At 40.2% G+C, this 112,176-nt stretch overlaps 1 protein-coding gene across 10 annotated transcripts; it reads left to right on the top strand.

Annotated features, from left to right (window-relative positions):
* Positions 1-3,494: 3,494 nt before the first annotated feature.
* FBXO34 (F-box protein 34) lies at positions 3,495-92,481 on the top strand. Of its 10 annotated transcripts, XM_047767407.1 has the most exons (4): positions 3,552-3,648; positions 4,113-4,433; positions 5,053-5,115; positions 89,271-92,481. In XM_047767407.1, exon 4 carries the CDS (start codon positions 89,281-89,283, stop codon positions 91,408-91,410), a length of 2,130 nt encoding a protein of 709 aa, XP_047623363.1. In that variant the 5' UTR covers positions 3,552-3,648; positions 4,113-4,433; positions 5,053-5,115; positions 89,271-89,280; the 3' UTR covers positions 91,411-92,481. The 10 variants fall into 10 exon arrangements, with proteins under 10 accessions (XP_047623357.1, XP_047623362.1, XP_047623363.1 ...); XM_047767406.1 differs by lacking the exons at positions 4,113-4,433; positions 5,053-5,115 and adding an exon at positions 23,709-23,773 and having other exon boundaries at positions 3,528-3,648; XM_047767404.1 differs by lacking the exon at positions 3,552-3,648 and having other exon boundaries at positions 3,677-4,433.
* Positions 92,482-112,176: the final 19,695 nt, after the last annotated feature.

Genomic DNA, 112,176 nt, shown 5'->3' on the forward strand with positions numbered 1-112,176 from the left:
TTCCTACCTGAACCAAGTGCCACCTCCATGGGGTTGTTATCTAACAGAAGTCTGTGTGCCCAATGCACAGTGAGGCCAAACAAACGCTGGAGTTTGGAGCAGAAAAAAGTTTATTGTAGGTTCATGCAAGGAGGCACTCATGTTCAAAACCCCCAAACCTTGTGATGGTTTGGGGAGAGAATTTTATAGGCACAATCTGGGGAGGTCCGCAGGGCTCGTGACTTTTCTTCTTTTTGGCCACAGCCAGGGCATAAGGAAGTTCCTGGGCCAGAGACTGAATCCAACCCACAGATGTGACTTATGCTGAAGCTATAACAAACTGAGCAAGGCCAGGGATCAAACCCGAATCCTCAAGAATACTAGTTGGGTTCTTAACCTGTTGAGCCACAAAGGAACTCCTAGAGGTGTTTTTTTTTCTCTTTTTTTTTTGCTTTTTAGGGCCGCACTTGCAGCATATGGAAGTTCCCAGGCTAGAAGTCGAATGGGAGTGACAGCACTGGCTTATGCCACAACCTCAACAACACGGGATCTGAGCCTTGTCTGCAGTCTACACCACAGCTCATGGCAAACACCGGATCACTGACCCACTGAGCGAAGCCAAGGATCAAACCGGCATCCTCATTGATACTAGTCATTTCTGCTTCACCAGGATGGGAACTCCCCCAGAGGTGTTTTTCTGATCAAATGAAACAAGGTATACAAAACAGCAGAGTCCAGATCATACATTGTAAATGCAGTAAATATTGGATACTAACCAACTGCAGAAAACACTATTATTAAATAAGAGATCATATCATCTACAGTTGTGAGTGTATATTATTAACATGATTATAATTATTCATTAAACATTCAACAATATTAAGTGCAAGATCCTTTGGTGGATGCTAGGGTATAATCCTTGTCCTCCGGCAGTTTGAATCTAGCAGGGGGCATTAAATACACATACAGAAGATATGTGTGAAGTAAAATAAAGGCCATAAAAGAATTGGAATCAACTTTTAATTTATTTAAATAATCAAGATGTTTTGAGGACAGTGTTTGGGATAAACCTGAAAGGATAAACTTTGAGTTAAATATGACAAAGAAGATTCAAATGATTTTACATATCAAATAAGACATGCAGTTCGATTCCAATATGTAAAGTATGACCCCTTCTCTCCTTTTATTTAAAACATCTACATAGATAATGGGGGTGTTAAGTGCTTATTTCTTGATGGTAAGATCATAGGAAATATATTTTTTCTAAATATTTTCATATTTAAGATTTTATAATATATATTTACAAGAATAGTTTTATAATTGGACAAAACTACCCTTTATCTTTACTTTTTCTTTTTTGGCAGCACCTGAGACATCTGGAAGTTCCATAGCCAGGGACTGAATCAGAACCAGAGCTTCGATCTGTGCCACAGTTGCAGCAGCGCTGGATTCTTAACCCACTCACTGCGCCAGGCAGGGGATCCAGGGGATGGAACATTTGCCTCCACAGAGACAAACTGGATCATTAACCCACTACACCATAGCAGGAATTCCCCCAAAACTGTTTTTTTTAAAGGGCTGGCTAAAATCAAAGCTGTGGATTTAAAAGAAACTTGGTACAACTTTTTTATAAAAGCATTTTGGCAGTTTGTATGAGTAGATATACAACTGCTATACCCTTTCATCTAGAAATTCCATTGCTGGGTATTTATCTTTTTTATTTAAAATTTTTTTTGGTTCTTCTTAGTATTCTTTTACTTCTGGGTATCTTTAAAAAATCTACATTCATGAAAATGTCTTATGGTTTCTTTAAAATGGCATAAAGAGAAGGAAATAAGTTATGTCCAAGGGTAAAGAATTCAGGGAGTTCCTACTGTGGTGCAGTGGGTTAAGAATCCAACTGCAGTAGCTTGGGTTGCTGAGGAGGTGCAGGTTCCATCTCAGCTTGTGCAATGGGTTAAAGTATTCGCCTTGTTGCATCTATGGCAGAGGTCAGCAGCTGTGGCTTAGATTCAATCCCTGGCCCAGGAACTTACATATGCCAGCAGTGGAGCCATTAAAAAAAAGAAGGAGTTCCCGTTGTGGTGCAGTGGTTAATGAGTCCAACTAGGAACCATGAGGTTGCCGGTTCGGTCCCTGCCCTTGCTTAGTGGGTTAAGGATCTGGCGTTGCCATGAGCTGTGGTGTAGGTCTCAGACTCGGCTCGGATCCAGTTGCTGTGGCTCTGGCACAGGATGATGACTACAGCTCTGATTTGAACTCTAGCCTGGGAGCCTCCATATACCGCCAGGAGCGGCCCAAGAAATGGCAAAAAGACAAAAAGACAAAAAAAAAAAAAAGAAAAAGATTTCACTGAATTTTGTATGTCTACTTAATACAATTTTATGCAGCTGTTAAAGTGTTTATGAAGTTTATGTAGAAATATGGAAATAGTTATTATTTTTTGTTTTTGTTTTAGGGCCACACCTATAGCACATGGAAGTTCCCAAGCTAGGGGTCAAATTGGAGCTGCAGCTGTGGGCCTACACCACAGCTCACAGCAAGGACAGATCCTTAACCCATTGAGCAAGGCCAGGGATCCAACCTGAGTCCTCATGGATATTAGTCGGGCTTGCTATTGCTGAGCCACAACAGGAGCTCGGAAAAATAGTTATAAAAGCAACCCCCCCCCCAAAACCCACCTTTTCCAGGGCCTCAAATTGTGTGTATGTTATGATTGCGACATTGTAAAATAAATATGCCTGAGACAGCGGCTCGAAAAGAAAATATGCTGAATGCTGAGTGGCTGTATTAGGGTGAAGGATTTTTTTTTTCATTGTCCTCTTGTTTCATGATATGGTTAACATTATTTGTACAATGAAAACAATTATCGTTTTAAAGGCTGAATATAAAAGGGTTTTCACTGGCACTCTGATTTCAAAGTATTAAATAAATTAATCAAGTATTAAAAACCTCTTTTATATTCACCATTTACAATCCCTTAAGTTTCTAAAGATCATATTTTCAGACTGTCAACCTCAAAGTTTGTCAGCTTGCTGGTATTCCTGCCATGATTTGCATAGAAAAAAATGAAGTGACTCACGCAACCCTGATATTTTACAAATGAGAACTCTGAAGCCCAGCCTCCCAAGTAGCACACCCAAAATTTGAACCCAAGTCTAGTAGGTTATATCTAACAGTAATCCAATACCATTTATAGCTCCACATCCCCTCGTGAATATTAATAGACTCATTCTGTGTATTGATTGTTGAACGCAGGCGTTACTACCATTCTGGCTAGCCTGAAAGGTTGATCCTTTCTCTACAGGTCGTGCTCCAGCTTTCACTCTTCACCACTTGGGGGCCGGAGGATGCCTCTGCTAGTTCTCCTTTTTTAAGTCCCCAACTCTTCCCGTCCCCAGCCTCCGAAGTGCCACCTCATCCCGGCAGGGGGCGCTGCGAGCCCCCGGCTCCGCAGCCCCTCCCCTGGCCAACCGTCGATTGGGCCGGCGCGTGACGTCACGCCGTTTTAGCCAAACAAATGGGTTTCGGGGCGAGCGTTGGGCTCTGCCGCTCAGCGCTGGGAGCTCGGTCCGACTCAGAGGTGGGGAGCGAGCCAGGCCTCCAGCCGCTGCTGCCGTATCGGGGTGTGCAGCCTCGGGGCAGGCTCCGGCTGGGGCAGGAGCGCAGGTGGGTCCGGGCCCGGGTGGGGCATGGCGCGAGAGCAGCGCGGTCGGGGTCCGGTGGCGGCCACCGTGGCCGCTCCCCGCCCCCTCCCGCCGCCCGCCTGCGCTCTCGGGTCGCGGGGCGGGTGGGGGCGGGGGCGCCGCCCGCTGGTCCCGGGCTCGGACTGGGGTAGGGACCCGGCGGCCCGCACCTTCTCCAGGGGCGGCCTCCGCCTGCAGGGTGGCCGGACGCTGAGCGCCCCCGCGGGGGCAAGGAGGGTCGGGCGGCCCGGGGGGCTCGAGCAGGGTCCTGGGTCAGGGCTGAAGCCGAGGAGATTCGGGATAGGCCGTGAGGAGGCTCAGGACCGGCTCTCCCATCCCCGAGACCGGCGGCTGGTGAGGAAGTCGGGCTCTGGGTGGGTGAGAGTCGCCTCGCGGAGTCGCGCCCTCCCGAGCTCGGCCACCTTCTCCTTCCCTGTCCCAGCGCAGGTGAGCTGGCGCCTGTCCTTAACCTTCCTTGCGGACCTGCAGGATGGAGGCTCGGAAGCTTCTCTAGCCTCTGGGCTGGCGCAAGTCGACTGCGGTACCACCCCCCAGTCCGTGATGAGGTCATAGTGCTGTGGGTCTCTGACGTCAGCGGTTTCCAAGAGCTGGGCTGTGATGTCACTGAGGCCCAGCGGGGACCTTGGCGCGCGGAAGGGCCGGGAGGACCTGAGGGGAGAGAAAGGAAGTTGAAGCTTCTATCAACTCCTGGAATCGCAGAGTATTTAATTCGGAAGTTGTTTGATATCTGCCTTTTACAATTTTAAGGTAATAGTTGTGAAGTTATTTAACTTCATTTCAAACAAGCATTGTTAGTACAGTGCAACGTAAGACTCATTTGATTTAGGAAAATATTATCAGGAGGGTTTTAGGGGGAGGTGGATGGGTGAGTGGGTGTTTAAATGCTTTTCAGGAAGATAAACCCATGATAGTTTGTGATCAGAATTGCTGGAAAAATAGAGCCAATTTGAATGTTAATAACTGGCTGCTGTTTTTTGCCAGTTTGGGATCATTTATCTGCCTGTTTGCATTTTTGTTAAGAGAGTGACCTGGAAGGGGGAGAGGGGATCTTAAGTCAGCTTTTTCTGTTGTCAAGGCGTGTGGGGGAGTCTGAATTAATCCAATATTCTTCTTAGATAATTACCTGAGGATTTGATTTATCTAGGATGTCCCTGTCTTTGGAAAATTGAGGGTTTCCTACAGGTTATAGCTCAACAGCAAGCCTTTTTCTTGCTTTTTTGCTAGGACTGGATTATAACAGTGTAATAACATATCCCAGGACTGCTTGCCTGAACAAGTAACTAAAATTTTGTCTGAAGTGCTTTCAAATATGAAACTACAGAGTTTTAAAAAAATGCCTTGTCTGTGAATATTGGTTTTCTTCCAGAGCTTTCAAAAGAGATCAGGCCAGAAGAGAAGCTAGTCACTTGCCATTATTGACTCTCTTCAGGTATTACAGCATGCCAATACTTTCACTCATCATTTCTTCCTCTGTATGATATCATTTAAATAGAATCTAGTTTGAAAGGTAGATGGCTTCAAATTGAATTACAATGTAGTGTCTTCACATCAGAAAGCTTGGATAGCAGTCCTCGGTTGTCCCCACTGACCTTGACTTGTAATGTTGTAATGTTAGGGTTTCTTTTTTGTTTTGTTTTTTTAGGGCCGCACGTTCGGCATATGGAAGTTCCTAGGCTAGGGGTCAATTTGGAGCTACAGCTGCCGGCCTACACCAAAGCCACAGCGATGCCAGATTCTAGCTGCATAAGCGACCTGCACCACAGCTTGTGGCAGTGCCGGATCCTTAACCCACTGATTGGGGCCAGGGATTGGACCCGAATCCTCATGGATACTAGTTGGGTTTGTTTCTACTGAGCCACAGTGGGAATCCCCCACCCCCCCTCCCCGCACGCCTTTTAAGGGTTTTTTGTTAATACTTTCTTCTCCCATTTGCTCTTGAAAGCTGATTGATAAGGTATTGTCTCTCTAGATTTTGCATCAACATGCTGGTAGTTATGCTATGCCCATTAACATAGGAAATGAAAGCAAAAATTATTCTTCTTAATTACTATTAGATCTGACGGGACATTCGCAAAACAAGGCATTCTTGTAAATCTCATTTTGATCCTCACCATACTTTGGAAATTCTACAGCATTGTGTGTACTGCTTGAAAGTTATTGTGTGTGTGTGTTTATTTTAAGAAATTGGGAATTGTATGGTTCACAATATTGAGTTTAAGGCTTTAAGGACAAAATCTGGGTTTTTAGATCCTGTTAAGTGTCAAATACTAAGTTAACATGAAATTGCTGATTTTGGGGGTGTTAACCTTACTCTTTAAAATGAAAGATTATGTAACCGAATTGAAGGAGGTATGGAAAAGACACTTGCATGTGTCTTTTCCAAGGAGCCTTTCCTGGGTAGGCTACATGGATTTGTATAAATTAAATGTACTAGTGTACATGGGAAGGGGTGAAAGTCAGGTTACGTGTGAATTGAAAAACATGTAAATAGTGATAATAAAATAGCTCCTTTGCTCCTCTTTGGCAGTGCTTCCCCCCCCCAATTGTGTTTAGCAGTTATGACTTTTTTTTATGGAAAATAAGTTACTAGGTGGAGAATAAATGTCCTCATGTATTCTGATATGACTGAGGAACATTGTTAAGTATAAAAAAGCCAGCTTCTGTGTGTAGTTGTATAACTATTTAACAACATTTTTACAGTTTGTTTCTACTTTTGGCAGGATTTATTTTATTTTTTTGCCCAGGCCTTGCAGTTTTGGACCTCTGAAGCAGCTTTTACTTCTTATAAATGGAAATTTACTTGACATCAGGTTTTTTTGTGTGTGTGTTTCTTCCCTCACTTCCTTTCGACATCAGTATTAGTTTGAAGTATTTTTTCATCTTACCCAGTTACAGCATTTGAAGGAACAAATCAGCCAGTCATTAGTGATGTAGAATCTTTCTGACAGATAAAAGCAAATATGAACAAAGTGCAGCATTTTAGAAATTCTTTATAATATTTTTATTGGATCAATTCTATTAAGGTAACATGTAGAATGTAAATTCTCATACACATTCTATTTTCTAATAAATTTATGCTCAGCTAGTTTAATTTGCATAGTTTTGATAAACGTTAATCTTGCTTTCATGTTTATTGTGTAGAGAACTTACTAATGGTTAGAGGCATCATTCAGTGTTATCTTCCAAAATTTGCAGCTGTTTAGAACCAGATACTTGAGAGAAGCTACTATGGTACAATGAATGCCTTCCTTGTTAGGTCATGTGTGACAAAGGCAAAATTCAGCAAATGCATAATCTGTAGTCCTTTGGACACAACAATAACAAAAAAGTAGATTAACACTAAATGCATCTAGGTCATTGAAAGTTGAATTCCTGTCCGATGTTTTTATTTTTATTTTTTTAGAGCCGCACCTGTGGCATATGGAAGTTCCAAGGCTAGGTAGGGGTCGAATCAGAGCTGCAAGTGCCAGCCATAGCCACAGAAATGTGGGATCGCAGCCGCCTCCTGCAACCTACACCACAGCTCTTGCTGGATCCTTAACCCACTGAGCCAGGCTAGGGATCGAACTCGCATCCTCATGGATACTAGTCAGATCTGTTACCACTGAGCCACAATGGGAACCCCCCTTGTAGCTTATTTTATACCTAATGGTTTTTACCTCTTACTTACCTACCCCCATATTCCTCTTCCGTTGCCTTCCTGTTAGTAGCCACTAATTTGTTTTCTCTATCTGTGAGTCTGCATAAAGCTTTTTTTTTTTTTTTTTTGTGGGCTGCCACATACAGTGGCTTGATGTGGGATCTCGGTTCTCAGACCAGAGATCAAACCTGGGCCACAGTGGTGAAAGTTAGGTATTTATTTATTTTTGTCTTTTTAGGGCTACACCTGTGGCATATAGATATTCCCAGGCTAGGGGTCTGATTGGAGCTGTAGTAGCTAGCCTATGCCATAGCCACAGCTACGCCAGATCCTAGCTGTGTCTGCGACCTACACCACAGCTCACGGCAATGCCGGATTCTTAACCTGCTGAGTGAGGCCAGGGATTGAACCTTTGTCCTTATGGATACTATTCAGGTTCATTAACCATTGAGCCATGACAGGAACTCTTTGTTAGGTTTCTTAACTGCTAATAGGATGCTCTTTTTGTGTATCTATATTTTCTTTGCACTTAATTATTCAAGAATCTGTAGCAAGAGCATTTGCTTTAAATAGTTGCAGCAACTGGGATTTATTAAGAAAGAAAGGAAGTTCCTGTCTTGGCTCAACATGTTAAGAATCTGACAGTGTCTGAGAGGATGTGGGTTCAATCCCTGGCCTCACTCAGTGTGTTAAGAATCCAGTATTACCATGAGCTGTGGTGTAGGTTGTAGACACGGCTTGGATCCTGCGTGGCTGTGGCATAGGCTGGCAGCTGTAACTCTGATTTAAATCCTAGCCTGGGAACTACCATATGCTATGGGTGAGGCCCTAAAAAGCAAAAAAAAAAAAAAAGAAATACATAAATATTGAATAAATATTGAATAGCTGAATGAATAGATAAGACTGAGCTTCTGGGAACAAGCCTGTGGGCAAGGACACTGGAAAGTACCTGCTAAAGGAGCTACTGCCATTATGGGCCATGTTGTTGAATCAGAAAACTGCTGCCACCAGATGTGGCAGAATTTTTAACCTGATTGTGCAGAAACATCATTATATGATAAACATGGATACTGCCCTCCATATCTTCTGCTTGGCCACACTTAGGTCTTAGGTGAAACCTTATCTTCAAGGGCATCTGGAAAATGTAATTTTTATTTATTTATTTTTTTGTCTTTTTGCTATTTCTTGGGCCGCTCCCACGGCATATGGAGGTTCCCAGGCTAGGGGTCGAATCGGAGCTGTAGCTGCCAGCCTACGCCAGAGCCACAGCAACGCAGGATCCGAGCCGCGTCTGCAACCTACACCACAGCTCATGGCAACGCCGGATCGTTAACCCACTGAGCAAGGGCAGGGACCGAACCTGCAACCTCATGGTTCCTAGTCGGATTCGTTAACCATTGCGCCACCACGGGAACTCCTGGAAAATGTAATTTTTAGTTGTCCAGCATCTGTAAAACAGGAAGTCCCTGTGAGAATAGGTTCGAGTGAGTCTTTAGCACACTTGGTGAAAAACTAAACTCATTTTCCCCAGGTTCTCTCTTGGTGGCAAAATTAAGCCTTTTGTAAATGTACTGTTGCTATGCAAATAGGGGTATTGTTCTGGTTTCCTGATAGAAACTGTTGAAATCAACTGTACTATTTAGATATTTAATGTTGTGAGTTTAATGGAAAACTGGCTCATAATACTGTAAAGACCAAAGATGAAGCTTGATCCACTTGTATTTAGGTGATCAGAATCTTGTCTTTTTATAATTTCCTTTAGTTAATGAGCTCTACTTCCATGGTGTTGGTTCCTTTGTGGTTACAGTGTTATTTGTCAGCACCTCCAGTGCTATATCTTCATGCCCTGGGGTCCAGAGTTGGGGAGGAGAGTGCTTCTGTAGAAGCTGTAGGGCAGGCTCTGACCATTTTTTGCTCCATAGACCCCTTCAGCAGTCTGAAGCCTGTACAACCCCTCTTCTGAGTTATATTTAAAAATTACATAGGACTACAGAGCAAACCAATTATATTAAAATATAGTTAACAAAATGTATTTTTCAATTGTGAGGCAGTAATGTGTGCTTTTGTATTAAATAATAAGATTTAGTATGGGTCTAATAATTTGCAAGTAGTGATGAACGTTCTGTTTGGAGGTGTCTGCAACCTATGACTGTGTGATGGGAAAATATCTATGATTTCTACTACTGACAATGGCAGATACTGTTAATATTATTGTGGCCTGTTGACTGAATCACAATAGAAGGGAATGCTAAATTTCAGTTGGAGATTAGTGAAAATGTAATTTTCCCCCTCATCTGAGTTTATAGACATCCCAGCCTCTATTCTTAAACCCCTTGCAGGGAGGGTCTATGAGCCTTAGCTTAAGAACCATTGCTAGAAGAGTTTTCTTTTCCCTGAAGCCCCGGCAAATGTCTTTTATTTCATTGACTTTGGGTTGTATTGAGATTTCTGAACTAACTGCTAAGGTCAGATAAGGATATGCGAATTGGTTTAGCCAGCCCAGGTCTACCTCTGTAGCTGGCAGTGAGGTAATTGACACTTAAACAGCATGATGGGAGAGGAGTAGATTTCCAAGGGATAATGCAGGGCCTACTGGATGCTGAGTAGCAAATAGATCTTCATTATGTATCCTTAGTGTATCCCCTCTCCTTTGCTCCTATAGTCAACCAGTCATCAAATTTTAGTGAATTTTTCACTTGGACATCTTTTCCTGATCTGTCTTTCTGCTAATTTCCATGGCACATGAAATTCCCAGGGCCTGGGATTGAACTCGAGCCACAGCAGTGACAAAGCTGGATTCTTACCCCAGCACACGACCAGGGAACTCCTGAAATCAGTAAGTTGTCTAACACAGTATATCCCAAACATCATAATTTCAGCATGTAGTCAATATAAAAAATTGTTGAGAAAGCTTACGTTCATTTTTGATATAAAGTCTTTGAATTTTTTTTTTTTTTTTTTTGGTCTTTCTGCCTTTTCTAGGGCTGCTCCTGAAGCATATGGAGGTTCCCAGGCTAGGAGTTTAATCAGAGCTGCAGCTGCCAGTCTATGCCACAGCCACAGCAGTGCAGGATCTGAGCTGGATCTGTGGCCTACACCACAACTCATGGCAAAGCCAGGTCGGGGAAGGAACCCACATCCTCATGGATACTAGTCAGATTGGTTTCCGCTGAGCCACGACAGGAACTCACAGGCTAATGACATTTCAAGTGCTCTAAAGCCACATGTGGCTGGTGGCTTCTGTACTGGATAGCACAGAGCTAGACCAGTGATCATTCTGAGTTTAGATTTCTATAATTGTCTTTGTAGTAGGTTTCATAAACCCATTATTTGCTCTCTTCAGTCTTTTTGTACAGTTGCCAGGTTAATTGGATAAAAATTCTACTTGGATGTTACTCTCCAGCACTAGGTTTCTGTGACTTCATGTTTAAAAGTAGCTTTTAAGACTTTCCATAAGATGGTCCCATCCTTCCTCATCTGTCTTTGGGTCTGCCTGCAACAAACCTGGTACTTTGCCTTAGCCTTTCCATTTCTCCAAGTATAATCATCCATTATAAGAAGCCTATTCCCATAAAACTTGTGTGGGCTCTCCATTCTCTTTGCAGTCTTTCCATTTCCCAAACTTCTATGGTGTGTATTGAGTATTTAGTCACTTAACACTTTAAAAGTCATTGTATGTGGTTGTTTATATCTTCGCTTCATGTGTATTAGTCTTATCTCCCCAACTAAATTCTAGGCTTTGTATCTTATATCCCCAAATTGTAGACACAAAGTTGAAGTCTCAGTTTTTTTCCCCTTATCTTTAAGAACATCCCTGGGCTATTTAAATTTGTACCTTTAAATTAAAAAAAAAATCTGTTTATTCTGCTGGTTAACTTAGATACCTTCTGGCAGATTCAGTTGTAGGAGTTTCTGTATTGATGTGTTCATTTGGTTCTTGAAAATTAAAGAAATTTTAAAATAATGTGTTTTATTTATTTATAAATAACATATTTAAAAATAATGATATAAAAATAATCCATCTGACGCTTTAAAATCACTCTTGGAACTTTTATAGGGAATTATTGATTAGCTGGAGTTTCTGAAGATGAGAAATGAGTTTGATAAGGAAGTCTTAAAAGACGCATTTACTCTATTGTCAACGAACCAGGAGAGGCAAACTTGTTTCCAAAGTAGGGCAAGAGATTTTATTTCAAGTTCAGTCATCAGGATTATTCTCTGGAGGTTCTCACTACTGTCTACACATCTCTTAAATCCTTGGGGATGGGTTTCCCTGGTTCAGGCTGTCTTCTAGATGGAGAGCTGTGCTGTCATTGCAATAGTCTAGCTTATTTGAGATACTGCAAGGAAGACTATGACAATGGATCCTGCAAATAAGTTCATAGGAGGTCATATAGCTTTATGCTTTAGGAATCCTGTTTTTCATTTAACATTTTCTTTGCTTATGTTTTATTTAACATGTTATTGGTGGTTAGCTTGGTAAAATAGTTGTATACCACCATTTTTAACTTGTTGAATTTCAAGGCTGTGTATTTATTCATTTATTTAAAAAAAGTATAGTATGTTTTATATGCCAGGCATTAGGCTCAATGCATTACTTCTATCACTTTTTCTCTTAGCATTGTTTACAGATCTAGATATTCTTTGGCAAGTAGCAGTCTTCATTTAAGAATTTTTTCTTTTATCTTTTTATTATTTATCTTAACATCTTGTGGTTTAACCCTCATCCCTCCCTCACCCTGTATGGCAAATATCATTAATAAAATTGATTATTAAAGTCCAAATACTAACTTTTTTGAAAATTTACATTTTTGTTTGTATTAGGAGGCAGTTGTATATTAGAACATGATTTTACATTCTAGTTGCATATATTTTAAGACTAATAGTATAACATAGTTTTACACTTAAAAATTACAGTGTAGCACATTTTAGAACTACTTATTTTAAAAATTTCCTGGTCTTGAAATTTAAATCAAAACTTTGGCCATGTTGTTGATTTGTTTCTGAATCTAACAAATGAATTTATTTTCTCTCTTCTTTATTTGATCAAGGGACTTAGCCTCTGTATTACAGAAGTTCTTAGTCACCTAAATTATTTTTGTGTATATTACCAAAAAGTTACTTGATTCTTATTGTAGTTATTACCTTGTTTTATTTTGTGAATCAATCTTGTCTATCCCACTTGAATTTTAATTGTTCTGTTTTAGTAGAGAGGGATTGTAAAGCTTTTAAGAATATTCCATTTTAAAAATGTCATAGATTTTCCTTCCTTTTTTTTTCTTTTTTTTGGTATTTTTAGGACTGCACCCATGGCATATGGAAGTTCCCAGGCTAGGGGTTGAATCTGAGCTATAGCTGCCGACCTACACCACAGCCACAGCAATGTGGGATCTGAGCTGTGTCTGCAACCTACACCACAGCTCATAGCAACGTCAGATCCTTAACACACAGAGGAAGGCCAAGGATCAAACCCACGTCCTCATGGATACTAGTTGGGTTTGTTACTGCTGAGCCACTATGGGAACTCCTTCCTTCTTTTTAAGGGACATGAAAAGATGGGGAATATGCCTTTGTAAAGATAATAATTAATTTTGGAGATTAAAATTTGCTTGCTATCTTGTTTGTTGGACTATTTAAATATTATAGATTCATTTTATTAAAGGTCTTTTTGTGTGTTCCCAAGTGTTTCCAAGCATTTCTTTTACCAGACACTTGTTGAAGCTTTCTTATTTAATGGCTCTGATTTAAATACATGTTTCTTCTTGACCACAGTTTTATAATCCAATGGAATTCCTGGTAAAAGTCTTAAGATTTTGACTTTTTGAGTGAGTACCTTAAGGACTGGTCTGACAGTTACTAATTTTTGTTTTCTGTAGAATCAAGGAAAACTTTGTTGGAATTGAATTTGAGTAACCCCTGTTCTTGTGTTTATGCTGTTTGTTTAGAACTCTTTGAGAACACTATATGAAATTATTTTGATCGGCCCATTTTTCTCCCCTCCAAATTGATAATTTAGGAAAAGTTAGGAGGAAGTTAAGCCTTTTCTGTGTGCATTGTCTTTGTTTCTAAACTGTTAATATTCAGTTATTTCACCAAAAGTTAATTCTGTGCCTACTTTGAGCCTTCTACATTCAAAAGTTCATTTAGTCTATGTTGCTGAAATCTTTATAGGATAACACAAAGTATTGTATTGGAAAATGTAGTTTTTGCCTTCAGAAGTATTTACTTTGAAGGACTTAATGATTATTGTCTATTCTTAACTGTGTTCCAGAGGCCCAATGAAATATCCACGGTAGTTACTAGGAATTTCTAAAGGGTTCGTGATTTAATGTTGTGACCCTCCTGCAACCCTGTTAGAAACAATTTGATGTTTGTACTGTTATCACCAAGAGGATGTAAATGAAGTTTCCTTTCTGGGTTTATTTGTAAGTATTTGTCACTTTAGAGTTTGTTGGTAACTGGGATCATCAGTAAATGGTTGGTGGCCTCTACCCTAGGATTGGGATAGTCATCTTCTGTTATTGTGGTGAGAAATAGGGCTTTCTTACTAAGTTATTTTTAAAAATAAAAATAAAAATTTTATGGATATTTATAAAGTGAACTTTTTTTAGTTTGTGCAATTTAATTATCATTACATAGAAACAAGTATGTGAAAATGGTATATAAAGTATATACACTAATCATACACCAATGTATGTGAATATATAGGCCCAGACTTAGGCAACTGGCAAAATTAAAAGGTCTATTTAAGAGTAGTAGGAGAGTTCCCGTTGTGGCGCAGTGGTTAACGAATCCGACTAGGAACCATGAGGTTGTGGGTTCCATCCCTGCCCTTGCTCAGTGGGTTAATGATCCGGCGTTGCCATGAGCTGTGGTGTAGGTTGCAGACGCGGCTCAGATCCTGCGTTGCTGTGGCTCTGGCATAGGCCGGTGGCTACAGCTCCGATTCGACCCCTAGCCTGGGAACCTCCATATGCCGCGGGTGTGGCCCAAGAAATAGCAACAACAACAACAACAAAAAAAAAGACAAAAAAAAAGAGTAGTAGGTTTTTGGAGTTCCCTTCCTGCACAGTAGATTAAGGATCTGGGTCATTTTTGTATCTAGTAGTCTTGGTAATTAGGTTCAGTGTGGGATCATCTTGAAACTAAAGTCTGTATAAGTCTTCATATCATTAAAATCCGCTTATACCAAAATTTCAAAAAAAATTAGATATTTAATGGGATGAAAGAACACTTATTTTTAAAATAGGTAATGTGTTTGCATGGTTGAAAATGTGAAAGCTACAAAAGGTGAGTTCTTTTCTCTTTTGGGTGTTGGGCATACTTTTCACTCACTAGGGCAACCATTGTTACTAGTTTCTTATATATTCTTCTGCTGTATATTCTGTTTTTTCCTGCCTTTAAAAACAGAAATGGTAGCATATTCTACTTACTGTTGTCTTTCCTTTTTCACTTGATTTTTGTCATTCTTTACATACAGGCATAGAAAACATAGACAAACAGTAAGTTAAACAGTGAATTTTTTTTTTTTTTTTTAAATAACAGCTCAAATAGGTGGTTTGAGCTGCCATAGAACTCATGGCCTTGCTCTTTTTCTTTTTGAGGCATAATAAATAGAGTAAAATGCACTAACATGTGGATAGTTTGTTAAGTTTTGACAGTTGGACATACCAATGTAGCAAATATTATAGTCAAGATAGAGAGCTGTTTAGTCTATCCTCATTCCCTTTGCAGGCCACCCCCACTGCCCCGCCCCCTTTATGATTGTCTGGGTTCTTCCTATACTCTTCCAGCTTTGCTGTGTGTAACCCTTGTCCTCACTGACCTAGCTGGCTCTCCAGCTGTTGCAACCCATTCCAAGTAGCAGGCTATAATAAGGGACAAAGGTTTATGTGCCAGTCTTTTTACAGGAAGGTTTCTGGAAGCTGTCACTTTAGGACACTTGCAGTAATGTTTTGTTAGTCAGATCTTAGTTCATGGCCACTTCTGAATGCAAGGGAGGTTGAGAAATGGAGTCTCTACTATCTTTTCTTGTTAGAAACAGTGTTGCAGCAAATAACTTTCTTCATATCATAGGTCATCATCTTTTGGGGTAAATTTCTAGAAGTGGAACTGCTGGAATTGGAGAGTACTCCTGTTTTTTTTTCTTTCACATTCTTGCTGTCAGTTTTTGTTTGCTAATCTCATTGGTAAAACTTGATGACAGAGCATAGCTCTGATATGCTTGATAGGACATTTAAGTAGAGAGACAAAATACTAATACTCTAGTGTATGATGCCTTGAAAACCTGGACTATACAGCCAGCTAGTGTAATGCTAAGTTGTGTGAAACATGTAACAGCTTGTTACCATTTTATTTATGCCAGTCCTAAGAGGAGACTGATAGTTAAGTTTAGAAGAGAGACTCTTCTACCCACAAATACTTCAGGATTTGTTTTCTTAATTAAAAGGTAAGCTAGGGGAGTTCCCTTGTGGTCCAGTGGGTTAAGGACCTGACATTGTCACTACAGCACCTTGGACTGCTGCTGTGGCGAGGGTTTAATCCCTGGCCCAGGAACTTCCACATGCCATGAGAGAGGCCAAGGGGAAAAAAAAAAAAAGTAAATTAGGGCATATGGTCAAAGTGTGTTACATTTTTTGGAGAAGAGGGGTCCTCTCTTTTCCTTTACGTACATGCCTTAATATGTAGAAATGTGTTTTCAACTAATCTTAAGGTACCCTTTAATGTAATTGGGGAAAATGAAGTAATTAATAAATATATTGCATTTGGTTCCTTCTATATGATATTTCTTCTGTGGCTCTGTTATCTTTCTAGCCTTTTACACTCCAGTTGCTAAGTGGGCTCTGATAAATAATATTAACTATATCCTGCTAAAACTGTAATTTTTTATAGAATAAGTGTAAAATATGTTTTCAATTCTTTATATAACTTTTTGGTTGGGACTTGAATAAAATTCATAGTATCTTTCTTTGCAACTAAGTGGTATTATGTAAGAGCTGTAGTTACTTTTGAAGTAGGAGATAGCATAAAAAGGATGTATAATGCCTATGTTTTTCCGTACCACATGAGGTCTTGGAGAGCAGAGATCTCTTACTTAGTTACCACACTGCATGGCATAGCACCTTGTATTATACTTGGTAGGTCACATTTTTTCTCTAATTGCAGTGGATCTTGGGAAAGTGCTAGGAAAATTATTAGACTTCCAATAACAATGCTTCGGCCTGTTACGGGCAGGCGGAGAAGATATTAATATAATGTCATTGTTAGTACTTTTGAAATTATCAATTCTTTAGATGAAGAAACTTGAGGGGCCAACATCCATGCTTTAAGGAAAGAGACTTTTTGAGATACTTTCAGTGTCTCACTTTATCTGGAGGACAGGTTTCTGTAAATCTCTATTATTTTTTTAAAGCAATGAAGCCCCAATAATCCAAATTATAGGAGGAAAAAAATATTTCTTACTCATAAGAAATGAACTTTGTAGTCAACCTTCCTGAGGTCTTCATAGTTTAGAATAGTAAGTTATATCTGTCATGTTCATTTCTCTGTCCTTAGCTTGGAAAGTGGTGCCTAGTACATGGTTGGTATTCAGTAAACATTTGTTGAATGAATATACTTTTTTTTTTCCTTTCTAACACAGTTTTTTTTTTTTTTTTCTCAAGAAGGTGATATTAAGAGACATTTTTGCTTATGTGTTTGGTGGTGGTGGAGGCAAGTGCTTACTAGGCTCTTCCCTGTGCCTAGATAATTCTTCACGTCTAAACTTCCTTACCTCTTCTGAATCTGTTAAATTGAACCTTCTCCAGGAAGCCTATGCTAACTACCTTGTTTAAAATGGCAGCTGCCACTCTCCTTCGTCACTTCCAAGTTCTCGTACCCTAGTCTGTTTTTCCCACATAGTAGTTACCTCTTTGAAACATGTACTGTATAATTTACTTACTATGATTATTTATTATTTTTCTCGCCACCAGAATGTTAGTTTTCCTTGAGGGCTTTGACTGTTACTGTATTCCATGAGCATCATAGATGTTCAACAAACATTTTTTGAATGAATGGAGGTCAGAAAGAATGTAATGTGAAAAAGTTAGCTATAAAATAATTTACATTAAAAATTTTTATTTTGGAGTTCCCGTCGTGGCGCAGTGGTTAACGAATCCGACTAAGAACCATGCGGTTGCGGGTTCGATCCCAGCCCTTGCTCAGTGGGTTAACGATCCGGCGTTGCGGTGAGCTATGGTGTAGATTGCAGACGCGGCTCGGATCCCGTGTTGCTGTGGCTCTGGCATAGGCCGGTGGCTGCAGCTCCGATTCAACCCCTAGCCTGGGAACCTCCATATGCCGCTGCAGCGGCCCAAGAAATGGCAAAAAAAAAAAAAAAAATTTTATTTTGGGAGTTCCTGTTGTGGTGCAGTGGAAACAAATCTGACTAGTATCCATGAGGATGCAGGTTCGATCCCTGGCCTTGCTCAGTGGGTTAAGGATCTGGCATTGCCTTTAGCTATGGTGTAGGTCGCAGACAGGGCTTGGATCCCGTGTGGCTGTGCCTGTGGTGGTGGCTGGCAGCTATAGCTCTGATTTGACCCCTAGCCTGGGAACTTCCATATGCCAGATGTGGCCCTAAAAAAAAAAAAAGGAAAAAAATTATATTTAAATCACTTCTGTTATTCTTAAAGTTTTGCTTTTGATGACCACTGTGTTCCATAATGATACCAAGGCAAAGAAACGTGTGCAGAGTTTAAGGACTCTGTTTTCTTGGTGGAAAAGAGACTGAGTTTGGCTTGTTGAAATGAATCATCTGCTTCAGGAGTCTAGCAGCATCTTTTTGATGAAGTAGCTTTTTATAGCCCTCAGTGGTTGGTTTAGTTAATAAGAAAGAGTCTTTGAGTATGTTCCACTGTGCACGGATGGAACACACCCCTTCCTATGGAGGTGGCTTTCCATGAAATAAGGCATGGCGATATTAATAAGGTGTCTTCTTTTCTTCTTTTCTTTTGACTAGGACTTATGGTAAACATTTTATATGTGTTTTAAAAAAACTTTAACAACTCTATGAGGAAAGTATTCTTGTCCCTTTTTTCTTGCAGAAAACTGCGTCTTAGGGGTTAATCCAGCTTGCTTGGAGCTGGACTTCATACCAAAGCTGCACAAAAACCTTCACTACACAAAAAACCTTTCTCATGAGAAGCACCTAGAAGTGAAAAAGACATTAACAGCAACCTAGTGAAACTCTAACTTCACAGAGACCTTTATCTTTTATTTGCTCCAGTTTATCAAGAGTTAAGTAGATTGAACAAGACTACTTTGATTAAAGCAGTAATGTTTAGGTTAAAGTTAACCAATGCTATTTTTTTTTTGTCTTTTGTCTTTGTTGTTGTTGTTGTTGTTGTTGTTGCTATTTCTTGGGCCGCTCCCGCGGCATATGGAGGTTCCCAGGCTAGGGGTTGAATCGGAGCTGTAGCCACCGGCCTACGCCAGAGCCACAGCAACGCGGGATCCGAGCCGCGTCTGCAACCTACACCACAGCTCACGGCAACGCCGGATCGTACCAATGCTAATTTAAATAAAGTGTATTTTAGTTATTTTATTTTATTTGCTGCATCTGTGGGATGTGGAAGTTCCCAGGCCAGGGATCAAACCTGTGCCATAGCAGTGACCCTAGCTGCTGCAGTGGCAACGTTGGATCCTTAATTCGTTGCAGCACAGGGAACCTCCAATAAAGTGTATTTTAAGTAACCAGATCCTCTGTTACTTAGACTTATAGTTTAGCTCAGGAACAATTTAGCCTATCTTTGGGGCAGAATTTGTATGCTCTTTCTTCATCTTCCTTAAAGATTAGATTTAGCAGAAGGGCAAAAGTTATGATTTGACTGTATAGGAAGTATAATTTAGTTGAGTAGAGGAGTAGACAGTAGGCACATTCTGCTATTCTGAATTTTTAAGAAAAAAAGTCCTTTTAATTTGTGTAAAATTATGCTAAATGGAAATAGTCATCCCCTGCTTACCATTCAAAATAATTTTTATTTTCAAATTTTGATTAGGAAATTCTGATTCTTAATGTGAATTACTTTTTGAACTTTAATTAGCTCTTTGTCTAAGATGGCATATTTTATTCACAGTCATAAAAATATTTCTTCTTTGGGATTTCCCATCATGGCTCAGTGTTAATGAACCTGACTAGTATCCCTGCCACTTCCATCCCTGGCCTTGCTCAGTGGGCAAGAAGCCTTAACTTGCAGCAAATAAGGTGTGGTATGGGGCTTGGATCCCATGTGGCTGTGACTGTGGCGTAGGCTGGCAGCTGTAGCTCTGATTTGACTCCTAGCTTGGGAACTTCACATGTGCTGTGGGTGTGGCCCTAAAAAAAAAAAAAATTTCTTCATTGTCCTAAGACTCAGACTATACCTGGTTGTCTCTAGTATCATAAATTAATTTTATTTGTTTGTTTATTTTTTGGCCATACTTGCAACATGTGGAAGTTCCTGAGCCAGGGATTGAAGAACCTGTGCCACAGCAGTGACCTGAGCCACTGTTAGTGACAGTGCTGGATCCTTAACCCACTGAACCATATGGGAACTCCTCATAAATTAATTTTAATTTCAGTTTTAGAACAGTGGTGATTTAGGGAGTAACCGGGTAACCTAGAATCTATAATTATAAGAAATTATCCTGCTGAATAGCATTGAGAACTTTGTCTAGATACTCATGTTGCAACAGAAAAAAGGCTGGGGGAAAAATGTAATTGTAATGTATACATGTAAGGATAACCTGACCCCCTTGCTTTACAGTGGGAAAATTAAAAAAAAATAAAAATAATAAAAAAAAAGAAATTATGCTTAAGGGTACGTATTTATATGCTGAAGCCAATAACGTGCTTTTTTTTTTTTTGCTTTTTGCCATTTCTTGGGCCGCTCTTGTGGCATATGGAGGTTCCCAGGCTAGGGGTCAAATCGGAGCAGTAGCCACTGGCCTATGCCAGAGCCACAGCAACATGGGATCCGAGCCGCGTCTGCAACCTACACCACAGCTCACGGCAACGCCGGATCGTTAACCCACTGAGCAAGGGCAGGGACCGAACCTGCAACCTCATGGTTCCTAGTTGGATTCGTTAACCACTGCGCCACGACGGGAACTCCCAATAACGTGCTTTTCATAGAAGTTGTGGGACACTGTTGTGTACATAGCTAGTAGAATCTTTTCATTGAAAGAAATTTTTCAAAGCAAGAAGTGACATATTTGTTTTGGAGATAGATTGGACTGTTTATTGGCTTGAAATGATCATTGGTAAGAGAGTTTCCTTTTTGGGTTTCTAGAATTGTGATGAGAACATGATACTTAATTAGGTATTTGTCTTGATTCTCCCATCCAATTTCAGTGGAAGGAAAGTAGTGAAAAAAGGTTTTTTTTGTATATTTCTTTCCCCTTTAAAGGAGCCAACTGGAGTTCCTGTTGTGGCTCAGCGATTAACAAATCCGACTAGGAACCATGAGGTTATGGGTTCGATCCCTAGCCTTGCTCAGTGGGTTAACAATCTGGCGTTGCTGTGAGCTGTGGTGTAGGTCGCAGATTCAGCTCAGATCCATAGTTGCTGTGGCTCTGGCATAGGCTGGAGTCTGCAGCTCCGATTAGATCCCTAGCCTGGGAACCTCCATATGCTGTGGGAGTGGCCTTAGAAAAGATAAAAAGCCAAAAAAATAAAAGGGAGCCAACAAAGGCTTCTTTCTCAAATACGTGTTTGTGGTGAGGGGGAAAATGTAATGATTCAGCAGTGTTTTTGGTGAAAGCAGTAATCCCCTTGTCCTAGGTCTCCCCATCCAGTTCTCTCCCCGAGGGAACCACTTCAGTTTCTCTGTTTGATTCTTCTAGTGACAATCTCTCTTATTAATGTGCTTATATTTTTATTTCTTGATTTGTCAAATTTAAGCATTATCTGTTGAATTTCTGGAAGGATAGTCAAGATTTAGTTCTCATTTACCACCTGTCAGGAATTACAAAGAATGTGAGTTTATTCTACCTGAAACTAACAAATTAGCTTGCCACAGTGTCATGAGTGGTGGTGGAAGATACAGACTCCATTTCTGGTAGAAAGCAGAGTCAAGAGATGAAGTACAGTTTATTACTCATAGCAGTAGCAGTAGCCAGGGTATCAGCATTCATTTCTGCCAGTGTGCTGAGCCTCAGTTCCCAAGAGCACTGAGAGGGCCAGGTAATACCTGTTCACGTAATGGTTTTGTTCCTGGATAAAACTCTGAGTTTAGGGATTCCAGATATTTATTTATTTAGCCTTTTTTTTGGAGCCATACCTGCAACATGTGAAAGTTCCCAGGCTAGGGGTCAAATCAGAGTTACAGCTGCCAGCCACAGCCACAGCCACAGCAACTTGGGATCCAAGCCGCATCTGCGACTTACACCACAGCTCATGGCAACGCCAGATACTTAACCCACTGAAGAGGCCAAGGATTGAACCCACATCCTCATGGATCCTAGTCAGGTTCTTTAACCATTGAGCCATGAGGGAACTCCAATTCCAAATATTTTATAATGGTTAGTAAGCACGCCTGCTCCTTGCTCCAGAGGTAGATAGTAGTAGTAGTATGCCTATGAACATCCTTAAAAATGTAGGCCAGAACAAAGAATAGACAGTGCCTTGCTTGCAAGACATAGAGACCCATGAGTTATTTCCCAACACTAATACCTCATCCTCCACCTTCTTAAATATAATCATTTAGTCATATAAATGATACATATCATTATTTTTAGCTCTCTGGTCACCTTAGTAAATACTATATTTTTATGTTTATTTCACTAACAATAGGTGGTGTCTTTTGACTTCTTCCTTCGAAGGGAGTATTTTACTTAGGAATCCTTATAAGTGTTAGAAAACCAGTTTATTCAGAACTTTAAGTGAGAAAGGAAATAGGGTTTCAGAACTGAAAGTCCAGGAAGACAGAGTAGAATTGGATCCAGGTGCTCAAATGTTGCTTTGAAAAACTGGTTTCTGACTGTATCCGTCTGCTTTCTTCCTCCTTTGGCTTTATTTTCAGTATCTTCCTCCTTCACCGCTTTCCTCCACCAGTACTGATTTTCGACTGTGTGTTTATTTCTGATCCAGTTGCTATGGCAAGGTGGAGAGAATAGATTAGTTAGAGCCTGGTTGTATGCCCAGATGGAGATGGGTGTGGGATCAGCCCCTTTTGAAGCACATGTGTTAGGCTGGGGAGTTCTACAAAGATACTAATAAACAGGGTGCCATAACCTCTCCATAGCAGTTATTGGGTGTAATTTTTTGGAGGTGTATTGTTAGTTTTTATAATTGACCTTAATTTTTTTCAATTTATTAAATAAAAGAGTTTAAAATTTCCAGAATTTCTCTTTTTCATAGTTTCCTCTCTCCTTTATGGCCTGTATCCTTCTGTTCCAGTCTGCGCTTGATTTAATGTTTGCTCAGCAAACATCCTGTAACTTTCCTTCATTATTCTTGTTTCGCACATGTTCCTCCTCCTTGATTCATTGCCTTGTTTTGCTTGGGTACATACTAAGGTAAGATGTGATGGGGGGGTAAATTTGGAGTAATTCCATGTCAAATTTTTTTTCTTTGGTCCTTCTGTGTTTTTCGGGCTGCACCCCCAGCATATGGAGGTTCCCAGGCCAGGGGTCCAGTCAGAGCTGCAGATCTGCTGGCCTACGCCACAGCCACAGCAATGCCAGATCCGAGCAGTGTCTGCAGCCTACACCACAGCTCACAGCAACGCTGGATCCTTAACCCACTGAGCAAGGCCAGGGATTGAGCCCGAAACCTCATGGTTCCTAGTCGGATTCGTTTCTGCTGAGCCACGACAGGAACTCCCAATTGGAAGACTTTTTAAATCTCCTAGTTTATTAAATCTTTTAGTTGTGGAAGATTCGTATTTCTCTGAGAACTTCCTCACTTTTTTTTTTTCCTTTTCATTCTAGAATTTTTGTTAGTTAAATGCTCACCTATACTAATGCTCCGTGTCTGGTGTTAATTTCTTGTCTCTGTTTTCTGTTTTTGTCTACTTTCTAGGTTTTGTCTCTGCAATATGAAACCTTATACTGCTGTCTTTTTAAAATTTATTTTATTTTATTTATTTATTTATTATCAAGAATCTTTTCTCAGGGAGTTCCTATTGTGGCTCAGCAGTAACCCAACTAGTATCCATGAGCGATATGGATTCCATCCTTGGCCTCCCTCAGTGGGTTAAGGATCTGGCATTGCTGTGGCTGTGGCATAGACTGGCAGCTGTAGCTCTGATTCAACCCCTAGCATGGGAGCTTCCATATGCTATGGGTGCGGTCCTAAAAAAAAAAGAAAAAGAAAGAAAGAAAAAAATAATCTTTTCTCATACTTTTTTGCTTTTTCACAGCTTCCTGTCTTGCTTTATGGATGCCACGTCTTGACTTTCTAAGCATTTCAGAGAGCTTTTAACAGGTCGTATTCTATTTTATGAATTATTTCTTCCTTTTCACATTTTTTATAATTTATTAATTTAGCTAAATGTTTTATCATTTCTAAAAGTTTTATTGAGGTGTAGTTGATTTACAAGGTTGTGATAATTGTCACATTTCTTTAACTTTTTGTTTCCTCTTCTCTTAAATGTTACAGATGTTTGATTCTTATTTAACCAGTCATAATGAAACAGTGTAAAACTGTTTGGGATCTTTCTACCTAGACAGGGTCTGTTGGCTGGTGAGCTTTGCATTAGGATGAGCAGTTAGAGGGCCCTGTAAGCCTCAGTCTGTGGTGCTAATGCCTCTAATGGGTGTTGTTAATTCTCTCTAGACCATTTGATTTGTTCAAGAAGGACCTGCTAAGTTTTTTGGTTTTGTTATTTTCCTTTGTCTATTTTTTTTTTTTTAAATAATGTAAAATCTCAATGGTAGCCAATAATGTGAAGAAGGAGTTCCTACTGTGGCACAGTGGATTTCGTGTTGTCTTGAGTGCTGGGACTCCTGGATTTGATTTCTGGCCCAGCACAGTGTGTTAAGGATCTGGCTTTGTTGCAGCTGCAGCTTAGGTCGAGACTGCAGCTGGGATCTGATCCCTGGCCCGGGAACTCCATGTGCTGCAGGGCAGCCAAAAAAGAAAAAAATAATAATAAAATAAAATTTAAAAAGAATGTGAAGAGGGTCAATGATCTAGGGTCTAGAAATGTTCAACTAATCATCTTTCCTGTGTTTCAGAGTGAAAATTTTAGGGTACAGATTAATATATAATATAGCAGAGAGAGGCCAATATTGGAGCTGGATGGTTGGGTTCAAGTCTGGTTCTGCTTAGGTTGCTTAAAAAGTTAACTTTCACTGCCCCATCTTTCTTATCTGCAATTTTTGGACAATAATAGTACCTACCCATTAGGATTGTTAAGATTTAGTTAAAAATGCATATTAAATAGTTGGCATTTAGTAAAATCTCAGAAAGTATTAATTTTCCCTTTCTCCCTACCAGTAGTAACAATTAAGTGATTTAGGTGTGGTGGTGATTGCCCACAGCAGAAATTATGGCAGGATTCAGTAATTTTATTTATTTCTTTATTTTTGGCTGCTCCTCAGCACATGGAGTTCCTGGGCCAGGGATCAGATTTGAGCTGCAGTTGTGACCTATGCTGCAGCTGCAGCAATGTTGGATATCCTTTAACGCCCTGTGCTAGGCTGGGGATCAAACCCAGTTGCCCTAGACATGGTTGCCCTAGATCTGGTTGCACCACAGTGGGAACTCCAAGATTTGGTAATTTTAGTTTGAGATTTTCTCTTTAGAACGTCAAAGAATACCTGGTATTGAAGTGCTAAAATGTGTATGTGCAAATGTTTTCATAGAAGTCTTTCAAAGGTCCCCCGCTCCCAAGGATCTCACTAAAGATAACTTGATAAAAGTAGTTTTGGAGCACAGCCAGTAAACTAGGAATGAAGAAATAATATTTTCACACCGAGGAACTCTTATGTACAATGAGATTCATAGGTGCTGGGGAAGCTTTGTTTCTATACAAAACACTCACTGACAATTCTACTTCTTGAACTTGAGAAATGGTGAAAGTTTCTTTATAAATGGATATCCAGGCCAGGCCTGGCAGGACAAAATAATTCTTTTTTTTCTTTTTAGGGCTGCACCCGCAGCATATGGATATTCCCAGGTTAGGGGCCGAATTGGAACTGTAGATGCCGGCCTACACCACAGCTCACAGCAACGCTGGATCCTTAACCTGCTGAGCAAGGCCAGTGATTGAACCTTTGTCCTCATGGATCCTAGTCTGGTTCATTACCGCTGAGCCACAGTGGGAGCTCTCAGGAGAAAATAATTCTTGAAATTTTCTTTTTGCTTTGAGTGTTGCCTTTGTGGTGGAATACTGAGACTTTCCTTACCGTACTCTGTTGTTTGTAAAATCAAGCGAGTTAAATGAGTAAAACTCCTGTGTAGTGGTTGCCCTCCTGCCTCCAGACTTGACCCTTATCTGAAACAAACTAAGGGCTTTTAGTTTGGATTATTTATCTTGTTTTTTTCCTTCTCCCACATCATAGAGGAAGTTCCTTGATGGCAACTCCTTAAATTCCTTGAGACCATCAAATATCCAGTGTTCAAATTTCCAGTGGTCTTAAATGTCATAGTGTGAATCAGTATACATATAAAATCTCTGATTTGCAGTTGATTGGTAGTGACCCTTAAGTTCCTTTTAATCTAGAGGTTCCTTTCACTACCTCTCTTTTTCTCTCTCTTTTGCAATCTGTTTATTAAAGGAATCGGGTTTTATGTCCTTTAGAGTTTTCTAAGAGTCTAGATTTTAATGAATATATCCCTGTGGCTTAGTTTAACATATTCTTATGTCCTGTATATCTCCTATAAATCGGTGAGGCATACTTTTAGAATATATAATACATGCATGTGGTGAAGGTTTAAATGGTACAAAAATATGTATATTGAAAATTCAGTCATTTTCTCGCACTGTACCTTAGCCGTCTTTCCCAGAGGCAATGACTGTGTCTAGAGTGCATGATCTGTTTTTATTAACCTGTTATATCACCATTAAGCATACTAAATATTTTAGTAATTCCAGAAGAATCCAGGATTCTTAATTTGTACATTTTAGAATTTTATTTAAAATTTTTTTTATTGAAATATAGTTGATTTAAGTGTTGTGTTAGTTTCTGGTGTACAGCAAAATGGTTCGGTTATGCATGAATATATATGTCTTTTTTCATATTCTTTTCAATTATAGGTTATTACGAGGTATTGACTATAGTTCCCTGCGCTTTACAGTAGGACCTTGTTTATTTGTTTTATATATAGTAGTTTGTATTTGCTAATCCCAAACTCCTAACTTTTCCCTCTTCACCTCTTCCCCCTTTGGTAACCATACTGTTTGTTTTCTATGTTTGTGAGTCTTTCTATTTTGTAATAAATAAATTCACTTGTACTGTATTTTAGATTAAACATAAGTGATATATGGTATTTGTCTTTGACTTACTTCACTTAGTATAATGTCTAGGTCCATATGTTGGTACAGATGACATTATTATTTCATTCTTTTTTATGGCTGAGTAGTATTTCATTATATATATATGTAAAATATATAATTTATAATATAAAACATAAAACATACATAATGTATATTATATAATAATATGTATATAATATAGAAGTTTCCTTTGTGGTTCAGTGGTTAATGAACCCGGCTAGGATCCATGAGGATGTGGATTTGATCCTTGGCCTTGCTCAGTGGATTAAGGATCCCACATTGCTGTGGCTATGGTGTAGGCTGGCAGCTGTAGCTCTGACTCCACCCCTAGCCTGGGAATTTCCATATGCCATGGGTGTGGCCCTAAAAAGCAAAAAAAAACCCACATATATATATAAATATAAAATATATACAACCCCCCCCCTTCTTTATCCATTCATCTGTCGATGGACACTTAGTTTGCTTTCATGTCTTGGCTGTTGTAAATAGTGCCTCTGTGAACACTGGGGTGCATTCATCTTTTTGAAGGAGAATTTTCTCTGGATATATGCCCAGGAGTGGGATGTTGGATCATTTAGTAATTCTTTTCTTAGTTTTTTAAGGAACCAGCATACTGTTCTCCATAGTGGTTGTACCAATTTATGTGCACACCAAGGAGTGTTCCCTTTTCTCTATACCTTCTTCAGCATTTATTTTTTGTGGACTTATTTAAATGATATTCTAACTGGTGTGAGGTGGTTATCTCATTATAGTTTTGATTTGCATTTCTCTGATAATTAGTGATGTTGAGCATTTGTTTATGTGCCTGTTGGACATCTGTATGTCTTCTTTGGAGAAATATCTATTTAGGTCTTCTGGGCATTTGTTTTATGGGGTTGTTTGGTTTTTTGATATTGAGTTGTATGGGCTATTTGTATATTTTGGAAATTAAGCCCTTGTAGGTCACATTGTTTGCAAATATTCTCTTCCAGTCCATAGGTTGACTTTCCTTTTCTTTTTTTTTCTTTTCTTTTCTTTGTGTGTGTGTGTGTGTGTGTGTGTGTGTGTGTGTGTGTGTGTATGTCTTTTCTAGGGCTGCACCTGTGGCATATGGAGGTTCCCAGGCTAGAGGTCTAATCAGAGCTGTAGCCACTGGCCTATGCCAGAGTCACAGCAAAGCTGGATCCAAGCCTCGTCTGCAACCTACACCACAGCTCACGGCAACACTGGATCCTTAACCCACTGATGGAGGCCAGGGATTGAGCCCGAAACCTCATGGTTCCTAGTCGGATTCGTTAACTACTGAGCCGCGATGGGAACTACGAGCCACGATGGGAAAGCCTGAGTTTTCATTTTTATTTATGGTTTCCTTTTTTTGTGTTAATGGTCATTTAGCACTTTGGTGTTTTCATGAAAGAAGTTGAGCCTGAGTCCTTCCTTGCCATCTTGTCTCTGAATCTGTTTATGGTTTCCTTTGATGTGTAAAAACTTGTAAGTTTATTAGGTCCTATTTGTTTATTTTTGCTTTTTTTTAGATTGCCTTGGGAGACCTAAGAAAACACTGGTATGATTTATGTCAGAGATTTTTTTTTTTGTCTTTTCATTTTACAGCCACACCTAAAGCATATGCAAGTTCCTGGGCTAGGGGTCACACTGGAGCGGCATCTACTGGCCTATGCCACAGCCATGCTGGATCTGAACTACATCTGTGACCTATGCTGTAGCTTGCAACAACACTGGATCCTTAACCCACTGAGCAAGGCCAGGGATCGAACTCACATCCTCATGGATACTAGTCGGATTTGTTTCTGCTGCACCATGATGGGGACTCCCTATGTTGGTTCTTACCCCACTGATCCACAACAGGACCTCCATATGCCCACATTGTCTTTTCGGAGTTGTATGTTGTACTATCTTATATTTAAGTCTTTAAGCCATTTTGAGTTTATTTTTGTGCATGTTATGAAGCAGTGTTCTCACTTCATTGATTTACTTGTGGTTATCCAATTTCCCCAACACTACCTCCTGCAGAGACTGTCTTTTCCCCATTGTGTATTCTTGCCTCCTTTGTCAAAGATTAACTGTCAGTGGGTTGTGTGGATTTTATTTCTGGGCTCTCTGTTTTGTTCATTGATCCATGTGTCTTTTTTTTTTTTGGTGGCAGTACCATGCTGTTTTTTGATAACTGTAGCTGTGTAGTGTCGTGTGAGTTGGAAGTGTTATGCATCTAGCTTTTGTTCTTTTTCCTTAGGATTGCTTTGGCAATTCTGGAAACTTTCCTTATGAAGTTTAGGATTATTTATTCTTGTTCTGTAAAAATTGTCATGGGTAATTTGATAGGGATCACATTAAATCTGTAGATTGCTTTGGGTAGTATGGCCATTAGAATTTGATTTGAATACTGTAAACCTATAAGATGGGGCATTGTTTTTTGGCAAAGCAGAATTTGTAAGGCGAGATGATAGTTATACGTTATAAGCCAGATTCCTTGGCACTGCAGTGGACTACTCTTCACACAGTGAACAACATGAAAAATAGACTGGTTAAGAGAAACATTAGAAAGAATCTTTTTTTTTTTTTTTTTGGTCTTTTTAGGGCTGCACCTTCGGCATATGGAGGTTTCAGGTTAAGGGTCCAGTTAGAGCTGTAGCTGCCAGCCTACTCCAGAGCTGTAGCAACTTGGAATCTGAACTGTGTCTGCTACCTACACCACATCTCATAGCAACGCTGGATCCTTAACCCACTGAGTAGGCCAGGGATGGAACCCACATCCTCATGGGTGCTAGTCAGGTTTGTTAACCACTGAGCCCAACGGGAACTCCCAAGAATCTTTTTTAATGTTATTTGATACCTGTTACAGTTAGCTTTATTTTCTTAAATATGAAGGTAGAGGCGTTCTATGGGTTCTTCATCTTTAAAATGTGGGCATTATTTATATCAATGGCCTTTGGTGGGTCTTGAGTAAGAAAGCACCTAGTACAGTACCAGGTGTGAAGGTACTTGAATGTTAGTTTCCTTTTCTATAAGTGTAGCCATAATTAACTGTGGGACTCTGTCTTTAGTAGAAAGTTTTAGGTACAAGACAGGTGGCCAGGGAAACCATACCCAGTTTAATGGGTTAGGTTAGGTCACGAATAGGTCAGAGTGAGCCAGGGTATACAGCCTGAACCACTTGGTTTGGACAGGTTGTGGAACATTGCTAGTTATAAAATGTGAGTAATACCTCTTGTACCCACTAATATTTCTTGTGGTCTCCACCCCCCCACCCTCACCCCCCTTTGCTGTCTGGCAGACAGTATAGTTCAGAAGATAGGTATTAGATCAGTTCTATGGGTACAAAGAACAGTGATTGGATTACTAGGAAGACAGAACAGCAGGGGGACCATGGGGAACCAGGGATAAAGCAAGCAGAAAGGCCAAAAGATGTAGATGTAGTTCCAGCAGTAGGAGGGCAAGCTGGTTGCAAAGTTTTATGCAGAAAGTCTAATGAGAAGAAAAGTAGGAGAGCAATTTCTGACTTTTTAAATGATAGTTTCTTTTATGAGACCTCAAAACCATTCGCTGGTAAGAATATTCCAACTAATCCTTGGGTTTGAATAGTAGGACATCAAATGGAGATGATGTTTGGATTTTATTACTGCTTATCAGCTAGAATCAGACATTTGGACCTGGGAAAATCACCATCTGTTAGTTTGCTTCTGCTTGATCTTGTAAGAAGTTTGTATGATGTTAGGCTTGTTAATAGGATAGAAATGTAAATGCCTTTGCTCACATCAGGTGATCTGTAGTATTTTGTTTGGGGGAAAGCATAACAATAGAGTGTTCTCAAGGAAATTCCCTCTGGTAGTTCTTTTTCTTATAGCTAGCAGTGGATCTGCATACTCTGTGGCTAGAATAGGCTTTATAATTAGAAAATAGTGATAAGTGGTTACTTATTAGCTATGGGAAATAAATTGTGTGGTGTTTCCTCCATGTAGAGAAGAATTGATTAAAGGATAAGAGATTGTTTTTCTTTGTTTGGCAAGTTTCTTTCTAAATCCAATCTAATAATCTTTGGGCAAATATGTCCAAGTATAAGGGACTTACCTGTGATTTGAACTACATCTGTTTCCTTTTTCTGGTGAATAATAAAGTAGTAAAGAGGCTAAGAGTTGTTAGCTTGTGAAAAGATTCTGAGGCAAGTAAATCTTGCTGCCAGTGTTTGCTCTTTAGGTTCCTTAATTTAAGCAGGTACTTTCATGTTCCTGTTCTGGAACAAACTCAGAAGACAAATATTTTTGCGTATATTGGAGCAGAATAGAGTATAAAAAATTGTCAAGGACATTGTGCATTCATCGACTAAAGTAGAATGTACCCACATGGCCTACATTATTTTTATACAATAGAACAACCTAGTTAAAATAGCCTGCGGCGTATGGAGGTTCCTAAGCTAGGGGTTGAGTTGGAGCTGTAGCTGCTGGCCTGCACCACAGCCACAGCAGCATAGGAGCCCAGCCACGTCTGCGACCTACAACACGGCTCACAGCAACACCAGATCCTTAACCCACTGAGTGAGGCCAGGGATTGAACCTGCGTTCTCATGGATGCTAGTCAAGTTTGTTAACCACTGAGCCACGACAGAAACTCCAATAAAATATTTTAATTCATATTAATTTCTAGAGTTAAGACACCTCCCACCTTTTAAAGCATAGGCTCTTCATTTTTTTCAGTAAAATTTATGTTATTACCATTAACAGGAATTGCCCCAACTGTTGAAAAATGGTTATACTAGAGTGAGCACTAATTTTGATTTGCTCTACGTAATTATGGCATTAACTGGGTATTGTGCTAAGTGATCTAATCCTCACCACAACTCTGAAATGTCAGAAGTGGCGACTAGCCAAGGCCATAGCACTAAGAAATAGCTCTTCCTTGGGAGTTCCCGTCGTGGTGTGGTGGTTAACAAATCCGACTAGGAACCATGAGGTTGCGGGTTCGGTCCCTGCCCTTGCTCAGTGGGTTAACAATCTGGCATTGCTGAGTGCTGTGGTGTAGGTTGCAGACACGGCTCGGATCCCGTGTTGCTGTGGCTCTGGCATAGGCTATAGCTCCAATTTGACCCCTAACCTGGGAACCTCCATATACCGCGGGAGCAGCCCAAAGAAATAGCAAAAAGACCAAAAAAAAAAAAAAGACAAAAAAAAAGAAAAGAAATAGCTATTCCTAGAGTAGAATCCAGGCTTTACATAGAAGTTAGGTGATCTTCTGCTTAAAAAATTGAAGGGGTGTTTTTTAATTAAATTGCTGTATCTAAACCAAGGCCATGATATCATAGTTTACTTTTACCAAATTTCACAAATTAGAATTTGATAGCTAGGACAACCTCCCCCCTCAGCAGGGAGCTAAATTGGAATTGGAGTGTCTGAGTGTTGGCCTGTGAGGAGCTGTGGGAGAGGGAAGAACTTGGATCCCCATATCTGTTTCTGTAGTTGTAAAGTTTCTGGGACTTTTTGTTTGTTTGTTTTGTCTTTTGTCTTTGAGGGCCGCACCCACGGCATATGGAGGTTCCCAGGCTAGGGGTTGAATTGGAGCTGTAGCTGCTGGCCTACAACACAGCCCACGGCAACACCGGATCCTTAACCCACTGAGAGAGGCTGGTATCCAACCTGCAACCTCATGGTTCTTAGTTGGATTCGTTTCTGCTGTGCCACAACGGGAACTCCATGTTTCTGGACTTTTGAAGCCATGGAACATGTTACATTTTGTTTTTCCCTTAGCCCCTTAATTTCCTTCTCTCTCTTCTTTCCACTCCCAGGGCTAAGGGTGTTATGAATCCAATAGGTTCAGACAAGTGTTAAGTGTGAAGGGCAGGAAGTCATGTTTGCTAGGACCGAGTTACTGCCTGAGGAGAAATGTGTCCTTAGAGAAGAGAGAGCCCAGGTACAGGGAGAGTAAAGAGAGACACACTTTCATTTCCCATTGAAGACTGTCATTCGTGTGGATCTTGTAGGGCTAATGTAGAGGAGTGGTCTTACTGGGCTGCTAGAAGGCCCTCGTTCTGTGTCTAAGTAGGTAAAAGGTAGTTTCTTTTTGAACTATAGTGAGGGGTCTGTTGAGCATATAGGAGCAGAGTGTGGGGTCCAAGAAATAATGAAGGATATTGTGCATTTATTGTCTAGAGTCAGAGGTTCTCTCAGTTGCCCGGGTTGTTCTGATACAATAGAATAGACAGAGGGGGGAGTTCCCGTCGTGGCTCAGTGGTTAACGAATCTGACTAGGAACCATGGGGTTTCGGGTTTGATCCCTGGCCTTGCTCAGTGGGTTAAGGATCTGGTGTTGCTGTGAGCTGTGTGTAGGTTGCAGATACGGCTTGGATCTATCATTGCTGTGGCTGTGGCGTAGGCCAGCAGCTACTGCTCCGATGAGATCCCTAGCCTGGGAACCTCCATATGCTGCAGGTGCGGCCCCAGAAAAGACAAAAAGACAAAAAAAAAAAAGAAAGAAAGGATAGATAGAAGAGAACAACAAAATGAAGAATTCTCAGTTCTTAAAGTTTTAGCAATTTGGAGATCCATTTGTAAGAGTAAATAAATTTATAAGTGAGTTGAATTAGCAAGTTTTTGCAGGGGTGCTGTTCTTATTCTCATAGTTCCTTTCCCTACTGGGAATCCAGATGAACTCTTGAGAAAAGGTACTTGGTTATGTTATCTGGTATATGTGTTCAACCTGGCATTGGTGATATGCTGAAAAATACTTGATGTATTTCATATGAACTTGGGACCTTAAATGTATCAGGGTCTAATAATACTATGATGGTGTTAAATAACCTTCATTTTGCATTTAGTTTTTAAAGTTTGAAAAGCATGCTGTTTGTCCTTTGGCAAAGCTCTCTGACATTGAACATGGAAACATTGAACATGGCAAAGTTTGTCCATGTTTTTTGTGGAATGACTTCTCTACCATTGGAGAGGTTCAGACTGTGTGATCTCTTAGAGGATGGGTTATAAAAATATATTGGTACACCTGAAACATAATATTGCATATCAAGTATACCTCAATTAAAAAAAAACACTGAAACTAAATTAAAGGCTGTGTCAGATAATCATATTGATTTTAAAGCTGACTTTGCAAAAAATAAATTAAAAAATAATAAAAAGGACTAATTTTTCCCCAATGATTGAACTCAACAGTTTTTGTTTTTTTGTTTGTTTATTGTTTTTTTGGCTATGCCTGAGGCATGTGAAAGTGCTCAGGCTAGGGATTGAACCCATGACACGGTAGCAACCCAAGCCACTGTAGTGACAATGCTGGACCTTTAACCTACTGTGTCACAAGGGAACTCCCCAATAGTTCATAAGAATGAGGCTGCCATTAAAATTTCAGAGGGGAAGGGAGTTCCCATTGTGGCTTAGTAGGTTACAGATCCGACTGGTATGCATGAGACTGCAGGTTCCACCCCTGGCCTTGCTCAGTGGGTTAGGATCTGGTGCTGCTGTGAGCTGTGGTGTAGGCTGCAGACGAGGCTTGGATCCTGAGTTGATGTGACTGTGGTGTAGGCCAGCAGCTGTAGCTCCAATTCAACCCCTAGCCTGGGAACTTCCATATGCCACAGGTTCAGCCCTAAAAAGCAAAAAAAAAAAAAAAAAAAAAAAACCGCGAAAACTCAGAGGGGGGGAAGAAATGTACACATCATATTGGAAATAGGTAAGTTTCACAACATTGTAAATCAGTTATAATTTAAACAAAGGAAAAAAAGAAATAGTTAACCTTTAGATTATATACACATTTTGTTCATTTGTAAAATTTAAAAATTAAAGATTTTCCCCAAACTAGAAAAATAAAACTGGAATAAAGCCTTTAAGTTTTTTCTTTCCTCATTTCTCACCCACGTTAGGTTTTCGTAATTGCAATCAATTTCTGTGTTTCCTTCCTATTTGGAAATATAGTTACTTCATACAGACAGGCTGAGTTTTTAATAAAGGGGGGGATTCAAACCTCTTCTTTTTCCCACCATCCATATAACCTTATAATTGTACCATAAATGTAAATAAAAACTTATTTCCACTGATTCCAGTCCACCTAACAACTTTAAGTCCCTCACCATTTATTAGGCAGTTAATTTTTTGGAAAAGGATGGTTTTTTACTATTTATGTGCTCTATCTGCATACACATTTTATTTTAAAAATATATAGTTCAATTCTCATTCATTTGTAATACAAATGTACTACAAATTTGTTCAGCTAATGCAAACAACAATCAGATAAAAACAACCCTTAGCGTTTATTCCAGTCAAGATTTTTGGTAGTTTTTATTCTTTAGTTTTCTGTCATATTCCAGGCCATTTGTGAGTTATCCTGTTACTACTGCTAAAGTTGTGAGAAACTGACCATCTTGGGTGAAAGTAGCAGAATTCCAAAGCCTTAAATGAACTTAACTGACTCACCATTTGCCCATCCCTGCACACCTTTTCAAGGAAAAGTAGACGGACAGATCTGTTAACATCATTGGGCAAGGGGCACAAACAAAGCATTCACTATCTTTTGGAAGATAGCAGCCGTGTTAAAACTTCGTCATTCTCTTTTGAAAATACGCAAAAACAAAATAGCACTACCAGAGGAGAGGTGCCAGGGTGCTTTGATATCACTACAGAGTTGAATGTCTCATTTGCAAACACTTTAAAGTAACATTGTATTGTATATAATGGGCTTCTCCTATTAGTTTGTTTGACTATATTGGTGTCCCTTTTTTTCTGTTAATGGCTCACCAGCATGTTTGTATGGCTTTGTGAACAGTAGACTTCACTCACTGGTTTGTGTTGTCTCATATCCATCAGTTCCTTTTATATGTTTCTTTAATACCTTGTACTACTTCATGGTGCTTTGTTAACTTAAAAAAAAAAGTAATAGCTTTATTGAAACATAATTCATATACCACACATAACCCAGTTGTGTAATCATCACCAAAATCAATTTTTTTTTGTCTTTTTGCCTTTTCTAGGGCCACTCCCACGGCATATGGAGGTTCCCAGGCTAGGGGTCTAATCAGAGCTGTAGCCACTGGCCTATGCCAGAGCCACAGCAACACCAGATCTGAACCGTGTTTTCGACCTATACCACAGCTCATGGCAACGCTGGATCATTAACCCACTGAACAAGGCCAGGGATTGAACTGGAAACCTCATGGTTCCTAGTCAGATTTGTTAACCACTGCGCCACAACGGGAACTCCACCAAAATAAATTTTTAAGTATTTGATTCAAGCCGTAAGAGTACTACCTGCTATTAAGATACCAAGAAGAATCCCTATACTTAAAAGCAGTCCCTCTAGCTACTGGCAACCACCAAATCTACTTACTGTCTCTCTAGATTTGCTTATTCTGGACATTTTGTATGAATGGAATCATGCATTATGTGGCTTTTGTGTCTGGCTTCTTTCCCTTAACATGTTTTCAAATTTCATCCATGTAGCACCTATCAGTGCTTCATTCCTTTTTATGGCTGAATAGTATTTCAGTATTTGGACATATGGTATTTATTCATCAAATTTGTGGACATTTAGGTTGTTTCTACTTTTTGGCTTTTATGAATAATGCTGTTATGAACAACCATGTGCAAGTTTTTGTGTGGACCTAGGTTTTCATTTCTCTGGAGTATATACCTAGGAGTGGAATTGCTTGATCACGTAGTAACACTATGTTTAATCTTTTGAAGAACTAGCAAACTGTTCTCCATAGCTGCTGCATATTTTACATTTCCAACACCAGTGTATGACATTTCCAACTTAACAATATCCTTGCCAACATTTATTATCCTTTTTGATTCTAACCATCCTAAGTAGGTGTGAAGTGGTATGTCATTGTGGTTTCAATTTGCATTTCCCTGATAGCTAATGATGCTGGGCATCTTTTTATATAGTGTATCTTCTTTGGAAAATTGTTTATACATATCCCTTTCCCATTTTTAATTGTTATTTCTTTATAATTACTGAGTTATAGTAATTCATTATGTATTCTAGATACAGATCCTTTATTAGATATATTCTTTGCAGGTATGTTTCCATTCTAAGAGGTTGTGTTTTTCATTTTCTTGACAATTAAAAGTTTTAAATTTTGATGGAAACTCTGTTTTCTTCTGTTGCTTGTACTTTTGGTGTCATATTTAAGAAGCTATTGGCCTAATCCAAGGTCATGAAGATTTATACCTATGTTTCTTCTAAAAGTTTTATAGTTTTAGCTCTTATGTTATATAACTTTTTCTGTCTTCCCTGTTAAAACGTCAGCACCATTAAGAGGGCTCAGATGGTGTTTATCTAATTTATTTGTTCTTTGGGCCTTGTTTAAGGCTTGGAAAATACTAGCTACTCAATAATGATTAGTACTAATTTTGGAAAGACAGACTTTAAGGACCTATTATCAAAATATATTAAAACACCTAACTTGAAACACTTTGCTAGTTTTTTAAAAGAAGCTAGGACTGAAATACTATATTTTGTTGTTGCCAGGAATTGTATTAATACTGCAGATTTGGTTTAGAAGACTTTAAATGAGTGTGTTTATTATATTTGCATCTCTTAGTTCTCACGGCTTGTCTCTCTTTAGCTTGCACAGAATTGTGCTTTGTAACTGCACAAAATTGGGCAAATTGTATTTGCTTTTCGACTTGGGAAGTTTGGTTTATTACTCTAGTCTCTGTCAGTGATTCTTATAGAATAAACCAATGAGCAAGTCCCATGTTTCTAAACTTCTTTGTTTCCTTGTGATAAACAAAAATGTTATGCCACTCTCCTGGAGTCTGATAACCACTCCTGGTAGGTATTAAAAGACAGGCTGTCTTTACTGATTATTTTACCAGTAAAGAGGACTTTGTGGGGTTTTGCTACCATAGATTGTTAACTCCCTCCTGTAATATTAGATATGGAGTTAGGGTGACATCTGAAATGACGGCTTTAATATTAATTATATTAAATTCACTTGTTGTGACGTTTGTCAAGACTGCTGTATACTTGGGGTTCTTGTCGTAGTGCCGTGGAAATGAATCTGACTAGGAACCGTGAGGGGGGTTAAGGATCCGGCGTTGCCATGAGCTGTGGTGTAGATAGCAGACTCGGCTCAGATCTTGCGTGGCTGTGGTGTAGGCCGGCAGCTACAGCTCCGATTAGACCTCTAGCCTGGGAACCTCCATATGCCACAGGTGTGGCCCTAAAAAGACAAAAAAAGACCAAAAAAAAATGATGTATACTTTGTCATTATAAAACTGTATACTAAATCTTTTAAGGAAGGAGAGTTGACACGTGATAATGAGTGATTTTTTTTTACCTTAAACTAGGAGTCAGATTTTAGACTTTGTTTTTTAGTAGCTTGATGTTTTAAAGTTATTTTAGTAGGAAAAGTATCATGAACTAGTGCATTAACCAGTTGTGGGTATGTTGCCAGACTTTGGACAGAATCCTGGAGGAATGTTTTTAGGATTAAGTTAAGTCATGGATGAAAAAAAAATCATCTCATCTAATTTTTTTTTAAATGTAGGTTTAAGAGGCCCTCAGTAGTGAGTGTTTATAAAAAATGTGTATGTGTTTATATGTTATACACTAAACAGATTTAGGATTTTACATCAGAAAATAAATAAGGGAGTTACCATTGTGTCTCAGCAGGTTAAGAACCCAACTAGTATCCACGAGAATGCAGATTTGATCCCTGGCCTCCCTCAGTGGGTTAAGGGTCTGGCATGCCACAATCTGTGGTGTAGGTTGCAGATGCGGCTTGGATCTGTATTGCTTCAGTTGTGGCATAAGCTGGCAGCTGCAGCTCCAGTTCAACCCGTAGCCTGGGAACTTCCATATGCGATAGGTGTGGCCCCCCCAAAAAACTCCAGCAAACAATTCAATACCTTCCAAGGATAGACATGGTATTTGGATTTATTGCTTAGTTATAGTGACATGTCTGATGCTAAAGTGACGAACTTGTTTAATATGAGTTAGTATATATCTCAATTCTAGTGAAATTGACTCTAGGTTTATGTTTATGCTTGTGATTTTATCTTTTACTATAAAAATTTAGAAAAGCCTTCCAGTATTGAGTGCTGTACTTTTTATTTTGGGAATAGCAGATCATCTCTAATTCTTAAAACACCAGCCCTGAGTTTCCTTAATACTGCCACTGTCATTCTCATTCATGAAATTATCGTTTAGAAGATAGAATTTCGGGTACTAAATAGACATAATTTTAAGTCATTTTTGGGGGGAGTAGAATCTTTCAATGAATTCTTCAGTATTTTAATCTCCCCATACCCATCCACCACTATATTTTATTGTGAACTTGAAAAAATTCGTTTTTGTATGTGTTTTCTTTGATCCATAGCAGTCAGCTAATTATGAAACAGAAGCACAAAACAAAATACCCCAAACTGGAGTTCCCGTTGTGGCACAGTGGTTAACGAATCCGACTAGGAACCATTGCGGGTTTGATCCCTGGCCTTGCTCAGTGGGTTAATGATCCGGTGTTGCCGTAAGCTGTGGTGTAGGTCACAGACTGGCTCGGACCCCACGTTGCGGTGGCTCTGGTATAGGCCGGCAGCCACAGCTCCGATTAGACCCCTAGCCTGGGAACTCCATATGCCGCAGGAGTGGCCCTAGAAAAGGTAAAAAGACAAAAAAACCCAAAAAAACAAAAAAACCAAAAAACCCCAAACTGAAGCTTCCACAGCATCAAACGATTAGCAGAGTTCCTATACTTGAAAGTAGTGGGGGCGAGGTGGGGGGTTGAGTGAAATGAATGCTTTATTAGTATTCTATGTTCTCTTCAGTTAAGCTGTTTTTTTTTTTTTTTTTTTTTTGACATTTAAGTAGGTTCCAATTACGTAAAACAGATTGAATTTTCTCGTTTTTATCTTATTTTGTTTTAGAAATAATTTATTATATATAATTAATTTAGAAAAGATTTGCAGCATTGTACTTGTTCGGGCAGTGTTTTTGGAATGCCATTTGGAGACTTGACATGTACCTCTGTTGTGCTTTTTGCAGTGCCTTGGGTAAGTGCTAAACTTGCGTTGTTCTCACTGAATTTGTCGGATAAGTTTAAAAGTATGGCCACAGTCTTTTTTTTTTTTTTTTTTGTCTTTTTGCTATTTCTTGGGCCGTTCCTGCAGCATATGGAGGTTCTCAGGCTTGGGGTCGAATCGGAGCTGTAGCCACCGGCCTACGCCAGAGCCACAGCAAAGCTGGATCCGAGCCACGTCTGCAACCTACACCACAGCTCACGGCAACGCTGGATCGTTAACCCACTGAGCAAGGTCAGGGACCGAACCCGCAACCTCATGGTTCCTAGTTGGATTCGTTAACCACTGCGCCACGACGGGAACTCCCTGGCCACAGTCTTAATGATAAATGATTTTGCTTAAAGTTGCTGTAAATAGCAAATAATTTAGGTGGCCAGCCTATTTTTTTTTAATAATCATTTTTCTAGTTTTGGGGATCATGCAGGGCTGGTTTTCAAAAAATATATTTTTAAAAGATTTATTAAAAATATGGGTCTTATCTACTTTGTTTTTGTGATTCTTGGCAGAAATTATCATAAATGGCTTATATTCTTAGAGCAAACTAAGGCGGTAGATACTGAACCTGCTGAGGTACTGCCCAAGAAGAGCTTTTAAAAACAGCCTGAGAAGACACTCCCTTTTCAGTTTAGTTTGAGCAACAGATATATCTTGTACTAACCTAAAATAGAAGTTCTAATTAATGCTTTAAAATTGTATCTGAAAATAATGTTTCAAAAATATGTCTTAAAAGCAAGCTATTAATTCTTGTATACAAGTTTTCACTGAATAAGTTCAGTAGTGAGCTTTCTCCCAAGACCTGAATTTTATCCATTTACCCCATTTAACTACTAATAGTTCTATGTCTGTGTCTAAGGCTGTGATAATGTGGTTATAGTTATGTCATTGTTTGAGCTCCTTTTTATCCTTTTTCTGATTTTTGCCTTAAAGCCACTTTATAGAGCATTAACTAATGTAATTAATTTAGACTGAAAACACTGATTGAAATACTAATGCCAGTATTGCCACAATGACAGATAAAATGCCGCATTTTAAATCTGTTCCATCTAGTAGTAGAGAGTAGCTCATTGTTTTATCAAATAAAGTTTACATTCCAGTTGAAAGCCCTTTTAAAATGTGTTCATGTATAAAATATATAGTCCTTTTCCCTAATCAATCATTTAAAAAACAATTAGTTTATACTCTGAAGGTGAGCCATGAAATTGAGTTATATGATTACCACACTTGCAAAAACAACTGCTTAATGTTTTGGACTTCATTATGAATAGGAAAACAGAATGAGGAAAACCATATGGGAGAATAATTTGCTTCCTGAGGAATAGAGCAGTAGAGAAACCACAATAAACCAAGCATTAGATTTTGTATTATTTACTTGTTGCCTTCATTCCTTTCCACTTTCCTTAAATGTTTGTGAAACACCTGGTTTTCTCTAGAGTTGCAGTGTCTATATCTGAAGGTTTCTGCTAGATTTGTTTCTATATGGCATCCTTTTGAACATTATATGATGTCACATCTAGTATCCAGGGCCTGTATTTTAAGTTCACAGATTATACAAGTAAATAATAAGCACCTTTGTGTTTAAAAACATGCTGTATTTAGCTTTTAGTAAGTAGAACTTTCTTCAGCTAGTGCTTTTCAAATAGTAAAAATTTTTATTGTGTAAAGGAGGAAGAGAACTTAGCATCTGCATCAGGATCATTTTTTCCCATATCCTATTAGCTAATTCCAAGATTGTTTTATATGGTATCCACCCATTTCATTTGGCTGCAACCTTTGCTCTTATGAAAGTAAGACTGATTGTTCTGAATTGCTCTGTATATGTGCTTTGGCACAGCATGAAGGTACCCTTAATAACATCTCCATTGTCTTTAAACCAGCTTGCATTTATGACTACAAATAAATGGGTGTGACAGGAGGGCAGGACAGATAATGGTTCTTTTTTTCCACCCCTAGTGTTTAACAAAACTGCTTTGGACTATGAGCCTTTTGTGTTCCCTGGACTACCTACTATATTTTCTGTATATTGTTCCTAGTCATCTAACATGTTTGCATATTACTTTGACAAGCCTACAGTCTACCACTTTGAATTCTTTTTGTGGAGGCAAGTGAAACAAAGTTTGTGGGAAGAAGTGAGTGGCCTTACCTCTGTTGGCATTTGTTATTTTTCCACTTGCATGCTTAAATATATGCTTAAATTATTTTGTGTGACTGACTGTTGTCCTCCAAGTGTTTGTTTACTTTTGTCTGGTTTAGAAATTTGGGAATGGCCTTTTTTTTTTTTTTTAAGGGCCACACCCACAGCATATGGAAGTTCCCAGGCTAGCAGTCAGATCGGAGCTTTAGCTGCTGGCCTATGCCACAGCCACAGCAACTCGGGATCCGAGCCATATCTGTGACCTGCACCACAACTCTCGGCAACAGTGGATCTCAACGCACTGAGTGAGGCCAGGGATTGAACTCATATCCTCATGGATACTAGTCAGATTCCCTTCTGTTGATCCATGACAGGAACTCCACTCTTCCTTTTTCAATGCACAGTAATACTGTCTTTACTGTGTAATTTCTTTTGAAACAAGGGGTTTCTATAGAAAAAAATTGTTGGTTATTTTAGCGGCTTTGTTTTATTGTATTTACTTTTTTGGCTGTGCCTGTGACATGAAGAAATTCCTGGGCCAGGGATCAAAGCTACACCACAGCAGTGACAATACCGAATCCTTTAAATCCTTAACCCCTAGGTCACCAGGGAACTCCAAATGGTGAGAGATTCGATTCTGTATTGACCGTGAAATAAAGATATTATTTGTGCCATACTTTATTCTGTCTTAAATAGTTTTATCAGTAGTTTTATGGAGGAAGTAAATATCCATAATGCAAAAATCAGGAAAGATTCCTTATTGTTTTATGATACCTTAAAAGTCATTATCTTTGGATCACATATTCCTCATTGATCCTTTTTTTTTTTTGTCTTTTTAGGGCCACACCTGAGGCACATGGAGGTTCCCAGGCTAGGGATCTAATCGGAGCTGTTGCTGCCAGCCTACGCCAGAGCCACAGCAATGCCAGATCCAAGCTGCGTCTGCGACCTGCACCACAGCTCATGGCAACGCCAGATCCTTAACCCACTGAGCAAGGCCAGGGATTGAACTCGCAACCTCATGGTTCCTAGTCGGATTCATTTCCTCTGTGCCACAATGGGAACTCCCTCATTGATCCTTTTAAGAGAAAGGAATGACATTTAATTATGATAATCTTAAATGATTGTTAGCATTTATTCCTATTTTACTGATTCAGAAATGGAGGACCAGAGAAGATAAGCATTTTACATAGAATTACAGCCATATAGCTTGTAATAGTCTGACTCCAAAGCCAGTACTTTTTGTTCTAAACATTTCATTTTCTGTTCGAAGTGGCTTATTTCTAGGGGTTGTCCTTTGGGAGATCCACTTGATGCATAAAATATTTAATGTAGTAAATATATCAATACACCTGTGGTGTAGGTGGCAACTGCAGCTCTGATTTGACTCCTAGCCTGGAAACTTCTATATGCTGCAAGTGTGGCCCTAAAAAGAAAAAAAAAGGTATACCCAAGGAACAAGAATAACTTGCCTTTGCTATCTCATGAAATTAATTGATAATTAGCCTTACCTTTAAAAGTACTGCTGTGGTTTTTTTTTTTTTTTTTTTTTGCTGTAGTATTTTAACATGGGTTTTTAAACTCAATTTTCATATTAAGGTTCTTCTGTAGTTGGATTATTATCTTCATTTTATTGATGATGAAACTGAGGTGCAAGTTTGAAGTTAAGTGCTAGGTATGCCTAGATGTGAGGTTCTGGTTTTCAGAAGAAAACAGTTGTTTATTTATTTATTTATTTTTTGGTCTACTTTTTTTTTAGGGCTGCACCCACAGCATATGGAGGTTCCCAGGCTAGGGGTCTAATTGGAGCTGTTGCTGCCAGCCTATGCCAGAGCCACAGCAATGTCGAGTCCTTAACCTGCTGAGTGGGGCCAGGGATCGAACCTGCAACCTCATGGTTCCTGATCAGATTTGTTTCTGCTGAGCCGCAAAGGGGTGCTACCCTAAAAAGAAAAAAAAATCCTGCATCTATAGTCTTTGCATACCCCCAAAGGAGTTTATGGCACAAAAACAGTTACATAGCCCTGTACTACACGGTCTCCGCAGTGGCTACAAAATGGCTCATATTGATTCTGGTTGATGTGGAAAAACTTTTTTGGACACTGCTTTTGGAGGAGGCTGTGTGTAGATGGGGGAATCATCTCTGCATTGCTCTCTTAGGTTTTCAGAATGGGTAGACTATGATTATGTGACTTTCTACTACTACCAAGCAAGCTAGAGAAGCAAAATGATAATGATAGAAATAGGTTTATGATCACCTCTATTTTGGATATTCTTTTTGCAAGAATTAAGTTTCTAAGTAGATGTTCCATTTGAGGGATATTTTAGGTTATCTGATTTTCCAAGCCAGGAGTACTAGCTTGCCAAGAACAAAAGTTAACCTACACAATACATGTACTGCTCAAAATGAAACATCAGTTGGAAAGCTGTATTAGCTTAAAATCATTAGGGCATTTGCTGCTGAGTTTTTGTGTTGATGTGTGTGCAGTGATTTTTTTTTCCTCTTCTTGCCTACCCCCACAGCAAATGTAAGTCCCCTGGCCAGGCATTGAATCAGCGACCTACACCACAGCTGCAGCAATGCCAGATCCTCAATCCACTGCACCACAGGGGGAAATCTGATTTTTCTTTTTCGGCTGCTTGGCTCTTAATAATTTACATATTTAATTGGTTATGAGAGAGGAAATAGTAAATTTTTCATATTAGTAAGAATTAGGATTACACTCAAAACTCAATAGCTTAATTGGAACACCGACTGCTAGAGTTCTGTCCTGTGGTGAGTCTGTTATTCCATTTGTAATGCATTTATCTTTAGATTGGGTAGGGTGGGATTTGCATTCCCGAGGTTACAATGAGTTTCCAGATTCTTATCAGTTAGCATTAGGAGTGACTGTTTTTAATAGTGATAATGAGGCAGCTATTCCCAGGAGGAGACTTAGTCACTGGCAGAATTGTCAGAACCCTGAAATAGTTTGGGAAAACTCAGGATGGAAAAAGCAAGCTGTTTCAAAAACAAAACATGACAAAAGAGCTGCTTTGAGGGGAAGGTTAGATGGGGATGGATGGAGATGGCAAGAAACCAGATGAACTTTCCTAAGGCTGTGAGCTATCTAGAAGCCGGAAGAGGTTAGTATTATTTACCTAAAGCACTCTAGTGTGAACATGAAGTTTTGAGTGTCCTAAGATTAAGTCAGTTAACAGCCATTAATCTGGAGGTATGTTTTTTTTTTTTTGTCTTTTGTTGTTGTTATTGTTGTTGTTGTTGTTATTGCTATTTCTTGGGCCGCTCCCGCAGCATATGGAGGTTCCCAGGCTAGGGGTTGAATCAGAGCTGTAGCCACCAGCCTACGCCAGAGCCACAGCAACGCGGGATCCGAGCCGCGTCTGCAACCTACACCACAGCTCACGGCAACGCCGGATCGTTAACCCACTGAGCAAGGGCAGGGACTGAACCCGCAACCTCATGGTTCCTAGTCGGATTAACCACTGCGCCACGAAGGGAACTCCTGGAGGTATGTTTTTTGTGTATACTGGCAAAGTTTAATTTGACTTTGACCAAAAAAAAAAAAAAATTATTCTGGTAGCAGCTTGTTTTTTATTGCCTGTTTGAGAAAATTTTAATTTTTTAATTTAGTGCCAAAGACATATTTTACTGGCATTAGGGAAATGTGTGTGAGGCGTGTTCATATCCTATAGGCCACATTACTATGATGGGTTTACTAATTAAAATGAAGACAAAGTAATCTTTGCCATGGTTAGGCAGAGTGAAGATGAGAAATGTAGACCATGCCTTCAGGTATATCTGTCCCACCTTAATTTTAAGTGCAAAAGGAATCTTTTTAAGATTAGGATTTCTTCGTGGTTGCCTGACTGCCAGCATAACAAGCTCTAAAACCATGTTTAGTTTTTCTTAAGTCCAGAAATGATTCTATACCAAATCCAAACAAATCACTCTTAAAGGAATAAGTGAAAACATGTGTAACTGCTTTGGCTGGACTGCATCTGTTGTTTTGGCTCAGTTTTCTGTGCTAAGCAAATTCCTCCTAAATAGCCTATGCTGACCATGACCACCATCATCATTCAATCTGGAGGTGCAACAGAGGATGTGACAGCATTTACTTATCTGAACTGTGTTTTGTAAACTGACTGAAATAACTTTACTAGCTAAATAAGAGTCAACCTGACAGATTTATAAAGAATAAAAACAATGCCATTTCAATTGTGTTAAAATAATGTGTATTGTAATTTATGCATTCTGAGTTTGTTTTTTGAGAGCCGTACCTGCGGCAAATCGAAGTTCCTGGGCTAGGAATTGGAGCTGCAGCTTGAAGGCTTGTGTCACAGCCACAGAACACTGGATTTGAGCCCTGTGACCTACGCTGCACTTGTGGCAGTGCTAGATCCATAACCCACTGAGTGAGGTTAGGAATCGAACCCTCATCCTCATTGATACTATGTTGGTTCTTTACCCGCTGAGCCACAATGGGAACTCCTGATCCCTGTCATTCTTTTTCTTTTTCTTTTTAGGGCTGTACCTGTGGCACATGAAGGTTCCCAGGCTAGGGGTCCAGTCGGAGCAGTAGCCACCAGCCTCACCCAAGCCACAGCAATGCAGGATCTGAGCCATGTCTGTGACCTATAATACAGCTCATGGCAATGCCGGATCCTTAACCCATTAAGCAAGACCAGGGATTGAACCTGCATCCTCATGGATGCTAGTTGGGTTCATTAACCACTGAGCCATGACAGGAACTCCTCCCCTGTCATTCTTAATAACATTCTTATGTTCCGATTTCTTGATTTCCCAGCTTCAGGTATCTTGATTTCCCATTGTGGCAGATGATGATTTAGTTATTTTTCCACATCCCCAAGTACCTTCTGTGTTTTCCTGCCCTGGTGTCCATGTTCATAACTATTTAGGTTGGTTATCAGTGTTTACACAGTTAAGGCTGAATGTGGTCTTCCTGTTGTGGCTCAGTGGTAATGAACCTGACTGGTATCCATGAGGTTGCAGGTTTGATCCCTGGCCTTGCTCAGTGGGTTAAGGATCTGGCATTGCTGTGAGCTGTGGTATAGGTCGCAGGTGCAGCTCAGATCTCTTGTTGTTTTGGCTGTGGTGTAGGCCATCAGCTGCAGCTCTGACTGAATGTGCTATTCACAGTTAAGTAGTAAATCTGTGAACACTTAAACTTTTTGTTTTCCCTGAAATTTATATTTTTCTTTCTTTCTTTTTTTGGCTACGCCTATGACATACAGGAGTTCCCAGGCCAGAGATTGAATCTGAGGCACAGCAGTGACCCAAGCAAGCAATAGCAGCGACAACATTGAATCTTTACCTACTAGGCCACCAGGGAATTCTTTGTTGTTGTTTACTTTTACATTAACTTCAGGAGTTCCCGTCATGGCGCAGTGGTTAACGAATCCGACTAGGAACCATGAGGTTGTGGGTTCGGTCCCTGCCCTTGTTCAGTGGGTTAACGATCCGGCGTTGCTGTGAGCTGTGGTGTAGGTTGCAGATGTGGCTTGGATCCCGCGTTGCTGTGGCTCTGGCCTAGGCTGGCGGCTATAGCTCCGATTGGATGCCTAGCCTGGGAACCTCCATATGCCACGGGAGTGGCCCAAAGAAATAGCAAAAAGACAAAAAAAAATAAAAATGTTAAAAATAAATAAATAAATAAATAAAATGTATACATTAACTTCTTTTTCAGATTGCAACTCATCCAAATTTTTTTTCCAGAAAATTCCAACACTTAAAAAAAGAAAAGAATTCCAACACTTAAGGTATTCTGTTAGCTTCTCATATTCCTGAAGGTGTGTTCTCATCCGTACTAGTTGCCCACTGTTTTTATGCACTCCTCCTCAGACTTCCCTTCACAGCATCTTGGGGTTACTCTTTTCCTCTTTGTGTTTAATTTCTTTTTTTTTAGATTACTTATATTCACGTTCCTTATTCTGTCAGAGTGTATTCTCTAGTAGCTGCCTGAGAAAGGTTTATAGGAGTCAAACTTTGAGACCGTGAATGAGTGTAAGTGTCTTATTCTGTCCTTACTCTTTTTTGTTTGGCTGAGTATAGAATTCTAGCTTGCTAATTTTCAAGGTATGACTTCATTGTTTTTTAGTTTCCTCTTTGCTTACTGCATTGCTCTTTTTTTTTGGTCTTTGCCTTTTCTAGGGCCGCTCCCGGGGCATATACAGGTTCCCAGGCTAGGGGTCTAATCAGAGCTATAGCCACCGGCCTACACCAGAGCCACAGCAACATGGGATCCGAGCTGTGTCTGTGACCTGTATCACAGCTCACGGCAACGCCGGATCCTTAACCCACTGAGTAAGGCTAGGGATCGAACCTGCAAACTCATGGTTCCTAGTCGGATTCGTTAACCACTGCGCCACGATGGGAACTCCACTGCATTGCTTTTGAAACCCAAAACCATTAGGTTCCTAATTATAAATGTGATTAATTCTTTTGTTTCTCATGTTTGAAATTGCACAGTAATATGCCTTAGTGTGGGCTTTGCTCCATCCATTGTGCTGAGCACTTAATGAACCCTTTCAGTCTGGGAATTACTTTGTTGATGACTCTCTGTCCTCTTTTTTCATTTTTAGTCCCTCTTGAACTCTTATTTTTCAGATATTGGACATCCTGGACTGATCTTCCAGTGTTCTTATGCTGTAGTATTGAGTTTTTCATTTTAGCCTTTAAATTTTTAATTACTATGAAAGCATGTTTGTAATCACTCACTTTCTCTTTTTTTGCCTTTCCTTTTAGCATGCTATTCTTGTTTCATGTTTGTAATATTTTGTCTTACTTTTCTGAAAATGCTAATGATGTCTTTCTCCCCAGAGTGTTCTGCCTGCATATTCTCTATCAGGAATAGCTACATAATTTGCAGGACTCAGTACAGAGTGAAAATGTGGGACTCTTTGTTCAGCATTATTAAAGAATTCCTAGACACTAATAGGAGAGCATCAAACCTACTGCGAGCTCTTCTAAGTACAGGATGCTCACTGTGTGACTGCCCACATCACACACCTCTGAAGGTGACCCTAGTCTCTCTTTCTTTCAGCTGGCTTTTTCTGTTTCCATTTCTGTTTTTTTTTTTTGTATCAGAGATGCCTAATGACTCTTGGCTCTTTGCTAGTGTATATGAGTGCTATCCTAAGTAGCTGATAAGAATCTCTATAAACATGCAAGGAGGACTTAGCAGTCAGGAGAAGGGATGATCTGGCTGGTCAAATTTAGCTTGGAAACTGTAGTTTTTCTTATAGACTAATCGTTGGCTAAATTCCCCAGAGAAGTCTATTCTAATCTCTACTGCGTGGAGGTGAAGACCTGGCTGTCAGCTGTTTGGGAAAGGTATTGATAGAGGGGGCTGGGGTCAGTGGCTGGTACTGGTACATCGGAACAATTGTTAAATTTTGAAGAACTTTGCTGTGAGCAAGTTCCTAAGTACAACAGTGGTTTTTTGTTTTTTTTAATTTTAAAAAATTTTTTATTTTATTTTATTTTTTTTTGTCTTTTTGCTATTTCTTTGGGCTGCTCTCGCGGCATATGGAGGTTCCCAGGCTAGGGGTCGAATCGGAGCTGTAGCCACTGGCCTACGCCAGAGCCACAGCAACTCGGGATCCGAGCCACGTGTGCAACCTACACCACAGCTCGCTGCAACGCCGGATCGTTAACCCACTGAGCAAGGGCAGGGACTGAATCTGCAACCCCATGGTTCCTAGTCGGATTCGTTAACCACTGCACCACGATGGGAACTCCTTTTTTTTTTTTAAATGGCCATGCTAGTGGCATGTGGAAGTTCTTGGTCCAGGGATTGGATCTGAGCCACAGCTGTAACCTGCGCCACAGCTGTGGCAAACCAGATCCTTTAACCCACTGTGCCACAGGGAGAACTTCTAAATACAACAGTTTTTAAAGATTATGCAGACTTATAATGAAATGTTATACATAAATGAATAAATATTAAAAACTCAGTTCTTTCTATTTATTTTATTACATTTTGTTATTATGGAATTCTTGCATATGTACATCTATTTTATCTATATGGTGGTAATAATATGTAGTAATAGGCTACTGTGCATCTCTTCTGAACTCTGCATTCAGTGATATCATTTGGTAGCCTGAAGCAGGTATGGTGATAAGCAAATATTACAAATAACTACTCTTGTCCCCACCCCACCCCCAAAAACCCCAAACCAGCCAGCCAGTTAAACATTTATTTACCAACACATTATGGACTGGGGTCTCGTACATATGTTAATTTAAACTGCTTTCACCTTACCTGGTGAACCCTAGTCCATATAAACATGTATTTATAAGCCTCCTTAGATTACCTTCAACCTTTTGTAAAGATGAGGGAAGGGCATTTTTCTGCCTTCCTGAGAGAATAAGAGGGAATCTAAGAATTGCATTTCAGGTTTTCTGTTAATTCTTACCATTTTATCCCTGCTGAGCCTTTTGATGCTTACCTTAGGATTCACTTTTCTTGGTTCTTTGGGTCCTTTACCTCTTATCTATTTTTCTGCATTCAAACATTTGTGGCTGTAATCTTCAGTTCTCTTCATCTCTGTGGGTTTATATCGTTAAAAAAAAAATTTCCTTGGTATTTGGGGAAGGATTGGAAAAGAACTATTTTTTTTTTTTTTTAGTTCATCATCTTTACCCGGAAGTCTGGGATCTAGTTGTTGAAAAAAATAGGTAAGTAAACTCAACAATTTAAGGGAGTTCTCAGTAGGCTTAGCCAGTCTCCTGTTGGTTTTCAAGTCATATATAAACTCAGGAAAAAATTCTACTGATTTCTAGAATATATTTCATTTCCAAAAAAGTAAACATCCATAAATAGATGTTGAGTCAGATGACCTTTTAGTTTTTCATGTGGATGTGAGGATATGAATAAAAGAGAACAGTTTCAAATCATATAGTTTGGTCTTGTAGAAAATTGAAACTTTAGTACCTAGTTGTCTCAGATTCTATAGCCATTCCACTTGCCCATCAGTGCTTGGATCTGGTGACCATCACCTCCTCCACTCTGCAGCAGGCATTTATTGTTCCCTCATCTAGAGAAACTCATCTAGAGAAACAATGCTGTAATTTTGTCTCCAACCCTTAAATTCTGCACAGATTAAGCCCCCACCCCCTTTCCCACATAACATTTGATGTGTTTGGGTTGGTTAGACTCATTACCCTTAATTTCACACAAGGCCACCTCATAGTCCATTTAGTTCCCCTTTGTCTCTCTCTCTTTTTAAATTTATTTTTATTACTCAATGAAGTTATTACATTTATAGTTGTGCAGTGGTCATCATAATCCAATTTTATAGGATTTCCATTCCACAACCTCAGCGCATCCCCCCACCCTTGAACTGTCTTCTTTGGAAACCATAAGTTTTTCAAAGTCTGTGAGTCAGTATCTGTTCTGCAAAGAAGTTCAATTGTGTCCTTTTTTCAGATTCCACATGTCAGTGAAAGCCCTTGATGTTGGTGTCTCATTGTCTGACTGACTTCACTCAGCATGATATTTCCTAGGTCCATCCATGTTGCTAAAAATGCTGGTATTTCATTGCTTTTAATGGCTGAGTAATATTCCATTGTGTATGTGTACCACATCTTCTTGATCCACTCCTCTGTCGATGGACATTTAGGTTGTTTCCATGTCTTGGCTATTGCAAATAGTGCTGCAATGAACATTGGAGTACATGTGTCTCTGTGAGTCATGGTTTTCTCTGGGTAGATGCCCAGGAGTGGGATTGCTGGATCAAATGGGAGTTCTATTTTCAGTTTTCTGAGGCATCTCCATACTGCTTTCCGCAGTGGTTGCACCAACTTACAATTCCACTAACAGTGTACTAGTGTTCCTTTTTCTCCACACCCTCTCCAGCCCTTGTTGTTTGTAGACTTTTTGATGCTGGCCATTCTGGCTGGTGTAAGGTGGTACCTCATAGTGGTTTTGATTTGCATCTCTCTAATAATGAGTGATGTTGAACATCCTTTCATGTGTTTTTTGGCCATCTGTTTATCTTCTTTGTAGAACTGTCTGTTTAGATCTTCTGCCCATTTTTTGATGGGGTTGTTTGTTTTTTTGGTATGGGGCTGCAGAAAGTGTTTATGAATTTTGGAAATGAATCCCTTCTCAGTCGCTTCATTTGCAAAGATTTTCTCCCATTCTGTGGGTTGTCTTTTCATGTTGTTTAGGGTTTCCTTTGCTGTGCAGAAACTTTTCAGTTTGATTAGGTCCCATTTGTTTATTTTTGTTTTTACTGTCCTTACTCTAAGAAGTGGATCTGAGATGTTGCTGTCGTTTATGTCAGAGTGTTTGGCCTGTGTTTTCCTCTAAGAGTTTTATAGTGTCCGGTCCTACATCTAGGTCTTTAATCCATTTGGAGTTTATTTTTGTGTATGGTGTTAGGGAGTGTTCTAATTTCATTCTTTTCCATGTGGCTCTCCCATTTTCCCAGCACCACTTATTGAACAGGCTGTCTTTTCTCCATTGTATATCCTTGCCTCGTTTGTCATAGATTAGTTGGCTGTAGGTGCGTGGGTTTAATTCTGGGCTTTCTATCCTGTTCCACTGATCTATATTTCTGTCTTTGTGCCAGTACCATACAGTTCTTATGATTGTTGCTTTGTAGTATAGTCTGAAGTCCAGGAGCCTGATTCCTCTAGCTCTGTTTTTCTTTTTCAGGATGTCTTTGGCTATTCTGGGTCTTTTGTGCTTCCAAACAAACTTTAAAGTATTTTGTTTGTGTTCTGTGAAAAATGTCCTTGGTAATTTGATAGGGATTGCATTGAATCTGTAGATTGCCTTTGGTGGTATCATCATTTTGATAGTATTGAATCTTCCAATCCAAGAGCATGGTATGTCTTTTCATCTCTTTGTGTCATCTTTGAATTCTTTCATCAGTGTCTTATAGTTTTCAGAGTACAGGTCTTTTGTCTCTTTAGGTAGGTTTACTCCTAGGCATTTTATTCTTTTGGATGTGATGGTAAACGGGATTGCTTCCCTAATTTCTCTTTCTGATCTTTCATTGTTAGTATATAGAAATGCTGTCAATTTCTGTTTGTTAATTTTGTGTCCTGCGACTTTGCCAAATTCATTGATAAGCTCTGACAGTTTTCTGGTACAGTCTTTAGGATTCTCTAGGTATAGTATCATGTCATCTGCAGATAGCAATAGTTTTACTTCTTCCTTTCCAATTTGGATTCCTTTTATTTCTTTTACTTCTCTGATTGCTGTGGCTAGGACTTCCAAAACTATGTTGAGTAGTAGGGGCAAGAGTGGACATCCTTGTCTTGTTCCTGATCTCAGTGGGAATTCTTTCAGCTTTTCACCATTGAGAATGATGTTCACTGTTGGTTTGTCATATATGGCCTTTGTTATGTTGAGGTTGGTAATTTGATAGGGATTGCATTGAATCTGTAGATTGCCTTTGGTGGTATCATCATTTTGATAGTATTGAATCTTCCAATCCAAGAGCATGGTATGTTGTATCTTCATTGTCATTTGCTGCCAGGTGTTTTTTAATTTCCTCTTTGATTTCTTCAGTGATCCATTGGTTGTTTAGTAGCATGTTGTTGAGTCTCCACGTGTTTGTGTTTTTTGCAGTTTTTTTCTTGTTGTCCAGTCATATAGTGTTGTGGTCTGAAAAGATGCTTGATAAGATTTTAATTTTCTTAAAGTTATCAAGGCTTGATTTGTAGCCCAGGATGTGATCAATCTTAGAGAATGTTCCATATGCACTTGAGAATAATGTGTATTTTATGGCTTTTGGATGAAATATTGTATAAATATGTATTAAATCCTTCTGGTCTAATGCTTCATTCAGGGCCTTTGTTTCCTTATTGATTTTCTGTCTGGATGATCTGTCCATTGCTGTAAGTGGGGTGTTATTTAAAGTCCCCCACTATTATTGTGTTATTGCTGGTTGGAGGTTTATTCCTTTTAAGGTTATTAGCAGTTGCCGTATATATTGTGGTGAACCTATGTTGGGTGTGTAGATATTTAAGGTTTATTCCTTTTAAGGTTGTTAGCAGTTGCCTTATTACCTTGGTTGGAGGTTTTTTCCTTTTAAGGTTGTTAGCAGTTGCCTTATTACCTCGGTTGGAGGTTTTTTCCTTTTAAGGTTGTTAGCAGTTGCCTTATATATTGTGGTGAACCTGTGTTGGGTGTGTAGATATTTAAAATTGTTATTTCTTCTTGGATTGATCCTTTGATCATTATTAGGTAGTGACCTTCCTTGTCCCTTAAAGTATTCTTCATTTTAAAGTCTATTTTGTCTGAGATGAGTATTGCTACTCCAGCTGTCTTTTGATTTCCATTTGCATGGACTATTTTCTTCCATCCTCTCACTTTCAATTTGTATGTGTCCCTAGAAGTGAAGTGGGTCTCTTGAAGACAGCATATATACGGCTCTTGTTTTTGTATCCATTCAGCCAGTCTGTGTCTTTTGGTTGGGGTGTTTAGTCCATTAACATTTAAGGTAATTATTGATATGTATGTTCTTTTTGCCATTTTATTAATTGCTTTGGGTTTGTTTTTGTTGCTCTTTTTTCTTCCCTTCTTCTCTTGTTCTCTCCTCTTCTGGTTTGATGACTATCTTTAGTGTTGTATTCGTGTGGATTTTTCTTATTTGTTTGTGTGTGAATTGTAGATATTTGGTTTGCAGTTATTCTGAAATTATAAGAGTCTATATATATGAGATTGTTTTAAGTTGTTGGTGTCTTAATTGCAAGTGCATCTCTGGTGTCCTGCATTTGTATCCATCTCTTTTCATGATTTCTGATTTTGGTGGCATACTTGTGTGTGGATGATTTTGTATCTTTACTGTATATATACCATTACTGGTGAGCCTTGTCATTTGTGGTATTTTTGTTTCTGGTTGAGGCCTTTTCTTTTCTGTCTAGTGTAGTTCCTTTAGTATTTGTTGTAAAGCTGGTTTAGCATTGCTGAATTCTCTCAGCTGTTGCTTATCTGTGAAGCTTTTGATTTCTTCTTCACATCTGAATGAGAGCCTTGCTGGGTAAAGTAATCTTGGTTGGAGGTTTTTTCCTTTCATCTCATTAAGTATATCATGCCACTCCCTTCTGGCCTGCAGAGATTCTGCTGAAAAATCTGCTGATAACCTTATTGGGGTTCCCTTGTATGTTATTTGTTTCTTCTTCCTAGCTGTTTTCAGTATTTTCTGTTTGTCTTTAATTTCGGTCAGTTTGATTAATATGTGTCTCAGGGTGTTCCTCCTTGGATTTATTTTATATGGTACTCATTGTGCTTCCTGGATTTGAGTGAGTGGTTCCTTTCCCCTGTTAGGGAAGTTTTCACCTATTATCTTTTCGGATGTTTTTTCTGTCCCCTGCTCTCTCTCTTCCCCTATAATACAGATGTTGGTGTGTTTAACGTTGTGCCAGAGTTCTCTGAGACTCTCTTCATTTGTTTTCAATCTTTTTTCTCTTTTCTGTTCCAAATCAGTGATTTCCACTAATCTGTCCTCCACCTCGCTTTTTTGTTCTTCTGCCTCCTGTATTCTGCTGTTAGCCACTTCTAGTGAATTTTTTTATTTCAGTTATTGTATTTTGCATCTCTTCTTGTTTAAGTTTTATATCTTGTATCTCTTTGCTCATTGTTTTCTGTAAGTTATTCATCTTTGCCTCCACTTTATTTCCAATGTCTTGCATCATCTTCAGCATCGACAGTCTAAAGTCTTTTTCCTGGAGACTGAGAATCTCCTGATCACTTAGCTGATTTTCTGGGGGCTTTTCTTTCTCCCTCATCTGAGCTATAGTTCTCTGTCTTTTCCTTTTTATAGGTTTTTGATGTGGTGACCTTTTCATATAATAAGAGTTGTAGCCTCTCTTACTTCTGGTGATTGATTGCCCCCTTGTGGCTGAAGTTGGCATGTGGGCCTTGCTGCAGGCTTCCTGATGGGAGGGACTGGTGTCTCCCCACTGATAGGTGGAGCTGATTCCTATCCCTCTGGTGGGTGGGGATTTGTCTCTGGGTGAGGTTAGAGGTGACTGTGTGCCTGGGGGGTCTTTAGGCAGCCTTTTTACTGATAGGTGGGGCTGTGATCTCACTTGGATTGTTGTTTGGCTTTGGGCTTCTCAGTGCTGATGGGTAGGGCCAGATTTTCCCAAAATGGCCACCTCCAGAGAAAGGCATGCTGCTGAATATTCCCGAGAGCTTTGCTTCCAATGTCTTTCCCCACAACAAGCCACATTCACGAGGTCCTGTAAGAACTGCAGTCAGGTCTGACCCAGATTCCTGTGGAGACTTAGCTTTGCCCTGGGACCCAGTGCACATGAAAGTCTGTGTGTGCTTTTTAAGAATGGGGGTTTCCCTTTCCCCCAGTCCCATGGAACTCTTGCACACAAGCCCCACTGGCCTTCAATGCCAGATGCTCTGGGGGCTCTTTCTCCTAGTGCCAGATCGCCATGTGTGGGGATTTGATGTGGGGCCCAGACCTCTCACTCCTGTAGGTGAGTCTCTGGGAACCAGTTACTTTCCAGCCTGTGGGGCTTCCCACCCGGGAGGTATGGGATTGCTTATATCAAGTAATCACCCCTCCTACCTTCTGATGTGGCCTCCTCTTTGTCTTCTGGAGTAGGATATCTTTTTGAAAGTTTCCAGTCTATTTGGTTGAGGATTGCTCAGCATTTAGTTGTAAATTTTGTTGTTTTTAGGAGAGAAGTTTAGCTCCAGTCCTTCTATTCTGTCATCTTAATCCCCCCCCCCTTTTTCTCTTAATTGGTTAAGGCCAGAATAGAAAAGGGATAGGATACCCATGGGGCAACTGAAGTGAAAGAAACTGCCCATGATCTGCCAGGAAGGGGATATGGGCTTAGATACTTCTCCTGAATTCTTCTCTTGAGGAATGTATATATTTATACACACACACATTTTAAAAAAAGATCTTTGTGATTCCCTTTTGGCTAAAAGGAATAACTATCTGACAGGATATAAAAGGAATAAATATTTGACACTGTGCATGTGAAATTAGATTAAATGTCCAGATGTACCTTCTTGTTAAAAGCCGTGGCCATTGTAAAAAAAAAAAAAATTAAAAAGCTGTGAAGATGCTAATGATTTCTAAAGATCCAGTGTATAGCAATATCCATTTGCTAAATACATAATTTATTAAGTATTTCTACTAAAAGGGTAATAACTCTTGCTTATTGCCCCCTTTTTCAGTCTTCAGTCTTTTCATGTTTCCTGGCCATCTTTTGTGTTTTAATTAGAAGGTTTTTTCTTCCCTCTGTTTATGAGATCCAGGTGAGACACTTTGTATGTGCTAATGGATGTTTTTTGTTTTCTTTTTTTATTGTATTTATTTATTTATCTTTTTGGCCACCTGTGGCATATGGAGGTTCTGGGGCAAGGGATCAGATCTGAGCCACAGTTGCCACCTAAGCCACAGATGCGGTGATGCCAGATCCTTAACCCACAGTGCTGTCTGGGGGTTGAACCTGTGTCCCAGTGCTCCCAAGACACCGCTTCTGATCCTGTTGTGCCACAGCAGGAACTCCTTGTTTTTGTGTGTGTGTTTTTTTTTAATCCATTGTAATTTCTGGTGTTCTCCTAAGGAAAAACTGGTTCTCCCGATAAATCAGGGGGATTAGGCCAGGGTTTTTTTTCATGTGATTGTTTGCTCTATAGAGAGTCTGAAAAGATTTTTTTTCCCTAAGTTTTGAACTTTATTCGCATTAAAAGATCTTTCATTGGAGTTCTCGTTGCCGCGCAGCGGAAAGGAATCTGACTAGGAACCATGAGGTTGAGGGTTCGATCCCTGGCCTTGCTCAGTGGGTTAAGGATCTGGCGTTCCCGTGAGCTGTGGTGTAGGTCGCAGATGCAGCTCGGATCTGGCGTTGCTGTGGCTCTGGTGTAGGCCAGCAGCTGTAGCTCCGATTAGACCTCTAGCCTGGGAACCTCCATATGCCACAGCTGTGGTCCTAAAAAGACAAAAGACAGAAAAAAAAAGAACTTTCATGAATATGACTATTAAATCATCTTGAATAACATATTTAACAAGTCTCTTTATGTTAAAACAGTAGAATACTATGAAATTGAAAATGTCTTGGGGTATATAGCGCCTTTGACTGTCATGAATGCCGTAATCTCTTCCTCAGACATTCCTGCATTTTCCTTGGCATTGCCCACAGTGTGCATTTGAAAAAGGAAATCTAAAAATGGGAGATCTTGTGGGTATGGTTTAGGGAGAATTGGGGTAGCACTTACGGTAGTTTTAAGAAAAGCTCATTCAGGCTGTAATTTTGCCTGTTTGGCTAGCCACCTCACAGGAGCACCTGTCTTCAGCCCCAGATGATAAAGCAGTTCACTCCAAGATAGTGTATAACCTGCAGTTCCTGTCACACCCTCACATTTTTGAAATGTTCTAGGCTAAATGGTAGAGTGAATTGTTTGCCAAATGTTATCAGCAGGTTTTTTTTTTTTTTTTCTTCTCCCTCCCTTCACTTAGTGGACACTTAAAAAAAAATGTGTTGTAAGGTGAGAAAGTTTAAAAAATTTTTATGTATAGCCATGGTCTTTAACTTTTGTTGAAACTGTTCTGCTGTTGAAATAGCAGATGGCTGTGATAAAATGGGAACGTGTCAACTGTAAAAAGAAACCACTGCAGATTAAGTCACAAAAAATATCTCTAATATGATTCACTAAATGTTTTTCCTTTGCATTAACTATAAATATTGTGTCCTCTTTTTAGTCATGTTTTGGAATGAAAAAAAGTATAAAAAAAGGGCACAAAGAAAATGACCAAGAGTGGCTTTGAAATTCCTTCATTGAAAGATTTTTAGGACAAGGACTTTTCAAAGTCAGATAATCTTGAAAATGAGACAGTTACTTGTAAGAGCAAGGCTTATATAGGCTTTTTGCTTTTTCTATTCAAGTAAGCTTTCAAAAAATGGCTTATATGTACCAGGACTATCTGATGTTCTTATAAAGAATATCAGAAGGATATTATACACAGATGCCTTAAAAATGAGGAGGGCTTTACAGGCATCCACACATCCTCTCACTTAAAACAAAAACAAAAACAGGTGTCTCCCCTTCCCTACCTACTATACATAACCTTTTGCTGAGACAGTCTGCAACATTTCTGGCATTTCAGTGCTTAGTTCAATGCTGAGCCCCAGTAAGTGTTCAGCTTTTGTTGAATGGAGAAATGAATCAATACCTGTTTCCAAATTGGTGATTTTCATATCCATTCTTTGTAAAGCTGCTTCTGGGATTTGTCAGAAAAAATGATCCAACATTGGTTCTTCCTTTTTAAAAATCCTTCCATGGTTCTTACCTACACTAAATTTTGCCTCTCAGACTTTTGACCTGGTGTTGCCGTCATGGCTCCGTGGAAACGAATCTGATTAGCAACCATGAGGATGCAGGTACCATCCCTGGCCTCCCTCAGTGGGTTGGATCTGGCGTTGCCATGAGTTGTGATGTAGGTTGAAGACGCAGTTCAAATCTAGTGTTGCTGTGGCTGTGGCATGGGCCAGTGGCTACAGCTCCGATTTGACCCCTAGCCTGGGAACCTCCATATGCTGAGGGTATGGCCTTTAAAAAAAAAGACTTTTTTTGTTTTAATTTTTTTTTTTGGTCATTTTAGGTCCGCACCTGCAGCATATGGAGGTTCCCAGGCTAGGTGTTGGATCAGAGCTGTATCTGCTGGCCTACATCACAGCCACAGCCACAGCCACGCCAGATCCAAGCCGAGTCTTTGACCTACACCACAGCTCACAGCAATGCCGGATCATTAACCCACTGAGCAAGGCCAGGGCTGGAACCTGTTTACTCATAGATACTAGTCAGATTCATTTCTGCTGAGCCACGATAGGAACTTCCTAAAATTGTTTTTGATGTTTAACATACTGTAGTCAGAAATTCAAACAACATTGAAAATAGATATGAAAAAATATATGTCCCTTATTAACCCCCCAAAAATATGCAGTTTTCTGGGCATTATGTATATTCCTATTTATTTGTCAATGATAAATAGTCTTTTCAGTTTTTTTTCACACTAATGGTATTATGTTCAAATATTGACACCTCTCCTTCCCCACTGGCTGGGATGAACTACCTAAAGTTATGGAAATTAATCTTTTGTGCATATTACAAATATTATTCTCCCAGTCTTTTGCTTGTCTTTTGACTTTATGGTGTCTTTTTCCAAGATAGATTTTTAAAATTTGTATTTAGTCAGATATGTCAGTATTTTGTGTCTTTTGCTTAGGAAATGAATTACTTCCCACTAAGATTTTAAAATCATCTTCTCATATTGACAGTATTGGGTTTTACATTTTATTCATTCTGGCACTTTTTAAGTTTTTTTTTTTTTTAATTTATTTTTGGCCACACTCCTGGCACGTAGACATTCCTGGGCCAGAGGTCAAACCCATGCCACAACAGTGACAATGCTGGATCCTTAACTACTAGGCCACCAGGGAATGCCAAGTTTTTACGTTGTAGTAAGCTTCTAGCCTTTGACTCAGATAATCTGATTTTCTCAATTTATTCAGACATTCTGCTTTTCCCACTTAATGTGTGTTTTTAATCATTTAGGATGTTCTTTTCTTGAATTCCTTACTTGTCTCTGCTCGAATGCCATAGTGTTGGTTATTGTAGTTTTAACGTGTTTTGGGAGTTCCCGTCGTGGCGCGGAGGAAATGAATCCGACTAGGAACCATGAGGTTGCAGGTTTGATTCCTGGCTTTGCTCAGTGAGTTGAGGATCTGGTGTTGCCATGAGCTGTGGTGTAGCTCGCAGACGCAGTTCGGATCTGGTGTAGGCCAGCATCTGTAGCTCGGATTAGACCCCTAGCCTGGGAACCTCCATATGCAGTGGGTGTGGCCCTAAAAAGACAAAAAAAAAAAAAAATTTTGGAGTTACATTTTTCCTACCTCAAATCTTGTTGACTGTTCTCTTCCATTTACTTTTAAAATTTAGATGTAAATCACGTACCATGAGATTCACCTTTTTTTTTTTTTTCCAGCTGTGCCTGTGCCATGGCATGTAGAATTTCCCATGCCAGGGATTGAACCCGAGCCATGGCAGTGAACCAAGCTGCTGCAGTGACAACCACCAGATTCTTAACCTGCTGCACCACAAGAGAACTCCAGTAGTCACCTTTTTAAAGTATACAGTTCACTGATATACCAATTAGCAGTCATTTCTTATTTCCCCTGTGCTCTCACCCCTTCATAGCCCCCCAACTCCCAACCAGTCCCAGGCAACCACTAATCTACTTTCTGTCCCTAGATTTGCCTATTCTGGATTTTTCTTACAGATGAAATCATAATATATGACCTCTTGTTTCTGGATTCTTTAACTTAGTATATGTAATATTTTTAGGGTTCATCCATGTTGTAGTATCAGCATTTCATTCTTTTTTATTTCTAAATAATCATTGTGTATATATACCACAGTTTATCCGTTCAGCCACTGGTGGAAATCTGGGGTGTTTTTCCTTTTTGTCTACTTTAAGTAGTGCTACTATAAACCTTTGTGTACAAGTATTTGTTTAAGTACTTGTTTTCAGTTCTTTTAGGTGTATACTTTGCAGTAGAATTTGCTAGGTCACGTGGCAATTCTTTTAAAAATTTATTTATTTATTTTTAGGGCCACACCTGAGGCATATGGAAATTCTCAGGCTAGGGGTTGAATTGGAGCTGAAGCTGTTGACCTACACCACAGCCACAGTAGCTCGGGATATGAAACCTACTGAGAGAGGCTAGAGATTGAACCCACATTCTCATGGACACTAGTTGGGTTCATTACTGCTGAGCCACAATGGAAACTCCTTTTTGTTTTATTTTTAATTTTGATCTTTTATCTGGTAAGTTTTTACACTGTTAAGCCAAATAATTTTATTTAGTTGTTTATTTATTGCTTTTTTGGGAGTTGGGGGTACACCTGCAACATGTGGAGGTTCCCAGGCTAGTCGTCCAATTTTAACTGCAATTGCCGGCTTAAGCCACAGCAATGTAGGATCTGACCCGAGTGTGTGACCTACACCACAGCTCACAGCAACACCAGATCCTTAAACCCAGTGAGCAAGGCCAGGGATGGAACCTGAGTCCTCATGGATACTAGTCAGATTCATTACTGCTAATCCAATGGGAGCTCCCTAAACCAAGTTTTAAATTTGATTTTTTCACTTGAAATCCTCATTACATTTAGTTTGCAAATAATGACAGATTTTTATCTCTTCCCTCAATATTTTAATCTTTTTTTATAATATGATGGCTGGCATCTTTGTTTTATTCTTGGTTCTAGGAGGGAATGTTTTTAATATTTTGCTATTGTATATGCTATTTTCTATAAATTTCTGGTAGGTTGCTTTTATTAAGGTACAGTTTTACTGTATCTCTAGTTTGCTAAGAACTGTTTAAACTCAGAAATAGGTAGTGAATTTTTTTTTTTAAACAGTTTATTGAGATATGGCATCTCTCCTTTAAACGGTTAATGTTTGGGGATCACTGGGCTTGGTACTGCTGTTGGCCTTGGTTGGTTCTTGGTTATTTCAGCAGATTTTTTTCTTTCCTTCCAGACGTGGTCACACATACACAAACCTAATATGTTTTGTGTATGTGTGACCAATCTGAAAACCGATCTCAGGACTTCTGGAAAATCTGTAGTGCTAAGTTGGATGCTGTAGAGCTCTTCATATTAGAATACACTCCAATATGTTTATTTTCTTCAGTCATCTTATTCGCTTCATTTTTTCCCTATAAACAATTTAAAATCTTATTTTTAGAGTTAAGAAACACACTCCTTTACATGTTTATAGATATACTCCATAATTGGTTCTGCTATTCCTCCTACCTCATTCTTGATTTAAAAAAAAAAAAAAAAGCTACAGAATACTTTGAATTTTCAGTGGCAAATTATCTCTGTTCCTATTGCCCTCATCACCATCGTAACAAGGAACCAACTCATTCTTGAAGGTGAGGGAGGATGCCTATCCATTACTTTTCAGAAGGACCAAAGACAATCCACATACCTTTCTATAATTTGGACAACACCTCTGCTCATGGTGTGTCTAAACATCCTTAGCATACACAAAATACAGCTGACACAGTTTGTAGAGGAAGTAAAATCCCCTGAGGTCAGGTTCTGTCACATTAGGAAGACTTCAAGCAAATCCAGATGGACTTTAATTTCTGCCTAAGGGGTAACTGGAGAAAGCAAAATGAGGCAAAGGTAAAATGTGATTTTTAGATTTGGGCCAAATGGTATAGGTAGGGGCCACAGGTAAACATGGCTTAAACATGTTGTGGTTAGATTTTGAAGTGCCTTGTCTTAGATCTCGCTATGGGACATTGTTTGGGTCTTAGAGATTTTCATTAACAGTTAATGTTTAAAACTAAAATCTGAGGAGACAATTAGGAGAGAAAAAAAAAGATCATAATTTAATATCTGCCACCTGAAACATCTACCCTGATTTTATCTAGTTTTTTAGTTTATGAATAGAATTAAAGAGCTTAGAAAAATCAAAGTATAATTCATTTTGGAGTAGCCAAATAATTTTCTGTATGAATAATGATAACCAATAAAGCATAAGTTTAATTTTTATCAAGAAAACAGAGTTTGAGATTCAGGATAGAAAAACTCCCTTTAATACAAACTCTTTAGGTATTTTAATGTTTTCATTAACATCTTAAAACAATTGTTATAATTTTTATTCAACAGTTTAGAGTGTCTGTAACATACTGTTTGAGGCCAGCAGTGAGCAAAACTAAGTCTTCTCCTAGAGCTTATGTTCTAGCAGAGAAAGATGTACCAACATGGACGCATGTCAGGAGGGGAGGAGAAAGTGCGGCAGAGAATGTAAAGAAGGGATAAAGGAGTGAAATGAGGGGGAATAATATACTTTTATGTGGATGGTCATGGAGTCCTTCTCTGAGAAGATGATATTTGAGCAGAAACGTGGAAGATGTCAGAGTGACCCAAGTGTAAAGGCCAAGGTGGAGGTTGTGCTTTGTGTGTTTGATGAAGAGCAGAAAGGCCAGGCTCATTGAAGCAAAGTAAATCGGGGAGAGGCAAGTAGTCAGTGAGAAATAGTGGAGGGTGATCACTGTAGGGGAAACCATTGAAGGATGTGGCATACAAAATGATAAGGTTAAATTTCCCTTTGCCTTATAGGATCATTCTGGCTGCTGAGGTTGAGAGTAGACCATATGGGAAAGAGTAGAATTGAGAGAGACCAGTAGGAGACAAATTGGGATGAGAAATGCTGATGACTTAGGACACAAGGTAGTAGCACTGGAGGTGGTGAATGGTAGTGAGATTTTGAATATGTTTTGAAAGTAGAATCAGTGGGATTTGCTGGTGGTTTTGAAGTGAAAAAGGACATCAAGGATAATTTCAAGGTTTTTGTCTTTACCGGTTAGAAAAAGGATTGCCACTTCCTAAAATGGGGAAGATGATTGTGGACTCTACACAAGGAATCAGGATTTTGTTTTGGACATGTTGAGTTTGAGATGCTTATTAGATATCCAAGTGGAGATTTTTGAACAGTCAGTTTACAAACCTGGAGTCCTGGAGTGAGGTTCCAGTCTGGCCACTTAGTGCAGCATGTAGGTCATATTTAGAACTATTAGACTGGGGATGGGGTACTTAGGGTGTCAGTTCCCACAATGTTTAAAGAGCCCTGGGGCATTATAGCCAACTTGGGTTGCTGCAGGGTATTTTCAGATTTCCAGGCAAACAGTACAGATGGTTCCTATGTTGGTCATGTGGTTTTTAAAATTTTTGAAAAGATGTTTGAGATGTGTACATGTATGTTGCTGGGGTCAGCTGAGTGCAGTTTTGTATGTGCACCTGGTGTTTCTCACAGAAGAAATCCTATGTAAGCAAACACGAATTTCACATTTTACTCAAATTTTTCCCCAGTGTATCAGTCAGTCCCATATAGCAGCACTGATAGAACTTACATAGAAGTTCCTGGAAGGTAGGGTGGAGAATCTACCCTGAAAGATAGAGAACCACTGCCTTGGAGGGCCAGAAAACAGCTGATGGAGATTTGTGCAAAGTGTCTTTTATTTTTATTTATTTTTTGCTTTTTAGGGCCACACCCACGGCATATGGAGGTTCCCAGGCTAGGGGTCTAATCAGAGCTGTAGCTGCTATGCCACAGCCACAGCATTGTCAGATCTGAGCTGTGTCTGTGACCTATACCATCACTCATGACAATGCTGGAGTCTTAATCCACTGAGCAAGGCCAGGGATTGAACCTTTGTCCTCATGGATGCTGGTCAGATTGATTTCCACTGAGCCACGAAGGGAACTCCACAAAGTGTCTTTTAAAAACAGTATATTTCTAAAATTCTTGCATATTTTGAATTCTTTCTCTAATATATTTTCCCATTCTTAAACCTTAAAAATGGTTAAAACTAATTCCTTGAACTTACATTTGTTGCAAGAGTGAATGGCAAAGTAGGCTTTTCTTTTTAAAGTGAGTATACTATTCAACTTCAGGTTAAGGTGACTCAGAAAATTAGGGAGAGTTGGGTTGTGCTGGATGCAATCAGATATCTTTAGAATGAACATAATCTAGCAAATGAGTAGTTAGATTTAGATCAGTGAAATTAGTTCAATCTCAGAAGAGTATGAACACCTAGCAAGTTTGAAATCCACCTAGTTACATTAGCTGAAGAAAGTATGTAATAAATGGAAGTTTGTTATGCCTTAAAGAAGAGCTTAACACAAATTTTAAGCTGTGTTTATTCTTGTAGGAAAAAGGGGTTGAGGAAGAGGCTGTCTTCCTGTGTTGAGTGAGTTCTTTGGTTATTAAGGGGTATAAAAACTGCTTATAGCATGGTTGAATTCTTCCTTAGATGATGATGATTTTCTTTTTTCATGCATAACTCAAACCTAGTTTAATACTAGGAAGAGAGGAACGTATGAATGGAGGACTCAGGTATTCCAGTTTTTGAAATGGAAATTTTGATCCCCATTATGACTTAAGAAATTGAAATACTAATTTACTGTATGAGCTGGCCTTGGGGGCCTTGTCAGCTCAGAGTGATAAAAGTGGGTTTCTGGTCCTGCATCAGTATATGAAGTCATGGCTAGGTGGTCATCTCATGATTCCTTTGTGATTCTCAGGATTTATAATTGTAGCAGTAAGGAGGTTCCTATTCAGGAAATCAAATTAATATGTCACTGTTTTTTGTTTTGAGCGTGAAATCAAAAAGCTACATGGTCTCAAAGGATGTTTAACCAAGTTTTATGTTGCTTGATACTTTAGAATCACTCTCTTTCCTTCTATTCAGTATTGTTTTGGACTGCATTGATTTTCTTTGTTTCTGGACTCTGTGGGATGTAGGTAGAAATATGGTGTGATAGAAAAATACCTTTGTAACTTTTAAAAAAGGGGCATTTTGGGATTAAAAAAATTTCACAGTAATTTGATTTTTCTGATAAAATTTGCCTATTTTAAGGAGGTTTTCCCTTAGCCTCTTGAGCCTTCCCATTTCCTCTAGTTCTAGTAACTGTGCTAAGAAAAAAATGTTAATTTTCAGTACTGATTTTTTTTTACCTTTGGCTAGCCTTTGCTTTCATGTTGAGTTCAAAGATAATTTTTTTCTTTTTTGATTTGCCTGTTTTCTGTTCTTCTAACAAATGATGATCCTCTCTTCCCTTTTCCATCTTCCCAAATAAGAGCCTGTGGGAGGTATTTCTCTGCAGTTTTGATTTTTGTGTTTTCTGTAACTATTCAAGAAATTTAGAACTGAGTGATATCACATAACCGTGATGTCACTTTTCTCTTTCCAAATTAGTTTTTAATTAAGAATTTAGCAAATTCTTTATTTTACGTGCACTTATTTTAAGTGAATGACTTGCAGAATAATCTAATCTACCTATTTTAACCTAATTCCTAGGTATCCTAGGTATTCTTCCTTTCCCTGTATTATCTCAACCTCTCCTTTAAATTTTATTTGTGTGTATCTCCATAAATGTTCTTCTAAAATTTATTTCAGATCTATTTGGAATATTTCAGGAATGGTTTGAGCACATACCAGGATCTGATTCAGTGTCCAAAAAAGACCTTGCTTTTTGTGCTTTGTTTCTGTGTGTTATCCTGATGTTGTCATCTCATTTCTGAATTTGTCACATAAATAGGCACTCATATTCTTTCTAATGGGTTTTATTTATTACACTTTCTGTTTGTTTCATGATACAGTGACTGTAACATAGCTTTCTGAAATCTTATGCCTAAATATATCATTTGTGCATGACCCATGTACTCTGTACTCGCCTTTTCCTCCATAGATACATTTTATTGTATCATGCTTTATTAGTCTGTCTCCCACCTAGAACATAGGTTTGGTGAGAATGCGGGTTTTGTACTTGCCCATTGCTGTATCCATAGTCTCTGGAAGAGTTCCTGATACTATCTCTTAGGTCATGATAGTGCTGAGTGAGTGAGTGAAAGATCTGTTCAATTACTTAGCTCTCGGAGTTCCCATTGTGGCTCAGTGGTTAACGAATCCAACTAGGAACCATGAGGTTGCAGGTTTGATCCCTGGCCTTGTTCAGTGGGTTAATGATCCGGCGTTAGGCTGTGAGCTGTGGTGTAGGTCGCAGACGTGGCTCAGATCCTGAGTTGCTGTGGCTGTGGCGTAGGCCGGTAGCTACAGCTCTGATTAGACCCCTAGCCTGGGAACCTCCATGTGCCGCGGGAGCGGCCCAAGAAATGGCAAAAAAGACAAACAAACAAACAAACAAACAAAAAAAAACCCACAGTTACTTAGCTCTCAAACTGTGAGATTTGAATAGAAGGAGAAGAGATTGCTTGAATGTTGAAATTAGAGACTAGAAATTATTATTATTATTATTTTGTCTTTTTGGGGCCACAACCAAGGCATATGAAGGTTCCCAGGCTAGGGGTCTAATTGGAGCTGTAGCCTCTGGCCTACACCACAGCCACCACAATGCCAGATCTGAGGCACATCTGCGACTACACCACAGCTCACAGCAACGCCGGATCCTTGTTAATTAACCCACTGAGCAAAGCCAGGGAGTGAACTTGCAACCTCATGGTTCCTAGTTGGATTCGTTTCTGCTGTGCCACGACGGGAACTCCAGATTATTTTATACTTGTGATATGAAATGGAAGAAAAATTCACCAAGGTTTAGGCTTGGTAAAAACTCCCAAAATTAAGGGGCCAAATCCCTTTATGCCCTGCAAAGTAGCAGTTTGAGAACGACAGTAGTGTTGCCTATCTGGATGAGGGTGGACCTACCTTTTTTGTACTTTTAATCAAATCTCAGGTATATACTTATAGATCTTGAGCAAGTTTTAGTTTCTGAGCTTTTATCTCCTTTTTGGCATGGTGGTTGCAAACCGTGAGTTACACACTGAGGAACATGAAATTTGTGGTGACCTGAGGACTACTTGGGGATAGGTGGGTATGCAGGGATTGGGGAGAAAGGAGGAGCAGCTGGTTCAAAGGTCCCAAGATGCAAATCAGCTGAGGAACAGAAAGAGGGCCAAGTGAGATGTTTGTGATAGTGCTTTGTAGATACAAAACATTATTTTCAGCTCAGGTGCTATTATATTTGGGGAAGTGTTTACTTTCTTTTTCCAGTGGACTGTGGTTTGTAGCTACCTTGCCTAGGGAGCAGGATCCTGCCTTGCGGATGGAAAGCAAGAGTTGGACCCACGAGTCACAAATTCCAGCAGTTTGCGAATTAGGATTACTGTTATTTTGTTTGTACTAATAGTCATATATAAAATAGATTGGGCAGTAGGAAAGAAAGTAATGGACTTATTACTAGAAATTTGGGGGGAGGGAGTTTGATGTCATTTCTGACTCTTAATCATGTCTGGGAGTTTCCGTTGTGGCTCAGTGGAAATGAATCTGACTAGAATCCATGAGGATGCAGGTTTGATCCCTGGCCTCGCTCAGTGGGTTAAGGATCCAGCGTTGCCGTGGCTTGGATCTTGTGTCGCTGTGGCTGTGGTGGAGGCCAGTGGCTACAGCTCCAATTTGACTCCCTAGCCTGGGAACTGCCATAGGCCACAGGTACTGCCCTAAAAAAAAAAAATAAAAATCATGTTTGGCTTTGCTGTTTGATATCAGCACTGAAATCAGATCTTGGGTGTCAGTTTTTGCTTTGTGATTTGGTTTGTTAATTGAAATACCTAAGGGTTCTGTATGTTCAGTCTGCATACTTTATAATTAATTTAGAACCAGTGAAGTTAGGGTTTTCTGTTGAAGTAATTAATAAAGTATTGCAGTGCGTATGTGTATATATATTACATGGAAATAACCAAAATATGATAATAGGATATAGTTTATCTTTATATCCCTTGAAGATAGACGTTGTTAGAGAATTTCTTGGTGTCCTATTCCTTTCTAGTTTGAATGTGTAGAAGTTTATCAGAAATTTCGTTGACATTGGTTTGGCTTTTTCTTTTTTCTTTTTTTTAAATCTATATGTCAACGTGACCTTAGACAGCTGTGTTTAATATAGCAAAGAATCATGGGGAGAGTTTACAATATTTCTTGTTGGGACTTAGTGTCTGTATATTTTAGCATTTAAAGGATGTGGTTTGGGGCTGCGAAAATGAGAAGGAGGTTGCCTAACTCATAGCTGAATGCCTGCTTATCTAGATTGTTCTGTCCTAGAGGTCATTAGTAGTAAGAAAGTTGTTTTTTGTTCTAGTTAAAGCGACAGTATTACATTGAATAACTTTATTAAGTGTGTGTTTGTGCATAGCTGGTGAATAGGATTTTCTTTAAAATCTGATATTTCATAGGAATGTTTTAGGTAACTATAGTGTTGGAAAAAAGCTACTGCTCAAGCCAAACTACTTTTTGCTTTGCTGAAAAGTAACCAAGATTGAAGGTGACCATGGCTCAGAGAGCCTCTTTGTCTCCACCTCATGCACCTCCCATCTCTGAGAGAGCAGGGTGCTAGATCAGGAAATGATGGGTGGAGTTGCTTAATTGCACCAACTTCCTGGGCTGCCTAGGCATTGATTAGTCAGACACTCCTAATGTTCCATTTAAGAGATTCTTGCTGATTGGCTGGTTTCTTTTAAGTCCTTAGGTTTGACCTTTGGGCATATCAAATGCTTGCCATGCACAGGGCTGCATGCTCTATGAGAGATATAGAAAGGAGTAAGATTACTCTAACCTTTCAGGAGCTCACTGAATAGCATGGGAAGTGAAGACAAGATAGACCATGGTAAGTGTCCCAGGGGAGCAGAACTGGAAATTCAAACAAGTAACCACTGATGGGTGGGAGTGGGACCTAGGCAGGGAGGGGCCCAGTTGGGTTTCAGAAGTTTCTATGGGTAAAGAGTGATAAAGATGTAGATAGATAGGGAAGAAAGGTCAAACAGCTACTGTGAAGAAAAAGTAGGAGGAACCAAGGCAGGTGTTATTCATCAGAAGCCCTGTGATTTCTTCCAGTTCTGTCCAAAATTGTTTATGTGTGTACTCTGGCATTTTTCTGGGGCAGAGAACTCACACCTTATCTCACACCTGAAAAGGCTTCAAGGTCCAAAAAAGATTGAGAACCTCTGTGCTAAGTTATCAGCCTTAGGTGATTGAGAGGATGTTGAGGCTTTGTAGAGAAACAAGGAAGTCATGTGGTAGGCCAGAGTTTTTCTTATGGGAGGAAGTATGGGATTTGGGGAACTGAGCTTATGAAATGGTCCGTGGAGGGGGCAATTGTCAAACTGGGTGTCCCACCTAGCAGGTTAGGTGGATCCATTTAGTGATCTGTGTGACCCAGAAGGGCAAGTGTTTTCAGTCAGAGGAGTCCTTAACATTGTATCTCCCTTCACTTGGAGCCCAGGTTGATGCAGATGTGGGAGATGATAATTCTGGCGTTTACTTTTTATGGAGCTCCTTCTATGTGTAAAGTGTTTTGTGCTTGATCCTGTGGAGGATTTATGAAATATCAGACAGGGATCTGCTCTGAAGGAATTGATGGTATGGGATGCCTTCTTTTGGCTTTTTGTTCAGCTTGGATCTGTATATGTTCAGTTATCTTTGGGTTTTTGACAATTTCCTGGGCAAAGAGAAACATTTCTCTTAAAATGAACTTAGAGTGACTTTGTTCTGTGATTTATTTTTCCATTAAAAGAATAGTGAACCACTGGAATTTGAGGGCTTAGAAAACAGAATTATAAATTTACTGTCCTGGTAATTAGGAACTTCTGTACAGCTGATTTAGTGACTTTTGGACAAATCATTTGGCTCTTCTATTAATTGTTGCATAAATGTATGTGTGTATAGACACACTCACAGCCTCATTTAAAGTACTGTAAAGCACATTTTATTTTTTGGCTGTGCCTGCAGCATGTGGAAGTTCTTGGGCCAGGGATTGAACCTGTACCACAGCAGTGACCCAGGCTGCTGCAGGGACAATGTGGGATCCTTAACCCTTTGCACCACAAGAGAACTCCGAAGCACATTTTAAAAAATAGCCCAGGTGTTCCCGTTGTGGCACAGCAGAGACGAATCTGACCAGTAACCATGAGGTTGCAGGTTTGATCCCTGGCCTCGCTCAAAGGGTAAAGGATCCGTTGTTGCTCTGAGCTGTAGTGTAGGTCACAGATGTGGCTCAGATGTGATGTTGCTGTGTCTGTGGCGTAGGCCAGCCTCTGATTCAGTCCCTAGCCTGGGAATCTCCATATGCCATGGGTGCCCAGTACTTAGTATTCATTACACTTTAATTGAGTGGCTTCCACATTTGTAAAATGGGAATAATTAATAATAATTCTGTGTATCTCAGAATCGCCCTGAAAATAAAATGAATACGTATGCATACACAATCAAGCCTTTTAGTGTACAGCTTGAATATTCAATAATTATCAATGGCTGGATTATTAATACTACTATTAAATTTCATTATTTATGCTATCATTTCCCCCTTCCCCACAGCTGAATGTGGGGGGTGACTTGTTATAAAAGGATTTGCAGTAAGGAGTTCCCTGGTAGCCTGGTGATTAAGGATTTGGGCACAGCATAAAGAAATAAAGGATTTGCAGTAAGATGCCTTTAATTTTTTTTTTTTTTTTTTGCCCTGCTTTTGGCATGTGGAAGTTCCCAGGCTAGGGCTTGAACCCACTCTACAGCAATGACCTGAGCCACAGCAAAGACACTACCAGATCCTTAACCCAATGAGACCCCAGGGAACTCAAGATGACTTTAAATAGTAAGATTTCCTATAAATTTATTTAAATGTTTGATTTATATTTATCTTTCCTTTAAGGTTGTGAAAGTTAAGTGCACTTACACAAGGCAGATTCAAGTATTAATTAGGCTGCTCATTTATATAACAGAATGAGGGATTGAAAGTCTGTTATTTATAAAATATAAAATTAATTAAGAAATGGATTGATTGGTCTTGACCATTGTTATCTTTTAGTTCTTTTTTACACGACTGCCTGTGTGTTTGTCTTATCTTTTTGTTGTTGTTGTTGCTTTCTGGTTTATTTCCTGTTCAGTTTTCTGTAAAGGGTGTGGAGTAGGGTAAGAACTCAAGTTGGTTGGTGCCCCCTGTCTGAACCAGGAAGGAGTGACACATCTGACAGCCCAGGGCTTAGTGGGGAGGGACTTAGAATGAGCCTTGCAGAGCTGCCCTGCCCAGGGAACCTGTGAATTCCAGTTTTCTCACTCCAAATTGGAGGGTGTGTGGTTTCAAATGTGTGTGCATAACGAGCATTTCTGGGCTTATTTCATCCCTTATTTCCAAAAGCTTCCATTTATTTATTTTTCCTTTTTTTAAAACCAGTAATTATGGGAAATTTATTTATGTGACGAAAATACAAAAATAACAGAATGATAAACCCCCCCACTTTGCTGCTACCCAGCTTCAACAGTTTATCATCTCATGGCCAGTCTTGCTTGATCTGTAATTTGAACCACTTCTCCCCCATACTGTTTTGAAGATATTGTGTCTTTTGATTGATTGATTTGCTGGGCCTGTGGCATGCGGAAGTTCCAAGGCTCTCTGTAACCCTCTGAGCTATCATGGAACTCTGACGTCATATCACTTAAACTAAAAAGATTTTAGGATGTATATCTAAGAGATGAGGGTTGAAAATGTATACATAAACACATATATACTCAGGATCCACATCCACATATTTGGTTGATTGGTTTGTTAAGTATCTTAATGTATAGGCTTCTCCTTCTCTTTCCCCCACTGTTCTCTTTCCCCTTGTTCCCCCGCTGCCTTTCCCTCCTCCGCTTTGTCCCCTCATCCCATCTTGGAATTTGCTTGAGGAAACCAGTGTTATTTTGTTCTGTAGTTTCCTCTCAATCTAGATTTTGCTTATTTCTCAGGATTTTGGGGGTTTTGTGGTTGCATCCATGGCATGTGGAAGTTCCTGGGCCAGGGATTGAACACATGCCATGGTTGTGACATGTGCCACAGCTGCAGCCATGCTGGATTCTTAACCCGCTATGCCACATGGGAACTTCCTGTATTCTTCAGTTTTTAATCATATTTCTCTGTCTACTCTGTTTTCTGTAAAGCTAGCTCAAAAAGATTGACCAGGGAGTTCCTGTTGTGTCTCAGAGGGTTAAGAATCCTACTAGTATTAAAAAAAAAAAAAAAAAAAAAAGGAGTTCCGGTCATGGCGCAGTGGAAATGGAAATGAATCCAACTAGGAAGCATGAGGTTGCGGGTTCAATCCTTGGCCTTGGTCGGTGGGTTAAGGATCTGGCGTTGCCATGAGCTATGGTCCCAGACATGGCTCGGATCCTGCATTGCTGTGGCTGTGGTTTAGGCTGGCACCTGTAGCTACGATTGGACCCCTAGCCTGGGAACCTCCCTATGCCCTAAAAAGCAAAAAAAAAAAAAAAAAAAAATCCTACTAGTATCCATGACAATGCAGGTTTGATCCCTGGCCTTACTCAGTGAGTTAAGAATCTTGTGTTGCTGCAAAGTGTAATGTAGGTCACAGATGTGGCTCACACCTGGTGTTGCTGTGGCTTTGATGTAGCCTGGCAGCTGCAGCTCCAATCAACACCTGGCCTGGAAACTTCCATATGCTGTGGGTGGAGCCCTCAAAAAACAAAACAAAACAAAACAAAAACAAAAAACCCACAAAAAACTATAAAAAAAAGATTGACTAGAGTAGGATCGAACTTTTAAAAGTTTTATTGAAGTATGGTTTATTTACAGTGTTACAATTTTTGCTGTACCCAACTTTAAAATTTTTCATTTATTTATTTATTTAAAAAATTTTCCGGGGAGTTCCCGTCGTGGCGCAGTGGTTAACGAATCCAACTAGGAACCATGAGGTTGCGGGTTCGGTTCCTGCCCTTGCTCAGTGGGTTAACGATCCGGCGTTGCCGTGAGCTGTGGTGTAGGTTGCAGACGCGGCTCGGATCCCATGTTGCTGTGGCTCTGGCGTAGGTCGGTGGCTGCAGCTCCGATTCAACCCCTAGCCCAGGAACCTCCATATGCCGCGGGAGCGGCCCAAGGAATAGCAACAACAACAACAACAAAAAGACAAAAGACAAAAAAAAAATTTTCCTTTTATGGCTGCACCTGCAGCATATGGAAGTTCCTGGGTCAGGGGGCGAATCTGAGCTGCAGCTGTAGGCCTACACTACAGCTATGGCAGTACCGGATCCAAGCTACATCTGCGACCTGTGCTACAGCATGAGCAGCACTGGATCCTTAACCTGCTGAGCAAGGCTAGGGATCAAACCTGCATCCTCATGGATACTATGTTGGGTTCTTAACCTGCTGAACCACAGGAACTCCAGGAAAATGAATTTTATCTGAGGCCTTTAATGGCTTGAAATGTATTTTATTTTGAATTAATATTTTCTCTTTTACTTTGTAGCAGTGATTGAAATATAGTACGTGATTTGGTGTTGAGATGTGCAGTATGCTATATTGAATAGCTGATTACTGTAGAATAACTTCAGAACCAACTTGTTTGTCTAGTTAGGGAGCTATCTCAGAATATTTAGTTATTTCTCAGCTAAAAATAATTATTAGGGGTAAATAAGTCCTCTAATCAGTGTGTACTTCCCTGCTTGGATAATATTATTAAGTGCTTTATTAAACTCTTACCTGCTTTTGTAAGTTGTTTCTTTTAATGAGCTTATGTGCTTAATTTTTAAAAATCATTTCTGGGCTTGATTTGGAATCAGCAATAAAGTCTAAAATATGTCTGCTTAGTATAGTTAACTTTGGTATTACTAATTGAAGACCTTGGTTTCAAAATTGTGTAGTTTCATGGAGTTCTCTTGTGGCACAGTGGGTTAAGAATCTAGCATTGATACTGTAGTGGCTTGGGTTGCTGCTGTGGCGAAGTTGAAACCCTGACTGAGGAACTTCCACATGGTGTGGGCATGGCCAAACAAACAAACAAAATTGATCAGTTCTTTCATAAAGTTGTTAAAGAGAGGCCTGGAAGATGATCTGATTTTGTCCAGTTTTCTAGTTTATGGTAAATCCCTTTTCGTAACTGCTGCATTTTAAATTTGAGTATTATCCACTGGGGTTTAGGACCCACTTGGCATCTTTGATGACCTTCCACATTTTCCTATTAATATTTATAATGTGGCAGTATTTTTATTTATGGAAAGAATTTGTTTGGAACAAAGCCAGTCATGCCATTTGTATTTCATTTAAAGAAAGTGTCTGAAGCTGGTGGCCTAGAGAGTGATCTAAAGGTTAGCGGTTTGACCAGATCAGTGAAGTTCATGAAGGTATCTGTGGCGGGGTTAATAGGGCAGATTTTCTTCAGTAAATCTTCAGGTGACTAACTAATCAATTTCTTTCTTCTCTTACTTTCTTACTGATCGCCTTTACTGTTTGCACACCTTGTTCAAGCTCACTGCTCCTTCTTTCCTATTCAAAGCTACTAAAATATGGTTGAATTTCTTCAGATACATCTGCAGTGGAATAAACCTGATTTTAATTCTGCATAAATTTCTCTTTTGCTCAGTTGTCTGAACATGTCCACAGCTGCTTTTTGAAGAAAGTCAATACCTTTAAGTAGAACAGAATACAAGCCAGGTTTTAAAATTTCATGACTTAATGTTATTTCTATTGGCTATCAGTTTGGTATGGAGCTTCTTTCAGTAAACAGGATCTTGGGAGTTTGGGTCGTGGCTTAGTGGGAATGTATCCAACTAGTATCCATGAGGATGTGGGTTCAGTCCCTGGCCTCGATCATTGGTTTGGGGATCTGGTGTTGCCATGAGCTGTGGTGTAAGTTGCAAACGCAGCTTGTGAGCCACGTAGCTGTGGTTGTGGCGTAGGCTGGCAGATGTAGCTAGGATTTGATTTGACCCCTAGCCTGAGAGCTTCCATATGTGGGAGTGTGGCCCTAAAAAGCAAACAAACAAATAAGATCTGCCAGTGATTTCAACCTATTTTTATTTCTTTTTTTATTCTAAGATTTTGTGCTGAATTGTAGTAGGTTTTCTAAGTGTAGATTTTCTGAAATAATGTTTATTCTCTCTTCTCTCCTTTCTACACCTTTAGTGTTGGCCAGTAGGATTAAAATTTATTCTGAGAGTATTTGGTTGATGGTTAGCTATTTCCAGTCTTTTAGGAAGTAACTAAATGTAAACATGGTTACCACATATCCTGTCTTCCTCAAGACAATCTGAGTTACAAGTATTTTGTTCCTTTTTTTTTTTTGTCTTTTTGCCATTTCTTGGGCCGCTCTCGCAGCATATGGGATGTTCCCAGGCTAGGGGTCGAATCGGAGCTGTAGCCGCCGGCCTATGCCAGAGCCACAGCAATGCGGGATCCGAGCCACGTCTGCAACCTACACAGCTCACAGCAACGCCGGATCGTTAACCCACTGAGCAAGGGCAGGGACCAAACCCGCAACCTCATTGTTCCTAGTCGGATTTGTTAACCACTGCGCCACGACGGGAACTCCTTGTTCCATTTTTTGATGAATTTAGTTTTGTTTTTTGTTTTTTTTGGCCATACCCATGGCCAGGGATCACACCTGTGCCATAGCAGCAACCTAAGCTGCTGCGGTAACAATGCCAGATCCTTAACTCACTGTGCCACAGAAGAACTCTGAACAAATTTTTATTTAGCTAGTGAGTGGTCCTTGAGGTCAGTGCTCTTTAACCTTAATCTGTGGGCCCTAATGAACTTCAGGGAGGTGTGGTTTGTAAATCTCCTGAAAGTGCCCTTTACTCTAGAAGAAGTATTTCCTATCTCAATTTCATAGGTCCTACCATCTCTTTCTGGCACTAGACTATGTGAGCTATACACAACATGTCATCATTTCCCCCGGGAGAAGAGAAATACTACTCTTTCATCAGAATGTCAAAGTGCGTGGGGACTGCAAAAGGGTTAATAACCACTATATTCTGTGTAAATGAGATTGTGATTAATAGAAGTGATGACAGTTTCACCTTACAGACATTTTGCAAAAATGTAGAAGATTGTTCAGCTGTTATTATTGGAGCAGTGAGCTCTTGTATCACTTGAAATGTTCTCTTGAGCCGACTTGAATTACAGAGATCAAGTCAAAATAGCCTTCCTGCCTGCCCACCCGCCTTCCTTCCTTCCTTCCTTTCTTCCTTCCTTCGTTTGTTCCTTCCGTTCCTTCCTTTCTTTTGTCTTTTTAGGGCCTCACCCAAGGCATATGGAGGCTCCCAGGCTAGGGGTCCAGTTGGAGCTGTAACTGCTGGCCTGCACCACAGCCACAGCAACTCGGGATCCAAGCCGCATCGGCGACCTACACCACAGCTCACAGCAGTGCTGGATCCTTAACCCACTGAGCGAGGCCTGGGATCAAACCTCATGGATACTCGTCGGGTTTGTTAACCACTGAGCCAGGAGGGGAACTCCCAAAATAGCTTTCTTCTTATTTAAAAAAACTTTTTTGCCCCCTTATGTGTTATTAAAACATTAAACTTTAACCTTTGAGTTCTTACATTTCCCACATTGTTATGGGCTGAATTGTGCACCCCTCCCACCCCTAAACCACCACCCTCAGTACCTTGTATGTGACCAAATTTGGAGGGAGAGTTTTTTTGGTTTGTTTTTTTGATGATAACAATACTTTAAAAAAATTCACTGAAACATAATTGACTTACAAAATTGTGTTAATTTCGAGTGTACATCAAAGTAAATCAGTTATACGTATATATATATAACCATCAGAGGGAGGGCTTTTAAAGTGGAAATTAAGATAAAATGGGTAGGTAGATAGGGTGGTCCACAATCTGATCTAACTGGTACCCTTAGAAGGAAAGAAAATTGCAACACAAAAGAGAGACACCAGGGGTATGTGTGCACAGAGGAAAGTCCATGTGAGGACATAGTGAGAAGGTGACTATTGGCAAGCCAAGGAGAAAGGCTCCAGGTAAAACCAAACCTGCCCATACCCCAATCTTTGACTCCTAGTCTTCAGAATGGTGAGGAGTAACTGTACTGTTGTTTAAGCCACCCAATCAGTGGCATTTTGTATGGTAGCCCTAGCAAACTAATGCAGTCCTGATGAAGTAGAAGTTGAGTGACATACAAACTATATCAAGCAACTGTTTCTCTTCTCCCAGTGCATTTTGGGGGAAATGATGACGTGTATAGCTCACATAGTCTAGTGCCTGAAAGAGATGGTAGGACCTATGAAATTGAGATAGAACATATCAATATTCATTTCTATTCTTATTGGTCTTCTTTTATTGGTTTATCATTTTACAGTGTCCCATTTTAATGTCAGTCTTTTCTGTTCCCTAGCATTTCTCATTTTATGGAACTATAAATAAGTTATTTTAAGTCAACATCAGAACAGTGTGTTCTGTACAGTCTTTCCAGCCCAGTCTCATTCTCTGGTAATGTCTTCTGTCCTCAGGCATCTGTTCTAGGTTGACATACTATATTCAGTCCCCACCTCCTAAACCCCCGCACCCATGACATATGGAAGCTCCTGGACCAGGGATCCAGTCTGAGCCGCCACCACAGCTGCAGCAATGCCAGGTCCTTAACCCACTGTGCTACAGAGGGAACTCGTATGTTCAATTTTCGAAGTTTCTCTTTGCCAAAAATAAAATTTAAATGTTTCTAATGTTTCTATTGCTAACTCAGTTCAATTCATTGGAAACTTCGAGATTTGTAAATGAATGCAAGGTTTAAGGGATCAATGTATGTTTCTCAGATTTGCCATGAGGGCAGGAATTCCATCAGTTTTGTTTAGGCTGAGGACCCCATGGTCTAGCATAACACCTGACTTCAAAGGAAATTAAATACTTGATAAATGAATATTTTAATTTTAAGTAAGGTATCAAATGCAAAGTATCCAAAATTGAATCCATAGCCCAAATTCTGCTTCTTTTCACAGTTGACTCCTCAGTCTTTATTCATGACGTTGAGGATAAGCTTGCTAAGAGTATCTACTCCATCCACATGTTTCTCATCTGCCCCCTTCCTTACTGCATAGTGTGGTAGCTAAGAGACTGGCCTTTGGCCCCTGACCACATGCACATCTAGGTCACTTGATGTGCTTTGTCAGTGTCTTTGGCACATTCCTTAACCTCCCTTTGCTTTGGTTTCTTCATCAGCAGTTGGAGATAGAAAAAGTATACAATTCTTAAGGTTTTTTTTTTTTTTTGTCTTTTTGTCTTTTCTAAGGCTGCTCCCACGGCATATGGAGGTTCCCAGGCTAGGCGTCCAATCGGAGCTGTAGCCGCCAGCCTACACCACAGCCACAGCAATGCGGGATCCAAGCCCCGTGTCTGCGACCTACACCACAGCTCATGGCAACACCAGATCCTTAACCCACTGAGCAAGGCCAGGGATCGAACCCGCAACCTCATGGTTCCTAGTCGGATTCGTTAACCACTGAGCCACGACAGGAACTCCAATTCTTAAGTTTTATTTTTACGATTGTGAGTTTAGAACAATGTCTGGCACATAGTAAACATTTTAAATGTTTACTTTTATGTGATGCTTTTTTTAAGTTGACATAAACAGAGGGTTTTTAACAGAAATGCCGAATATCTGGAAATCTGTGGAAGCAAAATTTTCTTGGTAACGCTGTGTACATTTCAAAATATTTTAATGATTTTAGAGGAACTAAACCTTTGATTGGGTTTCATTTGATTTGGTGTTCATTCTGGTAGGAGCTACTGAATTGTAGATGCCTCATCAGCTTAGGTGGTCAAATGGTAATTTGCCAGAGTTTTGTGGGTGTTTTGCATTATGTTACAGGAGCAATAGGAAATAATTTTGTAAACTATTGTTCATAACATGGTAACTTTAACAAAATCTAATACTTGAGTTTGTCTTTAATCCCAGAGTTTCCTTGTGGCTCAGTGGGCTATGGATCTGGCATTGTCAATACTATGGCTCAGGTTGCTGTGTGGCATAGGTTTGATCTCTGGCCCAGGAATTTTTGCATGCCTTGGATGTGGCCAAGACAAAACAAATTTGTCTCTATTCCTAACTGTTACCTAATAATTTCTAACAGCTTGAGCAAGTGTTCTTTCCTTCAGACATGTCCCTTTCCTCTTATTGTAAGGAGGAGGGGAGAAGTCCCACATAAACTTGGATAATGTCATTAATTCAGTATTTTACAATGCTATTAAATTGTGTTAGCTGGTGCTTCTCTTGCGATCACAGTAGAAGAGCAAAAGTGTGTCTAGCTTTCTTAACTTGTGACCTTTTCTGGATTTTCAGATCCTTTATTGTTGCATCAAGCTTATCATAAACCTTGATTTTCTGGAAGTTTTTAATCATGATGCAGAATCTATATCATAGATAACTATGAAGCAAGCATGTCCTGAAATTAAATACCATTGTGAATTCCAAGTTTGATGAAAGCTGTGATTTTTGAGTTCTTAAACACCATACTTGTGTGTTTCCAAAGGCTATTCTATGTATTGTTAATATCTTTTAATGGACAGTAAAGGATTTTTCTTTTTTTTTTGTCTTTTTGCTATTTCTTGGGCCGCTCCTGGCAGCATATGGAGGTTCCCAGGCTAGGGGTCTAATCGGAGCTGTAGCCACTGGCCTACACCAGAGCCACAGCAACGCGGGATCCGAGTTGCGTCTGCAACCTACACCACAGCTCACGGCAACGCCGGATCGTTAACCCACTGAGCAAGGGCAGGGACCGCAACCTCATGGTTCCTAGTCGGATTCGTTAACCTCTGCGCCACGACGGGAACTCCAGGATTTTTCCATTAAATTGGGCACTACTAACCATCCAGCCCTCCTGAGGTAAAGTTCAAAGTTCCCATGAAATGACTTTAGGTAATAAATCTGGAGTTCCCGTAATGCCTCAGTGGTTAATGGATCCGACTAAGAATCATGAGGTTGCGGGTTCATTCCCTGGCCTTGCTCAGTGGGTTAACAATCCGGTGTTGCCGTGAGCTGTGGTGTTGGTCACAGATGCTACTTGGATCTGGCGTTGCTGTGGCTCTGGTGTAGGCCGGTGGCTACAGTTCCAATTGGACCCCTAGCCTGGAAACCTCCACATGCTGCGGGTGTGGCCCTAGACAGAAAGACCAAAAAAAAAATAAAATAAATAAATAAATAAATAAAAATAAAAAAAGATAATAAGCCTTAAAAAAAAAAACAAAACTGAACTTACTCTTGGAAAAAAGCCAGTCCCCAATATTTTGGAGCTTAGTTTGAGAAATTCTGTCTTTTCTGGCTTAGAGTTTGTTCTGTTTTATTTTTAAGGCACTCTGGGAGTTGGATGCATCTGTCAGTGCTTAGAGGTTTGTGGGAGTCTTTTCTTATGCCTCTGTCTGTTTTCATACCTCCTGGTGTTGGCATTTTTTCCACTTTAATGGCTATAGAAGCAGTTTCTACGTACTTTTAGTTTGGCTTCCTACGTGATATGACATGTCTTATTTAATTCATCACAGTTCTTTGTAGAAGGTTTTTGAATATGAATTCTGATGATGTCAGAATTATTTATTTGTGTCATAATTGAAACTAAGATATGTATTTATTTATATTTGTAGTAAGGAAAATATAGATCCAAGAGACTCTTAATGTAATTCTATTCTGAATGCTACCATTGTCTCTCTGTGGGGCTTTAAAAGTCATTTTAGCTCTGCCACCTCATTTGCAACAAAACAAAGATTTCATCATACATATATTACTTTGCTAAAGTTGCTGAATTTTCTAATGGTCCATAGAAGAAGGTGGTCATTAGATGTTCTCTGGAAGCTTTTACATTTTTAAAGAAACTGTAGAATGTATTTACTGTATACTTTTTTCTCCTGTGAAGATGTCATGGGAGGGGTCTTTCAGGTACTCTTTTTTTTTTTTTTTTGCTTTTTAGGGCCACACTTGTGGCATATGGAAGTTCCCAGGCTAGGGGGCAAATTGGAGCTGCAGCTGCCAGCCTATCCACAGCTCATGGCAATGCTGGATCCTTAACCCACTGAGTGGGGCCAAGGATGAACCTGCATCCTCTTGGATCCTAGTGGATCCTAGGTGGTTCATTACCGCTGAGTCACAGCAGGAACTCCATGGGACCATTCTATTTTTATTACTGGAACTTTTTGTAAATAAAAAGTAGCTCCTGTTATGCTAATAAATTACTCCTTTTTAGAATTAGCATTCCTGCACCTTTTTTTTTTTTTTTTTTTCTCCAGGACTTTACCTGAAACAAATGGAAGTTCCCAGGCTAGGGTCAAATAAGAGCTGCAGCTGCCAGCCTATGCCATAGCCACAGCAACACTGGATCTGAGGTGCACCTATGAAATTTGCTATAGCTTGTGGCCATTGCCAGATCCTTAACCCACTGAGCGAGGCCAGGGATCAAACCCACATCCTTATCAAGACTATGTTGGGTTCTTGACCCACTGAGCCACAAAGGGAACTCCTCTTACACCTTTAATAAAGCAGAAAGAAGCAGGAAATGCTTTATTTTCTAACCTGTTTAGATACTGTAGACTAAGAGTGGCAAGTTAGAAAACAGTTATTGCCTTAGATGTTAGACTTCCTGTTAGCACTAAGAGAAATCTCATCCTTTCCCCTAGTCTAACTCCGTATCACCATTTGATTCCTCATTGATCAAGTTCAGTCCTCCATAGACTAGCATTAGTATGATTCTTTAGACTTGAGCATTTATGTGGACACTTTTTTTTTTCCCCTTAAGCAAAATTCAGTTCTCTTCAGTGGCTTCATTCGGATGTAAAAGTGTGTTTAGGTTAGAGTTTTTCCAGCTTTTTTGAGCTGAAAATCAGAAGTTAGGAGTTGAAAAAGAATACTGAAATTATTTTGAAAGCAAGATTTTTTTTTTCTTTGCTGGAGGAAAGTCATTCAAGTTTTACTTGACTCATTTTTATATCTCACCTTATTCCTGGAAAGGATTTAAGGTGACAGTATGTGCAAGGATTTTCTCATTTACAGTCAGACTTTGTGAAAGGGTTGCTGAGGCCCCACTTTTTCACCTTCCATTCACTCCTTGACCATGAATTTTTGGCTCTGCTCTACTCACCCACTACAGTTCCTCACAGCATAGTCACCATGGCTCTTCATCACTAACTGGACACAGTTCTTTTTTTTTTTTTTGTCTTTTGTCTTTTTGTTGTTGTTGTTGTTGTTGTTGCTATTTCTTGGGCCGCTCCCGCGGCATATGGAGGTTCCCAGGCTAGGGGTTGAATCGGAGCTGTAGCCACCGGCCTACGCCAGAGCCACAGCAATGCGGGATCCGAGCCGCATCTGCAACCTACACCACAGCTCACGGCAACGCCGGATCGTTAACCCACTGAGCAAGGGCAGGGACCGAACCCGCAACCTCATGGTTCCTAGTCGGATTCGTTAACCACTGCGCCACGACGGGAACTCCTGGACACAGTTCTTGACCTTGTTGTAGGGTGCGTAAGTGATTGCTCTTTACTTTTATGTGGATTTTTCTGATTATAACAGTAATGTCTGCAATATATGTTCATTGCAAAAATTCTGGAAAAAGACATCTGTCTGTAATCGGTCTAGAAACTTTTTTCCTTGTATTTCTATCACAATTGTCTTGTTCCTTTCCTCTTGTTTGCCTTGACCAGACTTGTGGTCAGTCTGCTCACTAGACAGCTCTATCTTATATGCTACATTTCGTAACTGAACTTACCTCTTTCCCCACATTATCATGCTCCATCATAAGTGACTAGACATAGTTCTCAGTGTTATACAGCAGGATCTCATTGCTCATCCATTCCAAAGGCAATAGTTTGCATCTATTAACCCCAAATTCCCAGTCCATTCCATTCCCTCCCCCTCCCCCTTGGCAACCACAAGTCTGTTCTCCATGTCCATGATTTTCTTTTCTGTGGAAAGGTTCATTTGTGCCATTAATTAGATTCCAGATATAAGTGATATCATATGGTATTTGTCTTTCTCTTTCTGACTTACTTCACTCACTATGAGAGTCTCTAGTTCCATCCATGTTGCTGCAAATGACATTATTTTGTTCTTTTTTATGGCTGAGTAGTATTCCATTGTGTATATATACCACATGTTTTTAATCCATTCATCCATTAACAGACATTTAGGTTGTTTCCATGTCCTGGCTATTGTGAATAGTGCTGCAGTGAACATGTGGGTGCATGTGTCTTTTTCAAGGAAAGTTTTGTCTGCATATATGCCCAAGAGTGGGATTGCTGGGTCATATGGTAGTTCTAGATATATAGTTTTCTAAGGTACCTCCATACTGTTTTCCATAGTGGTTGTACCAATTTACATTCTCACCAGCAGTGCAGGAGGGTTCTCTTTTCTCCACACCCTCTCTGCATGTTATTTGTGGACTTATTAATGATGGCCATTCTGATTGGTGTGAGGTGGTACCTCATTGTAGTTTTGATTTGCATTTCTCTAATGATCAGTGAAATTGAGCATTGTTTCATGTGCCTATTGGCCATCTGTATATCTCTTTGGAGAAATGTCTACTCAGGTCTTTTGCCCATTTTTCAGCTGGGTTGTTGGCTTCTTTGCTGTTGAGTTGTATAAGCTGTTTGTATATTTTAGAGATTAAGCCCTTGTCTGTTGCATCGTTTGAAACTATTTTCTCCCATTCTGTAAGCTGTCTTTTTTTTTTTTTTAATGGTTGCTTTTGCTGTGCAAAAGCTTGTCAGTTTGATTAAGTCCCATTGGTTTATTTTTGCTTTTATTTCTTTACTTTTGCTTTTATTTCTATGTTGATTTTTGAGATTGTTTTGGACATCCAGGTGAGTATGTCTGTTAGGCATGTCATAGGATATGAAGTTTGGGAGAGTCATCAGTCTGTAGTTGTTAAACTATATATCTAAGTGATCTCATAGTTTTAAGAGTAATAATGGGTTAGAGAAAGAGAGAACTCAGGAGTACATCAGTGTTTAGAGGCTGAAGAACAGAAGAGCTGGGGAAGCAGTGTCACAAAGAAACGGAGAAAACCATAGTTCAAAAAGATGTGTGTGCCCCTCTGTTCATTGCAGCAATATTTGCAGTGGCCAGGACATGGAGGCAACCTGAATGTCTGTGGACGGAGAGGGTATGGTGCATATATATGGCAGAGTGTTGTTCAGTCATAAAGGAGAGTAGAATTGTGCCATTTGCAGCATTTGCAGCATCTCTAGATCCAACTCTAGGCGTGGGACCTCAAGATTGTCATGCTGGGTGGTGTGGGTCAGACGGGAAAGATGGGCATCATGTGATGTCACTTTTCTGTGGAATCTGAAGAAAGGATGCAGGTGAACTTGTTTGTGGGGCAGAGGCAGACTCAGACTTTGAGAGTGGGCCTGTGGTTCCCAAGGGGGACATGTTGGGATGGATCAGGGGTTTGGGATTGGTATGTGTACATTGTGATATGTGGAGAGATTGGCCAGTGGGGAGCGGCTATGTAGTGCAGGGAATTCTGCACAATGTTCTGTGGTAATCCATGTGGGAAGGGCGTCAGAAGGGGAATGGATGTGTATGTATGGCTGGGTCACTTTGTTGTGCAGTGAAAGTTGTCACAGTGTTTTGGATCAACTGTACTTCAATAGGACTTTAATAAATATATAAATAATATGAAGAGGCCAAAAAAAAAAGGAACTGAGTTCTGAGTTGAAATTGGAGAGGAAATTTGGCAGTAAAATAGCCACTGACTTTTTTGTCCTTTCTCTCCTCCCTCCCTCCCTTTCTCTGCACCCGAGGCATATGGAAGTTCCCAGGCTAGGGTTCGAATCAGAGCTGCAACTGCCAGCCTATGCCACAGCCATGGCAACAGTGGATCTGAGCCGAATCTTCGACCTACACTGCAGCTTGCAGCTATTGCCAGATCCTTAACCCACTGAGTGAAGCCAGGGATCGAACCCACATTGTCACGTACACTATGTCGGTTCTTGACCCACTTAGCCACAATGGGAACACCAACTTTTTTGTGTTTTAAAAAGAATAACAAGTAAGAAAACGAGTCTATCTTTGCCCAGCTGTTGGAGTAGATGCTTTGGTGTGGACTGTCTGCTTGGCTTTTTGTGGGGCAGTTCCACCTTACCCCTCTCAGTAGCCCTGAATCCCGCCCAAATCCAGGGACCCACTGACACTCTTATATCAAACCTAGCACATGACCTTTAAAGTCCCTTCCAAATTAAATCTAAGGTTAAAAACAGATTCTTGGCCTGAGCACTGAAATTCTGATTCATTGGGTGCAGAGATCTTAATTTTTTACAAGGACATTTCTGAGCCTCTAACTAATACTTGTGTGGGTAGGTGCTGTAATCCTGTGTTTTATTTAATTGCAAGGAAGCAGGACTTTATTATGGTAAACCTTTAAAATACAGTTGTGAGAAGAGATTGGCAACCATGGAAACCTGGCTGGAGCTTCCTGCAGTGCCGTCTTTATTTGAGGGGGTGAGGTGGGGGGCTGGGGAAAGTGCCACCATCTCGTGTAATCTGTTAGAGATGCAGATTTTTTTTTTTTTTTGTCTTTTTAGGGCTGCACCCTTGGCATATGGAAGTTCTCAGGCTGGGGGTTGAATCTGAGCTGTAGTCCTGGCCTACATCACAGCCACAGCAATGCCGGATCCTTTAATCCACTGAAAAAGACCTGGGATTGAACCCGCGTCCTCATGGATACTAATCGGGTTCATTACCGCTGAGCCACAATGGGAATTCAGAGATGCAGAATTTTTACTCTATGGATTTTTGCAGTAGATACCCCTGATGCCCTGTGTCGTATCCTTCTGGTCTGCCACTGATTTCAACCCGAGCTCGGATTTTTGTAGTTTCTCTAAGTCTTGCTAATACTTTTCAATTTTAGGTCCTTCAAGCCTAGCAAAGGAAGGGGTAAGGTTAATATCTCAGGGCATCCTTCAACCCCGGGGGAGCCCAAGCCTGGGCCTAAAGGTTCTGCTTCCCTTGGGTGGTCCCATGGAATCACCACCCACCCTCCAGCAGTCATCCTGGTTGCATCAAATGACCTTATTGACTTTTTTTCTTCCCTGTTGTACCTTTCCCCACTTCTGTTCCCTGGGATTATCTCCTATTTTAATCCTGCTAAAATCTTGTCTATCAGTAATGTGTCAGTTGAGCTGACTTTACAGGTTAATAAATGCAAACAAAAGTCTCTGTAATCACATTAGTTTCTTCCACATGTCCCTGTCTATCAATAATAGCACCCTAAAATAATGTGTGGGGGAGGAAGGAGGAGAGAACATATTGTGCAATGCAGAATGACACACACATTGCTGAAGTTTAAATTTATTCAGACAGTCTGTAATGAGATCATTATGTGAGAATTAATTGGATTTTTCAACAATCTCCATTTCTTACATTTTACTTAGAGAGGGATTGAGGGGATATGAAAAAGCAGGAAATTGTTGACACAGAGAGATGGCACTAGATGTGCCTTTTTTATTCATTTATTTTATTCGTATATAATCATCTAGTTCTTGAATTCTAGGTGGCTCTCTTTGTAAGATTAAATTATAGAATATAATGCTTCTATATTCTATAGACTATAAAGCTGTTAACAATGCTACAAAGCATAAAGAGAAATGATTTAAGATATAATTGCCAAAGATCAGAAACAAATCAATCTGATCTATTTCAGGGATATCTTTGTTTTTATTTTATTAGAGTATAGTTGACTTAAAATATTAATTTCAGGTGTACAGCAGAGTGAATCAGTTATACATATAAATATATCCATTCTTTTTTCCCATATAGGCTATTATGAACTAATAAATAGATTTTCCTGTATTATACAGTAGGTTCTCATTAATCATGTGTTTTTTTTTGTTTGTTTGTTTGTTTTCCTCTTTTTTTAGGACCAAACCTGCAGCATATGGAAGTTCCCAGGCTAGGGGTGGAATTAGAGCTGCAGCTGCTGGCCTATACCACAGCCATAGCAATGGCAGATCCGATCTGCATCTGCAACCTACACTGCAGCTCACAGCAGCACCGATCCTTAACCCGCTGATCAAGGCCAGGAATTGAACCCACATCATCAGGGATACTAGTTGGGTTCTTAACCTGAAGAGCCACAATGGGAACTCCCATCATTAATCATGTTTTATACAGTAGTATTCCACCATCCCAATCTTTCTTCCCCCCAGTGGTTTCATCTGTGGTAACCATAATATTGGTTTTGAAATCTGTGAGTTTTTATTTCTGTTTTATAAATAAATTATTTTATGTCATTTTTTTATGGGATTCCATATATGAGTGATATATGATATTTGTCTTTCTCTGAGTTACTTCACTCAGTGTGATAATTTCTAAGTTCATCCATGTTGCTGCAGATGGCATCATTTCATTGTTTTCTTATGGGCAAATGATATTCCATTTATATATGACTACATCTTCTTTTTTTTTTTTTTTTTTGGCCTGTGGAAGTTCCTGGGCCAGGGGTCAAACCTGCACCACACTTGTAGCCTGTGCTGCAGCTGTGGCAACACTGGATCCTTAACCCACTGCATCACAAGGGAATGTCTTCAAATTTCTTTACATTTATTTATTTATTTTGGCTGCACCCACGGCATATAGAAGTTCCTAAGCCAGGGATTGAACCTGAGCCACAGCAGCAGCCCAAGCCACGGCAGTGTTGCCAGATCCTTAATCCACTGAGACACCTGGAACTCCCAGGTTTCTTTATATATAAAGTACTAATTTTATGTATAGAATGTTAACTAATATCCATTTCTGAAACTCATTCTAGTCACTCAGTCTGAAATGCATCCATTTATTTTCTGGCCTGTGCACACTTTAGAAAGTATGCTTTTGCTTTTGTTATTCTTGATCTGTACATTAGCTGAGATGAGAGTTGGTAAAGATTTAGTGAACTGATAGAAAATGTTTCTGTTACTTGCTAGAACCATCTCATTGTTAAGTTTTAAAACAACTTTTCTAAAAATGAAATCAGTATCTTAATTGAATATGTGTTTTCTTCCTGTAGGGCCTCTGTTATGCACCTAAAGCCATATTGGAAACTCCAGAAGAAAATGCGACCTCTGGAAACCAGCAAGGAAACTCTGAGAACTCCTATGAGCCACCAAGAGGCTATAAATGATGAAAAATGCAAAGCTAGCTGTATGAAACCAAGTGTCTTTCCTTCAGCCTCTCTTGGTAAAACATCATCTCGAAAGCCTTTTGGAATCCTTTCTCCAAATGTTCTGTGCAGTATGAGTGGGAAGAGTTCTGTAGAGAGCAGCTTGAATGTTAATGTCAAGAAGAACACGCCATCTGCAACCATCCACCAGGGTGAAGAGGGAGAAGGGCCGCTTGATATCTGGGCTGTTGTGAAACCAGGAAATACCAAGGAGAAGATTGCATTCTTTGCAGCTCACCAGTGTAGCAATAGAATAGGATCTATGAAAATAAAAAGCTCCTGGGATATCGATGGAAGAGCTACTAAAAGAAGGAAAAAATCAGGGGATCTTAAAAAAGCCAAGATACAGTTAGAAAGGATGAGGGAAGTCAACAGCAGGTGCTACCAGCCTGAGCCTTTTGCATGTGGCATCGAGCACTGTTCTGTGCATTGTGTGAGTGACAGTGGGGACGGTGTCTATACGGGAAGGCCTCTGTCGGTCATACAGATGGTTGCTTTCCTCGAGCAAAGAGCCAGTGCTCTGCTAGCCAGTTGTGCGAAAAACTGCAATAACTCACCCGTTGTGGTGAGGCTTTCTGGGCAATCCAGAGGTGTGCCCCCAGCCTCCGAGCCCTTCTCTGCCCCACGAGCGTGTGAAGAAGCCACCACGGAAAGGAGAAATCCTGAGGTTGGGGAACCACAGTGCGAGCCAGTCCGTGTCCTCGATATGGTAGCCAAGCTGGAGTCTGAATGCCTGAAACGGCAGAGCCAGCGTGAGCCTGGGAGCCTATCTAGGAATAATAGCTTCCATCGTAATGTGGGCCGCGTGTTGCTTGTGAATGGCACTCAGGCTGAGGAAAGCAAAACAAACAAAGGTGCCTTGGAGGTACCTGACACTCAGGTGAATCCTGCAGTGTCTGTATCTGTGGCCTGTGACCCCTTAAGAGCTGACCGTTGTTCTCCTAAGGTGGACCAGGCCTGGGCTGGCACTCCATTGCCAGTGGGTGTGAGTTTCCATATGGACAGTGCAGAATTAGAGCCAGATCAGCAGACTGCCATGAAAAGCCGCAATAAGTATGATGTGGAAATGACAGAGGAACTTGTGGAGTCACCTTTTTCTCCTCGCACCTGTCCCCAAGCCATTGAATTGCCTACAGATGCTGTTGATTGTATGAGTGAAGAGCTTGTGCCGCTTGCTAGCCAAAATCCTGATCAGAGGAGAAAAGAATCTTTATGCATTAGTATCACTGTGTCCGAGGTCAAGAAGGACCAGCCTTCTGGTCTACAGTCCCATGAAGATCCACTTCCAGGGATGTTATTCTTCTTGCCATCTGGTCAGCACCAGTTGGGCTGTTCCCAGTTAAATGAAAGCACAACAGAAGAGTCTTCCAAGGCCAGTCAACTTGAAGGTGATGCTGAGGATGATAGTGCATCTGAGGAAAAAACCATCTCAGCTGATGCCTTTGACCTGCTGGCCTCTCCTATGGAAAGTACTTTACCAGTGCTGGAGGCATCCACTTGGAAGAAGCAGGTGTCACATGACTTTCTGGAGACAAGGTTTAAAATCCAGCAGCTGCTGGAACCTCAGCAGTACATGGCTTTTCTGCCCCACCACATTATGGTGAAAATCTTCAGGTTACTGCCCACAAAAAGTTTGGTGGCTCTTAAATGTACCTGCTGCTATTTCAAGTTTATCATCGAATATTACAATATCCGGCCAGCAGATTCTCGCTGGGTCCGGGATCCACGCTATAGAGAGGATCCTTGCAAGCAGTGCAAGAAAAAGTATGTGAAAGGCGATGTGTCCCTGTGCCGGTGGCACCCCAAGCCCTATTGCCAGGCATTGCCCTATGGGCCAGGATACTGGATGTGCTGCCACCGGTCTCAGAAGGGCTTCCCTGGCTGTAAGCTGGGGCTTCATGACAATCACTGGGTCCCTGCCTGCCACAGCTTTAATCGTGCAATCCATAAGAAAGCGAAAGGGACTGAAACCGAAGAGGAATACTAATGTGGGAGGCAAAGGACTGGTTTTTACAACTGCAGATACCACCCAGATACACCATTCCAGTGAGTGTTGCATCTCAGAGTCATCACTCCAGGAGAATTTCTTCTTACTCCATCATGACTGCCATTGCTCAGGCATCTTCAAACTCTTCAATTTATGAGCTGTACAAGAAACTTGGTCTCATCATTTTCTGCTGGTCCATGGTGGTATCCCCCAGTTTGATTTACTTGGCTGTGAGTAACTGTGCCTGTTTTTTCAAATGAAATCCTTCCTCAAAGGATGAAGACTTGCCACCGTCAAGAATGTTGAGAAAAGTTCATTGCAGACCATGTAGGCGATCCCCAAAAAGGGGTTCCAAGAATGTTTTGAGCACTGGCACCATATCTGAAATAAGTGAAGAGTATCCTATAAAAAGAATAGTAGAACTCTTGGATGAAAAGTATACTTACAAAGGAAAAGTCAGGCACCTTACCTTAGACCTTGTATGCTTGATCTGTGAGATTGATGTTTGTGGTTGGAGATGGATTTCATGCCCTGTGGTGTTTACAGTGTATATAATGGTTGTGGTTTCATAGGGCTGTGAAAGTGCACATTAAACCTGAGCGCCTTTTCTTTAGATGAATGCTTTTGGCTCCTCTGTAAATAACACTATTAAAATGCAGTTGTAAATAGTGGACAGCTGACCGAACAACATAATCACCACAATGCAGCTAGGATAGTGTTGCAGCTACAGTTGTGTGGGTTTTTTTTTTTTTAATTGTTTCGTCTCAAATTTGTACATCCTGTATAAAATATGAATGTTTCCCAAATAAACTATGAATGTTTTCTGTATAATATATGAATGTTTGTTTCTGTATAATATATGAATATTCAGTTAAGAGGGTAATCTGTTGAAAGGATACCAAATAATGGTTTAACTGGACAACCTTAAAATTAGCATAGAAAACAATCCTTTGTTATATTTTAGTGATCCACCAAGAATGAAAGAATATTATATAGTCAGATTATAACATTCTTGTCTATTTTATTCTTTCTGTCTGGTTAAATTTCAATAAAAACATGCATCTTAAATGGGACCTGAGGTTTGTATATTTGGTGTTTTTTTGTTTTTGTCATTTTAAGATGATATTGAAGAAGGGTGTTGTGAACTAAGTCCTAAGAATTAAAAAACTTTTTGTGAGTTGTTGGAGTTGGGGAGAGAATTCATTGCTGCCACTGGAAAGAGACCATCTTCACTTTACATTATGAGATTACAACCCTTTGCAACCCTTTAACATGTTTTTGTTGTCTTCCCAGCAGCCCACAGCATTTCCTGTTGGTATGATCAGGGTATGATCTAGGCACAGTGAGTTAACTGTTCAGAAGGCATTGAGGATATGTTTAGCCCTGTGGTCTTGTAATGCTTAACAGGGCTGGAAGGTATCAGGCCCCAAAAAGCTGCCGTGGAGGACCAACGAGCCAGGTTGTTTTGAGACTGAGTACCCACCAAAAACGCCTGGCCTCAGCATCAGCTCTGGGCTGTGGAGAATCAGTGGTAAGTGTTCCATGGGTGGGGCTGATGGGGAAGTGGTGAGAGAAGCCTGGGATGGTCCCACAGGAGTATGTAAAGGTTGAGTAGCCTTTGCCCAAGTTTACTGGTGGTGAGGTAGGTGGTGGCCACAGAGTGGCTGCTTCTGCCATTCATTCTCCTTAGGCAATAGCTGCTCCTCCCTGAAAGGGAGCACCAAAACTGAAGTGTCTCTGGATGCAGAACAGGTTGGCCCAGCAGGACAAATCACGATGATACCTCTCTGTCAATTTGGCTGGATTTGTATGACACAGCATGGAGGAGGGGCTGCGAAGGCAGACTTCGGGACTCCTCCAGCTGAGATGTGGGGAATGCTCTTCTTCCCTGGGTTGAAGCTGCCTGTGCCTGTCCTCCTTCCTCTGGTTTGATCTAAACTGGCAATCTCAGTGTACCTTCCTAGGGGTTTGTTATGACTCCTACTTTAGGATTAAAGATGTGCACTCAGGGCTTAATGCAGCTTGCTGTGTGGAAAGTGCCTGGTGAATGTTAGCTCTCATTTATTTTGGCTCTTGGTTCTACATATGCCCAGGGTGGACACTCTCCCCTGGTCTTCATTTCTAGACCACTGTGGCTTTTCTCTTAGCAGAAAGATTTTGGCTTCAGAGCCCCCTAGTGCCAAGCTGGGGAAACCAGCTCACTTTTCATTTCCTCAGCAGTGCAATACTCCCTGTCTTCCTGCAGTGCTATAGCATCCTAGTAGACTCGCTCATAAGAAAGTAAGTGACTCTGTGGGCATGGGGACCCTGGGCTCACTGATACTCCACCCCTGTGGGGAGCCAAATAAAGAAAACTTCCTCCATCAGCTTCTGCTCAGAGGCTCTGATAATGCTTGGCCTAACTTCTCCCGCACCTCTCCTTTAACCATTTGGAAGAAAAACCTGAACCAGAGAACATCTGGAAGAATCAGCAGCTCCTCCCCCATCTCTGGGACAGTTTGGCTTTGTCCCTGGCTCAATGGCTGAGACCAGATAGCTAAGGCAGGAGTGAATTGGAAAGGGGAAAGGGCCAAGATGAAAACTTCTTTCAGGCTTTGTCAGGATGACCCCAGCATTACAGCAGCCATGGAAAAGGATTGTCCACAATTGCCCACATTCCCTGCCCTGACACATGGATAGCTGTGTGTAGCAGGTGCCTCCTTCCAGACCCCTCCCATCCTGCCCACCTTGTTTGGCAGCTGCCCTTTAGTGCCTCATGCACATCACCTGCCTTTCATGTATGGGTCTTGCTCCTGCTCCACTCTGGGCCCATGGAGGGCAGCCGGGTCATGCCACCCACTCAGTGCCTCACACACAGTCCATGCGCCATAAAAATGTGTCCTCTAATGATCGTCTTGATGTGAGGGGCTGCTGGCAAGTTCTAATTGCTCTGGGCTCTGTTGTAATTTTCCATCTAGTGTGACAAACCTGAAAGGAGCATGAAGGGATCTGACCACGGTTGGTCCCATGGGAGTTTTCTTGGTAAGAGTCACGTCCACAGTGGCCGTGGGAGTTTTGCTGGTTAACTGAGCTGTGCGTTTTTTGCTGGTGGCTCCCCAGCAGCAGGCTGCTTTGGGCTTTCTGACTGCAGAAGGCTGTGAGCTGATGGTTATGCTTGATCTAGGGGTCCCCTTCCTGGACTCTGTCCTACTGCCCGTCTTGCATGGACTGTCAGGGCCTCCCTGACAACCTTTATGGGCTGGCCTTGGATGCCGGTTTTATTATGTGGGTCTTCCAGGGCATTTCGCACAGCTTTAATAGCCTCCATGCCTTCCCCCCACCCCGTATTTTCAAAAGTTTTTTTTTGATAGGCAAGAAATAAATTAAGATAGGACGTTTGTGAGAGGTGCAAGCGGGCAGGCATGGAAGCTCTGCCCAAAATAGTTTTTAATGATAGCTTTATACACATAAATTGTTGTAGCTTCCATTCCTTCTTTACTTAGCAGACTGGCTATTCCTCCTCTCTTGCATCCCACAGCCTACCTGAAAAAAATAGAATAAAGCCAGACTGCGCACAAACCCCACCATATGCTGTAGACTGCACCGATAACCAGAGCCAATGTTATCTAGCGCTTAGGTTCCATGCTGCATTTACATAAATGCATCCCCTGCTGTATGCAGAGCCTGGCAGTCAGGAAATCTGACAGTTTCTATCCCAAGTGTTCCTTTGGGTTCACAGAAGCTCATGTTGCAATCTCTGTGATTTGGTGAAGGTACCTCTGTGGGAAACGTGCAGTCCCTTCTACTGACGTGCCCGAGTCTATGGCCACAGCTGGCATTTGCATAACCTCATGGGAATAGCAAACATTGTACGTTATGAACCCCTGGCAGTGCATTTACACCTACCAGGTTTCAGAAAAACCACAGTTAGGCAGCAGCCCTATGCTAGGTGGCTTATTTGACCTTGTTGCTATTTTAGGGGAGTAGAGCCATTGAAGTTGGCATTTGGGAGGGAGTGGGACCAGAGGGATGGCCATCCTTATATCACAAAAACCCTGGTGAGGGGTGATGCTGCTCTGTTTAAAAAGCAAGATGAAACCTTCCTCTCTCAAAGGCAGAGAACAGACCTCAGAACAAATTAGTTTTCGGACCCGTTGTCCCAAATTCCTTTTGGATTAAGATTCTTTCTGGGCTATAAAAGTTTAAAATTAGAAAGTTCTACTAAATGTTTTGCTTTTCTCTTTGGAATGATAAAACCCAGCAGGGATTAGCTTCTAAAGTTAGCGATTAGAGGGACAATGGCATACAGCTGCAGTTACTTTGGGAAGTCCTGTGTGTCTGTCATCCACCCAGTAGAGAATGTTAACATACCATATACAGCAGTGGGAAATGCCTAAGTCATGAAAGAGGATGTGTTCTTGCCACGTGATGAGCAGTAAGTATATAGAAACCACGACTTGGGGAATAGCAGATCCCATCTTCCAGTTAATTGGGGCAGACTCATTTGTGCTATTTAAATAATTTCCCTTCTCTCTGTATACCCCTCTCCTCCAAATCAGAGAATTAAACCATTGCTTTACCAAGTAGTATTTTCAGAAAGTAGTATGAAGAGGTTCATGCAGATTCAAAATCATTTAGTTGCCAATCGATAAAATGTAGAGCATGGTTGTATTGTGTTAGTGCCCTATCCATGAGGAGAGGAAATGGCCCACTTATATAACTGAGTTTATGTAGTCCAGTGGAAGGACAGGGCTGGAGCCAGGCCTGGGCCCACCCAGCTTCCCTATTTGGGGACTGAGCTGCTGGCTTTCTGTGCTCTTCCTCACCGAGCTTCCTGTACAGGCAGCTAAGCATGATTCTGCTGTAGTGTGTGGAGCCTGCCATGAACAATTGCCCTTGCACCCTAGCCCTGATTGATTTTTCTGTGCAGAGATGGTGCCTCGGCTGCCCCGGCATCCATGCTGTGACCTCTTGCATGACCTTTTCCTGTAACGAGGCCAGCAGTCTACATTTCAGACCACTCAACTTGCTTCTAGTGTGTGCTCTGAAGAGGCTCTTTACCACACATCTTCCCAACAGGAAATGGCTGATACACCCAAAAAGTGAATTCAAGGAGGGTTTTTTATACGAGTGTATATATACCAGGGCAAACTCTCCCCAATATTTTTGTGGCTCAGCATAAGAATACAAATAGAACCCTCCTGCAGCACCTCCCTCATCTTAATATTCTTCATTAAAAACTTTTTTGGGGCGATGCCCAAGGCATGTGGAAGTTCTAGGGCCAGAGACTGAAACCACACCACAGTAGCAACCCAAACCACAGCAGTGACTGCTGGCTCCTTAACCTGCTGAGCTTACCAAGGAACTCCTTGGTATTTTTCATATTGATTAAATATGAAATATTTTTGGATATCCTGAGTTAAAATAGGTAAAATGTATTTTTTTAACCTATTTCTTTTGATTGTTCTAATCAGACCATCACAAAGTTTAAAATTACAGGTACGGGTTATATTAAATATTATGTTGGAAAACAGTGCTATAGATTGATGTCTTTTAAATATTAATGTACATATGAATGATTGAAATTATTCTGATTCAGTGGGTCAAAGATGGCACCCAAGATCCTACATTTCTTCTTTTTCCTTTTTTTGCATTTTATTTTTAGTTTTTAAAATTATATTTGATTTACAATGTTCTGTCAATTTCTGCTGTACAGCATAGTGATTCAGTTGTGCAATATATATATATTTTTTTCACATTATCTTCCATTATGTTCCATCATAAGTGACTAGATAACAGTTCCCTGTGCAATACAGCAGGATCTCATTGCTTAGCTAATGCAGTAGTTTGCATCTACTAACCCCAAACTCCCAGTCCATCCCACTCCCTCCTCCTCCCCCTTGGAAACCACAAGTCTGTTCTCCATATCCATGAGTTTGTTTCTTTTCTGTCTTGGCTATTGTGAATAGTGCTGCAAAGAACATAGGGTGCATGTATTTTTTTCAGCGAAAGTTCTGATAAGTTTTGTCTGGATATATGCCCAGAGTGGGATTGCTGGGTCATATAGTAGTTCTATATTTAGTTTTCTGAGGTACCTCCATACTGTTTTCATAGTGGTTGTACCAATTTACATTCCCACAGTGAAGGAGGGTTCTCTTTTCTCCATACCCTCTCCAGCATTTGTTATTTGTGGACTTGTTGATTGCCATTCTGACTGGTGAGAGGTGATACGTCATTGTGGTTTTGATTTACATTTCTCTAATAATCAGTGATGTTGAACATTTTTTCATGTGCTTGTTGGCCATCTGTATATCTTCTTTGGAGAAATGTCTATTCAGGTCTTCTGCTCATTTTTTTCAATTGGGTTGTTGGTTTTTTTGCTGTTGAGTTCTATTAAGTTGTTTGCATATTTTAGAGATTTAAGCCCTTGTCAGTTGTATGGTTTGAAACTATTTTCTCCCATTCCACAGATGGGCTTTTTTTTTTTCTGGTTTGCTTTGCTGTGCAAAAGCTTGTATGTTTGATTTGAGTGTATTTTTGTGCATGGTATGAAGGTGTGTTCTAGTTTCATTGATTTACATGCAGCTGTCCAGTTTTCCCAGCACCACTTACTGAAGAGACTGTCTTTTCCCATTTTATATTCTTGTCTCCTTTATCAAAGATTAATTGACCATAGGTATCTGGGTTTATTTTTTTATTTAATGATTTTTATTTTTTTCCATTATAGCTAGTTTACAGTGTTCTGTTAGTTTTCTACTGTGCAGCAAGGTGACCCAGTTATATATACACATATACATTATTTTTTCTCACATTATCATGCTCCATCATAAGTGACTAAATATAGTTCCCAGTGCTATACAGCAGGATCTCATTGCTCATCCATTCCAAAGGCAATAGTTTGCATCTATTAACCCCAAATTCCCAGTCCATTCCATTCCCTCCCCCTCCCCCTTGGCAACCACAAGTCTGTTCTCCATGTCCATGATTTTCTTTTCTGTGGAAAGGTTCATTTGTGCCATTAATTAGATTCCAGATATAAGTGATATCATATGGTATTTGTCTTTCTCTTTCTGACTTACTTCACTCACTATGAGAGTCTCTAGTTCCATCCATGTTGCTGCAAATGACATTATTTTGTTCTTTTTTATGGCTGAGTAGTATTCCATTGTGTATATATACCACATGTTTTTAATCCATTCATCCATTAACAGACATTTAGGTTGTTTCCATGTCCTGGCTATTGTGAATAGTGCTGCAGTGAACATGTGGGTGCATGTGTCTTTTTCAAGGAAAGTTTTGTCTGCATATATGCCCAAGAGTGGGATTGCTGGGTCATATGGTAGTTCTAGATATATAGTTTTCTAAGGTACCTCCATACTGTTTTCCATAGTGGTTGTACCAATTTACATTCTCACCAGCAGTGCAGGAGGGTTCTCTTTTCTCCACACCCTCTCTGCATGTTATTTGTGGACTTATTAATGATGGCCATTCTGATTGGTGTGAGGTGGTACCTCATTGTAGTTTTGATTTGCATTTCTCTAATCAGTGAAGTTGAACATTGTTTCATGTGCCTATTGGCCATCTGTATGTCTTTGGAGAAATGTCTACTCAGGTCTTTTGCCCATTTTTCAGCTGGGTTGTTGGCTTTTTTGCTGTTGAGTTGTATTAAGTTGTTTGCATATTTTAGTGATTTAAGCCCTTGTCAGTTGATCATTTGAAACTATTTTCTCCCATTCTATAAGTTTTTGGGGTTTTTTTTTGTTTTTTTTTTAATCGTTTCCTTTGCTGTGCAAAAGCTTGTCAGTTTGATTATGTCCCATTGGTTTATTTTTGCTTTCATTTCTGTTGCTTTGGGAGACTGACCTGAGAAAACATTTGTAAGGCTGATGTCAGAGAAGTTTTGACTGTATTCTCTTGTAGGATTTTTGATGGTGTCTTGTCTTACATTTAAGTCTTTAAGCCATTTTGAGTTTATTTTTAGTGCATAGTGTGAGGGTGTATTCCAGATTCACTGATTTACATGCTGGTGTCCAGTTTTAACAGCACCATTTGCTGAAAAGACTGCCTTTTTCCCATTTTATATTCTGGCCTCCTTTGTCAAAGATTAACTGACCATAGGTATCTGGGTTTATTTCTGGGTTCTCTATGCTGTTCCATTGGTCTGTATGTCTTGGTATCAGTGCCACACTGTCTTGATTACTGTAATATTGTCTGAAGTTTGGGAGAGTTATGCCTCCTGCTTGTCTTCCCCCCCCCCCCCACCCCCAGGACTGCTTTGGCAATCTGGGTCTTTTATGGTTCCATATGAATTTTTGGGTTGTCTGTTCTAGTTCTGTGAAAAAAGTCATGGGTAATTTGATAAGAATTGCACTGACTCTGGAGATTGCTTTGGGTAGTATGGCCATTTTAACAATATTAATTCTTCCAAGCCAGCAGCATGGAATATCTTTCCATTTCTTTGTCTTCTTTGATTTCCTTGATTATTGTTTCATAAGTCTCAGCATTTAGGTCTTTCATTCCTTAGGTTTATTACTATTCCTGTTTAATTTTTGGGGGGTGTGATTTTAAAAGGTATTACATGTTTCTTTTCTAATATTTTATTGTTAGTATACAGAAATGCAGCCAATTTCTGAATGTTAATCTTATATTCTGCTACTTTGCTGAATTTATTGATCAGTTTGAGTAATTTTTGTGTAGAGTCCTTAGAATTTTCTATATATAGTAACACCTCATCTGCATAGAGTGACAATTTTACCTCTTCTCTTCCAATTTGGATACTTTTTATTTCTTGTTTGATTGTTGTGGCTATGACTTCCAATGCTATGTTGAGTAAAAATGGTGAGTGTGGGCATCCTTGTCTTGTTCCAGATTTTAGCAGGAAGGCTTTCAGCTTTTCTCCATGGAGTATTATATTGGCTGTGGGTTTGTCATAAATGGCTTTTATTATGTTCCCTCTGTAGCCATTTTGCTAAGAGTTTTTATAATGAATGGATGTTGGATTTTGTCAAATGCTTTCTCTGCATCTATTGAAATTATGTGGTTTTTTGACTTTTCTTTTGTTAATGTGGTGTATGACAGTGATTTGCATATGTTGAACAATCCTTGTGAACTTGGGATGAATCCCACTTTGTTGTGGTGTATGATCTTTTTTATGTGCTGCTGGATTCAGTTGGATAAAATTTTGTTGAGAATTTTTATGTCTCTATCAAAGATATTGGCCTATACTTTCTTTTTTGGTAGTATCTTTGTCTACTTTTGGTATGAGGATGATGGTGGCTTCATAGAGTGTCTTTGGTAGTGTTTCTTCTTCAACCTTTTGGAAAAGTTTAAGAAGGATGGGTTTAAGTTCTTTTTGTATGTTTGTAGAATTCACCTTTGAAGCCATCTGGTCCTGTACTTTTGTTTTTAGGGAGTGTTTTTATTACATATTCAATTTCATTTCAAGTGATCAGTCTGTTCAATTGATCTATTTCTTCTTGATTCGGTTTTGGTGGGCTGTATGTCTCTAGAAAGTTATCCATTTCTTGTAGGTTGTCAAATAATTGTTAATAGTATTCTTTTTTTTTTTTTTTAAATTCCTGCAGTATCTATTCCTTTTTCGTTTCTTATTTGGATTACTCTCTCTCTTCTTCTTGGTGACTCTGGCCAGAGTTTTGTAATTTTGTTTTTCCTTTTGAAGAACCAGCTCTTGGTTTTATTGGTTTTTTTCTATTGTTTTTTGAATTTCTTTTCCACTCTGATCTTTATGATTTCCTTCCTTCACTGACTTTAGGTTTTGTTTGTTCTTTTCTCATTTCTTCTAGGTGGTAGGTTAAGTTGTTGATTTGAAATTTTTTTGCTTTTCTGAGGAAGGCCTATAGGGCTATGAACTTCCCTCTAAGAACTGCTTTTGTGGCATCCCATAGATTTTTGAGTGGTTGTTTCCTCATTATCTTTTGTCTTGAGGTGTTTTTCAATTTCCCTTTGGCTTCCCTTGTTGACCCACTGGTTTTTTAGAAGCATGTTGTTTAGTCTCCATGTAGTCAGTTTTTTCTCATTTCTTTTCCTGTGGTTGATTTCTAGTTTCATGCCATTGTGGTCAGAGAAGATACCTGAAATAATTCCTATACTCTTAAACTTACTGAAGTTAGTTTTGTGCTCCACTATGTGATCAATCCTTGAGAATGTCTATGTGTACTTGAAAGAATGTACATTCTGATTTTTTTGGTTGTAATGTCCTGAAAATGTCAATTAGTCTAACTTTTCTATTGTTTCATTCAGGATCTCTTTTGTCTTACTGATTTTCTGTCTAGAGGATTTGTCCACTGATGTGAGTGGGGGTGTTAAAGTCTCCTACTATTACTGTATTTCCATCAATTTCTGCTTTAATGCCTATTAGTATTTGTTGTATGCAACTGGGTGCTCCTCAGATCCTACATTTCTAACAAGTTCCCAGGTGATGCTGGTGCTGCAGGTCAAAGACCACACCATGAATAGTAGCAGGTCTCCAGAGAAATTTAGGAGCTAAATGTCTTGGGCCTAGGGTATCAGACACCATTCACGGAGCTCTCCTGCGCTTAGGCTTTTTTTCAAAGGCCATCAATGCAGCAGAGCTCCCAACTTAAGCCTTTACCAATGTCCCTAAAGCAGAAAATAGGTGTATTTCCTCTTGTGGATGGGTGCTCAACATGGCCCTTCCTACTTTGAAGGCAACTATGAAACTGCTGACACAAAAGCTATGCTGTTTCTATCATTTGTTAATCAGCCCAGAATTGGGAGGTGTCTCTTCTATTCACAGCTTCCAAACCCCTTGCCACTTTCTTACTGAACTCAAGAGCCATCTATTTGCTTAGGCTCTAGAAGTGTCTTCCTGATGATGTTTTAAATTTAGGGGAGAAGCTGCCAGGAAGGGTAGGAAAGCCCCTTCCTCAAAATCCAGATGTCTTCTGAAGTCATAGGGTAAATACTAAAAAGCCACACCCAAAGGGGGAAATAATGAACAGTCTGATATGGACCCTGAGATTTTAATACCCTCATTACTCTTGAGCTGCTTTTACTCTGCAGGCTCCAGCCCAATTTTTCAACAATTAACTAGTGCTGTCAGATCTGTCCTATTTCTTTTTAAAGGGACCAAAGTCTCCTTCAGATTTTCCCGCTACCAGACTATCCTTCAAAAAGTATCCTTCCTACAAAAAGCACAACAAAAAAGTCACTGACATGGGTCTTAGTGTTTTAACATCCCTACTAGAAAACATTAAGGTTTCTGGTTAAAAAAATGATTCTACTTCATCTGTGTAACTCTAAGCAGATGGTAAACCACTTTTCCAGGGTACTTTCTCATCATATCTTTAGAATGGGGTACTGGTGGTGCCTTTGAGTGGTTCATAGCTGAAGCTGAGATAACCTGCCCAAAAGCCAATTTCACATTTCCTGGTATATTTTGTTGGAGTAATTTTCAAATGACCTCCCAACTATTAAGGGCAAAGTTATCCTTAGTTCTTTCCATCTGCTTCCACCTGATTCCCACATCAATCATGCTATAACTCTGAGGGCTGGTAATCTATGTCTACACACTGTTACCCAGGGAGCCTGCAGGATGAACTCTGAAGCACATGCCCTTTCCAGGAACCCTTCCATTTCCTTGCTTGTCCCCCTGTTGCTGGCTGGTCTCCTGCAGTAAAGGGGTAGGATAACCATGACACCAGTTCGTTGGTATATCTCTGAGTTGGCCTGGCTGTTCCCCAGTAATCACTCTTGGTATCCCCATCCACCTGCGGGTGACCCTGCCCCATAATAATCTCACCTGGAAGGTATAGACTGTCCATCCGGAAGAGACTATGTAGTTATAAAAAGCAAAGAAGGGGAGGGATTCTCCAAAACTACTTTCTTCTTTCAGCTTTACAGACTCCTTCTACCATTTCCCTTTCTCCCCTGTCATGGAGAAAGCCAAGGCAAATGCCATGTGGGCAACCCAACCTAGTGGCCCCATCGCTTCTGCCCTTCTCAAAGGGCTGTTGCCAGACACCGACTCACTGCTGGGCACCTGCATCATGTGATGGCTTACAAAGGAAAACTTCGTCTTCAGAGAAAGTATGTAATGGATAAGCAACTGGTTTCTGAGCTTACTAAAGATGGACCATTATTATTAATACCATCATGATGTATAATTTTTCAAAAGGCATTTTTCATTACCTGGCAATTTTTTCTTTTTGCTTTTGAGGGCTGCACTCATGGCATGTAGAAGTTTCCAGGCTAGGGGTCTAACTGAAGCTACAGCTGCTGGTTTACACCACAGCCACACGGCATGTGAGCCACATCTGCGACCTACACCACAGCTCACAGCAACGCTGGATCCTTAACCCACTGATAAAGGCCAGGGATCGAACCCGCATCCTCATGGATCCTAGTTGGGTTCGTTAACCACTGAGCCATGAAAGGAACTCCACCTGGCAAAAAATTCTTTTAAAAAAATTATCCTATAATTTGTATAAAACAATCCAGAGTTAGATCTCATTCTTGCTACCTTCAATTTATCAGCAGAACAGCAGATCTTGAAAAAGACATACATATTTGCAAAGTACTGTTAAAAGATTTATTGTAGTAATACAATAAAAGTTTAGAAAAATTTGTATGACTCAAACTGGTTTCGAAGTTGCAGAGCAGTGGGGAACCCCTGCAACATGACACCATGAGAAGATTCTCAGACACTAGAGTTCTTTTAACAGCATGCCAGCAAGTGCTCTTCCCCAAGTTACCAAGTGGGGAATGAATCCTGTCCACTACCCAATGATGACATTGTTTTCCGCCTTAACTTACAGATGTGCAAAACTTTTCTTAGTCGTTCTCCATTATGAAAGAAGTCTTTAACAGACCATTATAAGCAGCCTATTTGGTGCCTGTGAATTTTTTTTTAGTATTACCTTGTTTCAACAAATTATTTTATTATGGAACACATGGCCAAGTTCTATGGCTTTTTTGTTTTAAAAAAAAAATACCAGCTTCAATTTACATATAAAAGCTGTTTACATATGGTTCTGGCACCTACCTGAAAGATTTTAATGAGCAGCAAAGAGAGTAGAAAAAACAGTGGTTGAAATGTATATTTAGGAATATTTACAGGGTGGATCCAGTGCAAAATAATGAAAACCAAAATATCTCAGCAGTGTAAGCCAGTATGTTGGTGTTCAAAACCATTCAAGGTTTGATCATTTAACCCTAAGTAAAGTGCCTCTAGTTGATATTAACAACAACAAAATGCACCCTATCAATCCCTACATTTCCCGTATCCTGGAAAGTTTTGTTGAATTACTTGTTTGTCATCTCATGGTTTTGTAAGAGGCTTACTTGAGAAAGAAAACCATGACTGTTGTGCATCTTTCAGCTGAAGTCATTCTCTACCCCTAAGCCCCAAATCCCAGTGTTCCAACTCTTAAGATTAAGCTCTTCTGAGGGTCTGAATACCTAGACAACCCCTATCTCAGGATTTTAAGTTCATTTGTATTTGTTCATGTCTGCCACAGGCACTCTCTATGAATTACACTAGAGACCTGCATGAGACAATACAACCCAGCAATCATGAAGCCCAGCACTTAAAACAGATAGCAGCTGTTTAAGAACCCACAAGGGGAAAAGCCTGTTTCCTAAGTGGAAAATTCATAAAGTCAGGGAACCTGGGACTCTTGGATAGCAATAAAGACCCTTCTGCAATTCTACCCAAAACTCTACCACACACTAAATATACCAATTGCAAGAGCTATATATATAGCACCTCGGATTTGGGGCAAAATATCAACTATAATAATTGCAACAAGAAAAGAAGCTAGGGTAGGGCAAACTTCCCAGTGATTTATGAGGTACTATCATGCTAATTACACTAACAAGGTATGGTAATAATGCCTGTTAGGAATATTTCATAGGATTTCTTTTTGTAGTTGTTTCATAGGATTTTTTTGCAGTTATTAAAAATAAAAAACTACTTACATATTTTTGTACATAATGCCTCTCTACAGTTTTCTTATAAGATTGTCACTAAGAAAATGACAAGACACATTAGCTGAAAATGATCTTTTGGGAAGGGAAAAGACCTTTCTCAGGATAGAGAAGACTGCTACAAGCTATAATGACTTGCTCTGCATTTCAGAGCAAAGGTAGTGTCCTTAGAGCAACAAAGAACTCCAGGAAACAAGCAGGCTAATTTTCCCAGGAAAAACGTACCACCTACTACATCCCTTAGAAAAAAACTAGACACCAGAAGAATGACCAGAGGCCACTTTAGTGGCTTTTAGCCTGTGCCCAGGCAGGCATGTAGCTTCCACAAGGGAACAACCTTAATGACTTATTTTTCACTCACAGAAAATAAGTTCAATTTCAAAATGTACATACATAATAGCATAGATGGTAGGGATTCAATAATCTAGATACGAGTGAACTTAATTCCCCTCAAAATACAAGAAAATAGGTGTAAAATCTCTAGGACATTATTGCAGCCAGGATTTCTTCTCTTTGTGGACAAGTCCTAAAAAAACACTTTAGTTTCTTTGGTTCATGGGGAGGAAAAAAACAAAACAAAACAGGAATGTCCGACGGGCCACAGCAGAGCAGCACAAGTGAAATCATTTTTAAACTACCTCTCCCTCACCAAGAAAACCTCACCCCTTCCAAACAAAACAAAAATCCTTGACTTAAAAACCTAATGTGACCAAGTGATAAAGAAATGAAGTGTGTCAAATTGCTTGCAAAAAATGGCATAAAAACAAATGTACAGAGAGAGAGGACAAGATGGCGGAGGAGTAGGGGGACACGCTCGCCCTCTCCCACAAACACAACAAAAAAAAGCACATCTACAGAATAAATGACTTGCACAGAACAGCAACCAATCACTGGCAGAAGAACCTAAACTCCAATAATGGCAAGAAGTTCGTGACATTACAGGGCAGAACGGGAGAAAAGAGGAGAGTGAGAGAAGGTGAATCCGAGCGGGATGGGCGCTCCCGAAAGGGAACTGCGGAGGAGAAAGGGATCCCGCACCCTGGAAAGTCACCTACACGGGGGAATGATCAAATGAACCGGAGGAATCTCCAGATGCAGAGAAGAGTGTAGCAGTAAGTTGGAGTACGGAAAAGCCGATCAAGAACCGAACGGACCATCTGAACTACGGGCACAGTCACCAAAAATTGAGACGCCTGGGTGGGGGCTGGGCACCAAGACCTTGCCTCCAAAGGTTGGTCCCCGAGAAAGGGCCGGGGGATGCCTGGGTGGGGGCTGGGCACCGAGACCTCTTGGCTCCAGAGGTTAGTCCCCGGGCTGGCGGGGGCGGGGCGGAGCGGAAACTGCTTGGGAGGTCTAGAAACCATTTGACGGGGCAGAGACTGCCTGGGAGACTAGAAAACAAAGCTGTCGCAGAGGAAGGGAGCAATACTCTAGGGGCGGGGAAGTGGAAAGCCACATCAGAGGGAACCTGGGAAAAGAGCCTGGTCTGCGCCCGTGCTGGGGAGGGGAGAGAAGAAGGGGTGGGTCCCCATAGAATACCCCCCACGCCACAGCAAGCTTACAGGCCCGCTAGCTAGCTGAAAGCTGTGTTTCCCAGTGCATCCCCTCCCCCCACCCCCTACGCTCTTGCCGAACCTGGGGCTGCCTGCCATCCAGGAGGGCTGGCCTCAACAATTGCCTGAAGCCTACCACCACAGGGGCTGTCCCTGCACAGGCCTGCTTGCCCTTTGGAGGGGCTACACTTCCGCAGAGTAGCACCAAGCACCACCAGCCCCCGAGAAAAGGCCTGCAGCCCAGAAAAGCTAGAACAAGCCTAGCCAGGCAGTGAATAGATCTGCCTAATTCTCGGACGGTTTTTCTGAGTCGGGCTGCCCCGGGGAGGAGCCTCTTCGGTTTCCAACGGCCCTGCTACCCGCCCAAGCCCCCAGGGGGTGCCCTAGTGGATCAGCTGCATAGGACTGCCAGCTCCAGGCAGGACCCCCTACAGCCCAGAAAAGCTGCAACAAGCCTGGCCAAGTCGGGAAAAGATCTCAGATGGTCTTTCTGAGTCGGGCTGCCCCAGGGAGGAGCCTCTTCGGTTTCCAGTGGCCCTGCTACCCGCCCAAGCCCCTAGGGGGTGCCCCACTCCCGAGGAATAGCTGCTCAGCACCACCAGCCCCCTAGAAAAGCCCCTGCAGCCCAGAAAAGCTGCAACAAGCTTGGCCAGACTGTGAAAAGATCCGCCTACATTCTCAGGCCAGCCTTCTGACTTGGGCTGCCCTAGGGAAGAGCCTCTTAGGTTCTCAGTGACCCAGATAGCTGCTCCAGCCCCCAGGGAGTGCTGCACTCCTGAGGAACAGCTGTCCCACACCGCCAACCCCCTGCAAGAACCCCACAGCCTAAAAACACCAGAGCAAGCTCTGCATGACCAAGTGAAATCTGCTACCATCGTGGTGTGGACCTCCCAGTCCTGTCTGCCCTCAGGAAGTCCTCCTTTGCTTCAGAGAAACACTGTTAGCCCCATCAACACTCCAGAAAAGCCACACTGCCTCAAAAAAGATTGATCAACAACGCCAGCCCTCAGGAAATATTCCACGGCAATGACAAGGCAAACACTGCCCGATAACGGAGAGTACAACTCCCTCAGGAGAAAGAAAACAACAAGCAAGATGAAGAAGCAGAGAAACCACCCCCAGCCAAACCAACAGGAGAACTCACCTAAAACAGTCAACAATGAAACAGATCTCTGCAGTCCGACAGACCTGGAGTTCAAAAGAGAAATAGTGAAAATACTGAAGGAATTAAGAGAAGATATGAACAGTAATGCAGATACCCTCAGAAAGGAACTAGAAAAGATAAGAAGGAGCGAAGAAAAACTAGAACATTCATTTGCAGAGATGCAAACGGAACTAAGGGCAGTAAAAACCAGAATGAATAATGCAGAAGAACAAATCAGTGATATGGAAGATAGAATAATGGAAATCACTCAATCCGGTCAACAGACAGAAAACCGAATCCAAAAACTGGAAAGCAATATAAGAGACCTATGGGATAATATAAAGCGGGCCAATCTACGCCTAATAGGAATTCCAGAAGGAGTAGAAAAAGATAAGGGGATGGAAAATATATTTGAAGAAATTATCGCTGGAAACTTCCCAAATCTAAAGGATGCTGGGTTCAAGATACAAGAAGCACAGAGGGCCCCAAACAAACTGAACCCAAATAGACCCACAGCAAGACACATCATAATAAAAATGGCAAAAGTTAGTGATAAAGAGAGGATCCTAAAGGCAGCAAGAGAAAAACAGAATGTTACCTGCAAGGGAACCCCCATAAGAATATCAGCTGACTTCTCTACAGAAACACTACAGGCCAGGAGGGAATGGCAAGAGATATTTAAAGTGCTAAAAGGCTGGAGTTCCCGTCGTGGTGCAGTGGTTAACGAATCCGACTAGGAACCATGAGGTGGCGGGTTCGGTCCCTGCCCTTGCTCAGTGGGTTAACGATCCGGCGTTGCCGTGAGCTGTGGTGTAGGTTGGAGACGCGGCTCGGATCCTGCGTTGCTGTGGCTCTGGCGTAGGCCAGTGGCTACAACTCCGATTTGACCCCTAGCCTGGGAAACTCCATATGCCGCGGGAGCGGCCCAAGGAAATAGCAAAAAAAAAAAAAAGTGCTAAAAGGAAAAAATATGCAACCTAGGATACTCTATCCAGCAAGAATATCATTTAAAATAGAAGGGGAAATAAAAATTTTTTCCAACAAACAAAAACTTAATACTGCAACACAAAACCCAGGTTAAAGGAAATATTGAAAGGGCTTCTCTAAACCAAAAAGAAAGGAAGGAAAGGGAAGAAAAGAGAAAAGAAAAAAAAAAAAAGAAGAGGAAGAACTAGGACTGAAGAAACCGCAATCAGAGAGCAGTCACTCAAATAAGCCAGCATACAGATTTAATCATGAACAGGCCTCAAACAAAATAAAATTAAAAAGAAAAAAATAAAACAGAGTCATCAAAACCATAAAATGTGGGCAAGGGATGTTAGGAAGTAAATAACCCTTTTTGTTTGTATGTTTCTCTTCTTAATTTTAATATAGTAATGAAGTGTTTGAACTTACAGGACCATCAGGCTAAAACACACAATTATGGGAAGGGGTTAGCATACTTAAAAAACAGGGCAACCACAAGCCAAAACCAAATATTGCATTTGCAAAAAATGAAAAAAAAATACACTCAAGCAGATAATAACAGGAGACCATGCAACCAAAAAAAAAAAAAAAAAAAGGAAGGAAGAATGGAGAACCATAGAATCAACTGGAACACGAGGTTCAAATGGCAATAAATAATCATCTATCAATTATCACCTTAAATGTCAATCGACTGAACGCCCCAATCAAAAGACACAGAGTGGCTGAGTGGATAAAAAGGCAAAAACCGTCAATATGCTGCCTACAAGAAACTCACCTTAGGACAAAAGATACATATAGATTGAAAGTGAAAGGGTGGGGAAAAATATTTCATGCCAATAGACATGACAGAAAAGCAGGAGTCGCAATGCTCATATCAGACAAAATAGACTTTAAAACAAAAGACATAAAGAAAGACAAAGAAGGACACTACTTAATGATTAAGGGATCCATCCAAGGAGAGGATGTTACTATCGTCAACATATATGCCCCAAATACAGGAGCACCCAGATACATACAACAAATATTAACAGACATAAAGGGAGATATGGATGAGAATACAATCATAGTAGGAGACCTTAATACCCCCCTCACATCAATGGACAGATCCTCTGGACAGAAAACCAATAAAGCAACAGAGATCCTAAAGGAAACAATAGAAAAGTTAGACTTCATTGATATCTTCAGGACACTACATCCAAAAAAGCAGAATACACATTCTTCTCAAATGCTCATGGAACACTCTCAAGAATCGACCACATATTGGGACACAAAGCTAATCTCAATAAATTTAGGAGCATAGAAATTATCTCAAGTATCTTCTCTGACCACAATGCCATGAAATTAGAAATCAACCATGGGAAAAGGAAAGAGAAAAAAACCTACTGCATGGAGACTAAACAACATGCTACTAAAACACCAATGGGTCAATGAGGAAATCAAGAAGGAAATTAAAAACTACCTTGAAACAAATGATAATGAAGACACAACCTCTCAAAATCTATGGGATGCTGCGAAAGCAGTGCTCAGAGGGAAATTTATAGCAATACAGGCCTTTCTCAAAAAAGAAGAAAGATCCCAAATGGACAACTTAACCCTCCACCTAAATGAATTAGAAAAAGAAGAACAAAAAAGTCCTAAAGTCAGCAGAAGGAAGGAAATTATAAAGATCAAAGAAGAAATCAGTAAAATAGAGACTCAAAAAACAATAGAGAAAATTAATAAAGCCAAGAGCTGGTTCTTTGAAAAGGTGAACAAAATGGACAAACCTCTGGCCAGACTCACTAAAAAGAGGAGAGAAAGAACCCAAATAACCAAAATTAGAAATGAAAAAGGAGAAATCACAACGGATACAGCAGAAATACAAAAAACCCTAAGAGAATACTATGAACAACTGTATGGCAACAAGTTTGACAATCTGAAAGAAAGGGACAATTTTCTAGAATCTTACAGCCTGCCAAAACTGAATCAAGTAGAAACAGACCAACTGAACAGACCGATCACTAGAAAGGAAATTGAAGAGGTCATAAAATCACTCCCTACAAAGAAAAGTCCAGGACCAGATGGCTTCACAGGCGAATTTTATCAAACATATAAAGAGGAATTGGTGCCCATCCTCCTGAAACTCTTTCAAAAGGTTGAAGAAGAAGGAATACTCCCAAAGACATTCTATGATGCCACCATCACCCTCATTCCAAAACCAGACAGAGATACCACCAAAAAAGAAAACTATCGCCCAATATCATTGATGAATATAGATGCAAAAATTCTCAACAAAATCTTAACCAACCGAATCCAACAACATACCAAAAAAATTATACACCATGACCAGGTTGGGTTCATCCCAGGTTCACAAGGATGGTTCAACATATGCAAATCAATCAGCATCATACACCACATTAACAAAAAAAAAGTCAAAAATCATATGATCATCTCAATAAACACAGAAAAAGCATTTGACAAAGTCCAACATCCATTCATGATCAAGACCCTCGCCAAAGTGGGTATAGAGGGAACATTCCTGAATATAATCAAAGCCATTTATGATAAACCCACAGCAAATATAATACTCAATGGGGAAAAACTGAAGCCTTCTCACTCAAATCTGGAACAAGACAGGGATGCCCACTCTCACCACTGCTCTTCAACATAGTTTTGGAAGTCCTAGCCACAGCAATTAGACAAACCAAAGAAATAAAAGGCATCCATATAGGAAGAGAAGAGATCAAACTGTCACTGTATGCAGATGACATGATACTATACATAGAAAACCCTAAGGACTCAACCCCAAAACTACCTGAACTGATTCATAAATTCAGCAAAGTAGCAGGATATAAGATTAACATTCAGAAGTCAGTTGCATTTCTGTATACCAGCAATGAAACATTAGAAAAGGAATCCAAAAATACGATACCTTTTAAAATTGCACCTCACAAAATCAAATACCTCGGAATACACCTGACCAAGGAGGTAAAGGACCTATATGCCGAGAACTATAAAACTTTAATCAAAGAAATCAAAGAAGATGTAAAAAAATGGAAAGATATTCCATGTTCCTGGATTGGGAAAATCAATATTGTAAACATGGCCATACTACCCAAAGCAATCTACAGATTCAATGCAATCCCTATCAAATGACCCATGACATTTTTCACAGAA

This window comes from Phacochoerus africanus, chromosome 2, assembly GCF_016906955.1.
Source record: "Phacochoerus africanus isolate WHEZ1 chromosome 2, ROS_Pafr_v1, whole genome shotgun sequence".
Taxonomy (NCBI): Eukaryota; Metazoa; Chordata; class Mammalia; order Artiodactyla; family Suidae; genus Phacochoerus; species Phacochoerus africanus.

Coding starts and splice junctions, on each gene's coding strand:
- FBXO34 (XM_047767401.1), top strand. CDS start 3,500: ATGGGTTTCGGGGCGAGCGTTGGGCTCTGCCGCTCAGCGCTGGGAGCT. Junction 3,649..89,270: donor CGGCTGGGGCAGGAGCGCAG/GTGGGTCCGGGC, acceptor TTCTTCCTGTAG/GGCCTCTGTTATGCACCTAA.